Raw genomic sequence first — 121,896 nt, forward strand, 5'->3', positions numbered from 1 at the left:
TTGGGCACATTGCATCAGTGTAAAAATGGGAACAGACACTGCCCTTGTCCAGATTAAGGCAAGAGGTAAGACCTCCCGCATAAATTTGGGTTTGCATTGCATAATGATACAAAATAAACATAAAAAGCCCAAAGGAACTGTCAGCAAAACATTGAAACATGTTGCTCACATGGAGCAAAATGACCTGACGGACGAGCTCATGGCCCCAGCCATGAAAGAAGAAGAATATCTCTTCCCAAGAAGAGGATCCACACCGAGAAGAAGATCTGAAGGAAGACATGGCCACGAGAAGAGAAGCTGCCACAAGAAGAGAAGCTGCCCCGAGAAGACTGAAAGAAGAGATGGACGCGTGGAGAGATGCTGCCAACGAGAAGAAGACTGAAGACAAGAGAAGATGTGAGGCTCCAAAGAGTGAGGAGCCATGTGAAAATCTCAGAGAGAGAGAGAGAGAGAGAGAGAGAGACCCCACAACCCAATGTAACCTGCCCCAATAAAGTAAAACCACCTCTGAGCCACCGATGATGTAGGCCACGTGGTAGATGTATGTGTGAGCACTTTAGTCAAGGTTGCGGGCACTTATAGTAGCCTTGGACACATAGAGAGAGAGAGTGTCAAGGACTATGGAGTTTAGGGACTTGAGGCATTGGTCGCGGGCTGTCAAGTAAGAAAGAAACTTGATACAGGGTCCAGGTGTGCTGAGATAACTTGAGGGGAGGAGTAGACACTGGTCGCAGACTACCAAGTAAGGGGAGGCAAACTTGGTATAGGGTCTAGGTGTACTAGGATTATTCACTTGAGGGGAGGTGTTGAAATATACAAGTGAATAGGGTGTGTGTGGGAACAAGCTCTTGGATAGAGGCTGTAAAAGAGGAGATGTAATTGTGAAAGAACCTGTGAAAAGGTGAGAAGAATCTACTGGGAGAGAATAATGGGTAGCATGAGGGAATTTAGGAGTGTGGAGATATTCTGGGAGATATTCAGGGAAAAGAGAAGAGGTGGAGAGAATCAGGCAAAAGGTGGAGATATTCTGGGAGTGAATCATGGAGAAATCAATGGGATTAGATGCTTGATGTAAACACTATAAATTGAGGCATAGCCCTAATGAGAATTTGCTGGTTTTTGAGTATCCATGCCTACATTAATCTATTTGCTAATTATTCACTAATTACATCTTAATCATTTCTTAATCACTTTGTTAATTATGTTGATTCTAGTGTTTGATCCACCATAGCTCATCATTATGCTCAAATTTCAACACTAGGCAGGCTACTAGCACACTGCACCACACACCTACATAGGGGCTTACCTCCTTGCCAAACACCATCAATCCTGCTCGCTTTTCTCGCACATTTCCAAATTCCTACTAACGACTCAGTGCTCATAGTTCGAGCTTCGGTGTTCACGTATCACCACTCACACCACTGGCTAGTCCAGTAACATTTTCAAGTTCACTGTTCTACGATTATGTTGCCGCCTGTGTTAAAGCTTGAAAGTGGAGCGTTGTTTATAACCTCTTGATTGGTAATTCTATGGTTTTTGTTTACTATTTGTTGATACTTTGCTTAGTGCTATTATCTATGCTTGAGATTTGAGAAAATTCTCACGAATTTATTAGCCAGAATTTAAAAAGTTGTTATGCTTGTCTGGGTAGTTATAATATTGCTTGTCATTAAGTAGGCTTTGTCTCTGCTTATGTTTTAGGAGTACGTTAAGTAGGCTATGCTGCATGCATTTTTGCTATTTGGAGAAACATATTTTTTTGTAACTGCTTATGTAACTGCTTATGTGTAACAGTGTTCTCTCTCTCATTCTTGTATTCTATTCAGCTCCGGGACTTTTTGATACATGCCAAATCACCTTCCTTACCACGAAGGCTTGAAGGCAAGCATCAGCTTAGACCGTAGCTAGCATTGCCGCAGCCTGCTGTATTCTGAGATCCGTGAGCAAAACGCAGTCCATACTCTAGAGAATCGTAGTGTTTCCAACTTTCCATGCTGTGAGTTGAAGGCTGAAGCTCGTTTAATATTATTTTAATATTATTATTGCTTATTTTTGCTTTGCTCTAAATTCTAAGTTATTGTTTGCTTTTGGTTTTATAGGCAATGAGAAATTTGCCAAAGAACTAATGCACCTTGTTACAATTTTATGGAGTGACACATAATGTGCACAAAAGATTAAAAAATAATGAGAATGGTAAGCAGTTACATGATGCTGAAATTGTCATTATCGTGACAATGAATGTGAAGATGATATTGTGCATGGTTCTGAAGAACAAAGGAAAATTGAGTGCATAAAATTGTGGCAAGATAATTGGTTAACTACTTTCAAATGGTTAATATATGACAATGATAAAGTGAGATTGTTTTGTTCATATTGTTTGGATTTTCCTCATGCAAAAAGTGCATATGCCAAGGGAGGGTCAAGAAACTTCAAAACTAGTAATTTGAGATCACATGCTAGAACACAATGCCATCGAGATGCAAGGAATGTGAAGTTGTTTGGTCAATCAGCAATGGAGCAAGGAATGAGAAAAATGCATGAGTCACAAGATGATGCCTTGCTTACTTTGTTTAAAAGTGCATACTTCGTTGCAAAAAATAACTTGTCATTTGCACTTTTTCCATCTTTACTAGAGCTTTTGAAAGATGTGGAGTTTATATTATGATGACAAAAGTTGTGCGGATATGATATTTTTGTGTGTTTGCAATGGGGAAGGGGGCACAAGGGGTGCTGGCCCATGAGGGAAAATGGGAGGGCGGGGGCACATGGGTTATGTAAGATCCCCCTGTTCCCACCGAGCAACAGATTCGGGATACTAGCAGCGGAAGTAGCACTTCTCGCGCGGGACAGGGGTCCCACATTCGGGGCCTCACCCAACGGATATCCGGATAAGAGACTAATCCGTCGGTTGTTCCAAAACCGAACCCGGAAAAACTTCCTTTACCGGAAAGCACGAGCGATTCCACCAGGATAACTTTTTACTCTAACGTAGTCAAGATCATTTCTGATCGAGCTGATCCAATTACATCTATAAGATACTTGGTCAGATCAAGGGAGAAACTTGCACTTGGATCATTGGGATCAACGCTTTTTTCCCCATTCAAGAGGCACAGCCGTTGATTCCTATCCATAGAACAGTTACTACCCGGGATTTATTTTATCTATCGTAAAAACAAAAGTTTGAGTCTCGATTTACGGATCCATCAGTCCAGCCTAACCCCATCCAGTCCCATGGGTTAGCCAACCGCCCAATCCTGTAGTGATGGGATCCAATTAATAATTTGGTTAGGTTTTGTCCCGGGTACCAAGGAAAAGAGTTCCAAGGCCCCCTAGCCGGATGTTCATGCAAAATAAAACTAGTCACACCACTCACACACCCAATATGAAATTGCCTTTTCACAGACTCAAGCAGTTTAAAACAATCCTTTAATAAAACCATAGTATCACTGATCACCATCTTCCAATTTATCCAGTTGATTCTTAATTTTCCCACCATTCCTTCATCAGAGTATCTATGGCATCATTGGCAACTAGGACGCTCACCACCTGTCCACTCAGGGGCCGTTTCCTAATCCCTAGCCCATAATACTCGGTAATATAATCACTTCTCAAGATGGACTCTCGTTGAAGATCAGCAAGATCAACCAACAGATCCATATAAAGAGCCATGGACTCATCCATTGAAGACCAGCAAGGTCAATCAACCAGATCCATGCCCGATTTCAGAAAACAACTCCAACTCTATTCCAATATCTTCCTCGACGCACGCGTGGGTATCCTAGGCGACCCAGAGCCCGAGCACCGTATGGTCAGCACCCTCTAGGATCCTTCGCAGGTGACCTAGCGCTTCACTCATAGGCCGCTTCCTTGGCCCCTCATCCACCGTACCGGAAGCTCACCATTTTAATCGCACCGAGGCTGGTCAAGACCTCAGCCGACCTTGCTACGCGAGACGTCCTTCATTGACTCTCCGTCAGCAGTTGCAACTTTATCAGTTAGGTCCACGACCTTAATCACAAGACGGTCAAAATGCTCCCCCAGCATTCTTGACATAAAACAGTCATTTACAAACAGCATTTACAAACAGCATTTACAAACAGTTTACAATACAATTTCTATTTTAACTTTCATTTTTCCACATTATCCCTCATCAATCTACATTACTTATTCCATATTCCATTTATATGTATACTCATCCCATCACATCATTTTCCATCTCATCACTTCAGATTCCTTCACATCACATATCATATATTCACATCCATACATCCACATCTACATCCATACATCTATTTTCACATCCATATCTACATGCACATTCATGCATCCACATCCATACATCCACATCTACATGCACATTCACATCCATACATCCACATCTATATGCGTACATTCACATCTACATGCATACATCCACATCTCTATGCATACATCCTCATCCACATTCACATTCAACTCCATACATCTACATCTACATGCATACATCCACCTCCACATTCACATCCACATCTATACATCTACATCTACATGCATACATCCACCTCCACATCTACATCTACATGCATACATCCACCTCCACATCCACATCTACATCTATACATCTACATCTTCATGCATACATCCACATCTCCATTCACATCTACATCTACACGCATCCATCCACCTCCACATCCACATCTACATCTATACATCTACATCTATATGCATACATCCACATCTATACATCTACATCTACATGCATCCATCCACATCTCCATTTACATCCTCATCTATACATCTACTTCTACATGCATACATCCACATCTCCATGCATACATCCACCTCCACATTCATATCCACATCTATACATCTACACCTACATGCATACATCCACCTCCACATCTACATCTACTTGCATACATCCACCTCCACATCCACATCTACATCTATACATCTACATCTACATGCATACATCCACATCTCCATTCACATCTACATCTATACATCTACATCTACATGCATCCATCCACATCTCCATTTACATCCTCACCTATACATCTACTTCTACATGCATATATCCACATCTCCATGCATACATCCACCTCCACATTCACACTCACATCCCTACATCTACATCTACATGCAACATCCACATCTCCATGCCTAATAAAATTCTTTTAATTAATCTAGGATGATAGTTCCTAGAATATGGTAGGAAGTCCTCTTTTTATGCTTTGAATGAAATTATTTTATGCGTAATTTCTATAAAAAATTTGCCATAGCTCCGCTACTATGACTGATAAGTCTCAATTTTTTCTAAGGAATAAGACTTATCATTAAGGAAATAATTAGAATGGTCTCTAATTGGATCATCAATCCATAATGGATTGAATCATCGATAAATATAAACTAAAAGTATAGAAAAAAGCCATTAATTTGGCCTCAAGCATAGCTTAATCTTGGATTAAGGAAAAGCCTTATGAAAAGCTTCATTTGGATTGAAAAGGGTCATGAGTATGACCATTTCTTAAGTGAGAGAGAGAAAAACCATTAGAATTAAATATAAATAGAATCTTATGTAATTCTTTACTATCATTAATTAATTAACTTCAATAGCATTTCAAAAACCATATCAATTAAGCTTCTCAAGCTTGAGAGGGGTTGAGAAGAGAGAATCATTGAGAAATTATAGAAAAGATCAAAATTCACTATACTTATCTTATAATTTGCTTGATTCTTTGATCACGGTAGAGGTCCCCAACCAATCAATTGGTTTAGTATGTTGATGGAGCCACCAATGGGGATTTAAGAAAGAGAGAAGTGTCAAAAACTAGTGAATTATTAAAGAATTCATAGTTCTTGGCTTAGGTGGAGTAGAGTAGCAATGCATAAGACACTATATATTTTTCAACAAGGGAAGGCTTCTATTTATAGGAAAATTTGAGCTCCTAACCAAACAAACTGATTCTAGAATTTTCCAAGTCAGTTTGGTTAAATTTGGACTAGATTTGGACCTAGTTTGGTTACTTTATGATTCGATTTGGTTCCATTTTGATTTGGTTTGGTTCAAGAGATATGAGAGATAAAAATATCACATTATTTTTGAGTTAAAAACTCATTCAAGCATGTGAAATATGCACCTCCTTTAAAGAACTCCCCTTCCTTACATATGTGTCAAAATTTTATTGCTCATAGTTTTTTACTAATAAACCTTGTACATTTTCAACTCTTCATCTTATGTGAAATATGCACCTTCTTTAAAGAACTCCCCTTCCTTACATATGTGTCAAAATTTTATTGCTCATAGTTTTTTACCAATAAACCTTGTACATTTTCAACTCTTCATCTTATGTGAAATATGCACCTTCTTTAAAGAACTCCCCTTCCTTACATATGTGTCAAAATTTTATTGCTCATAGTTTTTTACCAATAAACCTTGTACATTTTCAACTCTTCATCTTATGTGAAATATGCACCTTCTTTAAAGAACTCCCCTTCCTTACATATGTGTCAAAATTTTATTGCTCATAGTTTTTTACTAATAAACCTTGTACATTTTCAACTCTTCATCTTATGTGAGCATTTACTCATTCTTGGGTATCTTCTTTTACAAATTGGATTTATCTCCTCCCTACACATGGATTGATGCTATTGGCCCATAGGAACTCTAATTGGACCATAATCCAAATTTTTTTGAAAATCTAGACCCTTAGACTAAGGTTCTTTATACCTATTTCCAATTAATTCCAATTGCACATTGGAAAAATTCTTTCTGAACTTCTGCTTCAGGGGAACTTATTTTAATAAGATGAGTTATTTTTCTATCCAAAAATATTCATAATCTGAATATTCTCTCTCTAGAATAATTTTCTCTCTCTAGGCTAAAATAGCCACAAACAAGATCTCTTATATTTCAGAAAAGGAATTGATTACAGGGGAGTATGCTAGACATCAAAAAGGGGTTGGGGGAGGAATCTTACATTTGATCCCACTTAAAAAATGCGAGATGTCCTCATCTCGCAAACTGGGATAATTTCGCAAGATGCACGAATATGAGATTTAGAGAAAAATTTTAATCAAGATTAACCACCAAGAAAAGTCTTAAAGAAAGCAAGATAAGAACAAGATTTAAACTTTATTCATTCTCGAAACTTATACAGTAAAGATAGAAGAACTCTTTACACTTCCATAAGCCCGTCCATCATATGGTCACAAAAGCAGCACTCACAAGCTGCACAAGTATAGGGTAACTCATCTATGGGAATGATTCTGCTGGTTATTGCCGCACCTATCTCAGTGGTATGAGGTGATCTAACAAAAGGACCTCTGAGAGGCAAGCCAAAAACGGGATAAAGGCATATCTTCTCATGAGGAAGAAAACACGCCAGTAAGAAGACCCGCTCAGAAAACCCAAGATGCCTTGATCTCATGACGCAGTAGTATCGGGGACCCAAACCCAAAGCTTCAATAACCATGGCCAAGCAGACATTGTTACGAAAGTGCTGTTGTCCCCCAGGGTGTTATGTGTAAGCCATATACAAGGTAGTATATAGGATTAAAAAAACCTCATGTGGGTGTGGGGAAGGGGGCGCAGGGCGGTGGGATAAAGGAGGGGTGGAGGGGGCATTCCTATGGAGAAGGGGAAAGAGAAATCGACATGTCAACTCAAAGATATAGGGTCTTCCCTGAGTATCAGCTCTTATAATGTCCTTTTAAGTTTCAATTATTGGGGTATTTTGAGATGCTTGTTATCTAAGACTCTAGTTAGGGCTTAACATTTGGGGATGGCTTAGTAGGAAAAGCTTGTGCCCATAGTCCTTTGGCCCTAGTATTGAGAGATTAACTTTTGTGTAGCGCATATAGCACACACTACTCAAACCATAGGCAATCAATGCACACATACCTCTAATCCTATCAACAAACACATGTGCTTGGAAATGGAATGACATACATATGCATATGAAATAAACAAGCAAGCTCAAGCATTCCCAATTCAAACATTGCACACACACATTGCAATTAGGGAGTAGGAGAGAAATTAGAGAAAATAAGTCCTTGCATTTGGATGTTAGCCCTAAAGCTATGGAAAGCTTAAGGAACTCCATTATCCTCTTCACTTAGCACTCTCAAGGATGCACTCAAAGAATAACCCTAAAGAGTGAGGTTCACACTTTACAAGTTATCTTTTATACCTAGGGTTTAATGCCCTTTACCATTCACAAGTAGGGCTCCCATTACTCTAAAATACACATGCTCACTAGTCACCGTGGCAGCATTGTGAATTACAACTTGGAACTCTCATAGAGCCCAAGTCAAAAGTATTATATGACGGGACATTCGATGACTGCCTTGACAATGCTAGCCACTTGTAGAACATGTTCTGACTCTCATTCCAGCAATTTGGCTCCTATTCCGATAATCCCTAAATAATCCCCCCTTTCTAAATCATGCACGTCCTCACGTGCGATTTTTAAGAAAGTTAGCACCATGTTGCACACTAGATGTAGAGCTCTATGGATGAGGAAGTTGTCGCAAATTGGAGGTTGTTAGCAATTAACTCTGCTTGGGGATAAAAATCTACACATGACAGGCAAGGTACTGGTAGACAACATTAATCATGAAAAAGCTTTTCATAAGTGGTTGTTGACAAGTGTTAGTAAGGTTAGAAGAGATGTGCATAGAGATATTGTTGGAAGTTAGTTACATATGGCTCTCTGGTTGTATTGTGAATAAAATGGCAATAAGCCTGCGAGAGAAGTGATCCTTAATGATATTTCAATGAAGTACTTTTGTGTACCAACTATAGGTCTGGCATGGATTCATCCTTTTGTGATTGTTTTGTATAAGCTTGGTCTTAATTGCATTTGCATTTATTGTAGAGTAAGGATTATTTTCAAAAAGAACTACTTATTGGAAAATCCTAAAGCTATGGTCCTTAGAACCTAGATGACGAAAGGGGAAGAACACAATGGGAAAAAAGTGCCTTTGGTATAAGCGCAATAGTTTCTCATATGTACTGTCAAGTTTATGTAGCATGATCATAGATGAATTAGAGCACATGTAGATAGATGTTTTATGCCTCATATGCTAATGATGTAGAAAGATGTAAGAAGCATGATTGATGTACTAAGCTAAAGTCTATTATTGTTCGCTTTCCTGCTGAGTGCTTGGGTGGAAGCAAAAAGAGTGTCTAATGCATATGTCCAAGGGTGGGACACCCTATTATGCATACACAGAGTTTGCAGGTAAAACAATATGATGTGTAAGAGAAGAGTTACAATGGGTTATTTTAGAAGTAAATGTAGCACATAGAGCAGTTAGAAATGCTCCAATAGTTGCCATCACTCATAAAAGGGTTTTTGACGTTGAGGTTTCTCCACTCTCCTTACTGTGCACTTGTGCATGAGTGTAGGACTCTCCGCCACTCCACCAACACACTTAATTCTCATCTCATCTAGCATGAGCAACACACTTAATTAGTTCAACTCTCCATCTTGAGCAATAACCTAGTATTAGATACCACCCTTAGCACAAAGTTTAGTAGGACTTAAAACACTGGGATTGATACTTCGCTCATTTAGTGGCTTAGCTGCCCAACTCTTGACTATGTCAAAGGGTTGTCTTTCGCACCCTGGTGATTTGACTTCAATTCAAATAGATTTTAGGCCCATTACACATTGCCACCTACCTGCCCATGCTAATGTGGTGGGGGTATCCACCGCCCATAATTCATGGGCAGGCAATCTCCCTCGCCCATACATGGGCGGTGGGGTATGTGTAACGGGCCTTACTGTGAAGTAAGCATTGTAGCATTCTAGCTCTTTCCTTGATGGTTATTAGTAGGCATGTTTGACTACTTGCTTTGACGTAGAGGGAAAATCTTTGATTAGCTTTTCCTCCCTCGGGGTTGATAAATCATCTATTCTTGCCTCCACTTTGTTGACAATTTTCCTCTTTGGTACCCATAGCTGTCTTTATGGACACATTTGTTGTGATAGTTTACTACTTTGGTAACCACAAATCTGTATTCCTTTGATAGAACTACACACTTAGGAGATCTTGTGGAACAATCCACTTTCTAGAGTCCTTGGTCTTGTTGCATTTTTCTTGGATCCAAACTAAGGGGCTTGTGGTATGTGTTGAAATTTGAGCTAATGCCACATTGGGGATCCACTTTTGCACAATTGTGCCATTTGAATTAAATTGGTATAAGGATGAAACATTGTAATTTGCTCAGCTACTTTTCTTGGTCTGTTTTTTCTTCTGCCTTGATTTTTGAGAGGTTGTTTTGTTCTTGCTTCTCGGGTTGCTTCATAGCAGCATTAGGCAAAATATGAACTCTCATTTTGGCCCCTTAACGATTTCCACAACTCATCTCTCTAGAAAAATGGGCTCATGGTGAAATTTTTACAAATCAACTCAAAAGTGAGTGGATTTTGGACATTTGGAATCTACTCTTCAAGACCTTTCTAATGATATATAGCATGATGAGAAATTTTGAATATTGAAGAAGTCCTCAAATTGGTGATGACATGGCATCACCAATTTGGGGACTTCTTGAATAATCAAAATTTTTCATCATACTATATATCATTGGAAAGGTCTTGATAAGTAGATTCCAAATGTGCAATCTCTGCCAACTTTTGGTTTGATTTGCAAAAATTTCACCATGAGCCCATTTCTCTAGAGAGAGGAGGTATGGAAATCCTTAAGGGGCAAAAATGAGAGTCTATATTTCACTTAATGATTATTGGTCTTTGACTGCACTTTGTAAGCTGTGAATTTCGGTTTTGGCAACCAGAGTTCTCGATGACCTTGGTGGTATCCCTATGCTTCCAAAGACATCTTAGTAGAAAGACACCCAGTTGATTTGTTGCTTTTCATTTTTTGGCGCGCTCTACCCAACTCTGTTCAATCACCCTCACATAGTCCTCTTGCTTGCACCAATTGTTTTGGCACTAAAACTTGTCATGATTTCCATTTTTGTGTTCTTGGTGATGGATATTTTGGCTAATAAACTTTGTTGCATTGGTTGATCCTTTGTTGAGTCTGATTTGATCTTTTTGTTGATGTTGATGAAGAGGGTTTTTGCTCCTCGGTGGTGAGCTAATTAGTGAAGTAGCCTTGGGGGGTTTGTCGAGGTTGAGGCTTCTTGGTTCACTCGTGGGGCAGTGAGGCTAGTTCCTCTTTGGCTTTTCCTTTATGAAGATACTTGCTTTGAAGGCTTTTCTCTGGTAGAGATTTAATGTGCTCCAAAATCTCTTGGGACATTTTTGTTATAGCTTTCACTAGTGGTACTAGCATCAAATCTTGTTTGTCACTTGGGGTGGACAATAGGAGTATGGACCTTCCTCTATAGTAGCAACTGCATTGAGCCATCGAGTGCCGGGGCTAAGGACTACTTCTTCATGCAAATGCCCTGGAGCCATGAAAAAAAACTTTCCATCTTCGAAGTGAGAGTTTATGCTCATAGAAATGTTTACTTCTTCATGCAAATGCCCTGGAGCCATGACAAAAACTTTCCATCTTCGGAGTGAGAGTTTATGCTTATAGAAATATTTAAGACTCCGATACATTCACCCAGAGAATTGGTTGTCTTTTGTACAAACTTGGTAGTTAAACTGAGATTAGGCTTACTGAGAAAACTCCAAGTTTGATGGGACATGATCTTCTTGCTAGCTAGCACCTCTCTGAAGTAGAGCTATGCATTGAAGTTTAGCTCGTCTCACCTTGGATGTCGATAATGATTCTTGTTGGTGGGACAAAGGCTGTGCAATGCTCATCTGCGAGGATTGCATCTTGTTGTTAGGGTGATTGTGCTTGCTCTTGACACATCAAGGATTCCACATCGAGCTAGCACTTGAGTCCTTATGTGGATTGATCTCTATTGTTGTACTCTGTTGTGCAGGTTGTAGTTTGGTTGGAGATCCTTTTGCACTTAATAGGTTGCGTTATCTTCCTTCCTTTGTGTTGTACCTGTTTCAATCATCACACAAGGTTGTGCAGGTCCTTATTAATAGATACATATGATGAGATTGACTCTTTTTTAAGGCCTACTTCGACTTGAAGATCTAGGGCCTTGTTTGTTGCCACTACTGGGGTTTTATTTCTCTTAGCTAAGTCATTCTCTGCATTCTTTTGCTGAGACTCCATGATTGTTGTCCATATGAGTTATGTGGCCTTCAGGGGTAAGACTTGTCTTTTGGACGAGTTGTGAACCGTACCCGTGCTAGCCTCTCATGCTTTTTCTTTCAAATGCTAAGCTTTCACAGGATAATCTCTAAGCAACTAGGTGACTCCACAATTCGCACATGACCTATTCCTCTCAAAATCATGAGAGCCACAAGCATCATATGGTATATGATGCTTAGGGTCACGCTCTGCTTGTGAATCTTCCTGCACGTCAAAGCTCGTTGACTCTGCTCAACATTCGACTCTCACAGGTCCACTTTGTCCTTTGTTTTTTTTAATGGCTTCCTTAGATCAAAGAGGCTTTGCTAACCCAACTCTCCCCATATCCTTTAGAATCCATCCCAATGAAGAAGCTAACCTCTTAATGGAAGTGATGAGCTCAATTTAAAACCCTATAATGTGGAAGTCATGCTTAGTACTCTTAAAGATGCCTTGACCTCCAACCCTAACATCAAAGGGGATAAAGTGGTAGAACTTGACCCTAGTATTGTTTGGAATCATATGAGAATCTTCCAATCCAAAGGGGTGGACTTTTTGTATATTGGTAGGCTTCTAGCTTTCATGAAATAGCTATGAATATAGACCATGGATTTGAGCACAATGTGACAAAATTTACTATGCTGGGTAGGGTCTGTTTGAAGTTCTACTTAAAATGGAAGAAGATAAAAACATTTTTAGCAGTACTCCTTCTATTATCCTCAACCAGGAAGTTGTGTATGTCTTTCCCTGGAAGCATGTTAGACTCATCAAAGAAGAATTTCTTTCTAATTGTCCTATCTGGGTGGACTTAATTATTCTCCCCTCTTTTCTATGGCCTAGTAATAAAGACATAGCTAATATAATTAGACACATCCCTTTTCACTCCTAACCTCAATTCTCCTACTACACTACTACATTAACCCCCCTTAGTGACAGATGGGGGGAATTTCAAACTTCTCTATGGTCAGTCGCTTAAGCGACCGACTTAGCACAACGACTAAATTGTCACTTAAGCGACTTCGTCATTGCCTCTTAAAAGACATATGTCAAAGTTGCACATAAGTGATGATTGTCTTGTCTCGCTAACAGTGTCGCTTAAGCAACAATTGGTAGAATATTTTATCCAATAGCCCATTGCTTTTCATTGTATTTTTTTATGTTACTATCTCAACACTCCCTACCTCTCTGCACCCTATTCTATACTACTTTCCTATCACTCCCCTCCCCTACTCCACTCTCCTTTCACTCCGCAGAATCAAAGAGATAAACATGCTTTTGCTATTACATCAGTCAAAAGTTGGGGTCGATTACATTCGTGGCAACCATCATACGTGCACGCAGCATTTGCACAAGTAAGAGCACTTCTTTTATCATTGAATATTTCACAATGATTAAAAATGCAAACACATTGCTCTAAAGACATTAATGAACCGATATAGGATTGATAGATTAAAAAAGTTGAATATGTGTGTGTGTGTGTGTGTGTGTGTGTGTGTGTGTGTGTGTGTGTGTGTGTGTGTGTGTGTGTGTGTCAATGTATACAAAAATGTTTGGCACGAAAGTCAATACATACATGATCGGAGAGGCTTGGCCACATGGCCAACGAAGAAGTACACATAAGAAAAAAGATCGAATCTCCAATGAGGAGCTAGCATGTGTGGAACTAGGTTGCATCCTCATCGGTGTCATCATCATCATCCTTCTCCTCGTCCTTTTCTACTCTGTCTCGGCCCTCTGATGCCTCTCCAGCCATGCCCTTCTCTGCCTCTCCTTAGCCTCGCAGTGCTCCTATGATCGGCATACCTCCTCCCCATGTAGCTCCTGCATATAGAATCGACGTTACATGGATATATACACAACTGATTTTAAACTTAAGTACATTGAGGATGTTAGATGCATATACCACTAGTGCCAGAGTGCCCAAGTGTCTCTTGAGCTCTGAATAGCCATGGAACTTGGCTATTTCAAGCTCATTGGGCTGTGATCTCACGGCCATAGTCCTTCCTTTATTAATAAAAAACAATCAATATGTACATCAAGTTAAACTCCTAAATTGCACTTATACAAAACAAATTACAAAAATGAGCCAAGTTTGGTGATCCTAAAGCTTACGAATAGAGGCCCGCATCCGTGCTCTCCCATCCTCCTGAGATGTGACGTCCTCTGAGATGTCACCCTAGCCGACGTTGTTGCCCTCTACTACTCCTAAACTTTCTTTTCCCTACATTCACGGACATGCCTATAAGTCTCATGTTCTCTCAAACATGAACAAACTGCCTGCAAGTTGACAACAAAAGAGCATATCAATAAAAAAGCATAAACAACACTGAAATAAATAGGACCATGATAAACAAAAAGAACAACTTCCAATCCACGTGTAAGCAACAAACGAGCAAATTAATGTTCTCATCAAAGAGGCTTAATTAAAACAATATCACCAAATGTTTGAAGTAGTGTACTAAATCATAGAGGCATCAGTAACAAACTAGAAAAATGAAACCACTAGGATCATGGGGAGACACACCGTCCAACCAAATACCAACTGGTTCATCTCTTCAATTAAATTACCATAACCGAAAAATTAATAAATATCATAAAAACATAACATAGCATAAAAACACAAGAGAGAATCATTGGGTGCAATCTATCCCCCCTCAAGAAGTGTACGCTATCGGTTACAACCACAAAGAAAGGACGTGAAAAATCAGGTAATTGAAACATAGGTGCATATTTTAATGCAAGAAAAGATCTGCATGAGTAAGTGCATATTTTAATGGAAGAAAAGATTTCTCTTGAAGTTCAGTCCACTCATAAGGTTTGGTTTTCTTGAAAAGTTCAATGAGATAGTGTGCCTTATATGCAAAATTACGAACAAACTTGTGATAATAGCTACACAACCCTAGAAAAGAGTTCTTGGGACGTGGCCATGTCGTAATAGTTTCTATTTTATTGGGATCAACATGTATGTCTTTAGCAAAAATTGTCGCAAATACTCAATCTCACTCTGGAAGAAACTACTCTTTTCTAGATTAATGTAAAGTTCATTTTCTTTGAGCAAATTAAATACAATTTCCAAGTGTTTTTCGTGCTCTTCTTCAGTTTTACTAAAAACTAAGATATCATCGAAAAAGACAACCACAATGTTTTGATGTTCAAGAAAGATTCTATTTATCATACGACTAAAAGTTGGAGGAGCATTAGTAAGACCGAATGGCATTACTAAAAACTCAAAGTGACCAGTCTGAGTTCTAAAAGCAGTTTTATAGATATCTTGCTCGGTCATTCTTACTTGATGATATCCATATTTTAGGTCAATTTTGCTAAAGACGTTGGCTCCTACAAAAAAGGTAGAGTCTATAAAGTCACCTAGAGACCCTTATTGACGGCCTTATGAGTCTCAAGACCAAAAAATCAAAAAATAAAAATAAAAAAAATGCCATGTGCGCTACGGTGCATAAATCGCCAGTTTGACCAAGTCAAAATGCTGATTTTCGTGCCGTAGCGCACATGGTATTTTTTTTATTTTTTTTATTTTTGATTTTTTTGGTCTTGTGAGGCTCATAAGGCCCTTTAGGTGCCCTAATAGCCCCAAAATCTTATATATTTATATAAGATATTATATATATATATATATCTTATAATAGTCCCAAAATCTTATAATATCTTATGTCTTTTATATATATATATATATATATCTTTCAATAGCCCCAAAATCTTATATATATATATATAGGTACACACACACACACACACACACACACATATATATATGTATATATATATACATATATGTACATATATATACATATATGTGAGTGTGTATACATCTATAAATACAACATTTTTTTGTACCACTCTAACCCAATCTCGAATACTTTTTTTAATCACGATCACATTTAAAATGAATCCTAAACAATATTTTCTATGAACACATGAACAAAATCTTGAAATTGCGAGGCTTGAAATGGTATATCACAAGTACGCCAGGAAAAATCACAACTTACAATGCACAACAAAAAATTTTTATTAAACTTGGAAGAGAAGTTTGCATTACATCTTTTTAATAAGCTCTTGGAAGAGCTCAGGAGAGAGAGTTCTAGCGACTGGTTTCTGGCCTAAGCTTTGGAATATATCACTCGGCTCATTGATTCCTTGAGCCTGAGAAAGGGCACAATGGCTTAAAACTGAGCCGGGATGCTTGCCCGTAAAGTAATACAAGGTAGCTTTCCTAGCAAAATACATTTATTTATGTTTGAGACTAAGGGGTTCTCCGACAAGACTGCACTAAGTGCTTTACATTTTAGGAGCTCGACATAGGCGATCTCTGAATAGTCTAAATGAAAAACCCGCACTATGTCGGCTCTGAGGGCAGGTATGTAGTGCCAAAGAGATGCATCTCGACCCTCTGACTTTGGCCGCGTTCCTCCTACGCGCATAGCAAACTTGTCCACTTCAAAAGCAATCTGTCAACATGTCAATATAGAAGTTAGGAAGCGTGAAATGATACAACTAAAAATAATTTGCTTTACAACTAAGAAGTTAGGACATACCGAGGACATACCTCAGTTGCATCGTCACTTGCAACTAGTTGCTCATTTGTCAAGTTTATGCTTCCTTGGTCTTGAGCATCGCCAGCAACCAAGGGCATGTGTGGTTCAAAGGCAGCTATGCTCTCATAGAATTGCACATCTTGCTTTATTTCAACGAGTGCTTTGGCCACTACATCTTCCAAGGAACTGCTACCAATATCGTATGCAAGCGTTTTTGTGAGGTTGTCATCTTCAAAAGAGATTTTCACTTTCCCTTTGTCTTGACCCCCAGCATTCACGGCAATAATAGACAGTGCCTCATCCTCACGAAACCCGAGTGTCTTGGCAATGTCATCCAGAAACAAAAACTCTTTCCCATCAATAATGATTGGATGCAAAGACATGGACAACAAGGTCTGGGACCTCCTCAAGTACTTCATCACCCTCTAGAACTAGGTCCGGAACCTCCTCGGGGACATTCTCTTGTAGAGCCACCAATGCCATTGTTCTTTAACATTCTCTTCCTCAGCATGGGCCTCTTGGACTTGCTCCATTAGCTTTGTTTTGTCCTTTTCTTTTTCCTTGCCACTTTCTTTCGCCACATCCTCTTGTAAAACAGAAGGACCAAAACGCCCATTTGTAGATCCAAGAGTAAGTCTTCCTCCTCATTCCTGTAGTCCTTTTCTGTGAGGGATTTTAAAAACCTTGATAGGCAAAATCTAAAATTCTTATCTTCCCTGAATATGTACTTGATGAGGTCAACCGGAACCCATAGGCCCTCATCACCCTCAAACATGATGGAGTACGTGCTGATGTGTTGATCCATATACTGAATGACATCTGTAAAAGCATCCGCGTGTAGATGCATTGTTGCATGCACATAAATTGCTCCCTCAAACATAGGGATGATCTCGTCAACCCTATGAAGTAGCTCAAGCTTTCCTAGCTGTGCAATAAGTGCGTCAAGTAGAGGTGCCATGACTATGAGTGATTGCAAGAAATAGAGAGTGTGTGATACAGAAAGGTGTGCGAAATTGAGAGCAAGTGTTAGGAGAGAACGATAATTGTCAATTGATGAAAATGAGTAAAGTATCGTTTATAAATGGGCGACCTTGTTATAAAATTTTTAAAAACTTTTAAAATTTTTAAGTACGAAAAAATTTTAAAAAAATGGTATGCGAAAGCAAGAACGTATCCTTCCATCACAAGGTCATTTCTAATTTACTAGTGGCTCAAGCCACAGGTGCTTGTGTGACCAACCTTACACTATCACAAAAAAATAAAACTTACACAAGACAATTGAAAAACCTTAATAAGACAGTGAGGCAACAAAATTGAAATTGTATTTACTTCAATCCAAGATTACATATCCAGTGGTTATTTGATAGCTACACAGCCAGGGAAAGTAATTTCTCTACAAAGAAAAGATCGTTCCTGCCTTTTGGGCACTACTCTACCATTGATTATCAAAGCAAAATCACCACTCAGTGAGAATCGAAGAACTAAGTAGTCACGTAAGTTGGCAAGGGACCAGTCCATCATTCACAGCAACATCTTCTACATCCCCACCTTGCATGGATATATGTAGCACTACTCTACCATTGATTATCAAAGCAAAATCACCACTCAGTGAGAATCGAAGAACTAAGTAGTCACGTAAGTTGGCAAGGGACCAATCCATCATTCACAGCAACATCTTCTACATCCCCACCTTGCATGGATATATGTAGCACACCCTGTTCTGTAGAGGTTGTGTCGGAGTCTAACGCCTCCCATTCTCCATTTGTAAGCTTCCATCGCCTGTAAGGAAACGCAATGGATAACTATTGCTTGGCAATATGGTAGCGCATCACAACCTTCTCAACTATTACTCCGCATCTGATGGTGTCTCCATTGTGTTGAATAACTTTTTTATCCCATGCAGGTGATAAGAAACAAGTCAGAGCTCTCTCCCCCTTTGCAATCCATAAAGTTGGGGTGTGATGTGTGTCACTTGTACAAAACAGGTACACAAAGAGGTGTAGAGGTATGAAGCAGGTTATGGTTGCTTTGTGAGATCCATATGTGCACTTCATAGCATTTTGCACCTTGCTTTTGATCTGCAAACAAGCCATGGCCAACACACTGAAGCATTGTCTGGAATTGGCCATTCAATAGATATGAGAGTTGGTGTAGGTTCTGGAACAAATTTTCCAGTACCATTTGCTGTCGTGGGAACCACATATGTATCCTCATAGAAGAAGATGTTTCGTGCAAGAAGTTGTGCAGCTAGACACCCTCCAAAGATTAAACTACCAAGCTCCACATGGTATGCTTCAAAGGTTCCTGAAATTGCCTCCATAGGCTCCCACTCACTATAGTTTGAGGGAAAAATATCTACGCAGAGGAACCCAAGAACAATCAAAGTAGTGCTCAGTATACCATTATTAGCACACAATTGATTTAAAAACAAGAATATAAAGTGGTGAAATAACTTACAATTTGCAGGAAATCGTTGACGTTGGTCATGGTCTGCTAGTGTCAGCTCTGTTGCCTTGTAAACATGTTGGACCTTGGCTAGCTTTTTTCCATCTCACGATCTTGTTTGAGCTCCAATATCCGCCCTTTCCAATGGTGACTTTGTATATCAACGTATCGCTTTGACACCTTGTGGGTTCCTCTTGTACTAGGCTGCATCGTAATCCAATTCCACTTCTCGTACTGTTTGATGTTCCAGTGCCCATCCTCATCCTGACCACCACTGCTACAAGAGAGAGATTGAATACTGATTAGAGGCCTTCGAGCTCTAGAAGAAGACATCAGATGTATATATTAGGGAGATTATAAACCTTGATGGCAAAGGAAAATAGAATGGTGAGAAAAAAACTTAGACTAGGGAGTTGTACAAAAGAGAAGGAGTTGTAGAGCAAGTTCCAAGGGCTTGGCTATGCTATTACTACACTTTGAAAGAGGATATTAGAGGAGGTGAGAGGAGACAATGAGTAAGATTATGAGAGCCAAAGCATTTGCAACTCAAGCTTCCATAGCTTGGCTCTGCTGTTACACTCTGTAAAAGGAGGTTGGACAAGGTAGAAGGATGAAGTAAGGAAATGTAAGTGAGGATCAAACTTCCATAGCTTCTGAGAGGAGGTTGCAGATCAAGCTTCCATAGCTAAGCTCTGCTGCTGTTACACTCTGTAAAAGGAGGTTGGATAAGGAAGAAGGATGAAGTAAGGAAATGTAAGTGAGGATCAAACTTCCATAGCTTCTGAGAGGAGGTTGCAGATCAAGCTTCCATAGCTATAGATCTAGGTTTCTGAGTGAAGAGAGAGGTATATCAAGAGGTAGATAGCTAAAAGAAGTAGTCTAGAGAGTGAAAAACGCCCTGCTATGAGAAAAGGGAAAGAGAGAGCGTTTTGGAGGGAACGTGGGAGAGACGGATAGTGGAAAGTGAAGGGGAATGTGCATTGAATGCAAGATAATGATGGGAACTCGTTTTTGGGCCTCTATCACTTTAGAGACCTTACTTAATGATGGCTGCAGGCTGCAACTATCCTTTTCTATAAAAAATAGGGAAAAAATTCATATACGTATAAATTTTTTGAGTTTTAGTTGATTTTAAAAATTAAAAAAGAGCTTATTTAGCCTATTATTCTAAGGTTGACCATTACCTTCTAGGCTCTTACAAACCATTGGTTTCAGTCCACATGTAATCTCCCTATTTGTCTATTTCTTAATCACCTCCATTAGGCAATGGCAAATTAAAGGGCCCAAAAAGACTCAATGCATAAAAACACAAGAGAGAATCATTGGGTGAAATCTATCCCCTCTCAAGAAGTGTCGACTTCCTTTCTCACTTTTTAAGTATTTATGTTTTATTAATAAAAAATAGCCCATAAGCCAAAAATAAATGCACGCTTATGCATGGGCTTATCCTTTACAAAAATGGGGGTTGCTTTTAATACAAGCTTAGCTAAAGTGTTCCTATCTAAACAAAGATATTTAGAAAAGAATCCCAAGGGCTAATTCACGTGCAAATAAATAAATCCATGCCCAATATAACAAAAGTGGGCGGCTCAATAAGTCCACACCCGAATACATCAAAATGGGTGGCCAAATACAAAATCTCGTAGTAAACACTACAGTAAAGATATCAAAATGAGAACCATCCCGGTAATAGCTCGCACTATATCATCGCCATCATATCAATCTCACCAACCTACACGGTTGTCCATTCAAACACACTACCAGTTAGCAACACATGCCACAAGTCCACGACAGCACATAAGTAATAAATCTACACTTAGTACCAGCTATCCCTAATTCATATGTCCTACACATGGAATATTTAGAATCACCCAGGTGCCATGCTTTGAACATAGTTGTAATTAGACGTCCCCAATTAACCATGGAAGGATGGACGGACAAACCATGACAAAAAAACTAGAAAATATTGCACTAGATCATAGAGGCATTAGCAACAAAACATGAAACTCGATACTCAAAACTCAAAAATTGAAACATGGACCCAAACCATATTATAAACAGTTTCAGAAAGCTGTATCCAGAGTTCTATCTCTAATTTTATAAATCATGGTAATCTCTAAGTAATCTACAAAATACAAATGCTACTGTTGTTTATCCATGTTGTGACAATTAATAACTCTTGTTTTTTTAAAATGGTTTGTAGGTATGGTATGAGATCATTCCAGTGACTCATCTTGGACTCCTTCACCCCCTGCACGACAGCCACACAGAGAGAGATGACCAACAGATCCAGCTCCATCTATGTCGTATGTCGATCATTCTAGGGATACGTAGGCATATTGGGAGATGAAGCGTACTGTGTTTCTACCCTACTTGTAGGGGCACTATATGATGCGCTCGACGTGTAGCGGAGGCGCACATGGTGGGTCATGGCAGGATCCCTGATGCTCCACCCCTTGGGGGTATGCATCATCCATCGGTAAGGCTAAGATTGATTGTTTTTTACGTAAAGCATTGATTGAACCTTTGAAATGTTACAGCTTTGTGTAATTCCTAAGTGTCTTAACCATGTGCACTACTTGCACGTGACTGTTCCTGCACCTCCTCCGCCACCTCAACCTTCTTGTGTTTCTAGTAGCGATGAGGAGGAAGAGTTGGTCAAGGAAGCTTTACCTAGAGGCTCTCGCACTCATCATGGGAGAGCCATAAGGGTTTCACACCAGGGTCACGGCCTCCCCCCTTGCAGCGTGGAGATGTAGGCAACTGGAGACCATTCTCTTCCCTCACGTTTTCTTTCTAGGGTCCATAGCTGTGATTGTCGTCGATATGGAGGTTGGCCAGCTGGAACAAATCTTCCTCTTGATAGTGAGGTCTTTGGATTCTGGGGGCGATGATTCATGATTGCTCAGTCACGTCGCCCTGGGGGAGGACAAGGACTCTTTATTTTTTGTGATGTGCAAGTCTCCTCGGATGACAAAGTTATTCTTATGACCTTCTGTGGACCAGAGTATACATGGGGCGATTGGCATGCCCTTACCCATTATTGTCACAGCATGACTACATATGGCTTGTGTGCAAATGCTTGCGCACTTGAGGAGTGACGTGAGTGGTGAGCTAGGTATTAACCTTGGGCTTAGGGTCTTCATACTTATGATAATCAGAGTTTCATGGCTATGGCTAGGAATCCTGTATTTCATTCTTGCACAAAGCACATTGAGATTTTCCCCACTGGGGAGAACCATGCCAACATCTTCACCAAGGCTCTTGGGAAGGACCAGGCCAAAATCAACATAGTTTATCTTCTGGTGAACATTGAGGGGGGGGTGTTAGTATACACTCAATGCCCACCTGTCATCATCGCCCTACTATTGTAATGTGTTGCTTATGAGGAGAATCCAATTGTGCATGTGACTTTGGTAGGAACCCCATCTTAAATGCTAGAAGGGATATTGTTTGTGATCATTGATGGTTAGGAGATGGCTTAGCACATTGCCAAGTGGGATATGGGTAGATATGGTATGCTAGGCAAGTTGAAGCACCTTGCTTTAACTTAAGGGGCCCGCTTTGGGGCCTAAATAATCTCGTATCATAAATCTAGCCTTGATGGTGGGTGACTGCCAAGTTCATACGTAGTAGTAGTGACTCTCTATGTCTAAGTAACTCTAGTTAAAAGAGTCCCAAACATCTCTATTCAAAGTACGAACACACACTTCTACACTCATGGCATACTTTCAAGCTTTGTACTCTTGGTGAAGAAGAGAATTACCAGGTGATATGGTATTGGTACGAGAGCTTTCAAAAATAGACTACAATATGTCTCATCTTTCCAGTTTAAATAATTTATTCATCACACACACATATTAATCACGCAACACGTGCTTGAAATTAATTGACAGAGTGAAGCATGTCCACATTGATGCCTCAACATATGTAATGGCTGCATCCTAGCATAACCTGTTGCAAACAACATGAACTTTCTAGTATCTTATGATGCAAGCTTATGATGCAAGCCGTCAATTAAAGTTATTGTGCTATGGAGGATATGATTGAAACGCTCAGAGCTCGCTCGAAAATTTGACAGCATTCCCTCACTCTACTCAAATTCACGCTTGCAAATGACCCCTCATTCTTCTTTCTATCGACAGTCCCAAATTCCCACATTTACACGCAAATTGGGGGTTTACGCGCAGTGTGCCCAAATGGCCTCTTTTCACCATGCCCACTGCCATGGTGAAAAGAGGAAATTTGGGCACACCCCCATACACGTTAAAAACCTAATGTCCATGAAAATTTGTAGGGGGTCCTATGGTGATGGGTTAGACCCCAGTGCACATTCTCATGGCCATGGGGCACCAAACATGTATGGTGGTGCACCCAAATGGCCTCTTTTCACCATGCCCAACACATATTTGAACACATATGTGGGATGGTGAAAAGAGGCCATTTGGGTGCACTGCCATACATTTGCATAGCCATTGACCAAATTAACAAGGAAGGATGCATATTTTTAATGGATAGAAAAGAGGCAACAAAGTTTTGACAAGTTAAAGGCCATTCTTGCTTCATACCCTAATTTCCCATTGCCAAATTTCTCTCAACCTTTTGAGGTAGTGGTGGATGCCTTTGGGCAAGGAGTAGGAGGTATCCTAAAATAAGGACACCCAATGAATCTCATAAGTTCAAACCTCATGAATTAAATTACCCTCCTTGTGACTTGGAATTGCTAAAAATGATGCATGCTATGAAGAAATGGAGGCACTACTTGTTAAGTCAGAAATTTCAGTTGGTCATTGACCATAAGAGTCTAAAGTGGATCTTCACTCAACCTAAGCTAAACATGCAACAAAAAAGATGGGAAAAGTATCCCAAAAGTATTTGCAAGAGTTTCACTTTGAAATTAAGTTCAGATCAAGTAAGGAAAATGCAACAGTTGATGCCCTAAGCACGAGGGTGGAAATAATAGCTATCACTCTGATAAGCTCATCCTTGCCTGATGAAATTTGACAAGAATTAATCAATGATGAGTATTTTGGGCCAATTCTCAAAGAGATACAAGATGGATTAGCTAGGAAACACCTAGAAGGATACTCCATTGAAGACAACATTCGACAAATAGAATCTTATATGTACCGTTCAATTTGAGGAGAAAGATTCCAAAAGAGGCTCAAGAGCGCTCCTCATACAGGATATCACAAGATGCACGCATCCTTGAAGAGAAGTTTCTTTTGGCCAAGAATGAAGAAAGATGCTCTAGAGTTTGTGTGTCAATGCCTTATCTATCCAAAAGTCAAGGTAGAAAGAGTTAAGATGTTGGGGTTACTACAACCTATGGATATTCCTGAGATGAAGTGGGAATGTGACAGCATGGATTTTGTGATGATATTGCACACAGTCCAAGGGGGACATGATTCTATTTTTGAGGTAGTGGACAAGCTAACTAAGGTTTCTCATCTTATGAGAGTTTTTGTCAGAGGTAGTAAGATTGCATGGATTACTCAAGCAGCTCAACCAATCATCACTAACCGTGATGCAAAGTTTACATCCAAGTTCTAGGCAAGCTTTGTTTGAATTAGTTGATGGGATCATGTTGAGTATGTGTTTAGCTTATCTTCCAAAGACTGATGAAAGACTAAGAGAGTTAATCAAGTGATATAAGATATGTCGATGACTTACTATCACCGCATCATCAAAGTTTGGAGATTTCTATCATCCCAGAGGATGCTCCATTTAGAGTTTAATTTCACATGCATCAGCATTCCATGGAAGGGAAAGGGGGATGGGTAACAGTGAGTTAAAATGTCCCCAATTAAGTGCATCTAGGGGTTTCTGCACTATATGAGCATTGCCTTGTCAGGATCCCATTGGTTTATCCTAGATTGAATAAATAGGAGATCCTCTCTGTTAATTCTATATAGCAACCTTAGTTTTTCTACTTCATACCACATTTGAGTTGTGAAATCCCAAATATCCTCCCAGATTGAACTCCCTTTTTTGAAAGTTTGTGGGCTTTCTTCAAATTGTCAGTGTCCATACTATTCTGTAGGCAGATGGAGAACTAGATAGAGTCTTTACAAAAGAAACTAGCTACTTTCCTAGTGTTCTTTCAAAGGCAAAGCAGTCCTTTTACTCTGTTCCATGAGGACTAAAAGCTCCAATCCAGATGGTTTGATCATAATGCTACTGTGAAGAATAGAGGCACAAATGGAATGTTTCTCCATTGTGGTCTCTTTGTCATCCTGTGAGCACTCAAATTCATATAAATAAGTATTAACCAGTCTGAATTTGGTTGGGACAAGCTTCTTATAATCCATTTAGTTGTGCCAATCAAGTGGCAAGGTATTCTATATTTGGGAGCCCAAGTCCTCCTTTCTGTTTAGGTTGTGTATAGTAATTCCAAGCCATCTTAGGGATTTTATACATGTCCGCATCTCCTGACCAAAGGAAGTTCCTGCATAATGACTATAGCTCTTTGATATTGCTCTTGGATGGCGTCCAACATGATAGGAAGTAGATGGTTCCTTGTCATAAGTGCTATAATTTTGCTCTGCAGGCTTAAGCTTTCTACTTTGATAAGCAATAGGATGGTTGTCTTGCATAAGAACAGCTCCAAATCCTTTGCCACTAGCATCAGTCACTACTATAAAGAATGGTCTTTGGAAATCAGGTAGTGTAAGAACTGGTGCTTGTGTTAAAGCATTCTTGAGTGTTGCAAAAGATTTATCTTGCTTATCAATCCAATTGAAATTTGTAGCTTTCTTAAGGAGTTCAGTCAAAGGATGAGCAATACAAGCAAAATTCTTGACGAACTTCCTATAATAACTACATAAGCCAAGAAAAGATCTAAGATCATGTATGTTTCTAGGCGTAGGCCAAGAAGCAATACACTCAATTTTCTTAGGATCTACACGAATCCCTTCGGCCGACACTATATGACCTAAGTATTCAATCTCTTCTTGAAAGAAAGAACTCTTTTCAGGATTGACATACAATTCATTTTCTCTCAAAAGATTGAACACTTGTTCCAAGTGTTGTTCATGCTCTTGTCGATCCTTGCTGAAAACAAGAATGTCATCAAAGAACACTATAACAAAACTTTGAAACTTAAGGAATATACGATTCATCATACGGCTGAAAGTAGCTGGAGCATTGGTCAAACCAAATGGCATAACCAAAAACTCATAATGTCCAGTTTGGGTTCTAAAAGCTGTCTTGAAAATGTCAGATTGAGTCATACGAACTTGATGATACCCAGACTTTAGGTCAATCTTGCTAAAGACCTTTGATCCTCTAAGCTTATCAAGAAGATCATCTACCCTAGGAATAGGATATCTGTTCTTGACAGTAATCTTATTCAATGCACGATAGTCTACACACATTCGGTAAGTTCCGTTTTTCTTCTTAACAAGAAGTACTGGAGCTCCAAAAGGTGAACTACTAGGTCGAATAAGGCCTCTCTCTAGCAAGTCTTCTATTTGGCTTTGGATTTCTCTTTGCTCTAAATTGTTGACTCTATAGGGAGCTTTACAAGGTGGGGAATTTCCAGGCAATAAGTCAATGCTATGATCCTCAGGCCTAGACTTAGGTAATCCTGGAGGCAGATCTTCCATGAAACAGTCACTAAATTTGGAGATATTTAATCAAACTTTGGTCTTTTGGATGTATCCAACTCAGCATCAAGCTGGTTAACCCATACCATATAAGTCTTGTCTCTTTTTCTTAGAGCTCTCTTTGCTTGAGTGTGACTCAACAAAGGACTCATTTCTCCTTTGACTTGACACTGGAGGATAATATTTTCATTGTCCTTCCTTAGAGAAATGCTATGAGTGTCATAGTCTATAATAGGATTGTATTTGTGTCTCCAAGGCATACCCAAAATTATATCTACCCCTTGTAAAGGTGCAACTAAGAAATCCCTCTTTTCTGTTAAAGGTTTGATGCATAAATCCAAATCTTTCACCTCTTGCATCCAATTATACTTTGTTCCAGTAAATGCTGCTTTGACTTTATAATGCGTAGGTAAAGAATGAAGATTTAATGCTCTAAGTACCTTTTCAGAAATGAAATCATGTGTACTACCATCATCATGCAAAATAAGAACTTCATGTCCATTTATCATTCCTTTTATTTTAAGCAAAGAATGAACATGAGGTTTACCTTCTTGTTCTAAGTAATCTGGATCGGAATTACCCTCTTGCTTGAATAATTCTTCTTCATTGTCGTCTTCTTCAATCATGTTGACTCGAGCTGCTACTGCTGGTGTTGAATTCTTGGTACGCTCCGGACAATTCGGTGCTATGTGACCTTCTTTGTGGCACTTGAAACATTTGATAGGAGATGTCTTCGGTTTGCCACCATTAACTTTCTTATTGGTACTCATGTTGCCTTTAGCTTCGTCCTTGCCTTTGTCATAACCTGGTTTATACATCTTCTTTGAAGCATAAAAAGATTTAGTAAATGGTTTAGAAGAAGTACCCTCATGTGCTTTAATCTCTTTAGGAAAACCATTTTTACGTTCTGAATTAGTTGCCAAAGATATTGCAAAAGATAGTGAATGAGGTCGAAACATATTCACATCGGCCCTAATGGTAGATCTAAGGCCCGATATGAACTTCCTTTTTTGATCCTTCTCACTAACTCTATCCACAACCTGCATCTGTAATAAAGTATTCCAGAACTTTTCTACATACTGTGACATAGTTTCCTTTTCTAATTGATACAAAGTGTCCCATTGGTGCCTAACTTTGGACTTGAATTGTGAGGGTAAAAAGTGCTTTTTAACCAACCGTTGAAATCTTTTCCAAGAGTCTGGCTTGTCACGACCTTGCTTTACTACACTCCACCATAAAGCTGCACTGTCTACCAAATGATTGACTGCACATTTAATCTTATCATTCTCTGAAAATTTTTCTCCAGAAAAATAGTCATCTAGTTGACTAACCCAAGCTAACATGACCCTAGCATCCTTCTTTCCATCATAATTTTGAAATGTGAAAGCTTTCCGACTAATCTTGGATTCTTTTTGTGACCTTTGTGCTTGCAATGTAGCATTTACAGTCCTTTGAATAGTGTCATCTTCGTCATCAAAAGATAGCGAAGAGTCACGCTTACGTCTACGATTCGAGAGCTGTCTCTCCAATTCAATATGCTTCTCTCTTTCTTCTACAATTTGATGTTGTAAAGAAAGGAGTTGCTCTTGAATTGATGGCGAGATAGGCAAATCTGCCATAGTGCTTGTGCAAATGATATAGATAAATAAAATTTTACTTTATTTGATGTAAATAAATAAAGCAAGAATGAGTACTTATCTTATTTTTCTCCCGTAATTTGATCGTAGTTGAAGCTAAACAAGACGTTGTTCAATGGCTGAATTGAATTCTCGTCGCCTCAAACAAATCCCGAACGATTTCGCGTGATTCAAGAGTCTTGGGCTAGTCAAATTGTTGATGAAATAATTTTTCTGCACTTTGAAACCTGCTGAAACAGTCCTGTAAACCTTGCCCAATCTCTGTAATATTTTTTTGAAATTTTCAAAAATTTTCAGAAGCGATTTCGGAATTTTCTGGCCTTTTCTAGGCAATTTTGAAGCTTTTTAAAACCTGTAAATCACTTTTCTGCACCCAGAAATTTTCAGAATTGGAAACCTTTGAATTTCTCCTCAAATTTGAAAATAGGGAAAAGTAGAGGTTCAAAAAGTGATGTGACTTGCATAGGGATTGGGAAAAGTAAGCTTGATTAGGATTAGAGAGAGATTAGCTTATGGAGTGATTAAACACTTTGAACTTTTTTTCTTAATTCTTCTCTCCACGCAGTTTTGCGCCGGCAGGCTACCCGCCGTGCGCCTCCTTGTCCAAAAGCTTTTTGAGATTTATTTAATAGCTTTTTACATGCTTAATCTGCTCCATCCATTATAGGTTTGCTCAACCTTGAAGCTTTCTGATTTCTAAGAGATACCCGTGAGGTTTTTGGCTATGAGGATTTCATCCATACGGTCAGATTTTGATTTCACTGAGTATTTGGAAAAACCGCTTTTTGATAGAGAGGGATGGTTTTGCAGGGTGGTGAGTGGGTTTAAGAGTAGATCTAGTTTTGAATCTTTGACCTTTGGGTAAAGACCTGCAAAACACCCTTGTGTCCACTGGATAAATTCTTGCACTTTCTTGATTTTTTGAGAAGTTGAAGCCCTTTCCTACCTTCTCCACAAATCTCCTAGCCCAAGCTCTGATACCACTGCAACCGGAATCTTATTCTAGGAATTGATTGTGGAAAAGTAGAGAATTAATTCAATCTTAAAAACCATTGCTTGTAAGCTTCAACTAAATCAAATCAATTGAAAAATTAAACACTTAAACAAAAATACTTAGCTCCAAAAAGACCATATTGGGTGCAATCTTCCCCCCTCTTGTGCGTGGCCTCTTCCCACACAAGAGTATTTCTTTATTAGCTTTCTTTTTCACCAAAATTAGGCCATAGTCCCCAAAATACAAGATGTGCTTTTTAGAGAGCACGGCTCTCTTCTTTAACAAAAATAGAGTGTCAAATTGGGACTAGGGTAAAGCCATAGGCTTTAATAAATTCCACATAAATAAATGTATCTTTCCTAAAGTTCAAAATGGAAAAATCATTTGATAAGGTTACAAGCTACTATGCTTGCCAAAAATGAAATGTGATGATCCAAGACATTTCTTCCAAAGTAAACTCTTCAATTCCCATAGTCTTCATCACCTGAAAATATAAGCCCAATTAATTATTAAATTAATCCCACAAATATTAAACAGACACAAATCATCACCAACTCATGACTACCAGGCGTAAGTACCCCAGGAATCACCCTGCCATACAAACCTAACTGAAATAATCATAGGTGGCCTCAAACATACGTCATATACCGCACGTATTAATATTTATAGTGGTATCACCCACGATATTAACCTAGCCGGCATGACGCAAGAGTAATCTAGGCATCCCCAAATTACTCAAGAGGGGATAAATAATATTTTTCTAGAGGACTTAAAATATATTCTCATGACACTCTCACCCTTTCTCGTTTTGCAAACACTCTCACGACCACTAGGCGACAACCTTTCTCATTTTTGTAAACCCTTTCTCGTAGGCTTGGCCACACGACCAACATGCGATAGCCAGTGGTGACCACAACAACCGTAGCAGCTTGGCCGACAAATGGAACAAATGAAGACAAAGCAGTGATGAGTAGCATACTATTTAATTAATAATTCTCATATTCTTTCTAAACTTAAATTTTTTTTAATAATGTTTTCTATTTATGATTGATTATCTCAATAGGTAGGGTATAATTAATGGATTAACATCTACTTTAGATAGAGGTTTACGCATTACCTAACTGTAGCAAAAAATAGTGTTTAAACTTAGTTCAAACTTGGCACCCACTTTGTAGAGCACAGACACTCCATTGAACCATCTTCTACGACCTGCCTAATACTCTCGCTTGGTCCCTCGAGTCTGTAAACTACCTATAGTGCACATATCTCCTATGCGAGCAGCTATAGTAGTTTGACTCTTAACCTTTACCTATAACATGAGGCCGCCCTCATTACCCCCTTAATGCTCATAGCTAGCTATGTAGCCCTCATATTATATAATCTTGATCTTTTTTAATGACCATGGCCTTGAACACACACATACATATTTACATACGTAGTTTCAAGATAGTCTCGAGATAGATCAAAATATGAAGTTACCCTCTCCCCTAGCCAAAAAATACATGCGTCACATTTCTTGATGCTTAGAAGAGAGAGAGAGAGAGAGAGAGAGAGAGAGAGAGAGAGAGAGAGAGAGAGAGAGAGAGAGAGAGAGAGAGAGAGGAATTTTGTGGATGCTACAAGGTGGTGTAGTACCTTTCCTTGTGTGGGGTGCAGTGAATCCGAACCACCTCACCAAAGCTATGAGTCTAGTTTCACTTTTGAAGAGTCAACCTACGACCTCACATGCTCACAAGCTCAATGTTCAAACACCACCTGGTCCGTTTGATGTAACAAATCTTGTATGGGAAACCTCTTTGAATCCTCAATCAAAGTTTAACATCCAGCAAATAGCATACATTCCTTGGGATTGCATGGCTGACTTCAAGCATGGTGAGTCTATTAGATCAGATGCCCCCACCAATTTCCGAATACATTGGAAGAAAAGCAATGAGGCAGGCACATTAAAATTTTCGACCAAAGATAGTTTCTTGTCATTGATTGGGTAAGTTTCAACATAATGCATAACTACGCAATTGTGACTTTCTTCATCTTAAAAGTATAGAATCCAACTTCGTTTTGAAATAGCAACTACATCATGTGTGTTTCTATTAGATATTGGTGTGTCTTCGGTCCCGTGGTGGATGTGCGTGATGACGAACCGTCAAGAGCCCGAAAGCGAAGAGTGGAATCACAATCCTATGCAGTTGGTTGCCAATGTCATTTTATTGTTTCACAATTGTACTTATGGCCATGGGTTTGTCGCTTAAATTACATACAATACCAACATGTCGAAATGTATGCCATGGCTCGCAATACACGGGACCTGCCGCCTCAACAATGTTGTGTTTCACTCCATGGCTATCCGCAACAATGCAATCATGGATTTGTGACATGCTACATAAAGGATTCACCCCCAACAAGTGTTGCAACATCATATACATTTGGTGCAAAGCAGTGCAAAGGAAGGGAACCTTCGGGCAACTCGGATACTTTCCTTACACTGCAAGACATCCTTAATGTTGCAAGCAAGTTGGAATGTATCATACTCCAAACTGATCAAGATGATGCACGTACACAACTAGGTATTGGAAAATAAGAGTCAAACTTTTTGCTATCAATTATTTGATGAATCCAAGGGACAACCATTTGTTTTGGGAGTCCAAACTAGTTGGCAACTTCACATGATGATGAACACCCATGGTCATGACGGTTTATTGGCCATGGACGCTACTTTCAGAATGAATAAGTACAAGGTGTCTACTCATCGTTGGGATTCCAATAATGCATTTCATAATACTTCAAATCTTGGTATTAATATTGACAAATTGGTGTTTGCTATAGTTCCATTTATATACCTTGTTGGTATTCGATGCTCATCGAAATGGTGTTCCAGTTGCGTGGGCCATCACGTCGTCTTGCTCCATGGTTGATATCAAAATTTTGTTAACTGCTTTGAGAAACTGGATTTTTGATGCCAATAAGTCTTGGCAACCCAATGCTTTTATAGTGGATGATGCACAAGCGAAAATCCAAGCTATCAAGTGAGTTTTGGACATGTGTTTTTTCACTGTTGCAACATCTATCTTTAACATGTGATTACACACGTTTTGAGTATTACAACTTGCTCTTGGTATGACATATTTGGTTCAGGGAGTGTTTGGGACACCAATCTACCTATGTCTTTGGCATGTTCGAGGATCGTGGTTGAAAAACCTGATCAAGAAAGTGTCAGATGTTTCCACTCGAGCTTAAATGTTCAGATCATTGGGCGTAATCATGAACATGCAAAGCAAAACATGTGGCACACAAGCAAGTAGTGAGGAGGCCATGGGACTTCTGGAGATATTTTTGGTAACATACAAGGACCAAGAATCATCAAATACTTCAAAGAGCAGTGGATGAATTCCATAGGTAATATATCATGCTTCAAGTTGTTCTAATGAAATGTTCCACATTAAATATTCATGTCCCACTGTGTTTGTGTTTTTTTTATAGGGATGTGGATCCAAGCAAGTAGGAATTTACCTCATTCTAACCAAGAGACGAATGGGAGCATTGAGTCATATCATAGAATTCTTAAAACTCAATTCTTAACTGGCCGTAAAACAATACATGGTCAACGAGTTGACTGGCTTTTACAAAACTATTGGTATCATGACATGCTAAAAAAGGCAGGGTTCAAGAAGAATTTCAACATTATTGATGTTATATCTAATTCAATGCAACGTGCAAAAGCCATTCCCGATGAAGATGTTAAGTTTATAGATGAAGAGCGCAAGCATGCCCTCATTAGGAGCCAAAGCAGGTGAGAAATATGGTACAAGGTAGACAACGCTGATTTATTGGGCATGTTGCTCTTGTGAGTGGGCGATGAGAGGAAACCTTTGCAAGCACCAAGCAAAGGTGTTGATGGCAAATGGACTACAATCGACACATGTGATTGCTAGATCTATAGGATTGTATCGCAGCAGTCATGGGAATACTTCACGTGAGTGTTTTTTTTAATTTATTTTTCAATGTCTTACATTGGTGTGCGATCATTAAACTGTTATATTTTTCCACTAGGCCATGTTTTGTCATTGGGATTGATAGTGCTACTGACATGAGTAATTCCAATTCGCCTCCTAGCCTTGGCAATGACGAAACCAATGGTACGTTATCCAACTTTTGTATGTGGAACCATGGGATTAAACTTTTGTGCACCTAATGTTATCTTTTTCTATAGGCACACAATCATATCATGAGGTTTTATCTCAAAAAATACAACAAATTATCAGTGAAACCCTCTTGATTTGCGGTATGTGTGGATGCTTTATTTGATCGATCATCTCCATACATAACATATGAATGAACTAAACCTATGTGTGTTGTTTCAGATGGTGATAATGATCTTCTAGCATTAACTAAGCGCTTGGCTCTCCAAATGCAAGCGTCTGTGCAACAAGTCAAAGCATCAAGTGCCTTGTTCTGGTGACATACCCACCCCATGAGTTGCAGGCTCGAGATGACGAGTTTGGGAATTCACTTGCCCGTGCAAAGCCATTCTTTGAGGCTGGCCATCGCAAAAAGAAGATTCGGAGAAGGAAAGAAGAGGTTAGAGCCTTGCCCAAATTCCCAAAGGGGGCAAAGAAAAAGAGGGTGACGATGCAAGCGAAGCTTGACCATGCTTGTGCCAATGAGAACTCCGCTGCAAGCGAAGGGTGACCATACTTTGTATTATTTTTTGACGATTAAAATTCTTCTTAGAAACACGCATTTTGAGTTATGAGAAATTAATATGTGTGCAAAGAAAAAACGATGTCTTTCACAAATATGTTGAATACTTATAATCTTTATGTTAACATAACTCAAACATATCTTCATAACATCATGTATATTCACATGTTTGTACCAATGAGAACTCCGATGCAAGCGAAGGGTGACCATGCTTTGTATTATTTTTGGACGATTAAAATTCTTCTTGGAAACATGCATTTTGAGTTATGAGAAATTAATGTGTGTGCAAAGAAAAAACGATGTCTTTCACAAATATGTTGAATACTTATAATCTTTATGTTAACATAGCTCCAACATATCTTCATAACATCATGTATATTCACATGTGATCAAAGCTTTCTTTTTAGGTATCCTTGATCAAAGCTATTCTCTTTCACACCTCAGGTTATTCTCGCACTCCTTTGATCGCACATGATGCAAGAAAGAATACACTTGCTAAAATTGATCAAACTTACCCATGTGATCTCACACACCCATACGTGTTGTGTGTCATGCCTCAACACTTTATGCTACTAAAAATTATAAATCTTCACAGGATGTACCCGAAGTCAATAAAATTGATCACTCTTATGATGAGATCAGAACTAATTTAATCTTATCAAAAAGGGTTAACAATGGTCCATGCCTTAGGCCCTACAATCATAGTAATTTTCTTTGAAAATATATAGTGGAAGCTCCTTGAAAGCCTCTCGTGCATGCCCTAGATGTGTATGCCTAACAATGGAGTTCCATGGGTAGATACAAGGGCATTACCATTTTGAAAAATCATTAATGACTACGAAGGGCACATTCTTCAAGCTCTGCTTCACGACTTGGGCCTCCACGCTATAAAGCTGTCCCGGAGTCTCTGTGCATACGGTGCAGCTAAGCTCCGAGCCAATGGAGTGAGGCAAATGCAGCTCAGCTCCGACAGCCAATAGAGCTGCGCTGGAGTCTGAGGTCTGCGCTGCTTTTTATGGATCTGTGTAGATGGTGCAGTTGCAGACGGTGCTTTCGCTAGACGGTGCAGTTGAACCCGTTGAATCCGCATTTGTTGATTCAACCGGTGGGGGTAGGCGACGTGGATATTAGCTGGTGGGGTAGGCGACGTGGCAAGTGGGGTAGGCGACGTGAAACCAACTGGTAACGTGGAACCGTTTCGCAGGATGAAGTTAGACGACAAGCCTTGCAGCTTGATATCTATCCCGAGCCGGCCACGTTGAGCCTCTCTGTGCTACTCGAACTCATTTGGACCTCTCTGTGCTACTCGAACTCATTTGGATGTGTCCTATACCGGCGCTGGGCCTTCGTCTAATCGCCCAAATCACACCACCCTCGTTTCTTCAAGCCGCCTTTCTTCATGGCTTCACGCAGATATAAGCGTCGAGTCCAAATCATCTTACCCATGTGCCCGCCAGCGACCTTGTCATTGAAGCGCAGGATTTAGGTACCTTTAAGAAGAACACAAAGCTATAAACATAATGAAATACAAAACCATCTATTAAAACTCAAATTCCAAGAGGAGTACGAATGTACCGTGCATGAATTATGTCGACTACAACTTGCTTATCCTTCCCGGGGACCCTCGTGGCGCAGTCTCTCCCGCTGGAAATGGTTACTTACCGAGGCCGTTGTCCGTGTATCATCATCCACAGGACAATTTTGCAGCGGCAAAACAATGACGCCTCAACGTTGCGCGTCGGTCAAAACCTCATTGTCGGAGTGTCTCAAAATACGAGACTTGGTGGAGCCGCTAGAGGACGAGCTCCCACGAGAATCCGAGCATACGAGACATCTACATTGAGATGCATAACAAAGGGAAAAAAAAAACTTAAAACATGGTCATTTTCTAGGGCTCTTGAACCAAGAGAGGGTAGAAGACCAAAAGAAACTCACCTTCACAAGGGAGAGAAGTTCAACAACGCCCGAGTAACGCTTGCAACCTCACAAGGTACAAGCCACCACAACACACACCTACATTGCATCCACAAGGCCTCTAGAGTGAGGTGCATGCACATTAAAGAGAGAGTCAAACACATTAAAGAGAGAGTCAAACACATGTTAGATTAGGGCACTAACCGTAGATGATATGGCTCAAATCTAGGAGCACCATGAGCACCAAGAGAGAGAGCGATGTGAGGGGGGTCCAAATCTATGTTCTGACATCGGGGAGGACCAAGATTGGGGTGGGAAAGCAAGGTGAAGGTAAAAGAGGGTAGGGTTGAAGAGCTTGCAGGTTTTAGAAATTTGAAAACTAAAACTTGCAAGCCATATTTTTGTGTTCGAGAATAGTCATAGCACTGGTAATACTAGCACTCTTAAAAGCAGTCAATGGCCAAACGTCGGTAGTACCAAGGTTTGGATAGCAGGTATTACCAGCGCTTACATAGTCGCTCGAGGGTGTACTACTAAGAAACCCTAGGTATCACGTTGTGAGATAGGAACCCTATGTATCACGTTGTGGAATCCTGAGCCCACTCAAAATGACATGTAGAGATAGATGAAGTGTACATATGATAATGTGGGATGAATCTAAGGTGGAAAAACAGCATGGCAGCTAGGTGTATTTGCGCAGGTGCGTAAAATGAGAATAGAAACTGTATTGCAAACAAAAGAAAACAGGTGGCGCAATCTTCTGGAAGGAGAGCAGAGGCGGCGACGAGGTTCAAGAAGGAGAATTGAGATCATTTGAGGTGACTCTCCAAGTCGCGGTGGCTAGAGATGACTAGAGAGAGAGGAGAGCACTGACTGCAGTTGAGTGGTCTCTTGCAGGTCTGTTTTCATTGTAGAGTATGCAAGCTAGAGTTCATGCAGCTTTTTACAGTTTGGAATGAAGAACGGCGCAGAGTGAGAGAGTTTGCTTGGATGAGAGCAAAGGAAGAGCTGGAGAGTAGAGTTAGCAAGGAGGTGTGTGCCTTTGGACTTTTGAGCTGCTCCTCTGTTAGAGACTTGGCCCAATCCAGATCTTGCTCATTTGTACCTGCTACCAGAAAGTTGTAGAATTCGAAAAAATCCCAATTTCCATTTTGTAAGATTGTAAAAAAGGGGCCATGGTGAACCTTTCTAAGATTTTGTCAAAACCCCCTCATGTAACATATCATTGGAAAGAGCTTAAAGAGTAGGTTCTAAATACACATTCGCTGACAACTTTTGAGTTTGTATAATCAAGACACACCAAAAAGTAAATTCTTGGGATTTTTCCAAATTCTCCAATAGTTGGTTTGTTGTGGATGAAGGTTAATCTTTGAAGAGTTCATGCGGTGGTCTATCAGGAAAAGAGAGTTACGAAAAAGAGTTGCAGCAAATAAGGTATGAAAACATGAATGTTTTTATCCAGGGGGGTTGGGCTATATGTGAGGGGAATCCCAAGCCCACTCAAAACGACATGTAGAGATAGATGAAGTGTACATATGATAGTGTGGGATGAATCCAAAAGGTGGCCAAAATAGCATGACAACCGGGTGTATTTGTGCAGGTGCGCAAAATGAGAATAGAAACTACATGGTGAACAAAAGAAGACGAGCGACACAATCTTATGGAAGGAGAGCAGAGGCAGTGACGAGGTTTAAGAAGGAGAATTGAGATCATTTGAGATGACTCTCCAAGTCGTGGTGGCTAAAGATCACCAGAGCGAGAGAAGACTGTAGTTGAGTGGTCTCCTGCAGGTCTATTTTAATTGTAGAGTATGCTGGCTAGAGTTCTTGTAGCTTTTTTAGTTTACATTGAAGAACGGCGTAGAGTGAGAGAGTTTGGTTGGATCAGAGCAGAGGAAGAGTTGGAGACCAGAGTCAGCAAGGAGGTGTGAGCCCTTAGACTTCTGAGCTGCTCCTCTATTAGAGACTTGGCCCAATCTAGTTCTTGCTCAGTTGTACTTTGTGAGGACAAGTTTGTAGTCTGCTGTGTCAGTTAGTCAGTGAGTCAGAACTGAGTCAATCAGAATCATATGAGAGGCGAGAGTCAAATTGAGTCAAATAAGCATCAGATCTTGTCAGCTGAATGTGTAGAGGGTAAGAACTAGTCTATTTGAGTTGAAAGAAACCTATTTGGAGTTTGGTGTGACAGTCTGCACTGTCTCAGCAGAGCAGTCAAGAGTCAGAAAGACTAGAGGGCTGAAGGTGTTTCGAAGGCAGTTGTGTGTCAACTGCAGTCAACTGAGAACCTATAGTGTGATATCTTGTTGGGATTAGTGTAGCTTGAGGGCCTGTGGGAGCTAAACGACATATGAGAGGAGGTTTATGTGTCAGTTGAGGATTCTGAGACAGTTTTGTGTCAGATTGTTGGGACAAAAATCAATCTACTTCAATCAAAGGAGAGTCAGAAGAGGGTCAAGAGAATGTCCAGGGAGGCCCTGGGGATGTGGAACTGAAGTCAGCTGATGATAGAGGACAACAGAGGAGCCTGGAGGATAGGTTTCTGACTAGGGGATTAGAGGTGGATTTTGAAAGCAGTTTCCAGTCAGTTCTGTGTCAGCAGCTAGAGTTGTTTTGGTCAGGTGGATGTCAACTTAGGTTAGTAATTGGAAGGTGAGAGATTTTGGTGGTCTGTGTTGACCTAGGAGGACAGCTAGAGGAGGCAAGTGGGCTAGACGGTGAGGTTGGGAGTGTGTTAAGGTGTCCCCTTGAGTTAGCTAAAGGGCATTGGGACATCAGCCAGGTTGATTGGTGCCCTTGGAGCTGGGATTTGCATATTTCCAAGTTTTGATCCCACTCTGTCTTCTTCTTGTGTGGTTGTTGGTAGTGCAGTATAGGCCATCACCTAGCCACCACCACACAACGTGCGCATTCAAGGGGTATTTAAAAAACCCCTTAGTTGTGAATTTTTCATGAATGAAATGACCCCTTTCTTTTAATGGACTTACAGCTTTTTTTTTCAAAATCAATTAAAAAAACCCTTATGTAAATTTACCTTAAAATTTTGAGTTAAGAAACCCCTTCATTTGAACTCACATGCTATACTTATATATTTGTAGGTGAACCCCCTGAGCATAGTCGATTTTACCCACGATTATTCCGGTATTGTGTATATGCCAAAAATATTGGTACGGTTATACGTTGATAATATTGGCATTATGTATTTTCTAAATTAATTAAATTATCAAGCCTTGTAATTTTTAATGAAGTGTGGGATTCCATGGAGGGGGGAGATCCTCTAGAAGGGCTAGATGATATCATTGTGTGCCCTTGCAAATCAATGCAAGCACCAAACAAGATAAGGATGATGCGTTACTATCAAGGATTTCACTGACGTAAACAAAAACATGTGAACATGTTAATAACACAAAAAATCTTGTGATCACATGTTATATTCACAAAGCTTTCACAAGGGCCTAAAAAATTTATATTTTTCGGGCATAAAAAATCTTCTTAGGTAGCCACTGACCTGCTATTATGTGAAGATGGTAACATGAGAACATGTGAATAGCTTATTCCCATGTGTAGCCAAGCTTTTAAGGGGTTCCCAAATGGCAAGTGACCTGTTATTTTGTGAATGGTAACATGAGAACATGTGAATAACTTGTTCACATGTGTTATTATCACAAAAAATCTTGTGATCATGTGAATATTAAATCCCTGGTTACTATTCAACACATGATTACGTACGGGGAGTTGGACATAGCTCCTTACATGGATTGGTTGGAGAGCTATAGATTGGGTGGAGAGGTAACTTGTAAATTGGCAATCAATTGCTAGGACTTGGTACAAATTTGTACTAGTTTCTTATTATTGAACTCGCATTTTTTTTTCAGAGGATTCCAATTGGATTTGACATCAAACAAGACCCTCGTGTATCTAGCATTCACCATCTCAGCACTCAATGAGATGGGTGGGTCCCAAATTGAGCCAGTTCATTAGGCAGCGCCAGTCCATGAGGATAACAATGAGGCCATGGACACAAATAATGGCCTAGAGGAGGGGTTGCAGGACATGTTGGAGGAGGGGAGAAGGATCTAGTGAAGAAGACAACGAGGGCGATACACACACACATAGGCATTATGCATAACTTAAGGGGTGCATAATGTTCTTTTCTTTGTGTAGTATAGCAAGTACATTGCTATTTGGTCTCAAGGCTGACACTTTTCAGTAGCACACATTGACAATAACTGCACTACATATGATAGTGGGGTTTCAGCTTCCTTTGCTCATGAGGTCGCAACTGGGATTGGTCAAATGGAGCGATACACATACTATGGGATCATCCATGAGATATTGGGTGTGTGCTATAGATCATTTGATTTATATATATTCGATGTGAGATGGTTTCAAGCAATCAAGGGAGGTCCTCGACCTTCCTTAAAGAAGGCCCAAAATGGTTTTGTGGTCAGACTCTCGTCGCATGTGGACAAGCCATGATGACACATTTGTTTTTCCACACCAATGTGAGCAGGTATGTAACCTGAAGAACCATGTAGTATTTTGAGCTTATGTAAATAGAGAATCATAAATTCTAATCTTTATTATATTATTGTGTAGATTTTCTACCACCCTATCCATGTAGATCCCCATTGGCTTTATGCAATGAATGTTACACCTCACGCACCATAGATTTCTCAGGAGAGAGACACATTTTAGGAGATGATAGAGGTGGATGCAATTGTCGATGTTGCAGAATAGCATTCTGATGGGGGGGGGTATTTCCACAGAGGAGGAGTTTGATTATGAGTCTTCATCATATGGCAATTCTTCCTCTCCCACATTAGATGATGGCTCTTCAAACAGAGATCATATATTGATGATGACCATATGTCCTATAGTACCTTGGGGTTGAATCTAACGATTGTTTTGGACATAGATCCATTTGATATGAGAGCTGATGTGTTAGCTCAAGCATAGATTTATATGTATAAACACTAGTTCGTTTGAGGTTTAATGTTGGGACCATCTGCTTTTGCTTTCAATTTTATTAAACGTTGCTTTTTTTCATCTATCGTCACCCTCTCCAAAACCCTTCCATCCATCCTTTTCCTCCACCCCCTCCCCACCTCTTCCCCACCCTTCCTTCTCCCACATTAGATGTGGATGGCCCTTCAACTGGAGATCTACCATATATTGATGATGACCATATGTCCTATAGTACCTTGGGGTTGAATCTAGAGACTATTTTGGACATAGATCCATCTGATATGAGAGCCAATATGTTGGCTTTGGCATAAATTTATATGTATAAACACTAGTTTATTTGAGGTTTAATGTTGAGACCGTCTGCTTTTGTTTTAATTTTATTGCAAAGTGCTTTTTCTTGATCTATCATCACCCCCTCCATGCCCCTTCCTCCACCAAACATCACATGTGATAATGAAGAGATGGTCTAGCCAAACAGGGAGATTCAAAGTCAAGAGTTTGAAATTACAGACTTGGGACACATGCATTTTTGTTTGGGTATTGAAATCTGGTAGGAGTCAGCTAAAATCTTTATTTCAAAACAGAAGTATGCCTTAGAAATTTTGAAGGCATTCAGAATGGTTGATTGTAAGCCAGCTTCTAGCCTATGGAGGTCAACATGAAGCTTTGTGCAGAGGATTCTTCACCACTAGTTGACATCAAGAAGTAGAGGAAGTTAGCGAGACCAACTTAATTTTTCTAACAAACACTAGACTTGATATAAGTTTTACAGCTGGTGTGTTGAGTAGGTTTTCTAACAAGCCTCAAGAAAGTCATCGCAGAAGGAAGGAATGCGAGTGTTTAAGTACATACAAGGCACTCTAGAGTATGGTATTGCTGCGTACACTACAAGTAACACTCTAGAGTATGGTATTGCTGCGTACACTACAAGTAACACTCTTACAAGTTATTGTTATTCAAATTGGGCACGAGATTGTTATTCCATGAAATCAGTTTTTGGATATTGCTTCTCTCTTAGTTCAGGTGTTTTTTCTTGGACAAGCAAAAAGCAACCAATGGTGGCACTTTCTTCACAGGAGATGAGTTCAAAGCAACTTGTTTTGCTTGTTACATTCTATGCTTGCTTAAGCTTGTGGGTTAGTAGATACACGCTTATGGGTTTGCTGGCATTAGGGAAAGCTAAGATTTAATCAATGTTTGAATGGGATTAAGAGATTGTCATGCATTGCTTGTTCTCTTGATTAGTGTAGTGGGTTTAAGGGATTGAGAGATTGATTGAGGTGTTGAATGGTTGAATCGTCAAGTGGTGGTTCGTGTATGTGAGCTTTCCCGCATGGGATAAGCCTTCATGCACTAATCGGGTCGAGTCCTCAGATTGACATTGTGTTTCTCAACACATTTGTTGATCGGTAGTACTCTATGAGCACTATATTGCACGGTAGAGAGAACCGCTCTTCATCAATGGCGCCGCTGCCGGGGAACGAGTGCCTACATTAGTTGAGCAGCATACACATACTAGCAAATCGGTTGCAAAACCGTTGGATAGGAGAGCAGGCTTTGGGACTAACTTTGGTATTTATGTAAGACTAATCTTTTGTTAAATTCTCTTTATTGTCTTGCAATTTGAGTGCGATTGGCTAGCTACGCCTCTCCCTTGAGGTCAGGACAAGGATTCAACACACGGGAAGGATTGGAGATAGGCGCTAAACCTACCAAGTTCAATTTGTGTGCGGCGAAAGGGAGAGGCCTGATTTGCATTTCTGTCATTCTGTTTGAGGATAATTTTTGCTGTCTGAGGTTAATTTTTACAGTTTCAATTTTCTGCATGTTCGTTTTATTTTCTGTTCTTAGCTTAGTTTTCTGCATCTTTAATTTTGTGCATTTTAGTTCTCTATTAAACCTGCACCTGTAGAGAGAAACTAAAATCTATACACACCTGTAGAGAAACTAAAATTTGTGCATTTCGAATTCCCTGCAAATCTCACAGCTACACACTCATTGAGTTCCCTGCCACATGCATTGAATTCGCTGCAAATCTCACAGCTGCACACGCATTGAGTTCACTGCACACGTATTGAGCACGCACTTCAAAAAAAGAAAAAAATAATAATAAAAGAAGGTGGCTGTGCGTGAACAGCGCACCGTGTGGAGAGACCCACACACCGCACCATAAAGACCGCCACCGCACCGGATAAAGGGGTGCAAAAAAAAAAAGAGTCTGAAAAATTTTTCATTCTCGCGTAAAAAATTGGGAGGTTTTCTAACTTTTCGAGAGGAGTTAGAAAACACCCATCGTCGAAATTTTGGTCCCGGAACCATTTTCCCATAGTGAGTTCATTATGGAAAACTGGTAAATTTTAAGCGATTTTTGATTCTGAAAAATACGCTATTTTTTTGGCCGAATGTGTTCGAGGGGGTTCAAAATGGGTTCTGGCAAATTTTGAGCCAGCTTGAAAATTTTTGGATTCTTTTGGATAAAAAATAAAAAATAAAAAATAAAAAATAAATTAAAAAAACAATCTTAAAATTTGACCTTATGCACTTGCGGTCGGGACGTCATATAGACACTGCCATAGGGTCTAAGGCACCTTCTAGAGTGCCTACGCAAGAAAGTGGGACCCAATCGATAGGAAATTTGACAGATATTGCTGAAACCTTTTCTAAATCCCAATCTGATACCCTTTCCAGGACAACTAGCTCATTGTCTATGGACAATCTAGGGCCGTCAAATAGTCATCCCTTAGCCCCAAATAGGACACCCACAAGATCTTTTAATCCATTTGAAGCTGACATCATGGGGTTACCACTCAATGTGAGACTTCAATATGTCTACACGAATGCTCAAGGAGCTGAGATCTTTAGGGATTCACAACAACGGTATCTCGTTAAGATTGCAGACTTTTTCTCAGAGCTTGATAGAGCACCTCTAGTCAATGACTAGGGTAACATGTACATGGGCGGAGATGGTGTTCGCTACTACGAAGTCACCTATCATCCAGAGAATGTAGACAAATTAGGAGGACTCTCTAAGAGTGAGCTCCTAGACTTATCGAAGCCTTCCAAAGCAAGGGAGTCTAGAGATGATTGGCTCATTGAGCCGGACATGCCTGGACCATCCAATACCCAGTCCTCAAAGCCATCCATAGAGCCATCGATAGATGATTTACTTTTTGTAGATCTAAATTTGGAAAGGGACAGGAAAGGCAAGAGCAAAATGGATCAGGGGGCTGAGAACCAATGGGAGTTTGTACGACAAATTTCAGTGACAAAGGTCTTTCAGGATGACCCACTTCAAGAGGTCTATAAGGACTCTTTAGAAGGATATTATGCCACAACGCGATTGCCAGAGCTAGATCTTCTCTAGCACTTGTGGTGGTAGTCGAGAAGCTTGCAGGATACAAGAACCGAATCGTTGATAAATGGGCCAATGAATACCGAACCTTAGATTGGAAGGAGATTCGTGAGCTCACGTGGAGAGGACAACCATTATTCATGGAAGTGTTCTCAACTAATACAGCTCTTTAGAAGGATATTATGCCACAACGCGATTGCCAGAGCTAGATCTTCTCTAGCACTTGTGGTGGTAGTCGAGAAGCTTGCAGGATACAAGAACCAAATCGTTGATAAATGGGCCAATGAATACCGAACCTTAGATTGGAAGGAGATTCGTGAGCTCATGTGGAGAGGACAACCATTATTCATGGAAGTGTTCTCAACTAATACAGCTAAACCAGGAGAGAACCTTTCTTGGAGAAACTGTTGCTCCTCCCCTACGAGAGTTCACTAGAGAGGGACCCTCAACATCAAAGTGGACCACTACAAGTAGCCCAACTCTAGCACCAAGATATTATCCTACACCAAAAGTGCGACCACAGATCACACCACAACGACGTTTCTCTTACTATGACAATCGGAGGGTAGGGGAGCCAACTTGGCCTCCCATAAATGCACCTCCTGAAATGCGGGTAACAAGATCTTTGGAGGGGGTTGGTGAGGCAGGTAATAGGGGATCCACACCAATTTGGGATGCATATGGACCACCTTACCAAAGAGAGGAACCACTGAGAGTGAGAGGCCGTAGGCCTGATGATGAGTATTCAAGACGAGTAAGGCCATCAGCTCTTCAGAAACTGGTAAAGAAGTACGAAGGGTCGGGAGATCCATATGACCATGTAGCAGCATTTAGGTAAGCAGTTTGAGCTGAGCAAGACAAGCATACGCAAATTGAAGGATTTGGGCTCGAAAGGCCCTTGCTTGGTTTCAGGCACTAGAGGCTTCAGGCACTTGCTTGGTTTCAAGCACTAGAGGCTTCAGACAAATCTTCTTTACGAGTTTTGGAAGAGAGATTCATTGCTGCTTTTTCCTTGATGGAGATTTAGCATGACATAGTAGCAAACATCTACTCTTTCAAGCAAGGCGAGACTGAGAGTGTTAGAGACTGTGTAAATAGGATGAAGCAGTACATTAATCGTTGCCCAGAAGATGAGAAGTCCACCCAGAGTCGATTAATTTCTCTCTTCTTAAAAGGACTCAAAAATTCAACACTGCACACACATCTCTACGCAAAGAAGCATACAAATTTCAATGAGTGTTGCCATGATGCTATGGATTTCACAGATAAATTCAAATTCCAAGATGGTACTGGCCCTGAGGTGCAACCTAGAGATCAGTGGGGTGATGACCAAAGTTCAGGGTCTGGCGCACTAGTAAATCCAGACCAGATAGCTAACCTAGTGCTAAAGAGATTGGGACAAACCTATCACCCACCCATGCAGCCACAACAGCACAGCAGGAGTGTACTACCTACAGGTCCTCATCTTTGTGGAGCATGTGGCGGTAACCATAAAACCGAAGAATGTAATACCTTTTCTCCTCTAGTCACAAACCAACCCACAAAGAAGTGGTGCCAGGCCTGTGCTTGGAATTATACCCACACCACACAGGAATGTACTCGCATTGCAAGAATGAGACAAGAGCGTGAGCAGCAAAGGGGTGCAGTGGCTCCACAAATGCATCAACAGTATACTAATTTTGAACGTAAGCCACCGATGACCTAGTGCCATTCTACCATGCACAATCTTGAAATTCTATGCATGCACGGGTAAATAATGGCCCTATGGCCACTCTAACATGCACCAATAGTTAACACAAGGGGTATAGAATGGCCTTTGGTCCATTCTATCATCGATGATGTGCTTCGAAATGCCTTATGGCCATTCTTTCATGCAAATTGTGCATGGTATAATGGCTCTAGGGCCATTTTAAAACACATTAATCTTGCTGCTATAATGACCCTTATGGCCATTCTACCATGCATAATCTGATATTTTATGCAAGCACATGTATGATCATTCTAATATTTACCTAGAACGTGTCTCTATTTTAATAAACATGTTGTGCACTAAAGAGAGAGTGAGAGAGTTATGTAGTAGAGTGTGGCAGAGTGAGAGCAGAGTGAGGGTGTGTGAAATTCTAAAGTGGAGAGGTGTTCTAAGTGTCCCCATGACCACTCTAGAGATGGTGTTCGAATCTAGAAGCTTTGACGGGTGGCTACACGCCTCCCACGACATTACCTAACTGGTCTGTTACTTTAGACCGCTATCTTGCCATTCCACCAAGAGGGAAATCCACGAGAAACACCTCCCACGGCATTGCCTAACTGGTCTGTTACTTTAGACCGCTATCTTGCCATTCCACCAAGAGGGAAATCCACGAGAAACACCTAGCGAGCCTACTGGGGAAACTCTGCCGCAACTCCACTGGAAAACTTCCTAATGTTGAGAGAAACCTCTACCGCAACTAGGCCAAAAATCTTTCCTTTTTAGGAAATTGCGACGGAGCAGAAAATTCCCCGTCTGAACCTTCAGGCAAAGGAAACTCTGAAAGAGAAAGTTTTGGTTCTACTTAAACTGATCTTGCTAGAATTAGATCCCTAAAACAAGTCTACAGAGAAGCCATAGCATGGAGGGGCTTTTCTAGGCAAGCCATTGCACCAAAGAACCTTCCACCACACAACCTAACCAGCAAAAATGGAGTCAAGCATGCCTTCCGCATGATTGTGAACTTGAGGATGGAGAAAAGTAATGCCTTCCAAGAAACCCTCTAGGAAGCTCACAGTTGGGAGTGTCTCGCACCGTTCCAATCAGGAAGATAGTGTGGAAACTTCTATAACCCCACACTATCTTCCAATCAGGAAGATAGTGTGGAAACTTCTATAACCCCACACGAGCAAGTGGGAGCGTTAGATTTCCAATACAATTTGAACCAAGAAAAGCAGTGCCAAGAGCTAGAAGTTATGCATAGTCCAGGTCCAGAAAGCCCAAGAAGGGTGGAGCAACAAAACCAAGAATACCAACCATGATAATAAAACCCCTAGAAAAGGTTCAATGGAGCCATGGCATCATTAGCCAAAAATTTCCCGGTATTCTCAGGAGAGAAAGGAGAAGATGCAGATCTACATGTAAGGAGGTTTGAGCAATACTAGAAAGTGCCCAGACCTTGGATGTGGAAGAACCAAAGCTAAGTGAAATCCGTAGAGATGCTTTCATGAACACCTTCAAAGACAGCCATGGAGTGGGTGTCAAGATACCAAGACAGCCATTTCTAGACTTATGAAGAGGTCATGACTGATTTTTTGGGAAGATTCCGTAAGATAAAGTCTGCAACTCAACTTTGTGATCAAATGAGAGAACTCTGACAAGAAGACATGGATGTAGAGGCCTATGTAACAAAACTGCTGAGCTTGAGGCAGAGAGTGGCGGAACAAACCCGACGCTCAATGCAAATAGTTGCAGATTGGTTCGTCCAAGGTCTTAAGCCAGACATCCATGTAACAGTCAGCACAAAGCAAGCAAAAACTAAAGAGAAGTTCAAGGAATTGGTCGAGCTGACCAAAATTACAAAAAAAAAAAAGAAGTCAAGAAAGAAGACAAAAGAGAAAGCCCAAGAAAAGTTTCACAACTCAGGAGGATGATTCAAGCGACACCTCACGTGGTAGTAAAAGAAAAGGAAGGACAAAAAGAAGAAAACTGCAAGGGCACAAATGAGCCCTGAAGAACTTGTGCTGCTACAGGTGAAGTAGCTAATGCAAGAGATGAAAAAGGGCAAAAACTCAGAAGTTCGCAAAAATGTGTTCTGCTCTTAATGCAAATGGAAAGGCCACCTCAAGAAGGAATGCACAGTGCCACCAACGTGTACCATTTGTAAGATGTACAATCATAGTACATGGAACTGCAGTTATAACTTGAAAAATAGAGCTCCCATGGTGAACAGTATGGAAGGACTGGAAAGAAGACCCCCAGGGGTGGGAGCAAAGGCCGCATAAATTACTCAAGAAGAAGAAGACAAGGATATACTGATGGTTCTACAACCTCCACATGCTACTACTGTCAACAGTCTGGGCACACCAAGGCGGAATGTGCCATGAAGAAAAAAAATGATGAAGAAAGATAGGCAGAATTAATGGAACTCAAAGAAAACCCACCAAGTGCCCATACAGATGGAGGTTCAAGATATCTTGGCAATCACAAGGGCAAAAGCAAGTGTAGTAATCACTCCGCTAGATAATCAGGACTCAAGTGTAGTAATCACTCCGCTAGATAATCAGGACTCAACAAACAAAACAATTTGTTAGCCTGAATGCATATTACAAGTGGTGTTAGTGGACCTATCCACATGTTACAGATTTCACCCTATCTTCGCCGCAAGATAAAAACAAAAAAGCCTAACCAAGCTAAATTATGTAAGTCCAAGTAGCACTTAACACTGCATGTACTGATACATCCAATTGTTATGTCAGTCACCATAAAATTTATGTTAAAAGAACCTCCATTTAGCGAGTTCATTAATATCTTATGAATTTTTATGAGCTAGCCTACGTCTCTATCAATCTTGAAATCCTACTCTACAAACATAGAAGGAGGACCTAATCAGAACCAGATCAAATAGGTGAAAGGGGAGTGTACTTCCTCTTAATAAAAGTAGACCAAGTGAGCTGAAGATAGCAAAGCATTCATTACTATGTAACTAGCAAACCTGCATACAATTTCTAAGGAGCATCACCCCTAGAGATAAACCCTGTAGGTTTCAATAAGATGTTACTTTTTGAAACAGACTCTCAAAACTTAGTAAGACTGTAATAATCTCAATAAGACGGTAAAAACACTTGTGAGTGAAGATCTAAAGTATGTTGAGTCAAGTTTGAGTTAGATAACAATTTGAGTTAGATAGCAGTTTTGAGAGTCATCAATGTCCAACAAGGTCAGGTGAGTGTCAAAACACGTCAACTGAGGATGTGGAAGAATAGAGTCAGTCTTTTGGGTTGAGAGGAAGCTATTTTGGATCTAGTTTGACAGTCAAAAGTCAGTCTAAGTCAGTCAAAGAGTTTGTGGGTTGAAGGATATCTAACAAAGTCAGCTGGAAGATAGCTGACGCTGGTTTAGGGGTTATAGGCTAGATCTTTGTGAGATTTAAGGTTTTGGAAGGTTTTTAAGCCTTAGAGGATACAAAAGTGGAAAGATCTAAGTCAGATCAATCAGTTGAACCAGAAGGCAGTCATCATAACTATAGGTTAGCTAAAGTGAGGTAAGAGACTGTAGTGTTCAATCTTTGTAGGATTTGAAGTGTTTGAAGGTATGTGAGAGTCAAAGGACACAGAGGTAAGGAGATCTGAATTAGCTAAGTCAACTGAATCAGTTTAGTCAGACCTGAGTTAAATAAGAGTCAGTAGAGGATAACTAACATATTCAGTAGGGTCCTAGAGCTAGAGATTTGAGGATTGAAGATTGGTGGTTGTTCTGGAGGAAAAGCTGGGAGTATGGAGGACAAGAATCTGAAAGAGGTTGGCAGAGCAGCAGTTAGCTGAATCAGATTACAGTCAAGTAGTGGTCAGCTGAGAGTCAGCTGGGGTCAATTTAGGTAGCAGGTTATCAAAGAAGTTCAGCTGGGGAGATAGGGTTGAAGATCAGGGTTGTTCAGAGTGATATTTGACCTAAGAATACATTTTAGAGGTTCAATTGATTCAAGTTGAGGAGGGTAAGGTGTCAGACTGTATCACTAGAGATTAAGAGGTCTTTCTCATTGAATTCCCTCTCGATAGAATGGCAAGACAATGGTCTAAAGTAACAGACCAGTCAAGCAATGACGTGGGAGGCGTGTAGCCAGTTGCTAGAGCTTTTGGATTCGAACACCATCTCTAGAGTGGTCATGGGGACACTCAGAACACCGCTCTAATGTAGAATTCCACACACCCTCACTCAGAACACCGCTCTAATGTAGAATTCCACACACCCTCACTCTGTTGTCACTCTACTACATAACTCACTCACTCTCTCTCTCTAGTGCACAACATGTTTATAAAATGAAAGATACAACACTCTTATTCAACACATTACAGAGAGTAATACAAAGACATAATGAATGGCAACATTTCTCTTTGTTTGCTAGATTACTTCCAGAATCATTGCAGGATCATTACTACAGAGACACAAGGACTACTACTTCCTAAGGACTATGACCATGTTTTACTTCTCTTTATTGGCTATCAAAACCAATAGCTAAGAGCCATTAGTAGCATGCAACCTCTTTGCAGTAGTGATTAGCCATCCTTTTAAGCTTCGTCTTCTTGATCTTGGCAACAACTATTCTAGTGGTTACAACCCGCCACTTTTGCACGTGTAGTATCGAGATGGTGATCATGATGTGGGAAGTGGTCCGACTGTGCACTCTATTGCCACCACTCAGCGGGCGCAACACCTGGTATGCTTAGTGCTGGAGCATCTACTCTAGAACCTATTCCCTTGACAAATTTATCTTTAAACCTTATGAACATTTTTGGAGGAGTACAGTCCGAAATGTATGAGTAAGTAGCATGCTTCTGCATCCTCTTCAACCTTGTTTCTTGCTCTTCTGAGCACCCAAGACCTCTGTTTTGTCGATGATCTGCAAGTCAAAAACTCTCACCACCACTGGTCAAAGTGTGGTATGCCTATAGATTTCCTTTTACCTCTGCAACTCTTTCACATTAGACCTATGGGTTATTGCGACTCTGTCGTGCCTCTATACACGAATGTTCATCATAACCCTACAAGGGATGGTAGTGGGAGATTATGTTTTTCTGGCACCTGCTGCCTATGGGTTGCTGCAACTCTGCTACGCCTCTCTACATGATTGTTCATCATAATCTTATAAGGGATGACGGGGGGAAGTAACATTCTTGTGGCACCTGCTGCTATGATGAAGATGGAAGACTCCCCCGCTCTACTTCAGTCATGACCCATATATTAAAATGGAGGTGGTTCTTAAACTTACTTTGCTTGTTTGCCTTTTTATTGAGCATTATACGATGTCTCTGCAGGGGATCCTTCTGCCCCAGATACACAAGTACTTAAGAAAAACACTATTTTTTCATACTTGAATAAGCTTGGATTTTACAAGTAATTAAACTAATCTATAGACCTATATTCATGGGCATCATTATGTGTTCCAGCTCTGAATATTGTTGGATCAAATCTTTGTTTTAATTGTTCTACATGGTAAGTATTTGAGAAAAATGAAAGAGTGTTGCTTTGAACTATGAATACACATGGTTATGAATATGGGTTCATTTTGGTGATGATCATCACTCTGTTTAGACTACATCTACTCATACTAAGTATACGCTACGTATGGTTATGAGTTGCCCAGCCTAGGGCACATAGCAAATTTACAACTATCCTCTAAATCTCCGCTTATACAGTCTGACACCTTATACAGTCTGACACCTTACCCTCCTTAACTTGAATCAGCTGATCCTCTAAAATGTCTTCTTAGGTCAGATATGACTCTAAACAACCTTATCTTCAACCCTATCTCCTCATCAGCTGACCTTCTTGACAACTTGCTGACCAAAATTGACCCCAACTGACCACTACTGACTGTAATCTAATTCAGCGCTCTACTGGCCTCTATTAGATTCTTGTCTTCCATACCCTCAGGTTTTCCTTCGAATCTAGTAATCTTCAATCCTCAAATCTCTAGCTCTAGGACCCCGCTGAATATGTCGGTTATCCTTTGTTGACTCTTATTTGACTCAGGACTGACTAAACTGATTAAGTTGACTCAGCTAATTCAGATCTCCTTACCTCTGTGTCCTTTGACACTCATAGAACTTTAAACACTTCAGATCCTACAAAGATTGAACACTACAGTCTCTTACCTCACTTTAGTTGACCTTCAGCTATGATGATTGCCTTCTGGTTCAGTTGATTGATCTAACTCAGATCTTTGCACTTATGTATCTTCTAAGGCTTAAAAACCTCCCAAAACCTTAAATCTCGCAAAGATTCAACCTTATAACCCCTAAACCGACATTAGCTATCTTCCAACTGACTCTATTAGACATCCTTCAGCCCACAAACTATTTGACTGACTTAGACTGACTTTTGAGTGTCAAACTAGACCCAAAATAGCTTTCTCTCAACCCAAAAGGACTGACTCTATTCTTCCACACCCTCAGCTCATGGATTCTGGCCTTTACTTGACCATGTCGGACACTAATGACTCTCAGCTGATGCTATATGACTCAACATACTTTAGATCTTCACTCACAAGTGTTTTTATAGTCTTAATGGGATTATTACAGTCTCACTGAGTTTTGAGAGTCAGCTTCAAATAGTAATATCTTATTGAAACCTACAGGGTTTAGCTCAAGGGGTGCTACTCCTTAGAAATTATACGTGGGTTTGCTAGTTACATAGCAATGAATACTTCGCTATCTTCAACTCACTTGGTCTACTCTTATTGAGAAAAAGTACACTCCCCTTTCACCTATTTGATCTAGTTCTGTTTAGGTCCTCCTTCTATGTCTATAGAGAGCAGGATTTCAAGATTGATAGACATAGGCTGGCTCATAAAATATTCATAAGATTTGTAAGATATCAATGAACTTGCTAAATGGAGGTTCTTTCATCATAAATTTAATGGTAACTGACATAACAACCGGATTTATCAATACATGCGGTGTCAAGTGCTACTTGGACTTACATAATTTAGCCAAGTCAGGCTTTTTTGTTTTTAACTTGCAGAGATAGGGTGACATCTATAACATGTGGATAGGTCCACTAACACCTGTATTACGCATTTAGGCTGCTAACAAATCATTTTGTCTGTTTGTATGGATGCAGGTAACAGGACCTACCTTCTCTTCTCTTGCGTTCAAACAAGCTTCCCTTGCTATTTTAATTTTATACATATACATGTAGAACAAGATCACTTGGGTGGAGAAGACCTTAGTATAGTAGAAAGAGCTGAGTGAAGGGATAATCAGCACCCTCACCTGTGAGAAGAATATGCTCAAAGCTTAGGTGGACAGGCGTAGAGCAGAGTTAGGTGAAGCCCAAAATCCAGCCAAGGTTTGGGGTGGCACCATCCAAAGGGCTAAAAGAAGAAGTGCTAGAGAGCACAACAACATTGGAGATCACACAGATAGAGGTCCAAGCCCTGAAGAGCTGAGAAGAAGAGGAGATCTTGTGCCTTGCGCTTGATGCTAAAGCGGCAACCATAAAAACAACGAAGGCCAAAATCAGCAAGAGAGCGCTTAGAAAAGACATAGATCGAGCCTTTGTATGTGTACTATGTAGGGGTCCTTTAAAAGTGTAATTACAAAAATATGATACTAGAAAGGGTGACTTAAAAGAAATAAAGATGGATATTAGGAAAATGAAGAGGCTAGAAAAAAGGAATAAAAACAAACCTAAGGCTATAGCCCAATAATAATGCCCATGCCTCCAAAGTAAGAGGTATTGTCTTTAAAAAACCCTAAATTTACCATTATATTGAAAAGATATTTTTGTACTTTTTTAAATGTAAGGAAAAAACTAGAATGCCGCTAGGGTCTTTTTATTTGGAAGGCAAGTAAAAAATGAAGTGAATACAATGTCTACTTTTACAAACTTTACAAACACCTAAAAAAAATTCTACTTGACTAATTAATCGTTTTCATTTTCACTCATTTTATGGGTCCTCACGAAGTTCGAAAATTTATGTGGAATAGAGCTCGAAAAAAACGGCATTCTAGTGTATTTGTACCGACTAGAATTAAGAAAATCGAGATTTTAAGTAACCCATATTTTAAGAAATGATTTTTCATATATTTTACATATAAAACCGACATATAGTAGAGATTTTAAAACAAAAAACCTAATAATTTAAGATTTGTCCTAGCGGACAGCAGTGGATAGAGGTGTTGTTTGAGCCTTGCCGCACGCGTGTTGCGTTGTTCTTTTTAATTTCAGCCAATTCCAAAAAAGAAGATTTGTCCTTATTTTGATTGGTTGAAAAATATGTTTTTTTTTCGAGCTCTGATGTGGCCGGCGCTCAACGTATTCACGACGGTTTGGAACAAGCGAGCGAGCGAGCGAGAGATGGTGGAGACGCACGTGCCGCAGCAGCACCCATCTCCGCTGTCGGCGCGCACATCCCCTCCCTTTGTGTCGATCCGGGCGCTGCCCGCCTTCTACTTCCGCCCCACCCTGGTGGAGCTCTGCGTACCCATCCTCGCCAGGCAGCCGGACGTGCTGCCCCTTCTCGCCTCCGTCCCGCCTGTCATACGCTCTCACGTCATCTCCAAATTGCCCCTTGACCTCCCTTTGGATCTCTGCGCAAAGGTCCACTTCCTTAATCCTGCTACTAATCATCCTCACTAATCCAACCTCTGATCACGCTTACCTTATCGTTTATGCAACCCTTAATCATACTGTTTGTGCAGTTCATTACAGACGATGAGTATTGGAAACGGAGGGCGGTTCTCGAGTGGAAGACTTGCGATCCTTCGTGCCACGGGCGCTCTTGGAAACGACTCTTTTTTGAGCGCAACCTTGCAAATGCCCTAGAAAGGTAAGCTTCACCATCCCACTTCATTTCTCCCTTGAATAAGGAATTTGGCGGCAATTTTTGGATTCATAAAAGTGGTTAGGAAAAAAGTAAATAAAATAATTCTCCAAAAAATAAGTGGGCACACGTGGGATTATGTTTTTAAACCTACATTTTTTATTTTTTTGGTTAACATCAAGCTTTGATCCCACTCTGGAAGATGGCATTGAGTTGAAGAAGCTTCTGGAGACAAGCAAGCCCTTTGTGCATAATCTGGCAATTCGCCAGTTGCCTTCGCACCTCAGTGCATCAGTCATATTCCATGCATTGGGCAGGTATATTATAGCATACTCTTGGTCTTTTTTTTTTTTTTGGAAAAATGAATGGAGGAGTATTTTGGGTAGTACTGACGCAATAGTATATACACAAAAGACTGAATTATTCATGTGCAATACCCAATAACCGAATATCTTTGTGCAATGAAGTCCTCATGAACTCTGAGAAAGGGGGGCTGGGACGGAGAGAACTAAGCAAACCATGTAAACTAATGAATCCGAGAGTGCAAAATTGAAGGATAGGTGGTTGATGGTTGATGTGGGCAGCTTGCTATGAGAGCACATCGGCTTCATGTTGCCTCTGCTCATGGTCAGCCTCACATTCCAATCTCATGCACAATCTGCAGAGTCCTTTCTCATTCTTGCGCCATTTGTTCTTCTATAGGTCCGATGGGTTTGTTCGTTTGCATGAACATCTACAGCATTTGCATGTCACATGCGGAAGCTCTGGGAGTCTTCTTCCATCCCTAAACACCTTTCCAGTAACATGTAGATGCAAAACGCAAACAAAAGATGGAGAGGAGAGAGAGAGAGCTGAGTTTTCAGTATATTAATATTGTACAAAAAGGGTACAACTCTTGGCAAGCACTAGGCTGCCCCATAAAAGGTTATAACTCTTGGCAAGCACTAGGCTGCCCCATAAAAGGTTATCTAACTCCATGAAGTCCTAATCTAGTGATCCAGCCCATAAAGGACTGAATGATCTAAGAATTCGGAACTGAGCCCTTTTATAGGGCCAAGAACGCCTCCATCTGCTGGCCGCTGTCGGCCAGATCCTGATCAAAGAGAATCCAATCTGGTGTCTTCCTCTGCCTTGCTTGAGTCCTAAATGCTCTGTTTTTCTACTGCCCTTCGGGGATTAACCCAAGAATGAGCATGTCCATGTGCATGCCCATGACATTGCATCATCATGGGGTCCATTTGAAGGGTAGCTGCTAATGTGGCGCTAGGGTGATGGATGTATGTTCCACCGGAAATGAAGAAGTCTCCTTTGATACAATTGTCTCTTCATCATTACTCATAGTGCGTGGGTTAACAATGTTATCGGAGCACATACAAACCATCCACTGGAACTTGAGTGAGCCGTATTAGAGCTTAGGCTTTGATGAGGCTGTGCAAGACAAGTGAAGGAATTTGGATGGTTTGTGAGAGCTTCGGGGACAACTTGTGCTCATTGAGGGAGTTGCACACATAAATTAGAGAAACGTACTTGGATCAAAGGCACATACCAAGATAAGGCTCCAATATGTTGACATGGCATGTGTCCACACTCTCCTGATGTCTTCACTATATTCCAAGGATAGTATCCATGATAAGGATTGACCAAATATCCCAAGAGTTAGCGCAGAGACTTGTGGCTAATATATATTCCCAAAAGTTAGCTTAGAGGGTTTTACTAGTGCTGCTCGACCAATACTTGATCATTAAGGACTTGCTTTGATCGTATTTTTGGCATGGTATATCTGGGAGATTATTGTTAGTATCACGATGTGGCATATCTGGAAGACCAAATGCTTAGAGGCCTCCGAGGGTATTCATGTTTATGACACCCAGTGTGTTTTTGCAGTATATGGAGTGACATCATTCGCACGCTTCTGACCACCTGGGCCAGCATACAAAGATCTTCTAGAGCTACACGAACAAATTGCAACAGATTTATGAGAGTGTGGAACCATGGCATTTTTTTCTCCTCCACCTGTACGGGGCTTTTATGGCAGCATAGTGCCCCTAATTGGTTGAGACCTCCCTTACCTTTTGATTTGAGATCTCCACTAGATGCTCCTGATTGGTTGAGATCTCCCTACCTTTTGATTTGAGATCTCCATTTGTATGATTTTAATTTACTTAATAGAAGTCTCTTTTCTGAACAAAAGCACAAATGCCCGAAGTGTGGTTCTTCCGCCCATGTAGTCCCTCTCCCATATAGAGGGAGCGCCCTCCAAATCCCCTTGCGCCCTAAGCTACCCTGATGCTCATCTCACAATCTTATCCTTAGTGACTGATGAATCTTTAAGTTTTATATGATCTATTCACTTTTTACTGATAGAAGGATCTTTTTCGGGTTAGATCAATTAGGAAAAACCATGCTTTCATTCTCTCAGCTCACCTTCACTTACAGCGCATAGAAGCAATGCGGCCTTTCAAAAACAACTGTGCTCATCTCTGATCCATCAATCTCATTTGTGTAGACGGCTGTAGTGATAACCTGATCAAATAATCATAATAACAGCACTATTTTTTTTTTTTTTTTGGGCAATATGCGGACATCTGGGTTATTAAGTTTGCATATTTTTTGGAATGTATGGTTTCTAGAATTTGATCTTTTTATCATCTTCGCTAATTCAGGCAGCTGACTGCATTAAAGTTGGAGTATGGATGGAGAAATGCCGGGATACTTTATGAGCGTGCTAAATTTGGAATGAAGATTTCTGATTGCCTTGCATTTTCTGCTTCTCTTTGTATTGCTACAGCTTTGACTGATCTCGATCTATCATGCAATTTTCTTGATGATGAGAAGGTGACATTTTATTTGAGCCTTTTCTTTCACTAATAGAGCTGAAGTTGCCAAGGAAGCGTAGTGCTATAGCCACGTGGGAATCCGTTTTGCAGATTAAAATATTGCTGAAGGGGATGTTAATGAATCCGATTCTAATACAACTGAATCTTTCTCACAACCAAATAGGAGATGTGGGTGTTGCTGAGATCTCAAAATACTTAGTTTCTGAAAAATGTGTTCTCGGTGGAATTAACCTTGGAGACAACTACTTCTCGACTCAGGGTCAGTTTTGATGCCCTTAAGTGATCAATGTGGTGCAAGGATTGTTGTTATTTCTAAACAGAGGTCCTCGGTTTAAAATAAATAAATAAATCTAAATATTAGTTACCTTCTTCTTCATGTACTCCCTGGCTACTCTATCCTGTAGAACTACCACTGCAGGCTCTCCCTGTGCCTTCCCATTTGGACTGCTCTATGGGGCAAAATTGGCCTGTTGTGGGCCAAGCCTTGGGATGCGCCTAGGGGATGCCTGACCGGGGCTGAAACTGCTCAACTACCCTTCCAAAAGCCCCTTTTCCTTCTACATGCTGTCCATGCTGAAAACTCCCTTTTCTCTGTTGTCCTCACAAGCATGCATCTGATTTGGCTACTTCACCAACCCAGGCAACACTCACCAGCAACGCTCACAATGCAAATATCAAAATCCTAGAAAGTAAAGGAGTATTCGTCAACCTCTTCTGTAGCAAAAACCCAAAAGAGCCCGACAATATTTTCTTTTAACTCATCAGCTATGGGTTCCCAGGAAATTATTGAAGGTAATGAAAATTTATGGATTCCAAAGAAATCCACAAGATCCCCTCACTTGCACAAAGGAAACAACCTTGACAATGAAGGCATCCCTAAACCTTGATGTCACCCAGGTCCTCTGTACGAATAGAGATCCTTGTCTGGGATGATGCATGTGGCATTGGCATCTCCTCCTTAACTCGGAACAATGGGAGAATAGTCATTCCCAGTGCTCCACATGCATTCATCGTCTTTAGTTTGGGTATGGGACATGAGCTTTAAATGCTAGAATTGGCTGGTGTTGGAGCATTTGCCACAAGCAGCTTCTCAAGACTTTTTTTTCCCCCTACTATTTCTCCCAAAATCTATTTCTAAAAGTAGAAGTCTCTTAAAAGAAAAAATCTGCTTCTGTTCTTGCTCTCTATAATGTTGTTAGGGAAACCATATGAACAAATATGGAGCATATATGAGAGGTTGATGTGATCTCCAAGTTTGAAGAGTGTGGGCAGCAACTCGAGGGCATAGTGGATCCAATAGAAGCAAGCGCGTGGCTTCCTTTTAGGCTTATAATGAGTTCACATAGTTGTGGTAAAGGGGTTATTCAAGCCAGAGTACCTTGTGCATGGACCTTGTATAGCATCTGCAGGACAGCTAGGTACTTGCGTTTTTGCGTGTACAGGCTGAGATCACCCGTGTACAGGCTGAGATCACCCGTGTTTTTCTTCAACACTGATTTGGGACTGCTTTATGACCTTGTATATGTATGTGTTTGGTGATGAGGGCTGCCTTCTAGCATTGGTATTGTGTGTAAAAATTGCTAAGATCTTTTAGGTTCTGGAGAGAGTCTGGTAATGTTGTGGTTGTGTACATAGCATCCTAGTAGCCACGTCTTGAGTGTCCTGGGATAGCTGGTTTCAAGTCTGGGATATTAGTATGTGTGTGAATCTGTGTTCTGGGAGTCCGTATGTGTGTGTCTTTTGTTTTGGGAAGTACAGTCGAAGTGTGTATGGTTTCAGGGATCGTCAATTATGGCACATATGTTGGTTTTGTGTCCAAAGGTCATATGTGTGGATCCTTGATACATGGACTTATGAAGTTCTTAGGTATGGTTAACAAACATAAGACAATGTTGTATCCTAAGGTAGAGACCATAGAAGATAGGGATAAGTATTGAGGGTGGGTAAGATAGCGGCTTGAGGGCTTATATGTAAAATAGTTGCTATGAGGAGGTGGCCACTTATGGACATTCACAACCCTTGAGCATCAGGGCAAGATGGACCACCTTCATACAACTCATTGTGGAGAGGAGTGCAAGCAAAGGACCCCTAAAGAAGAATGCCTATGATTAAGGAGACCCATCAAAGAGCATCGCATCTGCTGCTCAGCCACATAGAAAGGAGGCAAGAACCACCAGTAAAGGCACAGCCCACACAAGGAGATGTATTATGCATGGCCATAACGTCTATATATATACAACTAACGGTTTTTGTAAAACAAAACATCCTCCTAAAGCTAAAGCATGTGAGATGCTTTTACACTAAAAACCTTATAATTTCTTCTAGCAGGTGTGGGGAGGCTGTGCCTGGCCAGCCCACATAAGAGACAGGGGCTTTGGAGCCTGTTGTTGCAAGGAAGTTGGCCGCATGCCACTAAAAAAGCAAGAAGAAAAGACAGGCCCTGCCTAGCCGCCCAGAGAAAAGCCAAGAAGCTGAAAGGGGCCATCGCTATTGAGAACATGGGAGAGACGTCTTGATGGTCTTTGTCATCGAGCAAAGCCAAAGGAGGAGGCTGCCTGTGTGTAACATGCAATTGGTATGATTGAGTAATGCACAACAAGACCTTCTTTATACTTTTTTGTTAGTGAGCATGAAGCAATCCACTTTGGGGGAGGGGGGGGGGGGCGAGGGCGGGGTGGGGGGGTGCTCTATCATAGTCTAGCGAAAGCAAGGAGGGAATACCTTGTTGCTACCCGTCGTGAAGATAGAAGAGAGCCGGGCCTGTAGCTGCTTATGCCATCGCTATTGAGAACATGGGAGAGACGTCTTGATGGTCTTTGTCATCGAGCAAAGCCAAAGGAGGAGGCTGCCTGTGTGTAACATGCAATTGGTATGATTGTGTAATGCACAACAAGACCTTCTTTATACCTTTTTGTTAGGGAGCATGAAGCAATCCACTTTGATCTTTTATTCACAGAAGATAGAGCTGAAGAGAGAGAGAGAGAATAGAGATGACACCAAATTGGGTCCTAATCTACGCACTTACAGCCCCCCTTTTAGAAGTAGGAGTATTTGCTTTATTACTTCGGAGAGTTTCTATTACAATGCAAAAAACTTACTGAAGATGATTGACGGCGGATTGCTAACGCAAGGACGATGTAGATCAAACATGTGGTGAACCATCAAATGGGTTGAAGACAACTCTGAATTTTGGAGAGCCGTATGCACACCCAGATGTGCTGAGGGAGATGCAATACTGAAGGCTGAATGCTGAAGATAGCCTTGGGCTGCCTTGGGAGTGTAGCACAAGAGTGCTTGGCTGGGATAGATGTATGCACCAGACCAAGGTCTCCGGCCTTTTGCACTGTTCTATTGCTGAATTCTAGAAAGAATGAGATGATATATGCAAGGGAATGAGGGGATGCTTATATATGCCTCTTTGCTGCTGGTCGGTTAGATGCTACTGCTGTTGGCATGTTACAGTATGCCCACGGCTGATGAAATAAGTATTAAATGCTATTTGTCCCATCAGTGCTTCACATGTGTGGGTCAGGCTGCTGAACTTGACTGTATTGATGCTAGCCGACTGGTTTCAAGGCCTTGATAAGGCTATCGACTGGGTCTTAAGGCTCTTGTTGAAAGAATGCATAGAGCGGAAGCAAATAAGCACTAGAGAGTGCTGAGCAGAGTGTGCGAGAGAGCGAGAGAGCGAGAGAGAGAGAGAGAGAGAGAGAGAGATGGAGCACTATGCTGAATATACTGAAATGATAACAGTCCCATGCAAGAGACAGAAAGTGTCTCATAAGTGAGGGAGCAAGAAAAGGGACCAAAAGGGACACCAAATATGGGTAGAAACTAGGGATGAATGTGCTAACAACCCCTCTTAGCACCAGATGCTGAACATACTCCGAGAAGCTGAAGATGAGCAACCAAGGAAACTTGAGAAACCGGCTTGGTGAACAAATCTGCTGCATTCTCCGCTGAAGGACAATACTCCAAACGCAAATCTCCAGCAAGAACCGGTTCACGAACATAGCGATACTGTACCTCAATGTGTTTCGTACGAGCATGAAACACAGGGTTCTTGGCGATGGCGATGCAACTCTGATTGTCACACCAAAGAAGAGTAGATCGGGTAGGAGGACCGCCAGGCTCCTCCAATAATCTCTGAAACCAAATCGCCTCACATGCAGCATAACAAACCGCACGATACTTCACCTTTGTAGAGGAAAGCGTCATAGTAGGCTGCTTTTTATTGCTCTATGAAATGGCTCTAGACCCAAGTGAAAAAACACAACCAGTGGTCGAACGCTGAGTATCTGGATCTCCAGCCCAATTTGAATCAGACCATCCAAGAAGAGTGCATCCTTGGCCATAGAAGATGCCAAAGTCCAGAGTGCCACGCAAGTACCGAGAACTCTGAGAGCACACTGCCAATGCTGTTGACGGGGTTTGGATGAGAAGGAACTCAATAAGCTGACTGCGAAATACACGTCCAATCAGGAGCAGGTCAACCAAACCAAACAACCGACGAGAACCCAATAGTGTCCCTGATCAATCCTTGGAGAAGCATCAAGAAGAGAAAGCTTCTCACTAGTATCTATAGGAGAAGATACTGGTTTGCATCCAGTCATTTGAAATCTGTCAAGAATCTCCCGTGTGTACTTCTGCTGAGAGAAGAAAATGCCCTTCGGGGTCTGCCAAATCTCAAAGCCAAGAAAATAATGTGGAAGGCCAAGATCCGTCATCTCAAACTCTGTCTCCAAAGCATCCATGACTGAACGGATCCTCACAGAATAAGAACTTGTGAAGATGAGGTCATCAACATAGACCACAATGATAACAATCAACCCCCTCTCAAGGAGGATATAAAGGTTCGAATTTGCATGAGAATGGCGCAGGCCGAGCTTTTTAAAGAACTCATCAATCCGCTGGTAACAAGCCCGCGGAGCCTGCTTCAGACCATATAAAGCTTTTTTCAGTCGGTAAACTTGATCCTGTTTGCCTGGAACAACAAATCCCGGCGGTTGATCAACATAAACCTCCTGTGTAAGCTCTCCATTCAGGAAAGCCAACTTGATGTCCATCTGGAATACGGGCCATCTATGATGTCCTGCAAGAGCAAGAACGGTGCGAATGGTAGTCATCCGGGCCGTTGGAGCGAAGGTCTCATCGAAGTCAACTCCAGGGCGCTGAGCATAGCCCTTGGCAACCAACCTCGCCTTGTTCTTATCCAAGCTACCATCAGCTCGGAACTTCGATTTGAAGGTCCAGCGCACACCAATCACCTTACACTGCAGTGGCCTAGGCACCAAAATCCAAGTGCCATTCCGTTCAATAGCATCCAGCTCTGCCTGCATAGCACACGCCGCTGTCCTGAAAATACAAGCCGACTGGTTCCAGAATCCAAGTAGAGAAAAACGCTGATAAGAAAGTACCTTCAGGCTGTAAGCGATGAAGCCAAAGTGAAGGGAAAGCAATCAGCAGCAACTGTCCAGAAAACGCAGCATCCAAAGGGCTGCAAATCTGAGAAAAACGCAGAGGTGAAGGGGCTGTAGATAGGGCACAATCTGGGGCAGGAGAGAGAATTGCTGAACCGGGAGTGATGATACTATGAAAGAGTGCATAGAGTGAAAGCAAATAAGCACTAGAGTGTGGTGAGCAGAGAGTGCAAGAGAGAGAGATATGGAGCAACTATGCTGAATATACTGAAATGATACAGTCCCAAGCAAGAGACAGAAAGTGTCTCGTAAGTGAGGGATCAAAAGAAAGACTAGGCAAGATGAAAAAGTGAGAGGCCAGCCCACCTATTTACAGGTAAGAGGGGCTGGCCGACTGGACATGGTGAACTGGCCGACTGGGAAAAGTGCAGCTGGCCGACTTGGGAAAAATACATCCAGCCTGGGAAAAATCTTAGAAAAATATACAAAAAAGGGGTGGCCAGCCCACAATCAAGGGCCATGAAAAGGGACCAAAAGGGACACCAAATATGGGCAGAAATTGGGGATGAATGTGCTAACACTTGTATGCCCTATTTAGTGTGGTCCACTAGCAAAGCCTCATAGGATGTCCCCGAGGGCTGGCCTAGAGCCTTAATCCCTTTGCTCAACATGCTCCTAAATGCTACTATGCTAGGGTAACCTATATGCTTGACTGTTCTCCAAGTGGGTTAAGTGAAAGACTGATGCCTAAGGCTTGGAAATCCCATGTAGCTTGTGCATGACATGTCCGTAGATTGGGGCTCACAATAGGGTCAGTTCCATGGACGTGAAATATTATATATGCTGCTGATTGGAAGTATGTCACCTCCTATAAGTCCACGGATAAGCCTTCACATGTCTATTACAGTTCCTAATGCTCAAATCCTAATATTTAGCTGCTGCCTTATCAGGGATTAGCACTGGAAAACATCCGTGTCCATGTGTGCACATACAACATCATGCATAGTCCAACTGTTCGGTAGCTTCAACTTCATGGAGACATCACCGAGCTTCTTCACAATTGAAAACGGGCTAACGCTTTGGAAAGAGAACTTGGGACAACGCTTGCTCACTTGCTTTAATTGTTGCTTCATGATTCGGAGAAATACCCAATCTCCCTCCTTGTAGTTGACGTCTTGTCTAGACTTGTTGGCTTGCCTGGTGTACGCTTCCTATGCTTTGGTTAGGCGCCCCTTCACGGACTCAATAATCTCTAAGAATGTTTTTGTGGTTGGCCTCCAAGGATGGCGACACCATCCTCGTAAAAAGCACTTGCAAGTGATTTAAGCACTTGAAAGTGCTCATACATTTACACCACTTGCAAGTGCTTAGAGGTCATCGAGTTCATAGAACACTCATAAGTATTGAGACCACTTGCAAGTGCTGTGACCGCTTGCAAGTGTTATACCACTGTAAGTGCTTACATCACTAGCAAGTGCATAGATATCATGCAAGTTCTTAGAAGTTTAACAAGTGCTTAGACAACTTGAAGGTGCTAAGACCACTTGCAAGTGGTCATACCTTTTGCAAGTGGTCATACCACTTGCAAGTGCTAAGGCCACTTGTAAGTGTTCATGCCTTTTGCAAGTTCTAAGACCACTTGCAAGTGTTCATACCGCTTTCAAGTTCTCATACCACTTGCAAGTGCTTAGACCACTTGAAGGTGCTAAGACCACTTGCAAGTGCTAAGGCCACTTGTAAGTGTTCATGCCTTTTGCAAGTTCTAAGACCACTTGCAAGTGTTCACACCACTTGCAAGTGCCTAGGCCACTAGCGAAGTTCAAGACCAGACAAGACACGATGACCAAATGCTCTCTCATATGGAATCTTGCTAACGCTAGATGAATGAGTGTCATTGGGGATAGCTTGCATTAGAGGAAGATACTATTCTTCTTGTCATGGCGATATGATTTGAGAACATTGAAGGCTAGTAGATTGGATATTTTTGCCTGACCATCTGTTTGTGGATGAAATACACGAGACAATTGCAACTTAGTCCCAGAGTTATAAAATAATTCCCTCCAAAAATGTGAAGTAAACTTGGGATCTCTATGTGAAGTAATTGTCTGTGCTAAACCACAAACGGGATACCAAACTCGAATAAACAAGCAAACAATATCTTATGGTGTGGCCCTTTGCTTGCACAGAATGACCATGCAAAACTTACTGGACTAGTCAACACTGGTCACAGTGTGTATTTGTGGTTCCCATAGTTGCTAGAAGAGGGCCTATGAAGTTCCAACTTATATCTTGAAAAGGTCCCTCTAGGCAAAGGCTATAGAAACCCAGCATGCTCTGAGTGTGGAACCTTTACTTTTTGGCAAATTTGCATGCCTCGACGTATTGGTAGACATCTCTTCTCATCTTTGCCCAATAGAATAACCGATCCAACTTCTCCAAGGTAATAGTGATACCTCGATATCCCCCAACAAGAGAATCATGGACATCATGAAGAAGTGCTTGTCTTTTTCTCCTTTAGTACACATAGCCGGTTCTTATAGAATAACAAGTCATCTAGGATTGTATAATGACCCGGTTGTGAACTTGAGGGCCAATATGTCTAGAGTTGAGGACTGTATAATGACCCGGTTCTGTGCCTTCATACTATCCAAATCTTTGCCTTGAATTTCTAGCAGAATCAACCCTTGTAATGTGTGAATGGTGGACTTTCGTCTAAGCGCATTAGTAATAAGGTTATTCTTACCAAGGACATATTCAATCATACCTCCAAACTATTGGAAGATTTGACTCCACCTGGCTTGCCTATCACTCCATTGGCACTAAGTAATAAGGTTATTCTTACCAGGGATATATTCAATCATAGCTCTAAACTGCTGGAAGATTTGACTCCACCTGGCTTGCCTATCACTCCATTGGCACTAGGCATGGTTCGCAACCATTTAAGTGATTGATGATCAGTCTTCACTGTGAATTTCCTCCTGTAAAGGAATGGTTTCCAAATTATTTAGAGCTGTGTTCACCCCTAAAAGCTCTTTGTCATGCACCGAATGATTCGTCTCGGTGTGATTCAGCTTGCATCAGCCATTGGCTTGTCCTCTTGCTGTAAAACAATGCCGATGGCAAGGGTGCTAGTGGTGATGATAACCTTGAATGGGTCGTGCCATGATGCCAGCTTGAGAACTCATGCTTCTAAGGCTATTTTTTGTAATGCATGGAAGGCCACAAGAGCCTTTTCCATTAACAGACACTTTTTGATGATGCTTCTTTACTTCCTTGAGGAGATCTGTAAGAGGTGCTGCAAAGTCTGAAAATTTGTCTACATGGGTGCGATAGGCCTTGCAAAGAGTCACAAAGGATTTGATATATATATATACCTAGATGAATCTAGGAAAATGCCCAAACTAATCACATAGAAAAGTGCAGTTTATAACTTCATGGCGGTCATCCACTAGCTTTGATCTCTTGAGCAATCTTGGGTACATTCCAATCCGATATAGCTTGCACCTTTTTGGGGTCAAGATGAATACCGGACTTACTGATCACGTATCCCAGATAATTGACCTCTAATAGGCCAAATGCGCTCTTTTCTCGTTAATGTAGAGCTCATTGTCTTGCAGACCTTCTCCACATCTCGCTCATGCTGCTCTGTAGTGGTAGAAAAGATTAGTATATCATTTAAGAAGATGAATGCACACTTTTCAATTAGCTCTATGAATACCCGAGACATTATTTTATTGAACGTTGTTGATGCATTGATGAGATCAAACGACATCATTGCGAATAATGGCCATGCTTGGTTTGGAAAGACGTCTTTGGAATGTCTGTTGTAGAAAAAATCTGAACCTAGTGATAGCCACTCTTGAGGTCTATTTTTAAAAAAGCTTAGTATCATTAAAACACTCCAGAATGTACTCAATTTCGGACATGGGAAACTTATTTTTGATGGTGAGCGTATTTAGTGCCATGTAGTCCACACATAAACGTGTGGCCTCGTCTTTCTTTTGCACGAATAAGATGGGTGCAGGGAATGACAAGAATGATTGTAACTACACCAACTAGGTGTGAATGTCCTTGGGCATCGTCTCGTGAACAATACGCACGTCAACACTTGTAAAAGCCATATTGCACAAAACAACTGAATGATACATCACTGCACAAGATAATTTGCAAAAGAGATCGGCACTCCACAGTACAAGATAATACAAATGATGTATCACTGCACAAAACAACTGAATGATACATCACTGCACAAGATAATTTGCAAAAGAGAGGCACTGCACAATACACCACCAATGGGGCTGCGAATGGGCCAACCCCTGTCAATACTGAAGTATATTATTGGAGTATTTAATCTGTACAAAGTTCCAGGTAATCCAATGCAATGCAAATATGAAGACAAGTTACCCAAACAAAAGTGTGTCGGAGTAGCCTGATGCTGGACTCATCGAATGAGTCAAAGTAACTTGGCCACTAGTCTCATACACTTGAGGGGAGTGAACGCAAAACTGTCGTTCTGAGACCACGCACAAACAGGCACTCTCGTACTAGCCTCGCTCACACCCTTGCAGAGACCGTGGCTCAAACCTCGCTGGACTATTGCCAGTATTACAGCATGGCAGATCTGGAGAGCTAGATGCACGTAGGCTATTGAGGGTGTCCAGATTTTTGGGTCTCAGTGCATTAGTACTATATGGGGGATATCATCCACACTCTTATAGCTACTTGGGCTCGCATTCAGGGGCCCTCTTGTTCTGCGCAGGCGAAGCATTTTGTCCGCCGTAGAAATGTACTGGAGTCGGATGGTACCAAGCTCAACTTGTTCCCTGTTAAAGTGAATGAACACCCACATGCTTGGTACGATTAGAAAAAATAGGATATTTATGCGGGAATGGGACCATGGTATCTTCTTTTCCTCTTCCTCTAGTACCAGAGGTCTTACATTGCATCATGATGCTCCTGAGTGGTTGAAATCACCTTACATATTGGGGTGAATCTATTCTTTTCCAGCTTATAGATGTGATTGTTGTATGTTTTTCTCATACTTAAAAGAAGTCTCTTTCTGAAAAAAAAAAGAAAAATAAAAAAAGAATGCATTCTTGCATGGTGATTTGCAAGAAGATGTGGGTTACCTTGATTTTGTATGCAAGTTGAGTAAAGCCTTATATGGATTGAAATAGGTGTTGGAGATAAGTGCACACTAGGTGTACTATTTCCCTAGTCTACATTTGTCTAGTCTCAGTTGAGTCTTTGTGTCTTGAGTGTGTGCCATGTGGCACCTCTACAATTATCCCATAAGCTCTCTTGCTCTATGTCTTGTACTTTGGCCCATACATTCATGGGTCATATCATTGCAATCTATCTAGCTTGTGTCTTGTCTACACTCATCTCAAGGTAACTCTTTGTCCTTCAATCTTGTTCTTATTTCACTTCTAGTCTTCTAGTTTCTAGTTCTTGTTTCCATATTTCTACATGGTATCAGAGCCATGCTCTAGCAGCTGCCCTTGTCTTCCTCTAGATCTGGCCGCACCTCTTCTAGCCATCTTCTCCCCACCATACCTTGCTGTAGTGCGCCATTCTTTTGTCCATGAAAACCCAAGGCTGCTGCCCGCCATATTTCTGGAAAGGGCTGCTCCTGTTTGCCCCTGATGCTGGTCGCCATTATTCTGCCCGCCACAAAATTCTGACCGCTCATGTTTTCCATCAGTTCTGCCTCGCCATACTCCAGTTGAAGGGTTCATGTTTCTTCCTGACGATGTTCTTCATCTACTCCATCAGCATAAGGCTCTTCATTATGGTGCGAATCTTTTCCTTCAGCTGGGCGATTCTCTCTCTCGATGGCATCTCTCTAGGTGCAGCCCGTGCTGCCCCTACCCTCATCGCTGCCCTGATCTTCCCCTTCGTTTTTTTCACATAGCGGCAACCTCTACAGCAGCAGCTCAAGGCACAATTTCAGATCTGCCTGCCCATGTCAGGCCCATGCATCTCTACCTTCTCTCTCTCTACTGCCGGTGGCCTGTCCTCTAGTATTGCACATGCAGCAGCTACCCCCGCACTCTCTTCTTCATCAACATGTCTTCTCAAGTCGTGGACCTCCTGGACATTCAACTCATGCAACAACTCGTCATTTTTGGATCTCTGGTCTTCTCGACATCAGCTCGACACCTCCTTTTGTGAAGGCAAACTCCAATGCTGATTTTGGACCTGATTTGCAACATCTGTGCAAAGGGCATGTCCCCCTTTGTTATTTCCCATTTCCTCTTCATCTTCACATGTGGGTTAGCTGTCCATTGGACCAGCCAGACCTGCAGCAGCAAATTTAAAGCAGAAATCAAGTGTATGTTGTGTTCTATTTTCAATTTACTTTCTATCTCTTGAAAAATTAAAAATCTCAGTTCTGAAATTTTTTTAATCTCCTCTCGAAAATATAAAACTACAAAGATCTCTCTACCTTCTTAGGGATTAGAAACTGCCCTTGCCTCACATCCTCAGCAAGTGGTAAGATCTTCCCTTCTCCCTCATTTACTTCTCTATCTTGTACGGGATTAGACACTGCCAAATATGGTAAGACCTTCCCATCTCTCTCATATTTGTCTATGCTTTCATGCTATCTACCACCATTGATCACCAATGATGTAGATCATGGAGTAATGTCATGTCTATTTGTCTACATGGACTTATCTTTGTCCCTATCCAAGAGGCACCCCTGCATTATCCACTCTAGCAGGAGGATTGCCCTTGAGGAGGGATTATCTATCAAGGTCCATCTCTTTGTCTATCTACAATCAGTCAGTCTCTCTGTCTATGTGTCTATCTTGTGTGATCTTACAGTCACATGTCTCTGACAATCTGTCTATCAGTCTATATGCCTCTCTTTTGTGGATTAGCTACCCACATTCTCTTGGCATTTTCTGTCTATGTCCCCATTTATCTTCTATCTGTCAGACTCTCTCATGTCTATCTGACAATCTCTCTCTCTGTGGGACCACTCTACTGGCTGATTGCCTCTCTCTGTGTCTGTCTATGATCCACTCTTGTCCCTACCCTTGTGGACCCATATGAGGATATCACTTGAGGAGGGGTGTCTCAAGATCTTTGTCTGTCATGTCTTCTGTCTTGTCTCTCGGTCTATCGGTCTTTATGTCTGTCTTCTAGTCTTGTCTTTCTGTCTTCCTCCTAGTGTCCACTTAGGAGGGTGTGGAGATAAGTGCACACTAGGTGTACTATTTCCCTAGTCTACATTTGTCTAGTCTCAGTTGAGTCTTTGTGTCTTGAGTGTGTGCCATGTGGCACCTTTACAATTATCCCATAAGCTCTCTTGCTCTATGTCTTGTACTTTGGCCCATATATTCATGGGTCATATCATTGCAATCTATCTAGCTTGTGTCTTGTCTACACTCATCTCAAGGTAACTCTTTGTCCTTCAATCTTGTTCTTATTTCACTTCTAGTCTTCTAGTTTCTAGTTCTTGTTTCCATATTTCTACAATAGGCACTGAGAGTATGGCATGATAAGATAGCACAATATTTTATCACCATTGGTTTTTATGTGGCAGATGCTGATCATTCACTCTATGTGCGGAAGAGTGATAGGGGCCTTGTGATCATCACAATCTATGTGGATGATTTGATTGTTGGGGGTGACAGTGAAGAGAAAGTTGAGTGTGAAATGTCTGCTCAAGCAGAAATTTGACATGAAGGATCTGGGTGAGCTGAGGTACTTTCTTGGCATTGAGGTTTGTTAGAAGTCATCTCCTGTCCAGTTTTATACACCAGGGCCTTTGTTGTGGGTGTGCCCGCCCTTATGAGGTGTTTTATCATTTTTTCCCACACTCTATATTTTTTCCCATTTTTCTGTGGCTTGGGAGGCAGCCCATGTGCTGGCCAACTCCTGAACTGGTCCACGATTGCATCTGGGAGGTGGCCAACTGTTGTTGATCTGGCCGACTGGAGATGTGTCTGGTCGTGGAGTTCTCAGGGCCAGTTGGCCTGCTGTAGGCAGCCGACTGCACATGTGGGGGCATATAAATAGGCCCCCAGCCCCCATACTACACTTGTATCATATTGGGATCTTCTTGTGTATATCAGAGCAGAGTTACACGCCTACATCTCTTTCTCTCTTGTGCTGTTTTTCAGCCTGCGTTTTTTGCTCTTGTGTTCCCAGATCTGGTCATCATCTCCGTTGCGTATTCTGACATGGTATCAGAGCCCTAGGCTCTAGATAGGTCTTGGGATTTGTAAGAGGGGCTGTTTTGTGGCTGATTGGTGGACTGTTTTGGACTGTTTGGGAAGAGGAGAAGCAAGAGGAAGGCGGGCTGATTTGCTGGACAGCCACTTGTAGGTTTTATTTCTTCTTTGTTCGCACCCACCCACCCTATTCAGAGTACATCCCCGCAATGGCAGATCTGTTTGAGATGGCCGAGAGACATGTGAAGATCCCGACACTCCCCACGTTCCCGATGGACCGTCAGTTGGACGGGAGTAACTACGGCATATGGAAGGTTATGATGGAATCCGATTTCGTCGTTGTTGGTATTCCACGGCCGGAAGTAGAGGAAGGGGAGTTACCGTCAACCCAAAAGAACCGGGAGGCCCAGACACAGATGTGGGATCGTGTCAACGCCAGGGTCCGTTCGTTTATTTTCCTCAACTGCACACGGCAGGTAATCAATCATGTAAAGCATATGACGCTGGCCAGAGATATATGGCAGCATTTGGCCTCACTTTACAACAGGGTATCGCCCATGAAGAGGATTTCCTTGGAAGTACAGATGCGGGTTATGAACCCTGCAGAGTCGTCGACGATGCGGGAGCATATTAACAAGCTGCAGGCTCTTCAGCAGGAAGTTCTTCAAGCTGGGAAGGAGATATCGTCAGAGGACATGGCCAGGAAGTTCTTCAGGCTGGGAAGGAGATATCATCAGAGGACATGGCCATCACGTTGCTATCACATTTTTCCTCTTCGTACTCAGCATTTTACTCCTCTTTGATTACCAGTGGCAGGCTCAACACCATCACGTAGGAGGAGCTTGTGCCGATGGTCCTGGACCAGGAGGAACGATTCTCGAACCCTCCTTAGGGTGGAGGTTCGGAGGCCTTTACTGGCCAACGGTCGAAAGGCCGTAACTCGGGCAAAGGGAAGGCTTCATCAGAGAAGTCTTCTGAGAAGAAGTCCGACGCTGACTGGCGAGAAACTGAAGGCAGAGAGGACTTGTAATGATTGTGGCGAGAAAGGCCACTATTGGAGGCAGTGTCCCAAGCAGAAGACCGAGAAGGGTGAAGATTCCTCAGCAGCAATCATGAAGACTCCGGCTTTTGTGCACCTGGAGGTGATGGACACCGATGCTTCATTTTCTTCAGGCAGGGAGGAGATTGCCGCAACGGATACTCGGGAGTGGATTCTCGATAGTGGTGCTTCCATGCACATGACTCCTTCCCGTTCCGGTGTACAGGATCTCTGCAGGCTTTCTGGTCATATTCTTACTGGGGATACATCCACTATCCCAGTTCACAGTGAGGGCATGATGGAGATAGTTCCCGATGGCAGAGGAGGGAAGCATTCCTCCCAGGTGTTGTATGTTCCGGCACTTGGTTTTTATCTGTTGTCAGTGCATCAGGTTTGCAAGACTGGCGTACGGGTGGAGTTTGATGAGCATTTTGTTGCTCTTCGGGACAAAGCAACAGGCCAAGTGGTTTGGGAAGGCAGAGTGGAGAATGGAGTTTACAGGCTTTCAGCACTCTCTCTCCCAGGTCCTCAGGTTTGTGATGAGTGGCAGTCTGGTGATAGCCTCTTGTGTGTGGATACGCTGCAGGTGCGAGCTTTCTGAGACCAGGTGGTGGATAGCTTACCAGTAGATGGCAGCAGTTGGCAGGAACTTTCCAGTACTGATGTTGGTAGTTCTTGTGTTCGTCAGTCAGAGGAAGCTGAACAGGTCACTTATGCTCTGATGTCTCGTCGTGTTCGGGACATAGAACCTCCAGTAGATGAGGATGTTCTTTCCACGGGGACCTTTCGGAAAGCTAGGCAGGTGGCAGGTGCTTACCTGCAGAAGGAGGTGGTTTCTCCAGGCTTTGTGGTTCCGGATTCAGAGGGGGTGGTTGACAGGTTTCATCAGGTTTCCAGGACTTGTTTGTGCACCATAACAGGTGTTGATCCTTGTGAGCAGTGTGATGTCTCTGTGACTCAGAAGCTGTATGGTTCATTGATATGGTTGATGGACACCAGATTGGACGGGAGCTTCGTGATGAGGCGGTTGAGCTCATGGTTGCGGATGACTCTTTGGGAGGCACGATTGCGTTTCCTGTGGTTTTTGCGGCATACGAAGGATCATGGACTCTTGTACACAGGAGGGGGATTGTTGGATGGAGCCTGACTCCACGGTTGGAGTGACTCAATTTGGGGAGGAGATCCGGACACGAGGGGATCTACTTCAGGCCCAGGAGCAGTTTTACGGAGCAGTTGGAGACAGTTATCTTTTGCCTTGTCGAGAACAGAGGCAGAGTATCGGGCTGTTTGTGATGCTGTTTGTGAGGTGGTGAAGATGCAGAGGTTGCATGGCAGGTTTGGGCTTCCACTTGAGGAACCCATGGTCATCCAGAGGCACTTTGTTCGTGAACAGATCATTGCCGATGACATCTTGTTGGAGTTCTGTTCGTCGACGGAGGACAGTACAATGGACCTCTTCACGAAGTCGCTCTCTCAGGATTTGCTCAGGCGGCACCCCAGCTCCCAGTGGTTGGTTTCACAACCAAGAGCTGAGAGAGGGTGTTAGAAGTCATCTCCTGTCCAGTTTTATACACCAGGGCCTTTGTTGTGGGTGTGCCCGCCCTTATGAGGTGTTTTATCATTTTTCCCCACTCTCCGTATTTTCCCTATTTTTTCCCATTTTTCTGTGGCTTGGGAGGCAGCTCATGTGCTGGCCGACTGCTGAACTGGTCCACGACTGCATCTGGGAGGTGGCCGACTGCTGTTGATCTGGCCGACTAGAGATGTGTCTGGTCGTGGAGATCTCAGGTCCAGTCGGCCTGCTGTAGGCAGCCGACTGCACATGTGGGGGCACATAAATAGGTCCCTAGCCCCCATACTACACTTGTATCGTATCGGGATCTTCTTGTGTATATCAGAGCAGAGTTACACGCCTACATCTCTTTCTCTCTTGTGCTGTTTTTCTGCCTACGTTTTTTGCTCTTGTGTTCCCAGATCTGGTCATCATCTCCGTTGCGTATTCTGACAGTTATTGGGACGGCCAAGGACATATGGCTGTCACAGAGACAGTATGCATTGGACATGCTGTCCAACTATGGTATGGCTGATTGTAAGCCAATTTCTATGCCATTAGATTCAAATGGCAAGTTGAGTGCAGTTGCGGGTGAGATTTTGGAGAACCCCACTATGTATAGGAAGATAGTGGGTAGCTTGATCTACATGATGATCACCAGGCCAGATTTGAACTATACAGTTGGATTGTAGAGTCAGTTTATGCAGGTTCCTCAAAAACCACATTTGGATGGTGTGAGGCGCACATTGCGTTATGTGAAGTCTATAGTAGACTATGGTCTCTTTTACGAGCTTGGTATGTACAGAGTTGTAGGTGTGGATACACCGATTCAGATTGGGCTGGTAGTATCGTAGATACGAGATCTACCAGTGGATTTATGTTTTCCTTTGGGAGTGTTGTGACATGGAGCAACAAGAAGCAGTCAACAGTTGTCTTGTCGAGTACGGAGGCAGAGTATAGGGGTGCTGCAATGGCAGCATGTGAGGTAGCTTGGTTGTGCAAGCTACTTGGTGATTTGGAGCTGCAGGTTAATAGACAGATTGTCATCTATTGTGACAACCTTAGCAGTATACAGTTGGCGAGGAACCCGATTTTTCATGTGTAGACCAAACACGTAGAGGTCTAGTATCACTTCATCAGAGAGAGGGTCTTTGCAGGAGACATTGATCTTATGTATGTTAGCACAGAGCAGCAGCTAGCTGACATTGTCACAAAAGCCCTAGGAGCAGAGAAGCTTCGTAGATTCCGGACTATGCTTGGAGTCCTAGAGATGGAGTTGAGCTTAAGGGGGAGTGTTGAGATGTCAAGCTCAACACGAGCTGACACTTACGATATGCCTGGGTGACCGTTTTCGCCACTTACATCACTGGCGTGTTTGGTAGGATGCTGATATGATAGATATTCGCCAGTGATTCTACAGTTGGACTACACTAGCTACTAGTCCACCACTGAGTTATGGCATACTTATCTTGCCAGCTCTCCACATTATGGACTGCATGTACATAGTACTTTAGTACTTATGTTATATTTCTCTTATCGTTTGGTAGAAGCCTTTTGTTGTGAAGAAGAAGAACAATTTTCAGCCTCTCATCTTGTGTTCTTTTCTAGGGTTTTTGTGAGTGTGTGCGCTCTTGCAACAGCTCAAGCTCTCTTTCTCCCTGCATCTTTTTAGAGACTTGTCTTGGCCTTGGAGAGGACTAGCCAGCTCTATCACTTTGTTGCTTCGGCCAAGAAAGGAGAGGCTCTGGACAAGGAGCGAGCTATTAGATGTAGGTTGGCTGCGCTTCAGAGGGAACACGAGAAGCATCATGAGTCCCTTTGGATCGTAGAACTCTTGTCCATTTGAATTACAGGTGGATGGATAGGCGAGCTGAGTTCGCATTTCATGCTAATCCGGACATAGATGGGTGGTAGATGCAATAAATTGTTTTTCTCAACACATGGACTTATGCATAGTAGAGATAATTTAAGATATTTGCAGGATTCTCAGGGAGAATCTCGCACTAAGCCAGTAGAGGAGAAGTATTGTCTCAGGCTTTAATCAGATCTTGCTCTCTATAGAGGTCCAGTCTTTGGATAGAGATGTTGCACGACATAAAGTTTGGGAGTGCATATCCACGCTTATTACAGATGATATGTGCGTCTCTTTGAATGCCCCCTTTTCAAAGGATGAGTTAAGACATGCTTTGTAGGGCCTCTCGAAAGGCAAATACCCAAGGGATGATGGTTTCTCTCCGTTCTTATTTTTGTAGTTCTCGGATCACATTGGTGATGAGGTTATTACTCCTTTGCAGGAGATGTGGTGTACAAGTATGATGCCTCATTTTCTCACGGAGGGTCTTATCCACCCTTTCTCGAAAGGTGGGGACAAGACCAATATTAGGTAGTGATGGAGGCTCATAACTCTGCTTGGATTTGCTTACAAGATCTTAGTGAAGGTAGTGAGTATGAGGCTTTAGCTTGTTGTTTAGAGGGTTATTCATGATACACATAATGGTTTCCTCCAAGGAAGGAGTACTTTTGGTAATGTCTTTTCATTTTGGGAAGCTATGGAGTGGGCTAAATCTAGCCAATAACACCTTGCCATGCTCTTGCTAGACTTTGAAAAAGCTTATGACAGAGTGGATTGGAACTTCTTGAAAGGCACGATGGCACGCATGGGCTTCTGCTAGGAGTGGATCAGAGGGGTCCGTTGCATATATAGGGAGGCCCATAGCATAGTTTTGGCTTGTGGGGGGGCGTGGTGAACGCTTTTAGATCTCCCGTTCGGTGAGGTATCCGCCTCTTAGCTCCACTACTTTACCTTATAGTAGTGGAGGCTATGAGTAGGTTTCTTCGAATTTACCCTAGGGGTTTCGGGCCTTCACACAGAGTAGGAGTTACTAGACTCAGAGTTAGCAGATGATACTGGTATGTGTTTGGAGGCCTCACTGGCATGCCTTTGTGCTTTTTGCACTGCCTTGGAGATGTTTTGTTTGGTAGTAGCAGGTAGATTGGGGCTTCGATGGCTTACTTGGAGAGAGAATGCATTGCCACATACCTTGGTTGTCAGGTTGGCATTGACATCTCGCTTGCACAACAGTTCGCTCCTGTGCTCATGAGAATTAAATCAAACTTCAGCGTTGGAATAGCCGGAAGCTTGATTTGGCCTCTAGAGGCTTGGTAGCTAAGTGCTACTGGCGATTGCTTGGTTTGTCATGTCTTGTTGGGTTTTTCGTAAGGGATTCATTGTCTAGCTTTGTTGGCTTATTTGGAACTTTATTTGGTTTGGATTAGATGGCACAATACACACCAGGGTGAGAGTAGCGTGGGATAACAATATTATGCCAAAGCAATAGAGAGGATTGAACATCATTGACCGTGAGGTGTAGTGTAGGTTGCTCTTTATCTCTTTTTGCTTCTTTTGCCTGATGTATGCCGTGTGTTCTGCCTAGCGTTGGTCTTCAGCATCCCTGCGTTTGGCCTCCTCTATCTATTGTTCCTTAGCAATATAGTACAAATGCACTGAGTGTCGTATATTTGAGTGCTCTTAATAGCCTCTATGCATCTGGCCCTCCAAAGCTACCAAGCTGTGATACTGGCAATGAGCTCCCAAGTAATATCAATCCTCTACAAAGGTGGTCTTTATTGTGTATGAGGAATATCCTATAGTATACAATGTTGGGCCATACCTCTGCATATCATTATGGTGGTGTCGAGACCTTGCTGTCAAAAAAATATTTGTGGACCAAATTGAGTGAGCCAAGCAATAGCACCCCAAGTAACATAAATGGTCTCTCTTCTCAATCTGCACATAAGTTGTGAGCTATAGAGCCTCAAATTCTTTGAGTAGCTCTACACCCCCATATGCAAGGTTGCACTATCTCAGAAGCTATCAGGCATATGGGGTAGACGGGGTCTAGTCTAATTCGGAGTTGAAGACCCCTTCGGCTTAGCATCCTTGGAGTCCTTAAAGTCCTAAAACCACTTGGCAATGATCAAATTTGGAATTGCTAGATGCTTTGTGTGTGTCCTTCCCTATCAAGAACCCAATCATCAACATAGAAGCGATCTAAGCGTGCATAGATGCAACCTGCATCCCTCCTCCTATTAGACCAAGAAAAGCGGAGAGAGGATGGCCTCCTTTGAATCAAGCCAACAATCTCTGCCATGTATAGAGAGAATAAACCTTTCCCAGGAGGCGCTCTCACCTGGGTGCATCATACTCACTTGTCCTCCTCTTTTGTCTGCAGGTTGCTCAACCATATTAAAGTCACCCCCAATAATCCAATGATCAGCGTAAGGAAGCAAATCAGTGAGGAGAAATCAACTTTAATCTTTTATTCATAGGAGATGAGCTGAAGAGAGAGAAAACAGAGACGTCACCAGATTGGGTCCCAATCTACCCTATTAAGTGCCCCCTCCTGCAAGGAGAAGTATTTGATTTATTACTTTGAAGAACTTCTGTTACAATGTAGAAAACTTACTGAAGATAATTGACGGAGGATTGCCAAACGCAAGGACAATGAAGACCAAACGTCTACTGAACCATCAACGGGTGAAGACAACTCTGAAGCCTGCTGAGGGAGATGAAATACTGAAGGCTGAATACTGAAGATAGCTTCGGGTTGCCTTGGGAGTGCTTGGCTGAGATAGATGTGTGCACAAGACCAAGGCCTCAGGCACACATACTTTTGTACTGTTCTATTGCTGAAGTCTAGAAAGAATGAGATGATTTATGCGAGGTACTGAGGGGATGCTTATACATGCCTCTGTGCTACTGAGGTGGTCTAGATGCCTTGGTTGCTACTGCCCTTGGTCTCGGTTCTCTAGCGCTTGGCCTTGGCTTAGGAACCACTCTATCTGAATGCTCAAGAATGACTTTTGACTTGCCTTTATATAGGGAAGTGATAGTAAGTCAGGTTCAGGTTGGCTAGGGTTTTTATGACCCCAAAAAGTCATCAAAAAGGTCTTTTATTATGCTCATATGGTGCCCAACTTGTGTCCCAACTATTGGTCCAAGCCTTGGGCTCCTCAAAGCACCTACCAAAACTCCCAAAATGGGCCAAACTCTGACTTGCACTTTGCCTATAAGGTAGCTGCAAGTAGGTAGGATTTCCACGTGGCACTCACATAGGTGATACACATGACATGGTTCCCCAATATTAATGGCACATTCAGCATTGTCTAGGAATGGTAAAAATGACAGACCATCTGAAACAAGTTGGGTTATGTTGTATATGTATACATATACATATATAAGTATATATACACATATATATGTACATATTTGTACTTACACACACACATGTATATGTATATGTGTATGCATATGTATATGTATATGTATATGTATATGTATATATTGATGATTCTGTTTTGTAAAGGTTAGCTAGAGGAATGCAGAATGCCCACTTGGTGTTGAAGTGGGAAGATTTTTTTTCAAATTGAGGAGTGGTGTGTTGTTGATGTAGGTGCGAAGTCTTTAGCAGAGGCTCTAAAGAGTAATGGTGTGCTTGCATGCATGAATCTTAGGTACAACAAGCTAGGGGATGATGGAGGTCGAGCTATCTTTGATGCCTTACATACAAACACAGCCTTACAGGTACGAGAGTGTTTCAATGGTGACTCAATGATGTATATTTTCAGACAAATGTTGGGATGAAAACTTAATGTTAGTAGGCATTGGTTCCAGAGTGAAGTCTTTCAGGACCTTATGGTGTCTAATTGCAGAGCCCTTCAAACTACCAACAGTGTTGTGGTTCGTGCACCAAGGAGGCGATTATTAGCCTGCATGATGGTGCTGTTTTTAGCCCTCTCTCTTGCCCTATGCACATCCATGCTCAGTGCTCTTGCTTTTTCTCGTCTCTCTTCCACACATCGATGTGGGGAAAGTTGAAACCAGCCCGCATGAGGGTACTGTTGCGTTCATCCTCCATGCCTCGGGTTCTAGCACTTGTCAGATCTAGGCTTTGATACCAATGTGAAGTCTCTGCAAACCAGGCCTGAGGATTAGCTGACCTAGATCTGAAACTAGCACTCTTAGATAAAAGGTGAACCCTCGAGGTCCTTGCACTCGAGCTAAGATCTTAACCCTAATCTTGGGTTAACCCTAACCATAATCTTGGGTTAGTATACGTCCCTATCCCTAACCTAGGCATGTCGGGACATAACAACTGTGCAACGTGATAGGGCCCTGCCAGGAGGACCTGTTCCGCCAAGGCGGCAGAGTCCAACTCCACGTGAAGTAACCATTCCGTCGTTTCAGCCCTGCTCGTTGATCAAAGCGGCGTGCAAGAGGTTTTGAATCAAGCCCCTAGCTGGTCAGTTACTGATAAGCTTGTAGACTAGGGAGGAGGCTTCCAAAGAAGCAACATTGGTTGATAGGAGCAGGAGATCTTCGTTGAAAAATGGTGATGTGGACCGATCTCGGTAGGGGATGATGGAGTGGTTGTCGAAAGGGGGGGGGGGGGGGGGGGGGGGACTAGGATCAAATGCCCACATTCGAATGAAGACATGCAGTGGGAGGAAGAGGCCAGAAGGGGGGGGGTGGTGGTTAACAGTCGACAGCTGATGGTTTTGGCTAGGATTTTGTAGGTTGTCCCCAAGAGGGTGAGAGGTCTCCACTGGCAAATCTCCAACCTGACACATCCTTGCTTCACGATCAAGTGAATCAAGTCCTTTGTCAGTCTCTCTGGCATAGATCCGGAAATCATGATCTTAGTCGCCATTAGCTCCTAGTGACGAAGACAGGGGAACGGGAAGCCCATCGTGACTTGGGCACTTGCCCCTAGGGAACGTGCAAAGCCTCTGCAATCTACTCGGAAGTAGGGAACTCAAGAAACTAGTGGCTATGGCTTGGGGCGGGTTGGAAAGAATGGTACCATCCGATCCTCTAAGCCTCCAGATGCTATGCCTCTGATGGTGAGGCCCCATCATCTCGAAGAAATCCCTTGTGCCTCAATCACTGGCTTGAGTCCAAAAAGGCGTGCGGGCATGGAATCTGTACTCCACTCTCCTCTCCTCTATGGAAATAATCTCAGTGCGGGTTGTGGCCATCTGAGCCTCAATCCAAGGGGCGGTTGGGCTGTTTGGTATGCGCTCTTGTAGGTGCTAGAGGGAGGCTAGGTTTCGGTGGAGAGTCCTCTCCTTCTCTCTAAACCCTGATAGTCTAGTCTGGGTTGCCTTCTCGAGAATGACGGGATACATACTCTGCCTGCTTGCTAACTGGGATACATACTCTGCCTTGGATTCCAGATGGGACAAAGGCATGTGACCAAAAAGAGTGGCTCTTGCCCTGCAAAATCTTGCTGCATTTGTGGTACAACCAGCTAACAAGTGATGCTCCTAAAGAAAGTGAATGTCGATAGAGCCTCCCACTAAGGCTCTTTGTACCTCCTCACGAAGGACTCCCTGAAAGCAGCACCGCGGGCCGTCCAATCCCTGAGTGTTATAAGAGAACATCCGCATCAAGTGGGTCTAGTGGGATGAGATCTGTCTGAGCTGCCCTCCACCTGCCACCGGTGAGACTTGGGCGATGGTTTGGATGGCGAGTAGTCATAGTCTGTCTTGGAATGATGACAATGAAAAGCTGAAATTCTAATATTATAAAGCATGAAATTTTGAAGATTCTGAATTTTTAAAATTCTGGAAAATCTGAAAATTCTGAAAATATTGGAAACATAACAGTAGGCTGTAGTTAGTAGCAAATACTGAATCATGAGTGACAAGTCATGACTTATGACTCATCCTTGAAAGTCGAGGGCTGAGGCGTGGACCTCAAATTGGATTCCTCATCCCGCTCTTCCTCCACATGCGATGGAGATGAAGCAATCTCATCATCATCTGAGCCATCATCTTCTTCAACTTGCTCTTCAGTAGCAACTTCCACTTGTGCATTTGTGGCTGCTCCATCCTCCTTGGCTCTTGAAGTTCCTGTATAGAAATCAGCCTTTCATCATCCTTTCTCTGTGTTGATCATCTCTGAAGTAACCTTCATCGTCTCTTACCCACCACTAGCCTTGATTTTGGAGATGAGTCCAAGAGTTTGTGTGTATGGAAACCAACAACTCTATGTTTGAATGCTTGAACCAGTTCCTTCTTTTTGTATGTATGATAGAGATAGTGTTGCAATTTCTCACATAGAGAAGCTGTACTCCCTTGAGAAAGCACACGAATTGCCAATGCCTGCAATTTTGGAGTATATGCACCAAATGCCTCCCATCATTTGACTGCCTCATGCATTCTTTTCTCCTCTTTTGTGCAAGTGCACAATGTTCAGCTTTTAGCTTAATTGAATATTCTTAACATAATTAAAGAGGTTGATAGTTAAATACTTGAGTAAACATTGAGGCAAAGAGTGGAAAGCTGTGACATGCTGCATTGAGATACAAGGCCTTCTTAAATAGGGCCTGAATAGGTACAAATGAAGAGGCACATCCCTGATGAAAAGGTGTGACTCTTGAATGAATAGTTGTGTTCTTTGGACTTAGAGATGTGTCCTTTGATCAATAGATGTGTCTCTTTGAAGAGTTGTGTCGTTTGGTGATGACCCATGTAACAGGGTATGACCCTTCACTAGTGTCCTTTCAATGATAAAGGCTAATCAATAGTAATTAGAGAGATTAAGTCACAATTGTGACATTACCTCCCACATTATTACCTCCCACTTAAAATAAGACCCCGGCTAAATAAGAGACTTTTGGGTGCGCAAGACTGCGTCGCTTGCGTCCCCCCCCCCCCTCCCACTGTGCGCCCCACTTCGCCCTCTGCTTGCCGCGCCCCCCCCCCCCCTCCCCCTCATCTTTTCTCATTCCATCCTCCTTTTCGTTCCCCATCCCTCTCCTTTCTCTCCTTTAGTGCAGGTTGGTGCTTTCTTTTTGGGGTTTTCAACTTTTTCGGCAAGTTTTGGTCTTTTCTGGTCTTCACCCTCAGGAGGACTTCATGGTAGCCGCACTGTCATCCTCGACCGAAGCCGCCATTGCTTGCATTGCCTTTTGTGAAGCGGATCTACAGCCTCACTTGAGGCCTCTGCCCTGGTCTGCAAAATTGTTGGTAGCCGCCCTGCGCGCGGACAGCTTAGGGGTCTTTTTCAAGCTAGCCTCATCGGTGAACCTGCAAAGATCACCGATATTCACCCTCTGGGACGCGGATACTACCAGGTGCAGTTTGACTCGCCATTGGCGTCACACTGAGTCATGCAGCTGAGTCCCCTTGCACCACGTACGGCGCATGCCTTCTTTGCACAGTGGCAGCACAGCTTCGATCTAGTGTGTGAACCATTGGCTGGCGTTTCGAGCTTCCCAGTGACAATTTGCTTCCTAGGCCTTAGAAAGGAGTACCTTCCTCTTCTCTCGGTGATTGGTGGTGCCATCGGGAGAGTGATGGAGTCCCCCTCCACCGCTGCCTCGGCCCTCGCAAGGGCAGCGGGGATTCCATCCCGATGTATCTGTGTAGCCTTGTCGGAGTCTGTATTGCTTTGTATATCTATTCCTAGCCTCCGAGGCGACCCCATACAACAGCGCGTGGAGTACTCTGGCCTTCCAAGCCAATGTTTCATTTGTAGAAAGATGGGTCATTTAGTTAGAGCTTGCCCTCGGCGACAGTCTAGGAGACTACCTCCGATGGTTCCTCCCCTCGGTTCTTGTGCTAACCCTCACTAGGGGGTAGAGCGAGAGGCAGGCCCTCAGACAGGAGAGCACTAGGCCCCGACTTCAAGTGACCCAGTAGACAGCGAGTGGTGGATGGTTGGACCGCGCCCAAGCCGCCAGACGACCACCGGAGCCAAGCGTCGCCGCCGTGCGGCAAGGCTGGCAGATCTCAAGAGGATTCGGTTCTGTCAGAGAACCGTCATGAGCATTTATCTTAGCACTCTCCCACTGGTGACGCGCCCCCTCCAGTCCTGGAGCGGGCCCCTCCAGCCCCACCAGTTTGGCGGTCGATTCCTCGTCGAGATTCCCACCCTGACCCCCCATGTTCAGAGAGGTCGGCCGACCTCTTTGAGCCCGGACGGGGCCCTCCCCTTAGCTTTCCTCTCCGATTGCCACCCCCCCCCCCCAAGTCTCGACATCGACTATACCCGCCGTAGCGCAGTCCGCCCCGCCTTTATCATTCGAGCCTTCCAGACAACCTCATTCAAAACCCAGAGATTTGCAGCAGGATAGAGCAGATATGGGCAGGATTGGATTTTCTTTCAGGCTCTGTTGCGTGCACATTGGATAAGGGCTTAGGAGAGATTAGCTGTTTCTTGCACGAGACATCCCAGAGCTCACTAGAGGGTTTTCGAGAGCAGGAGAGGAGTTTGAGGAGTCGCCTTGCCTCTTTACAGCGGCTTTAGGAGAGGTCCTCGGATAGCCAGTGGATCGAGAGTCAGCTTGCCGCTGCTCGAACGGAGATTAGATCCATAGAGGAGAGGAGGGTGGGGTATAGGTATCATGCCAGGGCCTCTTTTTGGACTCAGGCAGGCGATAGAGTCACAGGGGATTTCTTTGAGATAGCCGGCCCCACCAGAAGGAGAGATGGTATTCGCAGGTTGCGTGGACAGGATGATGGAGCTATTATTTTAGATCCCTCCTAGGTCAGAGCCATCGCCATGGACTTTTTTCAATCCCTCCTCACTGGTGCCCTAGCATCTCCACAGGTGGTGGAAGCATGCGAGAGGGTCTCACAGCATACAAGGGAGGTGGTTCCCCTTTCTCTTCGGTCATTCTTATTGACACCATTCACTGCTGATGAGGAGTTGGCGGAGGCATTGCCCAGGGGCGGACAGGCTTCCAGTCTCCTCCTTCATTCGGCATTGGGACCTCATGGAAGGTGGCCTTCGAGTTGCCGTCAATGAGATTATGATCACAGGTGCCATGCCAAAGAGGTTCTTAAGAGGGCTTGATTCACTTGATTCCCAAGGAGGGTGATGACAGATTGGAGATTCGACAGTGGAGACCAAGGACAACCTATAAGATCTTGGCCAAGGCCATCAGCGGGAGACTTTAGCCATTTCTCCCAGACTTAATCCACAACACTCAAACCGGCTTTGTTCAGGATCGGAGCATTCTGGACAACATCTTTACCTTCTGGGAGGCAACAACTTCGGCCAAGATGCGGCAACAGGACCTCATTGTGCTACTCCTAGACTTTGAGAAAGCTTATGATAGGGTGAATTGGAGCTTTCTGGAGGGTACTATGTGCCGAATGGGATTCCCCATGGAGTGGATTCGTGGAGTCTCAGGACTTGACTCAGCCTCACACAACCAAGTTCTCATTTAGGGAGCCCATGGTGACTGATTCCTCCTCTCTCGCTCGGTTAGACAGGGCTGTCCTCTGGCACCTTACCTCTTCCTATTCGTTGCCGAGGCCATGAGTAGTTTTTTCTCCGCAGAGGAGACCGGGCTTTAGGGATTGCGTCTTCCTCTCCGCACGCAAGAGAAGCTACTGAACTCAAAGTTTGTAGACGACACAACAGCTTTCCTAGCAAGAGATGTGGGGAATCTACAGAGATTTGCGGAAGCGATTGAGTTTTTATGCCGCGCATCAGGAGCACAGATCAACTGGCACAAGTCATGTGGTTTTTGGGTAGGCTGAGCACTTGCCCCCGACTTGGCGACCAGTTGAGGATTTCCAGTGGATCTGGAGGGGCACTCGAGTTCGCTATCTCGGCTACCAGGTTGGCATTGATATCTCTCCCGAGCAGCAGCTCATCCCGCTTCTTCTAAGTATTTGGAAGAAGCTTCTTTATCGGAGCTTAGCGAGGCTATCCCTAGCAGGCAAGGTGGTGGTGGTGAACCAGGTACTTTTGGCCACCATGTGGTACATCACTTCGTGTTTGGTCTTTTCTTCGAGCTTGTATTGGCTAGGTACAGTGATTGATCTGGAATTTCTTTAGGGCCGGAAGTGATGGGAGGCCAGCCAGGGCCAAGGTGGCATAGAGAGTGATTATTTTGCCTCATCGCAAAGGGGGGCTAGGCCTCATTGACCCGGCTATTTAGAGTCGCGCCCTGTTGGGCAAGTTGATTGTTAGAGGCCTCCTTCTTGGTGGTGAGCCCTGGAAGGATTTTCTGTTGGGCTGGATTTCAGCCCGCACTCCGAGTATTGGCGGCCCTTGGCCGCAGAGTACCCGATGGATCTTCACAGAGATGTGAGTCCGTGGTTTTAGCCTGGCTTTTGAGGACAGATTTGTAGCCAGTTTACTTTGTGCTTGGGAACACCTTAGGCCCCCGCCATCAGATAGACAGCTCCAGTTGCATCAGAGGAGCAGCTTCTGTGGCCTTTGGTATGTAACCCCTTGATCTATTTACCCAATGGCCACATGCTAGGGGCCCCCGACTGCACGTTTCTTGGGGTGCCTTGAGGATGGGACCAGCTAGGTCTCTTGGAGATTAGATCGCCCACACGCAGTTACCCCCGGAGGTGCAGGTGAGAGTCCTGACAGGGATATGGGGCAGAGGTAGGCTCAGCTTCGACATCGGCTTAGCTATCCTTCAGGAGTGGCTGACTCCCCCATACCCGACTCCCCCAGTGTGGCTAGGCGTGTTTACCCGTCACAATATCCTAGTGGCGGTCCACAGAGCAGATGAGGACAATGGTCTGCTCACTTCTCTATTGGATCCCATGGCAGACTAGAGAGATCAGAGCACCCCTTGGAGGATCTCAGAGGCTGCACCTTGCAGAGGGTGAGGGTGATTGGTTTTCGGGCACGGGAATGGCATATTGGTCCAACAGTGGCAAAGGTGGCTAGGGAGAGATTATGGCGGCTATGGATATGGGAGTGCCGCCCTCTCATGCACTTGCAGTGGGATCCGGGAGAGTGGACTTGGCATGATCCAGCGGATCGGGAGGACACTCTAGATGCCCCCTTATTCGCATATACTGCGTGGCTAGGCCGCAGGATCTAGATGCCTGAGATAGATGGCACACCGGCAGCAGCAGCACATTGGCAGTCTCAAGGCCTCTCACAGCGTTTCCTTTTAGATTTCTGGAAGAGACTGTGGGACAGCTTTCGGCCAAGAAAGATCACCCTCTTTCTTTGGTAATGGCACATAGGAGTTTAGGGATTGGTACTTGGCTCGCAGTTTGTGGTCGACCAGCGGCTTGCCTGTGGTGTGGCCACTCCTAGGAGACTTAGAGACATTGCCTTTGGGATTGCCAGAAGACTCAACAGATTTGGCAAAGGATTCTCCGCATCTTTGCTATGGATAGGGCATTGACCCTGATCATCACATGGGGCACTGTCGCTTGGGCCACAGAGGCTGGAGTGGTCAGGACTTATGAGGAGGATGGGGGAGGGCTAGGCCTTCAGATCGCTCAACATGCAGTGGCATAGCAGCCTAGCACATTTGGCGTGCTAGATGCAGCAAGGCCATCGAGGGTACCCACACTCCGCCGGTGGAGACCATCAGGAGCATATGGCTTGATATCATTCACACCCTCCGCGGTCAGTGGGGGAAGTTACGTGAGGTTCAGACCGCCTGCTGCGGAAGTGGTGGGAAGCTTTCTTGCGACTTTGGAGGCCCGGCCCCTTCCTCACAGATAGAGAAGGAGACTCCATTTGGCACTACAGACCACTTGTGTGGTTGTTCCATCGCCCCCCCTCCCCCCTCCCCCTGTATGAGATAGCCTTCTCCTTACAGAGCGGCTAGCAGGAGGATAAGTGTCTCTTCCCCTCATGATCATTTGACTCCAGCCCTTAAATGAGACGAGTCTGTATGTAGCCCGTGGTGGTTGTATCAAGCCCGTTGTGGCTGTTTTTCTTTAACTAATTGAAGGATCTTTTTCTGGAAAAAAATAAAATAAGCGACTTCTGATGTTGTTGAAGATCTTCGTCATTGCTATTTATGCTTGTGGTGAAGCTCACATTGAGAAATATTGGAAAAGTTTCCTCTATTGTCTTGTTGTCGCGCTTTAAATGCAAAATCCCAGGTTGTAGCATGATTCTTTAATGTCTTCTTCTTTGTCTGCTTCCAAATGTTGTGCTTGAAGTTGACTTGGCTATGTTGCGGTGTAGAAGAATATGAAGGTTTAACCATGAATTCGCTCGATGATACCTGAATAGTATCTGTTGAAGTGTTCGGCTTGAAAGTAGTGAAGTAGTCATCCAATTTGTTAGAATGTGTGAAATTCTCTAAAATTTGAAAACATTATCCTCTTGTTTGATATCAACTGTGTCATCCCATGTGGGTAAGATTGAAACAAGTGGTATATCCGCTTTGGTAGTCTCTGTGTCTTGAAAGACGTCCATCGTTGGTGACTCATCATGTTGAGATAAAAAATCCAAGGACTTTTCAATATCATCTTACTGCTCTTCTGTAGTCATGCTGGAAGAATCTTGGATGTTGTGATCGAGTGACTCGATAAAGTTTGCCATAGATGTGTCAAGGTTAACATGAAGTGCATGAGCTATTGCATGTTTTCCTTTTGAATTATCAGAACAGTCTTCTAAAGATGAAGGTTCCATATCACGATTTTGAGGAGAAATGGGTTGTTTAGGACATTCAAACCATCTATGGTTGCAATTACAAATTGTGCACAATCCCATCTTTTGTTGGTCACGAGAAGATGAAGCTATTGTAGGACGAAGAGTGCGAGATTGGTTAAGTCCACGATTAGATGCATATGGTCGGAAGAACTGTTGATGCTCAGAATGATTAGAAGATGACCCTTCCTGCCGGGGAGGTTTTGCGAATGTGGCCAGGGGGAGTTGGGTCGGAATTGAAAGTTATCTAATGAGGATTATTGATAACCTTCGCAAGCCATACATGAACCATTGCCATAACGACCTTGAGAGGCTAATGTTTGAGAATTTGGATTTAGATCCGCAACACGCTCGGTGTAATGAATGGTGGTAGCAAGGTCAACAGGGTTGTACTTTTACACATGAGTACTAAGTGTGGGGTTTAAACCTTCAATGAATGCATGAAGCTCATCCGCTAGGAACAAAGAATTAATCTCCAGTATAAGATTAGTGAACTGTGAGATATAAGAAGCGAGAGAACTAGTTTGGTCCAAGTGGCGGATACGAGTTCGGGATTGAAAATCCGCATTGGCAAGGGATAAACTGCTTATGAATGAATTTTTTCCATGTCGTACTGTTTTTTCAACATGCTAAATATCCTATTTGACTAGCTTACTATACAAGGTGTAAGTGTGTCATATAAGTATTGCAGGGGTATAAAGGAAATATTTCAAAGCAAATGATGAGCTTCCACTCGGCGTGTAGAAAGAATGAGGGAGGGGATCCCTTTATATAGGTGATGGCTCCTTCATATACATGAAATTCACCTTTTTTGGCATGTATGAGTCCCAGTCACCATGCACTTCATATTAGATGAGTTAACTCAAGGAAAAAGGGGGGCTTACTATAGCGAGATCCCACCATGCACTAATGCAACTAGAGTTGGAGAGCCTATATGAATTTGACCCGTAAGGACGCGGTAAATGCAATCTTCTTGGCATAAGTAAGAACCATCGAGTCAAAATACAGGCGAAGTTTGTAAAGCCATTGTTCAAGCGTACGCTTATTGTGTTGTCCTACATAGGACTTACGGAGTTTAATTTTCAATTTCTTTGTTTTACTAGCTTGTAGAAGATGATAAAGAGTCTTAAGATCATCACCTTCCACCTTAGGGGGAATGTTGTCTTCATTCTCTGATGGTACTGGTGTTGTAATGTCAATTGTTGGTATAGAACTAATATGAGAATGGCGATCCATTTGCAACTGTTGGATCTGAGAAGTCAATGTGGCCATAGACTCTTGAAGTTACTGTTGGAACTGTTGTTGAATCTGCTCCAAAGCATGTTGCCGCATCTTTTGCAAAGCATGTTGCCAATCCACTGGAGCTGGATTGCCGAGCTGGTGGGTTTGGTCCTCCATGGTAGTAGGTTGAGATGAAGACTCTGCAAGTTAAGGCTCTAGGGGTTATGAGTGCTGATCCTAGTGAGAACCATCAAGAGGTGGGTGAAGCAGAGGCATATTGTGAAGTGGAAAGGCTGGGTTGCAAGCTAGAGAGGTTGCTAGAGACCATCCTATATAGGTAGGAAGATTAGCTGGAACCGAGAGCACTAGGATTAGTTGTTGCCGATAAAGAGAGGGAGTAGAGGGGGTTTTAATTCTTTTAACCATAGATCCCGATTTGCACACCTGAAGTGTGTGGTATCCATGTTATGATGAATTGTGATTTTCTTGAACATCAAAGTGCCACATTGTTTTGGCTGTTGTTTTTGTTGTATTTTGTGTGTTTTTTTAAATAACGAAAAGAGGAAGGTGGGCTGATCACACCTGCGAATTGTGTAATTGTGTTTGAAGAAGCTTAGCTGAATGCAGGTACTGCAGGCGTCAGGCGCTAAGCAGAAGCTGCAAATAATGAAGACCTGGGAAGACTTGTGCTGTGTATGTGACAAGCTAGTGGTTTTTTTTGAAGTTCGTGTAGAAGCGCAGGCTAGTTGGCTACATGTGGGAGCCCCAAAATGCGTTGTAGCTGGTCTTTTTCTTCTTCTTCTTTTTTCTCTCTAGGTTGGTCGCGTTTGCATCTGGAGGGTTGCTGGTCGTGTTTTTTTTTGTGTGTTAGCGGCTGGCAGTGAGTGGCTGTCAGGAGATTGGCTGATTCGCTAGTGCTTCTTTTTTTTTGTTGCCTTGGAGGTGCGTTGTTGAAAGTGCTGATGGCGTATTGGTGGGCTGAATCGTCATTTTTTTTCAAGAGTCATCACGCTTCAGTTGATAAGCCACGATTGTTTTTTTAAATCCAGCAATGTTTATTCTCTGAAGCTTTAGCCTTAAATATTAAGGCTTTTACAAAAGCCTTCCCACGGGCCTGCCCCCCCAGAGAGGCTTTCGAAGGGGTGGAGAGGGTGCCAAGAAGGGTTTCACAAGGACCTGAGTAACAATCCAACATTCCATCTTTTTTTTTTGGCTAGAAGAGGTTCTTACAAATTTTTTGGTGAATTCACAAATCAGGCAAAATTGGGCATTTTGGACAAAATTGAAAGGGGCATTATCTCTAGTTCCCTTGCTAAGGCTGATTGGAAGGCTAGGGCTGGGTCATTTTTAGGGTTATGGTTTTCTGAGTTTAGGGTTAGGGTTTGGTTGTGGGCATCCTTAGGTTGGAGTTTGTTTGCTTTGATACCATTGTTAAGCTTTTAGCTTAATTAAATATTCTTAAACATAATTAAAGAGGTTAATAGTTAAATACTTGAGTAAACATGAGGCAAAGAGCGGAAACTGTGTTGCGTTGCATTGAGACACAAGCATAGTCACCAGAAACAAGAAACGGGAACGGAAATGTTTGAGGAATGGAAACGGGGAAATGGTTTTTTAGGAGTGGAAACGGCCGTTTCCTGTGACAACATCACTTGGGAAACCAGAAACGGCCATGGAAACGGATGTGTCCTTTGATCAATAGATATGTCTCTTTGAAGACTTGTGTCCTTTGGAGATGACCCATATGACAGGGTGTGACCCGTTACCCTTCACTGGTGTCCTTTCAATGACTGAAGGCTAATCAATAGTAATTAGAGAGATTAAGTCACAATCGTAACACACGAGAGAAGGAACCCCCCGTCAATTTGTATACATCCAACTTGTTTGTCAAGAATCTTCCACATTCTACCCACTATAGCGCTCTGTGAGTGTCATTCACCCATTTTGCACCTCCCCATCTGCCTCTTTCCCCTTTCCTCTCCAAATATGATGCAACAAGGGAGAGTCCCACCGATTAACACACGAATCCTCTCTCTCTAAGCTTGTCAGCATCGACACCCTCCATCTTCTCTATGTTCTCTATGATCCGATCTGTGAGCTCATAAATGAGTCCCATTGTTGCTCCCTTCTTGTTAGCCATGCAAAGAATCTTGAGGAGGGGTGCACAAAGTTTCACAATCAATTTGGCATCTTACGAAAAAGAGATTCTCAATATAGTAACTCAGCAGCTGTTGTGAGGGAAGTCTGAAGGAGATAGCACAGGCGGAAGCATAAACAGTAAACATATGAGAGAGTGCAAAGGAGATTGAGAGAGTTGGACAAGATCACCTTTTATAACAGCAATAAAGCTTTACAATGGCAATGGCCAGCAACTGAGTGTTGAACTATGTGCAAGGGAAGTGGATGAAGGAGTGAATAATGGGGAACTCCTTACGTAGTGGAGTAGAGACCTGGCCGACTGCCTCTAGGGCTGGCCGAATGGCCTTGGACAAATAATCATGAGAAAATCTAGTAAAATCCCAAATAAATAGTAAAGCCCCAAAACATTGAGATGCACAATTCTAACACCCCCTCTGCAGCTCATAGTGTGCAAGAGTCGGAAGAAGATAAGTCGATGAAGATGCAACCATGGACCCTCCAGCATCGCGAATACTGGAGTCACCTCGAAGAGAGCATCCACCAACCTGTTTCCTCGAAACAAGATGCCACCACGAACAGCAAGGAACTTGCTTGGCCACGAATTCCCACACAAGTATGCAGTGAACTCCAAAAATAGATGATGAGCTGCTCGACACACCGCGTCCATAATCCCCGAACACATCACGTCCCAAAAGCCTCGAACAATGAACTTGGAACAGATCCAGTTTATAGTCTCTGTTGTACCAAAGATAACCATGTCTTGCCAGATGTCTAATGCTTGGAACTCCGAATCACGGTCCCCATGAACCAGTAGGTGGAGCTGTAATCCGCCCCCTCTCTCGCCCACAAGCCTCTTTTGGCTGAAAGCACATGGGGGGAAACTGCATGTGTACTAGAGAAGCACACTATCTGGGGTCTCCTGAGCCGGAAGTGCCCTGGGAGCCCTAGAAGTGGTACTAGAATCTGTATCACTATCCTGTGTCGTGTCTTTGCCTTTTCTCTGAGATGAAGCCTTGCCCTTGGTCTTGTCCTTCTTCTTGGACAAACAATCTTTGGACAGATGGCCTCTTTTTCTGCAAGAGAAACAACGACTCTGACCTTTCTTCTGAACTGAGGAAAGTGCCTGGTCAAAACTATTGATTGACACCTTCAGTTTACCCTGTGAGATGAGAACGGACTCTTCCAAAAGTAGGGAGCTAAGATCATCAAAATCCAACTGAGTGGATGTGACCTGGCACCGCAAAGATCGAGAAATCACATCATAGTTTGGAGGAAGCTTGGTGAGGATAAGAGCAGCCAGCTGAGAAGAGGACAAAGCAGCACCCATAGCCAGTAATTGGTCATGGATAACCTTGGCCTTCATGAGAAAAGATTGCATGGAATTGTTTTTAGGAAATACCAAGCCGCCCCCTGCAAGGTAACTGCCCTCATCGATGAATCTCGAGCAAAGAGATCCTCCAATTTTGACCATACCTGATGAGCACTAGTGAGAGTTTGCACTGCCAGTGAGACCTCGATGATGGTCTGCACAAGCACAGAGAGTCCCGATTCTCCGAGTCTTGTAATTCCATAACAAATTCATCCTCCTGATCCTGAGTCCACCGCCTAGAGTTTTGAGGACGCTTGGGCTTCCTTTCAGTGCCCTGAACAATGTCCCACAAACCCTTGTGGATGAACCAGACCCGCATTTGAAGCTTCCAATGAGCATAGTTGGGTCCTTTCAACTTCTCATCCTTGTTCGTACAGCGGGGAGCCATATCCAGAGCAACAAAGAACAAATCTCAGCTCTCAAACACTTCTCGCAAGTGCTTTCCAACGAAGTGAGGCACCAGGAACAATCAGCCCCCTCTCAAACCGTAGAGAGAAAGAGGCGGGACAGTAGCAAAACAATCCAAGATCCACCGGGAACCTCCTACCGGAAGGGCAGGGACTCGTGGAGGAAGAAGACAATGTAGGGCCACTTGTTTGGCAACACCAAATGCAAAGAACTCACCAAAAACAGATGCTGGTGCAGAAAACATAGCCACAACTCCACCTTTTGCCTCTGTAGAAGAAAACGCAGCCAAGTAAACTGGCCGGCTTGCCTCTGTAGGAGAAAACGCTTCCACCAAAACTGGCCGGCAGCAAACAGCAGGCTGGCTGGACCTGAAAACGCAGCACTGTTGGGAAACACAGCCACTTGTTGTCACAAATCTACAGCAGCCGGGAGAGATATGGAGAAAAACGCACAGCAAAAGGAGGGAAAGGTGGGCAGATTTGCAGAGTTTGGAGCAGCTTGGACCTAAGCGAATGATACCATGAAGGAGATTGCATAGGCGGAAGCATAAACAGTAAACATATGAGAGAGTGCAAAGGAGATTGAGAGAGTTGGACAAGATTACCTTTTATAATAGCAGTAAAGCTTTAAAATGGCAATGGTCAGCAACTAAGTGTTGAACTACGTGCAAGGGAAGTGGATGAAGGAGTGGATAATGGGGAACTCCTTTAACAGTAAACATATGAGAGAGTGCAAAGGAGATAGAGAGAGTTGGACAAGATTACCTTTTATAATAGCAGTAAAGCTTTAAAATGGCAATGGTCAGCAACTAAGTGTTGAACTATGTGCAAGGGAAGTGGATGAAGGAGTGAATAATGGGGAACTCCTTATATAGTGGAGTAGAGACTTGGCCGACTGCCTCTAGGGCTGGCCGATTGGCCCTGGACAAATAATCATGAGAAAATCCAGTAAAATCCCATATAAATAGTAAGGCCCCAAAACACGGAGATGCACAATTCTAACAAAGTCTTCCACTAACACCACTCATCACAAACCACGAATCTTCTCAACCCATTGTACACCCTCTCATCCAACAAATTTGCTAGCACTACGAATATATATGCAAACCTTGTTTGAGCTGGTTTCACGAGTTCCTTAGTGCCATGTTTCTTGAACATAGCCAATGCATTTTACTTCCTCGTAATGAAGGTAACAATCTTCTTTCCTTTCTTCAACACTATAGCAATCCATGCTTGGCTTCCAATGTCCTCAAACAACAAGTTCAAGATAAATGGCCACTCTTCTTCTATGAGGGCTCCTACAGGTTCACAATTGGAGGCCTTATCCATGCATACTTGCACTACATTTGCTGGCCCAACCTCAAAAATGACATCTTTTAAGATGCCAAAAATATATTCTCCTAACTTGTGTTGGCTACTAGTGTCCATACACTTAATAAACACTATGCCATGGATAGAAGACGCAAGTACATTGATAATAGGCATCCTCCTAGTATCGGACCGGACAATTGAACATCCATATTTCTTCCACTTGTCTCTCTCTATCCACGTATTTGACTTCCTCTTTGAGCTCTTTCACACGCAAAGCTTCATAGGAAGGTGGCTTAAAGCTAGGCCACACTTTCGCAATGTCAAGAAAGTAAGGACTCTTGATCTTATAGTGTGAGGTGTCTTCCGCACAAAAAGTCTTCTAGTGGCCATGGTTGCATTTTTGTTTGCTTGTATTTGTCATGCATTTGCCAAATTCCCTTGCATTTGACTACTTCTAGGGTCTCTTGCCTGTAGGCCCTACACCTTCATTGACATGGGAGGAGCTACTTGTTTCTCCCAAAATCTGCCACATCACCATCACCATCACCATCACCATCACCATCACCATCACCTCCTTTAGGCATCAAGTCCACATGCAATCTCCTACATGCATCTTTTGCATTTTGGGGGGCACAAGTGCAGTTGCCAAGAGTAATACATAGGATATGGATCCTTTTACGCAATGGCCCTCCATTCCACTCATGCCCGCAATCCTTGCACTCATAGTTCATATCATTCATGCATGTTTGGTCAAGCAAACGTTGGAAAAACAGGAGAATGATACACATATTTCACAATTGAGGGTTTTTTAAATAAAAAAATTTAGGGCTTTTGGAAAGTCGTTGAATGATGTGTGTACTTGCGTTGACTTCGAGGTCTTCTCCGACTTTGTACTTCCGTCGCTTTCGAAAGTCTGCACTCGTCAGCTAAGTACGCCCGTCAGCCAGCCTGCCAAGAACCATGTACGCCCGTTAGCTAGCTTGACAGTATGTTGCCTGGGCTTGTATGGCTTGTACGACCTTGGCCCTGTACAGCCTTGGCCATGGCCCATGGTAGGCTGTAGAGCCGTTTTCCTAGGGCCCATTGCCCAATGCCTAGGCCCCAATGTGCAAGCCCCTAGGGCCTAGGATCTAAACCCAACTCAAAAATTGGGGATTTTTTAAAATTTGCAAAACTTGGGACTTTTAAGAACTTGCAAAAATTAGGGCTTCTAAGTGGACAATACACATTGGAAATTGGGGATTTTTTTTTTGGTAAAATTGGGAGTTTTAGTGTATTATTTTTTTTCCCAGGAAAAATATCCTTCAATTAGTTAAAGAAAAATCAGCCACAAGGGGCTAAGTACAACCACGACGGGCTAGATACAAACTTGCCTCATTTAAGGGCGGGAAACAAGTGATCAAAAGGGAAGGGATGCTTCTCCTTCGGCTGGCCACTCTGTGAGGAGAAGGCTATCTCATACAGGGGGAGGGGGGAGGAACAACCACATAGGTGGTCTGTAATGCTAAATGGGGTCACTGCGTCTATCTGTGAGGAAAGGGCCAGGCCTCCAAAGTCTCAAGAAGGCTTCTCGCCGCTTCCGCATGTGATCAGAACCTCCCTGTAGCTTCCCCCACTGACCACGGAGGGTATGAATGATATCGAGCCATATGCTCCTGATGGTGTCAACCGGTGGAGTGTGGGTACCCTCGATGGCCTCGCTGCATTTAGCATGCTGTAAATCTCCCATCTTTGGTAGGAAGGAGCCTGGTCGCGAGTCACCTGTCGGTGGGGTTGTGATTGGTACTGCTGCAATACGATGGTGGGAGACCTGAAGCTAGTCCTCCCCCATCCTCCCCCACTGACCACAGAGGGTATGAATGATATTGAGCCATAGGTTCCTGATGGTGTCAACCGGTGGAGTGTGGGTATGAATGATATCGAGCCATAGGTTCCTGATGGTGTCAACCGGTGGAGTGTGGGTACCCTCGATGGCCTTGCTGCATTTAGCATGCTGCAAATCTCCCATCTTTGGTAGGAAAGAGCCTGGTCGCCAGTCACCTGTCGGTGGGGTTGTGATTGATACTGCTGCAACACAATGGTGGGAGACCTGACGGGCGAGTCCCCCATCCTCCTCACAAGTCTTGACCACTCAAGCCTTGGTGGCCCAAGCGACAGTACCCCAAATGATGATCCGGGTCAATGCCCTGTCCATAGCGAAGATGCGGAGAATCCGCTACCAAACCTGCTCAGCCTTCGGACAATCCTAAAGGCAATGTCACTGAGACTCTTGGGGGTGGCTGCACCTCGGGCAAGTTGTTGACCAACCTCCAACTGCCAGCCAAGTACCGACCGCCAAACTCCTGTGTGCCATCAGCCAAAGAAAGAGAGTGATCTTCCTCGGCCAGAAGCTGTCCCAAAGCCTCTTCTAGAAATGTGAAAGGAAGTGCTGTGATAGGCCCTGAGACTGCTAGTATGGTGCTGTTGCTGTCGGAGTGCCATCTATCTCAGGCATCTGGATCCTGTGGCCAAGCCGCGCTGTATATGCAAAGAAGAGGGCATCCAGAGTCTCCCGATCTGCAAGATCATGCCAAGTCCACTCTCCCGGGTCCCACTGCAGCCGCGTGAGAGGTCGGCACTCCCAAATCCATAGCCGCCATAATCTCTCTGTGGTCACCTTGGCCGGTGTTGGATCTATGTGCCATTCCCGTGCGCGAAAAACAATCACCCTCACCCTCTGCAAGGTGCAGCCTCTGAGATCCTTCAAGGGGTGCTCTGATCTCTCTAGTCTGCCAGAGAAAGTGAGCAAACCACTGTCCTCATCTGCTCCATGGACTGCCACAAGAATATCGTGTCTGGTAAACACACCTAGCCACAACGGAGGGGTCGGGTATGGAATAGGAGTCGGCCACTCCTAAGGAATAGCTAAGCCTATGTCGATGCTGAGCCTCTCTACCCCGGATCCCTGTCAAGCCTCTCTCCTGCTCCTCCTGAAGTAATTGCCTGTGTGCAATCCAATCTCCGAGAGACCTGGCTGGTCCCATGCTAAAGGGGGATATTTGAGGTCGGGTCCCTAGCATGTGGCCACTGGGTAAATGGATCAGGGGGTTCCAAACCAAGGGCTGCCGAAGTTGCCCTTTTGAGGCAACTTGAACACTGTGTGAGGGATGGCCTGAGATGATCCCAAGCACGAAGTAGACTGGCTGCGAATCTCTATTCAAAGGTTGGGCTTAAACCACGGGCTCTCATCTCTTTGAAGATCCATCTAGTACTTTGCGGCCACGGGCCCCCAAGGCTTGGAGTGCGGGCTGAAATTGGGGCCAAGAGGAAGTCCTTCCAGGGCTCACCACTGGGTAGGAGTCCTCTGACAATCAACTTGCCCAGCAGGGTACGGCTCTGTAAAGCGGGATCGATGAGGCCAAGCCCCCCTCTGCTACGTGGGTGAATGATCACTCTCCATGCCACCTTGGCCCTGGCTGGCCGCCCATCACTTCCGGCCCACAAGAAGTTTCGGATCAAACGTTGTACCTGGCCAATACATGCCTGAGAAAAGGCCCAACACAAAGTGATGTACCACATGGTGGCAAGCAGTTTCTGGTTTGCCACCACCACTCTGCCTGCTAAGGATAGCCTCGCCAAGCTCCAATATAAAAGCTTCTTCCGAATACTTACAAGAAGAGGAGCGAGCTGCTGCTCGGGAGTGATATCTATGCCAACTTGGCAACTGAGGTAGCGAACTGGAGTGCCCCTCGAGATCCACTGGAAAGCCTCAATTGGTTGCCAAGTCGGGGCGAGTGCAAACCCCACCCAAAAACCACACGACTTGTGCGAGTTGATGTGCGCTCTTGATGCACGGCAGAAAATCTCAATCGCCTCCTTGACTGGAGGGGGCCCGCCGTCTGCAGGCGGATGTTGTGATAAGTGCTCGTAATGGTTCTCTGACAGAACCAAATCCTCCTGCATGCATGCTGCTAGCCTAGCACACACGACGGCGACGCTCAGCTTTAATGCTCGGCCGCCGACCTTGGCGAGGGCTTGCCGTCTGCCACTCTCTGGCTGATGGGTCATCCACGGTCAGTACTACCTGGTGCTACGTGGCTTGGGAACCTGCTCCTCGCTTGGCCCCTTGGTGCGGATTTGAGTGGGAAGTAGGACGGGGAACCACCGGGGGCGTTCTCCTAGACTGACGCCGAGGGCAAGCTATGGCTAGATGACCCATCTACCTGCAAATGAAACATTGGCCTGGAAGGCCGGAATACTCCACTCTCTGCATAATGGGGTCACCTCGAAGATTGGGAATAGATATCATGTGAGGCACTGAATCCGGCGAGGCAACACAGATGCGGAGAGATGAAATCCCGGCTGCTCGTGCATCACTTTCCCGATGGCACCACCAATCACCGGGAGAAGAGGAAGGTATTCCTTCCTGAGGCCTGGAAAGCAGACTGTCACGGGAAAGCCTTAAACTCAAGCTAGAGAGTCAGATGCCGGGTCGAAGCATGCTGCCACTGTGCAAAGAAGGCTTGGGCCATACGCAATGCAACGAGGCTCAACTGCATGACAAGATCAGACGCTGCTAGTGAATCGAACTCAACCTGGTAGTAGCCATGCCCCAATGTATGAATATTTGCGATCTTTGCAGGCGCACCTAGGAGGCTAGCCTGAAGGAGATCTCTGAGTTGGCCACGCACGATCGACAATCTTGCATACCAGAGTGGAGGCCTCTAGGATTCTACATTCGTAGTGAGAAGTTGCAGGTCCGCTTTAGAAAATGAAAGGCAGGTAACGGTGGCCTCGGTCAGGGGAGATGGAGCAGCTGCCATGGAGTCCTCCTGGGGCAAAGAATAGAAGAGGCCAAACTTGCCGATAATAGAAACAAGCCCTTGAGTTGAAGGTTCTCCCAACGACCAAGGAAGAAGGGGGGGGCGTCAAGACTACGAGAAGAACGGAGGGAGGAAAGGGGGGTGCTGATGGGAGCTCTTTGAGCAAAGAGGAGGGAAAGAGGGGGAAAAAGAGGGGGAAGGGGTGCAGGAAGGAGGGGGAGGTGCAGGCTGGAGACGGGGGGAGAAGAGGGGGGGGGGGGGGGGGAAGAGCAGGCGGCGTGGATGACTGGGGGGGAAGTGGCCTGTGCAGGCAACTAAGGCGCGGGGGGGGGGGGGGGGGGAAGGGAACAAGAAAGGGGCGAATGCGGGGGCCAGGGCCGGCAGGGCGCGAACAGGAGCATGAGCACGAGGAAGGGGGGGGGTTGGGGGGGGGGGGGCAGCTTCTCCTTACTGTTCGTTCATCTTGAAAATCGTTTTAGTGTAGTATTTCCATTGATTTTGCTTGAAAATTTATGAAACCAACCGGGGGGGGGGGGGGGGGGGGGGGGGGGGGGGGGTTGCTTCTCCTTACTGTTCGTTCATCTTGAAAATCGTTTTAGTGTAGTGGTTTAAAATTTATGAAACCAACATTTCATACATGTTTGTATCCAACGTTTGCAAACGTCGTCTTCACCAATCAAACACGCGTGATTGAACTATGGCACTGTGTTTGGGACAGGGGTTGGTTTCCTTGAAAAATAAGGAAGATTGGTACCGAATCCAGAGTGAACCTAACGTTGGGACCCTCTGGGGGTGGGTGGGGCCTCCACACCAGACGGGTGATCCTGAAATAAATGCTCGAAGTGGTTCTCTGACACGACTGCGTGATCTAACTCATGATTAGGAGTAAGCGATTAGTGCCACATGAGATTGTGCGGGCAGAGACGGGGGCTACACCGATAGTGACAGAGGCTCTATTCGAGAGAGTGACTTATTGGGTAGAGGCTATGGGAGCTTCCACTAGATAGATACCTCCGGCTAGCCCTAGAGTCCTCGAGACAGCTGACACTCAAGGGAGATACAGAGTGCTGGTATGCACAAGTAGGCACTTGGTTTGGCATGCACAGGATGCAAATGGAGGCACTCCCCGTGTTCCAATACAACATAGAGGCCCCGTCTTTTGCTCTCAACCACACAGAGCGGAATAGGGTTATCAGGAAGGACATTGTCAGACTGGATACTTAGAGGACATGGAATTCACCTAGTGTCCACTGGGGATGAAGATGGCCTTCTACAGAGATCACCTCCTATGCCTGACAGAGGATGGCTTCATCATCCGCCCACGTTACATGGACACACACCTATCTTCTGGGGTCAAATGTGCGATCTTCTAGATCCGCACCTCGTCCCACCAACTGAGAGTGGAGACTGCCAGATATGGGCCCAGGGTGGCCGAACCAAAGGACAGGATATGCCAGCTCTGTCACACATAGCCTGAGATAGAGGATCATTACGTATGTCGATGCCCTGTATACTATGAGATTGGGAGGAGGTTCCACTGCCTCTTCCGAGCTGGGTTCGGACCACTTTCCAAGATCATGGACTTCCCGGATCAAACATGCCTGGGACTTTTTCTTCTAGAGCTCTGCAGACATAGGGAGTCCTTAGTGAGATCCAGATCAGTTGTACTTGCTCGAGGACCAGCACAAAGACCTCTCACCGACTTCTTCCAGACCAGTGCTCGAAGGGTCGATCCACCCACCATAACTGAACCACAGGCTAGTGCAGGAGCTCAACCGAGAGATGTGACACTCGACAGAGCCGCTGAGTTATGCAAAACTCAACACCCCAAACCCCATGGCCCTCGCCCACGGCCACGCCACTACAGGAGGATCCGGGCCATCATCTCCCATCATTGTATGACCTTCTTGCCGGCTTAGGTTTACCACCTTGAGCACCATGTCACAGTGGCCCATGAGGGATGTATTAGGGTGATATGAGAGCTCTCTGCTCATGTACCTAGATCAGATTTTACAGTTCTAGATTTTTGTTATCTTTCTTTATTACTATTTTGTACCCAAGATGATGTACCTCATGGATATGATGTAACCTTTTGGTCTAATAGGTCATTTTGGCCTTTTGAAGACCTTAAGACAACTTTCTTTCTTTCTTTCTCTCTCGCCTGAGAGGAGTTACCTTGGACTGGGCCTCCGCATTCGAGCGTGCCTAATGCGCCCCCCCCCCCCCCCCCCCCCCCCGGATGTCGGCCATGATCCCCTCATTAGCTGCAGATCTAGGACATGCTCGATCACCATCGAGCTACCTTTCCACGTGATGTAGCTGAGGGAGACCTCTCGGCCATACTCCTTAGCCCCATGCTTGATGTTTTGGAGTGGTATACCATCTATTGGGGGTCGATGCTCCTCTCATGTTTCATGGTATTCGCTGACGACATTTCCATGGAAAGTTTGTATCACTCCAGTGAGATAGTTTTGTTTTGTTTCTATTTTATTTTTCGTTCCATGATGAGATATATGGACATTATTGTATCACTGTGGTCTCATAGGGCCATTGGGTCTTTAGTAGATGTTTAATATATGTTTCTTTTTCTCTTTCTTTCTAAACACAAAATAGAATCACCTTCAACTAGAATCTCACATCTAATGGTTAGTTTCAGAGACTTTGGCTTGGAAGTTGTGGACTTGGAGAGGAGACGGCATTGGCTCTGGGAAGGCTCATTAGCAGCTTGCGGTCCCCCTTACTGTTGCTTGATATGTCAGCAAACCCTTCCATTGGTACCAAAGGTGGGGCTACACTCCAAGCAAGCATAGTAAGTGCAAAACCTTTGGGCTTTCCTTATGTAAAACAAGCATTAATCTAACATTCATGTTCCAATTATATTTGACAATATTCTCTTAATTATCTCCATTTTCTAAAGTCTTCCGCAACACATAAGTTTTACAATATTCTCACTAATCTTTAATGTGAGGTTTCCATGGTGCCTCCCAAAGTTGGATGAGTGGACATTGGGTACATTGGGTCCTAGTAAGACCCAAAACTCCTTATAGAACTTAATACTCAAGCCCCCTAAGATTTTATAGCTTCTCAACTATTGAAGAAGCTCTCTAGATCTCCTTTATCAAAGGTAGAGTAGGTCAGCCCAGTATCAACAAAATCTTCCATAGAATATTGACTTCTTTGGAGCAAATATGTAGCATACGCCAAGCTAGGACCGTCTAGGACCGTGTGAAACAACAGGGCCTTCTTTAAACTTGAGTTTAGTGAGTCTTTAGCAATCCTTTAAAACAACATACATGAACTAAAAGATGTAGTTGAGATGACACCAGATGGGGTACCAAATTACTCATTGAAAGGCCCCCCTTGCAAGCAGGAGTATTTACTTTATTTCTTCTGGAGAACTGAATGCAAGCTGAATTGTGTCCAGAAGACTGAGCGGACCAACTGACTGGCTGATTGCCAAACGCAAGAATAAATTGACGAAATACTGGAGAGAACTGTGAATAGCCTGTAGGTGACTGTGAACCTATCTTCGAAGAGAATACACCGGTCCGAGACTGAGGGTTGGTGTGCTGAGAACTGTGGGAAGAGACTAAGCTTCTAATGCCTTGGGTTTGAAAGCACAAAGGAATGCTAAAAGTATGCAAAGGCTGGATGTCTAAGCACACATGCTTGACTGATGCTTGAGAACTTGATTTTTATATGATGATTTATGGACTGTTGGATAGCTCACCCTTTTATATGCCAAAAGAGTGCTGGTCGGCTGTTTTCCCTGCTGTCGACCAGTTTATTATTTGCCATAACTGGGTCAAGATGGTGGCTAAAGGTATTTAATACCTTTTGCAAGGCTGGCCCTCCTTGGGTTGGCCTTGCGGCTGGCCCCTACTACATGGATGCAGCTAACATGCATTTGATGCATACTACTCCTAAGGTTGACATCTACATGCACCTACATGAGGACTACGTGTTGAATTCTCCAAAGTGGGTTAAGAGGACTGACCTGACACTGGCTTGACAGACCTTTGTGGCTAGGAGACTGACCTGCGTAGCTCGAGACTGACATGTCCCGAACTGGGGCTTACAAAGGGGTCACGGCATACAACAAAATATCCTATCAAGGTACTTCTTTGTTTCTTGCACTGTTGATTGGCCAGTGTGTCACGGTGTACCACAGTGCATGGGTGCACTTGACATTCCCTCCTGCTTAGCTTGGCGGCAGGTTCATGACTTCAAGGTAGTCCTGTTAGCATATTCATCCCCATATTCTGCCCATGTATTTGCCCATATTTGATCCCTTTTATGGCCCTTGGCAGTATTTTTTCTCTCATTTTACCCCTTTTTTCTTGGATTTTTCCCAGGTCGGGTGAGCCTGCTCTAGTCGGCCAGCTCCAATGGTCCAGTCGGCCAGCCCCATCTTACCTATAAATAGGTGGGCTGGCCTCTCTCATTTTCAGTCATTGATGTGTGGTTCATGTGTTGACACACTCTCACCTTTTGTATCCTTCACTTATGAGACTAGTTTGTCTCTTGCTTGGGATTGCTTTCATTGCAGTATATTCAGCTTATTAGCTTCATCTCTCTCGCTCTCTCTTGCACTCTTAGTTCAGCACACTCTAGTGCTATTTTGCTTCTACTCTGTGCACTCTTTCATGGTATCATCGCTCTAGGTTTAGTGTTTTTCTACTGCCCCATATTCTGCTCTGTCTACAGCCCCTTCACCTCTGCATTTTTTTCAGATTCACAGCCCTCTGGTTGGTGCGTTTTCTAGACGGTTGCTGCTGGTTGCTCTACCTTCACCTGGGCTTCATCGCTTTCAGCCTGCTCATCAGCGTTTTTTCTCAACAGAGGTTGGTTGGCTTGTATTTTCAGGTTCTCTCTCCCTTGGTTGGCTGCATTTTCTTCTTGAGTGGACACTATCTCTTGTAGAGGGGGTCTTGTGTGGCAGCTTGGTACCTATGGTAGACACTTATTTCTTTTGAGGTGTGCGTTTTTCTTATGAGATTGAGCCCGAGTTTTAGTGATGGCTGCTTCGACTGCTCTTCATATGTTCTCTAAGTCTGCCAAGTTGGATGGCTCCAACTATACACTGTGGAAGGTGAAGGTGAAATCGGCCTTGCGTGGACTGGATATCTGGGACTAGCATGTTACAGTTGCTAATGCCACCCCTCCCATCCTTTCTACCGTTGGTGTGACTCAAGCACAGATTGATGTTTGGGCGGCAGCGAATGATTGTCGTGCTTTCTTCTTTTTGATGTTGAATTGTCAAGATTCTGTTCTCTCATGTGCGTATAGCAGATGCTGCGCATGAAGTTTGGAAGGCACTTGTAGATCTTTACGAGATTAAGTCTCCAGGTCGGATTTCGACTTTGGAAAAGAAGCTTTTTTGTGATTGGAGGATTGAGGTGGAAAAAGAGACCGGTTCTTCAGTCAAGGTTGTCAGGACTGACAGAGGGGGTGAGTTTACATCTGAGAAGTTTCAACAATCTTGTTTCAACAATCTTGCAAGGATCATGGCATTCGGAGACAGCTTACTACAACATATACTTCATCACAAAATGGAGTTGCAGAGAGAGAGAATCAGACTATCATGGAGATGGCCCATGCTATGCTTGGCACTCCTCTTTACCTCGACGTTTTTGGGTTGAGGTGGCTTCTACTGCTGTCTATATTCAGAACAGGTCTCCTATTGCTGCTCTTCTAGATAAAACTCCATATGAGGCTTTCCATGGTGAGAATACCTCAATTGTTCATTTGCGGGTATTTGGATGTTCAGCGTATGTACATGTGCCTAAGAAGCATCGCTCCAAGTTCGACCCTAAGTCTCAGCGTATGGATTTTCTTGGATATAGTTCTTTGTCCAAGTCATATCGTCTTTATGATAAGTAGGCCGACAAAGTTGTTGTGAGCCATGATGTGGTGTTCGACAAGAATCTAGCATCTTCTGAGGGGGGTAGTGAGCTTCTTCTTTCTCTGCCTCCTTCTCCGCCTCTTCCTTCTCCTCCCCTTGCTTCTGTTACATCTCTAGCTGTGGATTCTCGATCAGATGATGATGATGACTCTGCTCCTCCTCCAACGAGCTTGAGCAGACCGGTGGCTGGATGGTATTTTCAAACACTTCATGATTCAGGGTTGCGAGAGCTTCCTTCTACTTCATTGCCTGGTTCTCTTAGGCGATCTTCTAGAGTTACAGGGAAACAAATTCATGAGGTCAACATTTTTGTTAACTATGCTCTTATGTCCTTTATTTTTCATGGTCCTTTTGATCCCGCTTCTTATGAGCCTCGGCATCGTGCCATGTAGGCAGAGTTGGATGCTTTTGAACAGAATGGCACTTGGATTTTGATACCTAGACCATAGCAATGCAAGGTGGATGCTTTTGAACAGAATGGCACTTGGATTTTGATACCTAGACCATAGCAATGTAAGGTGATTGGTGTGCGGCGGATCTTCAGAACGAAGTATCGAGCTGATGGCAGCTTGGACAAGCACAAGCAAGGTTGGTTGCCAAGGGCTATGCTAAGTGCCCTGGAGTCCACTTCGATGAGACCTTCGCTCCGACGGCCCGGATGACTTACCATTTGAACCGTTCTTGCTCTTGAAGGACATCGTAGATGGCCCGTATTCCGGATGGATGTCAAGTCAGCTTTCCTAAAGGAGAGCTTACACAAGAAGTGACCGAAGGGATTTGAGGTTCCAGGCAGACAGGATTAGGTGTATCGGCTGAAGAAAGCTGTGTATGGTCTGAAGCACGCTCCGCGGGCTTGGTACCAACGGATTGATGAGTTCTTTCAAGAAGCTTGGCTTGCGCTGTTCTCATGTAGATTCGAACTTTATATCTTCCTTGAGAGGGGGTTAGTTGTTATCATTGTGGTTTATGTTGATGACCTCATCTTTACAGGTTCTTATTTTGTGAGGATCCGTTCAGTCATGGATGCTTTGGTTCAAGAGTCACACACACAGAGGGAGAAACATATACAACACAGACACACACATACAATACAGCCACAAAGAGAGAGAGAGAGAGAGCTAGTGAGAGAGTGGTTTTTGTGGTTTGGCGCGATATGGCGTGTTTGCAAGACTAACGGAAGTGCGCTATCGCGCCAAACCGCACAAATAGAGATAGAGGCATCGCTAGTGTGGTCTTAGACGTACACACACACGCACGCGCGCGCATAGGACATCGACGAACACACACAAAGAGAGAGAGAGAGAGAGAGAGAGAGAGAGAGAGAGAGAGAGAGAGAGAGAGAGCCATCAAGAGTGGCGGTAACGGCCGTGGAAGCTGAGGCGGGAGAGCTCGGGAGGATTGGTACCTCTAGAACCTGGCCAAAGGATGACCCTATGGAATCTAAAAGCTTCCAATAGGACCGAGGAAGAGCAGGGAACTGTAGTGAGACCGGGGTAAGGCGTTGATCCTCCACCACTGGATCAAAGCCCACCTGGTACTGAGTTCACAATCAGCTCCGAAGGGGAGCTGCTAGAAGCCATTCACGGGTCTGCGAACGAGAGGGGTGGGAACCATAAACTCTTGCAACAAGGGTAGTTTGGACCTCAAGATCAATGTCGTGCTGAAGAGAGGTGAGCTTGTCTTGTGAAAAATTGATGATTCTCCCGACCAGAGGGGGTGATGAGAGATTGGCTGCGACAGAAAAAGCCATAAGACCAATCAAGAAAAGTGGGCGGCCGACTTAAATCCAGATAAGATAGCTGCTGAAAAAAGGTGGGAGGAGAGGAAGGGGGGCAAAGGCGGGAGCTGAAGGGCGGGAGCAGCAGGGGACAAGGGCAATGGGGCAGGCGGGGGCAGTAGAGGCATAGGCGGGTATTGGAGAAGGTAGGGGGCGGGCAGCAAAGGGGCAGGCGGGTGCAGCAAAAGGGGCTGGCGGGGGCTTAAGAGAGGCAGGCGAAGGTAGGCGAGGGGCTGGCGGGGGCAGCTGAAGGGCAGGCGGGGGCTGAAGAAAGGCTAGCGAAGGCTGCAGAGGGGCAGGCGGGGGGATGCAGATGGGCAGGCGAGGGCAGCAAGTGTGCAAGCGTAGGCAGCAGAGGCAGGGAGGAGCAGCAGAGGAACAGGCGGAGGCAACAGAGGGTAGGCGGGGGCAGAAGAGAGACAGGGGGGGCAGCAGCGCGGGTTCACGACTTCAGCCACAATCTCACGGGGTGCTTTCTGATGCCCTCCCTCAGACCAAGTCCATTAGACCTCCCTCCCTCTTATGCATCGTGAGATATAAACTTCGGATCTCGATCTCAAGTAATGGTCCGTTGCAAACCACATATTGGATGCCAATGTCGGAGAAAGAGCCGAGCTATATCTTCTGCTATGGCCGTCTGTTTGCATGGTATTATAAGTACACAAAATTTACTAAATCTGTCAACTATCGTCATACACTAAGTATTCCGAGATCCAGTGGATGCAGGAAGTGGTCCAACAAAATCCATCGAAATGTCGTGAAACGCACCCTCAAAAACGGGCAATGGCTGAAGCAACCTTGCCTGATTGGTGTGAGGTACTTTCACTTTCTGACATATGGGACATGCGGAAACATAGTTGTATACATCCCTATGCATCTTCGCCCAATAAAATGATCTTTCTAACTTCTCCAAAGTATTGTTGATCCCACGATGACCACCAATAAGTGAATCATGGGCATCATGGAGGAGTGCCGGTCTCTTCTCCCTAAGAAGTTGGAACACATAGTCGAGTCTTGTAAACGAGCCAACTTACTGTAAGGAGTTCCAAATTCTGGGCAATCTACATATTGTGTCTACATACTATCTAAGTCCTTTTCTTGTATCTTCAACACAGTGGACTTCTGAACTATCTCAATAGTACCTTTCCAACCAAGAGCATCTGCTATAGGGTTGTGCTTACGTGGTACATATTCAATCATTCCGCCAAACTGTTGGAACAATTGACTCCACCGGTGCTATCTATCATTCCACTAGGCACTTGGCATAGTCTGTAACCACTTCAAGGCCTGGTGGTCTGTCTTCACAGTAAATTTTCTTTCGTAAAGAAAAGGTTTCCATTGTTTCAAGGTTGTGATAATCCCTAGCTACTCTTTGTCATAGACACAATAGTTCATTTTTGCAGTATTCAACTTCCTTCTATAATACACCACAGGTCTTCCTTCTTTTTGCAATACTGCTCCAATGGCGAGATTACTAGCATCGGTGATCACCTCAAAGGGATCATCCCATGATAACGAGTTTGAGGACTGGTGCTTCGGAAGCCACCTTTTGTAGAGCAAAGAACGCCTCTAAAGCCTTTCCTATGAGACTGAAACTCTGGTCTTCACTCCCTTGAGCAAATTTGCCAATGGTGTTGTAGGGTAGAAACTGATCCATATGCGAGCTATATGCTTGGCAAAGGCCCACGAAGGATCGTATCTCTTGGGTTGTCTTCGAAACGTTCCAAGCGAGGATTGCCTTTTTCTTCTCAGGAAAGGCGAATTCTGTCAGAACCGATCACGTAGCCCAAGTACTGGACTTCTTCTCAGGATTGCCTTTTTCTTCTCAGGAAAGGTGAATTCTGTCAGAACCGATCACGTAGCCCAAGTACTGGACTTCTTGTACTCCAAATATGGTCTTCTTCGCATTAATGTAGAGCTCATTATCTCGCAAAATCTGCAAGACCTTCTGCACATCCTTCTCGTGCCAGTGGCAGAAAAAATAACAATGTCATCCAAAAAAATGAAGACACTTACCGACGATGGAGTACGGCGAAGACTTGAGACATCATCTTGTTGAAGGAAGCCGGTGCATTGGTCAAACCAAAAGGCATGACTACGAACTCGTATTGACCTCATTCTGTTCGAAAGGCTATCTTCAAGATATTGGCTTTGAAGTTCCTGACTTGATGATAGCCACTTTTGAGGTCGATCTTTGTAAAGTACTTAGCACCGTTGAATCTTTCGAGAATGTACTCTATCCTTGGCACGGGGAACTTATTCTTGATTGTCAACTTGTTCAAGGCTCGGTAATCCACATAGAGACGTGCGGTCTTATCTTTCTTTTGCACAAAAAGAATCGGTGCAGCAAATGGAGAGGATGAAGGTCTGATGAAACCAAATCTAAGCAACTGTGCGACTTGTGTCTCCAACTCGCCTTCCAATGCCTTGGAAAGATGATACAGAAACTTACTGGGTGGCTTAGCTCCAAGTACCAAATTGATACGATGGTCTTCAGCATGAGAAGGTGAAGTGTAAAACTCTAGGGTCACCTCGTAGGGCAAACCTACAACTAGACTCCAAACCTGCCAAAACAAAACCATAAACCATGAAGGGGGTGCATGCCTGACTCACCACCCAATCGCGACAGCCGTGGGCAAAGCCCACAAGTCTTGGTTGTCCCCACCGAGCCACGAGCTGAACTAACTAGCTAGACGTACCGACGAGTCTCTACCCCATGACGTCCCATACCGCCATGGAGCTACCCACGCAAGCCTCAAGACTGTTGCCGGCCTTGGCTGCATGTTGTAGGTGCACGTTTGAACTAGATCCAGGCTCCTGACCGCAGAGCTCTCGCATAGCCTCACGAGACTCTGTCTGGCTGACTGACCCTAGCCACCCTTTTATAGGCTCTTGGCCGGTCATCGGGCGTCCACACATGGGTGCCCGCCCGTCAGTCCATCCCTAGCCCAGCTCGCGAATTTGCCTGCCTAGCTCCAAGCTACCCCAAGCCTTGAAGCTAGTCTTATGTGCGTAATGCACAGGGTAGATACACTCTGTGCACATGACAGGGAGATTATCCCGCAACATGATGTCTTGAAACTGCTAGAGGAGTCTTGTCATTTGTGACTCTAATGGAGTTGCAGTGGATGTCGATATCAATTGTGGGTGGACATAGATCATTGCACACTCTGCTCCCTTTCTGATAGCTCTACTAGCCTGGAGGTTGGAAATGAGCGGAATACCCTTAATGCTCCGATCCACGTGGATGATAGTAGGCTCAGGCAAACCTTCGACGATCGTGAAGGTGTCTTGCCTCCAATCACGAATGGATGCATAATGGCGGAAGCATAAATCCCTAGAATCATGTCACACCTGATGAGGGGTGACACAATGAAATCCCTCTGAAAGTGAGCCTTTTGGACTCGGAAGGTAACACTTGTTCAGCTTTCTGGAAAATATGAGTACGCAGGTCAAGAGTGAACCCGTCTACGTCCAAATGATAAGGCACTAGGGCACATCTCATCTTGGTCGCCAATTGCGGAGAGATGGCATCTTCGGAATTTCCCATCTTCATTAACTTGTTGAGCTTTCTGGGAAATATGAGTACACAGGTCGGGAGTGAACCCGCCGTCTACATCCAAATGATAAGGCACTAGGGCACATCTCATCTTGGTCGCCAATTGCAGAAGATGGCATCTTCGGAACTGCCCATGTTGAAGACGACAACACATTGTTGCCCCTTAGCTGTGCCATAAGCTCCGATAAGACCTTTTTGACGCTTCTCAACTCCACTCTCGTGCTTATCATCAAATACCACTGCGGATACTGCATTCAAAGCAGGCAAGAGCTGAGCAACATTGGTGGTTCAAGGTGGGAGCGGAGGGGGTGGTACAATTGTGGCGGTAGCCACTGTAGAGGTTTGTTGCTTGCCTTTTTCCGCTTGCCATTTGGAACAATCCTTCTTTGCATGTCCCGTGTGGTGGCAAAAAAAAACAACGGTTCTCTTTGAAGTACCGCTCCTTCTCATGCGACTGAAGGAATCCTCTGGTAATGTCCTCCTTGATCTTTTCTTCAAGTGTTGGGTCCGTCTTGTTGCTCCTTCCGAGTAGAAGAGCGATTCTGGCCCTTTTTCTTCTGTCTTTGTTGTTGGATGCCCCCTTACCTGACTGTTGGGTAGATGCTTGGTTTTGCTGGGTGGTTTGGGTTTGCTGCTGTTGGGGTTTGGGGGCAACCAGAGTGGTTTTGGGCTTGCCTCCGTTGAGCATCATCTCGTGGTTCTGCGCAAGAGTCAAAGCCCTATCATAACTTTGGGGTTCAAAGTTTCGAAGGGGAACCGAATGTTTGGATCCAATCCTCGAATGAACTGCTCTAGCTTCGCCTCCTCGGACTTCCCCAACTGTTGACCTGATGTGATCACTTTGTTGGAGTAGGTGAGCACTAGGGAACCGTTCTGTGTGAGTTTGTAAAACTGGTCTTTGAGATTGGTCATGTATTGCGGAGGTGGAAACCTTGTCTTGAGATTGGACACGAAGGTGTCCCCATCATAGTCCGGTAAGCCAGTGTAGGAGTTTGTGTGCAAACGGCCTTTCAGCATTCATTTGTGCTTTCAAGCCCAAGGCATCCAAAGCTCAGTCTTCTCGCAAATTCTCAGCACACCAACCCTCAGTCTTGGGCCGGTATATTCTCTTCGAAGATAGCTTCAGAGTCGCCTACAGCTTATGCACAGTGCTGCCCAGCGTTTGGTCACTTTGTCCTATCAAGGTACTACTTCTGTACATGTTTCTTGCACTGCTGATGAGCCAGTGTGTCACCATGTACCACAATGCATGGGTGCACGTGACAAAATAAACTGTATTTCATCCCACCTACACCTTTGTGCACTAGATTTTCTTTTTATAAGAATCTAAGTATATGCTTTAATCAGCAATTCTGAGCAAGTACAAATTTTATACACATTCAGAGCTGGTATATCAATTCTATGATCCTTGAAAAGGAAACTGATTGCATGCTAGCTATTGATTGATTTACGTCATTTGCCATTGTAATTTACATGATTCTTTGAAAACAAGGACTACTTTACATACCCATGCAGGATGGAGGAAAGCCACCAAGCTACCTTGATTTGCAGTTGTGTGGGGTTGGCGATGAGCTAGAGCAGTTCATTGCTAATATAATCAGGGCAAAAAGTGATAAGAAATTAAGAGAGTCTGTTTCGAACACTTCTATATTTCAAATTTGATCATTCTCTAATCCTTGTCCTGAAGAGTTCATCTAAGATATGAGCACACTCAAAAATCTCAAACCAAAGCTTGAGACCTCCTTGTTCTTCCAGGATAAGTATGTAAGAATTGAGCTTTGTAATCTGTACTCAACTTCTTCTCATATTTACATAAGATTTATTTGATTCAACATAAATAGTGCAACATAACTAAGGGAACGAAATACTTTTGTGGTCTTTATTTATTTATAATAGCTATTAATTATATTTAGGTGCTAGTGTTCGATTTTTGGATCACTGTCTGAGTATAATAGTTCTTACTTATAAAGTGCAAGAGGTATTACCCTTCCATTACTTTAATATTTTCATTGTCAATTGACAATCTACTATAGAAGCTCCATGTATTGCACCTGTATGTTCTATAGTTTTGAACTTGCTCTCATTTGACATTTCAAGGATCAATGAAGTGCCAACCATATTACGAGAACTTTGAAGTTGTTCACCTCATTAATGATTTTGGTTTTTAACACTCAGATTTTTTCTTTAAAAAATCAATAAATTGTTTTTAGCCTAAGGTATGGATTGGTATCTAATTTAAAGTCTAATGTTTTGATATATGATTCTTGTTTGATGTTGCTAGCTTGTTCACCAAAAGAATCATGGAATTAATTAACTAATGCTGATGCGGGTAGTAGAGCAATCCTCTAGTCAATTCTTAGGATTAATAGTCATCTTTACTGGGCATGAAGTAGATTGAACTTTGACTAACTCACCAAATAATATTATTCACATTCACTCTGTTGTCTACTGTGCATTAATTAATGCTTCATAAACGGTCAAACATGGCACCAAACCTTAACAGTAAGGTTTGATCTTAGAGTCCTCTCCCCCATGCCCCGTGAGCATGCCCTCAAGCCCATTGCCCCATTGACAACAAAGTATGAATAATGAACCATGGAAAGGAAAAAACTGTGTGAGAAAATAGCTACATAAGCTAGGATAGTCATGTGGTATAGTGATACTAACCTTCTCTAGAATCTCCGGTAGAGCCGCTTCAATGTTAGCGGCTACCTCTCTATGTTGTCTAAAGAAGTATGCAGCTAGTGGGTAGGTCGTACCTTTGGGGGTCCAGGGTGTCTGGCTCTCAGTAAAAGTCAAGCTTGCTTGTTGCCCACCTTCCGAGTGCTAGAGGTTTAGGGGGCTCGGAATCCGGATTGAAACGGGCTGAGCCTGGTCTGTGGTCCTCACTACCGAAAGATGGGGGAACAAGTTGGTGATGGAGGCCTGGGAGGCATCCCTATGACCTTGGTCTTGGAGGCTTTAGCTGAGACGAATAGAAATCTGCATGGAATGAAACATATGCCCATGTAATTCTGTGGCCCCCTCTCAATGAAGCCATCCTTTCAAACATGAAAGAAATGCTCTCTATAAAACTGTAATTTCGTGGAGAACAGTTGTATTGTGCTAGTGTTGGAGAAGAGAAGAGAAGAGAAGAGAAGAGAGGAGAGAGAGAGAGAGAGAGAGAGAGAGAGAGAGAGAAATGAAATGAAATTATATATTAACGTCTCTAAGAGGCCATAGTGGCCTGAGGCTCTTGGAAGGGGGCTTGGAAACACTCTCTCCAGGTGTGCTAGGGATGTGTGTCCTCTAGCAAGGTGTGTGTGGGCAGCTGGTATCATGGAGAAGGTCGGGCTTGTGAAGACCACTTGGAGGTAGACATAAGATGAGACCATCTCTACCCGGGCTCATCTAGAAAGGATCAAACAGCCCACACTCAGCAAGAGGTGACCATGACCTTGGCTTTGCCGAGGTTGGCGGGTGAGGTCTCACTTGTCACAAAATCTCTGCAATGCATCTAGATGTCTCTCTAACCACTCTGCATAATTGGAAATTCAGGAATATGTCATCTGCATATAGCAAGATGCAACTGTGAGTATGTCCCTCCAAGTATGTCCACAATGACGTGATGTCATTGATATACAGCCCAAACAGTGTAGGAGATAGTGGTCAGCTCTGCTTGACCCCAATAGTACTGCGGATGTCTCTTGAGAGTCCTCCTGGTATAACTGGACTTTGCCAATCAGTGTCTCATATAAAGCCATCACTTCCCATACTACAGCTGCTGGAAATTGAAGCTCCTGTAGGTGGTCGAGAGATCAGGATCTAGGGACCGAATCAAAAGCCTTCCAAAAGTTCACAAAACAGCAATATACATGTTGCTGTCGGGTCCTCGCCATTCTCAGTGGTGGCTCGGAGAGTAAAGATGTGATCCAAAGTGAATAGTTTCTCCTGAAGCCTACGTGGTGTGTGGCTCTGTGTCCCTTTCTCTTTGTCAATAGACTGATCTCAGCCTCCCAAACTGCCATCGTCGTGGATACATTTTGCTACCTTTTTTTTTTTCGAAGGTACAGGAAATTTAGAAACACACACACACCCAGCCTCCGTGAGGTGGAGGCGGCCCTGCCGGGATGAGGGCTGGCGAACCCATCATACATACTTATAATCAACCCATCAAGGGTAGGTACCTAACGAGGCCCCCAAGACTTGAATACAAGACCAGGTGAGCTAGCACTCGTTGGTATTTTGCTACCTTTTTGATATCGTAGACCCTCTGCGTCTTTTAAAGGCGTTACTATTATCTTTCTTTTTTTCTTCTTTTACGAGCTTTGTCGTTTCCTCATAAGCCTTTCCATGTGCTCATGCAACATCTTGGCAGCACCGACATCCAGGCCACCTCATGGTCCTTCCACATGCAACATTTGTTTTCATGCCAAAATGTGGTGATTGACTGGGGTGGAAACTCACACACACCTTCTCATTCCCCTTCTCCTGCGTTCACATTGAGTAGGCCAAATTACAATCAAATTTGCTACAATGAGCATTTTAAACCTTCTACAGCTCCTAGTTGTGAATAATTTGGTGAGAGGTTCATAGATTCCTTAGGTGTAAGGGTTACCTGAATCAAACACAAAGGTGACACTTAGCAGGATGTCAGGGGACTGAAAAGTGATACTCGGGGTGGTAGAAGTCTTGTTTCACATGAATTAACTCAATCAGAGGATTCACCTTGTCGTTCATTACTGAAAGTGGTACTCGGTTTGGGATCCTGAGAGCTTCAAATTTTTGTCATTGGTCTGTAACAACTCCTGCCACTATTAGGATTGGCAGTTTTGAAGCAAAACTTTGTGTTAGCCCTAAATTGATAGTCTGTAGGTTCTATGTAACCCCTCCACATACCATCAATGAGCATATCCTCTTAAGAAGGGAATGAATCGACCACAAATTGGCAAAGACAGACTGCGACCCTTGAACTCCCAACAGTAGTATTTAAGCGACCGCAACTTTTTGTAATCTCTCTGTAATTTCCACACTAATTGCTAACAAACAATGTAATTTAACTCGGGGATGCATGAGCTTACAAAGCTATTGTGTAAAATTGGCCGTCAAACTGTTGTATATACATAGCCTACGAGGATGGAGTTTTGGAGTTTTGGGTAGCCTTAACACTCCATGGGCAGCCAAATGTCAAATCAATAAGACTTGTTTAGATATAGCTTTTTGATAATGAGAAAGGGAACAATTCCATTTGAAGCAATTGTGTATTGATCTTCTCTCCCTCTTGTGTAGGCAATTGTGAATGGCTTGCATGCTGTCTTTCCTGTTTGGGTAGGATTGAGCTCTCTTGAGAGCTTGCTCATTTTGTCTCCTACCTCTCCTTTTCTCCAACCCCGTCTTTAGTTCAAGAGAGTAAGAAAGGCAAATCAGCTAAGGACATCAATCCATTGCTCTACTCCCATTTGCTCCAACCTATTGAAGCTTCTCCAACAGATTTACACAGGTAGAGGAACACTAGAGAGCTCTAGCTTTTTCCCATTATGAAGGTTGCAACCACCGCAGGCTACTTGGTAGGTCCCGCAAGGACACATTTCCTTTCTTCTCCCCATGCAAGCTAGAGTTCCCCATTGGTGAGACACACCTCACCCGTAGGATAGCATGTGGCAGCCTAGGTGCCACGTGGTATAGCAATGACGTGAAAAATAGTGGACCTGGCCTTCCAACAACAGTAATCAACAATAGCATTGTTGCATCTTCGTGTGTGTGTGTGTGTGTATATATATATATATATATATAACATCAATTGAGGAGTGTAGAGTAGGTCATAGGACTGCAATTGATCTTTTCACTCAGCCATGTCCATTGTACTAGAGATTCACTCTTTAGGAGGGACATGACTATTCTAAGGACGAGGTGACCAAACTTTCTGGAGAAAAGAGTTTTTGCTCCGTTTGATGTCGGTAAAGATGTACTGGACAAGCGTCGCACTTTGTGTCCGACAGTCATCATTCTACACCTCTGCGTAGTCGGCATGAGGGACAATGTTTGTGTCACTAGCGGTCTCCTTTGGATGCCAGTAAAGATGCACTAAATCAGCTTTTCTCCTGGTGTCTGACACTCATCATTCTACACCTCTACGTAGTCAGCATGAGGAAGGATGTTCTTCAGGCCTTGGCTATGTCTCTTCAGTTTTCTTTGCCCTGTCTTCTCTTCAGGCTTTGGCTCTGTCTCTTCAGCTTGCTTTGCCTCAACAGTCTTGGGTTCTTCATTGTTCACCTCTTCATCATCATGCCTTGGATCTGTCTCTTCAGTTTTCTTTGCCTCTGTCTTCTCTTCAGGCTTTGGCTCTGCCTCTTCAGCTTGCTTTGCCTCATCAGCCTTGGGTTCTTTATTGTTTACCTCATCATCGGGCCTTCGCTTTGTCTTATCTTCAGGCTTTGGTTCTATCTTTCCTTCAGCATTTTCCTCTATGTGCTCAGAAGGCTTTGGCTCCCCCCCCCTTCATCCTGAAGAAGCATCTCAACGTCTGCAACATCGGGGAAGTCCGGATGGTTGTTATCAGTCATCTCCGTGGCATTATTTAGTATTAAACGTACCATGGTCACTCTATAGCTCTCCACATAGTTGCTATCATAGTTCTGTAAGGCGATTTGCGGAGTACAAAAAATTCACAATATCAAACTAATCTAGTTAAATCAATGATTCTTCCACTTACCTTGGACATGAAGGGATTCATGGAGAAGAGACTCTGGAGAATATATTCTGCATGGATCATCACTCTCCAACCACAAGAGTGTGAGTCTCCTTGCTTGGGCACTTGAAGCTGCTTGATCTCTGACTTGTACAATTCATTGTCTCCATATTGGGCACCAAGAAACCTTTTTATATACCTGTACACCTGTATAATAAATAAGCTTTCACAATAAGATACACTCCCAACTTAGCACTCTAAGATACTAAAGAAAGGTGCTTTGGATGCTTACTTATAGTCCTAACTCAGGATGTGATCTTGGTATTGAATTAAGGGTCCACACAATTCTCTTATCCAATTCTATACACGCAAGGATCCAATGGTTCTTGCAAAAGTCGAAATGTCTAAAACTAAGACATCCCCTATCTATTAGATGCATTTAACTAACAAGATAGAGAAGTAACATACCCTGATTCATATGGAAGAATTACTACTGTAACCTCGAGCATGTTCAAATACATGAACCACTTTTGTATCTGTTGGGTTGTTGGGAAGTGCTCTTTTTTCTTAGGAATGGTCAGTGCGAGTTTAGAATAAACACCTCAGAATGGCTTTCTCGAGGAAGCTGACACTTTATTAAACTGCAAAAACAAGGGTAACTCATTGAGGAAAAAGGAAAAACCTAAAGAGCAAAGGACCATATCATCTGTAAAGGCAATTCGCATACTTACTTTAGGCACACATATAGGATTATGTCTGAGATCTGTGTGCTATCCTATCCATGAGAGTTCTAAGATCCACTGGGTCAAGGGAGAGTTGTCTCTCACCATCTTCCATTGCCACAAAGACAAACACACCCCTCTTAAAGCTCCTTGGCGTCTCCAGGTTGGCTGTTTCCAACTCTTTTGTTCTCTTCCTCCTGTTTGGCCTCCTGTTCTGCCCTTGCTCTTGTGTTAACATCATGTGTAATCTCTACAATTTTTATTTTATCCCTTGGAGCTCTCACTGGTGGAATCATCAGGATATCTCTCATCTTTGGATCTATAAACTCTGCAGGGTGTAGAAGCTTTTTATATCTCCATCTAAGCCTCTTCAGTGTGTCACTGTCCTTGGGCATTATTGTCATCCTATGCGCGTGGGCACACACAACACATAGGTCATTGAAGTACTCTAGGAGAAAATCTTCAGCAGCCTCCTGTAGACAGAGCAAGGTTGTCCTCTTCCACCTTAGAGTTAGATTCCACTGCTCACAAATGGATCTACACAGCCTCTGAAAAGGGAGCTTTGGAACACACAACTCTACACACTTCTGAGCTTTCCTGATTTTCGTCAAAATGTAGAAGTTTTGGGAAAACTTTCTTGTTTTGGCCTGTTTCAGAATGTGGATAGGCTTTCCCTTTCTTGGCTTCTTCTGAGAGGCAGGCTTTGCTGCCAATCCAGGCCCCTTACCCTATCTCCTTATAGTAGATTTTGTCCTCGCATGAGCTATGAATAAGCCTAGAATCAAAACTCTCTAGAGGTAGGTATATCTAACATTGTACATACCAATTATTAATGCCATAAAGGCTCATCTAGACATACCTACTCATGTCCTTTTTAGGAGACTCATGTCTTTTGAAGATTTTCCTTTCATACAACTTGTACCAACTAGAAGGTAAAATTCTTGTCCTTCGTAATTGTTGGGGAATTAAGTACAATTATTATCCAATAAGTGCATATAATACTTATTAGAGGTCCAATTCTTAGAGTTTTATGCCCTAGGTATGCTTACTTTATACAAGGAAAGTGCATGACCAGAGGATGCAAGTCTATAGATGTGAGCCTATAGACATGAGCCTAAAGGCATGAGCATAGACACATGAGTTTAGACATGTAAGCGTATGTGTATGACTATAGACATGAGACGTGAGCCTGCATGCATAAGCTTATATATGTTATCCTCCACTCTACAACTTGGATATGTGAACCTACAAATATAAACCTACACACATGAGCCTAGCAATTAAGAAAACAAACAAACAAACGTGTTGGAAATCATCTTCAAATGTATGCTTGAAACACTAAGGACCTTTGTGATGCGAACATAATCTAGGGTAATTATTGAAAATGATAATACATTCAATTTATTGTAGCACAACAAACTAAGACATTGATCCTAATAAACAACCAACGCTTAGCAGAGTACTCAGTAGAGTTTGTTAAGAAGACTAGAGTCCTTTGAATCCACCTCTCAAGTGAGGAGACTTGGAAAGAAGTGAGTTAACAAAACATAGACCTAAGTGGAGGAACAATAGAACCCTTAGAAATAGGAGCTTCACAATCCTCTGAGCTTTGGATTCACTAACTTTCTTTGAGGACCATGAGTCCTAAGGTTTATTCCCAATGGAAGGGATCATACCATGTCCAACACCATAATGTTTCAAATATTTCATGTCAATGGGTTCATCCCAAGTAGTAGTTTACGACAAACGAGACATGCCTCTTTTGTTGTATTACGAGGGACAAGTGTCTCCAACAAAAGCACACAAACCATAAGTAGGACACTCACTTTCCACAAAAAGCACACAAACCATAAGTAGGACACTCACTCTCCACATGATCTTATTATAAAAGCACATTTACCATGAAACCAAGTTCCAGTTTTTCTATGTTTGGATGCTATGAACATGAAACATGGAGAAGGGTTACGTCAAACGATCACAATTGCCTCGTCCTCTGCTACACAAAGGTGGGGAATATGGTCATTACCAAAGATGTTGCCCCCTTCCTGAAGGTGCTTCGCCTTGCAGGCATTGTTCCAAATCCAAATATCATTACACCCGAGATTTCCCCAAGCAAAGGGCATTCACTTCCTCCGACTTCACATTTCCAGCCCCAACCACCCACTTAGTCTCTATAGGACATCCTCCACCCCCTTGCCAACCTCCCTCTCCCACCCTTGGTGTGTCCGTCACACCCACAACACCCACCCATGAGGATCCACCATTTGCCATAGTGGTCACCCAATCAAAAAGGAAGGTCATGCCTAAAGAGCAACAAGGGGATAAGCCCGATAATAACACTCTTCCACTCCCCCGCACAGTCATAGATGAGTCCTTGCAAGCCTTCAACTTGGACCTCCACAACGAACCCTCCATGTTGGACAAACCACCTTCCCCCTCCCTCCCACATTATAAACCATAGCATACACCTTTCTTTGTGGAGGATCTACTTAAGGAAAATACAATGTCAGTGAACCTCTTTGTTCTTCTGCGGATTAGCCATCAAGGGTACCCACACATTGGACTGTCCACTTGGACTATCCACCAAGATGTAATAGGGATTGTCCATGCATGGATCATCAACTGGAGATGCACCACCACACAAGGAGGTGCATTGAAGGCTCCAACGGCACCGACTGGCACACCACCACATCTCCAAACTGACACTCCACTGCATCTCTAGAGATAGGAGATTCCACCAAAGGCTACGTGGCCACCCAAGGCACCCACTAAGGATAGGAGATGCCGCCGTCTCGACCTCATGTATATATGGCCCTCGTCCCACCTTAGAGGACATCCTTATCCTCGGTATCATCCTCTCACCTTGGAGGACATCCTTATGCTCTTCCCTCATACCACTTGTACCTCTGTGTTTGTCATCATTCTTGTGCTATGTTATCCTCTTCACTGTGACCTCTGCTGAGTGTGCATGGACAATGAAGGACATGTATCAGGCTTCTCTGAGTAGTGCAAGTGATTTCGTTCCTTCCACAGTCTGGTCTCTTCCGTCTCTTTGTGTTGTGTTTGCTACGTAGAATCTCGTGTGTCATTTTGTTAGCTTATGTGATACGCTATGAGCATAGAGGAGGAATCCGAGCATACTGTCCAGAGGAGAGCTACCACATAGTGTACCGGGCAACCAACCCTGCGGTGGGACTCTCCAAACTAGGAGTCCTGATAGCTCACCTTTTCTTTTAGTTTGCGTCTTTTTTGTTGTGTCCTCTTCCCATGTCAATCCAGTCAACCCATCTAAGAGTCCTCTCTCAATATGTGGCCATAGTTGGAAGAGGTTCAACTACGTACCACCTAGGGACCCTCTTCCACCTCTTCCTATGGCGGCTAACCTTGGTAACACCACCCTCGGCAACGCAGGAGGCCAAGCCAACCTTCCTGGTCTAGCCAACCCTCCTAACGCAGAACCCCTTTCCACGGTGATGGTCGAGTCAATGTCAAGCTTCCCACCTTCAAAGGATCATCCACTAAGGATGTGGATGACCACATCCAACGGTTCATCTCCATTTAGTGTTGAGCAAGAGGATGCCTTTTTGGTGCTCTTTCCCTCCACTCTCCAAGGTTTTGCAGACAAGTGGTTCAATCAGTTTCCAATCGACCACTTTACAGATTGGACCACTCTGAAGGACACCTTCCATCTCGGTAACTATGAGGACCGCATTCTCCA

At 43.5% G+C, this 121,896-nt stretch overlaps 1 protein-coding gene across 1 annotated transcript; it reads left to right on the forward strand.

Moving 5' to 3' along the window:
• Window positions 1-54,287: 54,287 nt before the first annotated feature.
• Window positions 54,288-112,701, forward strand: LOC147618581 (uncharacterized). Its single transcript, XM_086773606.1, has 8 exons — window positions 54,288-54,602; window positions 54,704-54,831; window positions 55,008-55,142; window positions 57,489-57,660; window positions 57,753-57,921; window positions 79,310-79,440; window positions 102,205-102,357; window positions 112,305-112,701. Exons 1-8 carry the CDS (start codon window positions 54,300-54,302, stop codon window positions 112,449-112,451), a joined length of 1,338 nt encoding a protein of 445 aa, XP_086629732.1. The 5' UTR covers window positions 54,288-54,299; the 3' UTR covers window positions 112,452-112,701.
• The last annotated feature ends 9,195 nt before the right edge of the window (window positions 112,702-121,896 follow it).

The sequence above is a fragment of the Cibotium barometz genome, chromosome 34, assembly GCF_041138505.1.
Source record: "Cibotium barometz isolate CiBa-2024 chromosome 34, ASM4113850v1, whole genome shotgun sequence".
NCBI lineage: Eukaryota > Viridiplantae > Streptophyta > Polypodiopsida > Cyatheales > Cibotiaceae > Cibotium > Cibotium barometz.

Bases quoted from the DNA above. Each gene is read 5' to 3' on its own strand.
- LOC147618581 (XM_086773606.1), top strand. From the start codon at position 54,300: ATGTGGCCGGCGCTCAACGTATTCACGACGGTTTGGAACAAGCGAGCG. The intron at 57,661-57,752 runs GTGACATTTTAT...TCCGTTTTGCAG, and splicing joins ATTTTCTTGATGATGAGAAG to ATTAAAATATTGCTGAAGGG. The intron at 57,922-79,309 runs GTCAGTTTTGAT...TTGTTGATGTAG, and splicing joins CAACTACTTCTCGACTCAGG to GTGCGAAGTCTTTAGCAGAG.